Source organism: Scardinius erythrophthalmus, assembly GCF_964197995.2.
Source record: "Scardinius erythrophthalmus genome assembly, chromosome: 6".
NCBI classification, from domain to species: Eukaryota; Metazoa; Chordata; class Actinopteri; order Cypriniformes; family Leuciscidae; genus Scardinius; species Scardinius erythrophthalmus.
This window is the reverse complement of record NC_138226.1, coordinates 41,743,164-41,865,059: the sequence shown is the minus strand read 5'-3', so window position 1 is coordinate 41,865,059 and position 121,896 is coordinate 41,743,164. Positions and strand designations below refer to the sequence as shown.

The 121,896-nt window shown below is 38.3% G+C and overlaps 2 protein-coding genes across 10 annotated transcripts; both read left to right on the top strand.

The window, feature by feature from the left end:
- Window positions 1–1,936: 1,936 nt before the first annotated feature.
- Window positions 1,937–23,074, top strand: LOC308692640 (NACHT, LRR and PYD domains-containing protein 1 homolog). Of its 6 annotated transcripts, none has more exons than XM_081368831.1 (11): window positions 1,970–3,047; window positions 3,932–4,003; window positions 4,182–4,430; window positions 11,469–11,513; window positions 11,681–13,370; window positions 13,491–13,574; window positions 13,696–13,752; window positions 14,154–14,188; window positions 21,724–21,810; window positions 22,020–22,163; window positions 22,403–23,074. In XM_081368831.1, the coding sequence occupies exons 2-9, from the start codon at window positions 3,985–3,987 to the stop codon at window positions 21,726–21,728; spliced, it is 2,184 nt and encodes a 727-aa protein (XP_081224957.1). In that variant the 5' UTR covers window positions 1,970–3,047; window positions 3,932–3,984; the 3' UTR covers window positions 21,729–21,810; window positions 22,020–22,163; window positions 22,403–23,074. The 6 variants fall into 6 exon arrangements, with proteins under 6 accessions (XP_081224953.1, XP_081224957.1, XP_081224952.1 ...); XM_081368826.1 differs by having other exon boundaries at window positions 14,154–14,414; XM_081368829.1 differs by having other exon boundaries at window positions 14,154–14,428; window positions 22,403–23,073.
- Window positions 23,075–55,211: 32,137 nt separating this feature from the next.
- On the top strand, window positions 55,212–67,376 carry LOC308692220 (NACHT, LRR and PYD domains-containing protein 1 homolog). Of its 4 annotated transcripts, none has more exons than XM_081368037.1 (12): window positions 55,212–55,779; window positions 55,947–56,011; window positions 57,270–57,341; window positions 57,519–57,767; window positions 58,624–58,668; window positions 58,829–60,503; window positions 60,624–60,707; window positions 60,830–60,901; window positions 61,262–61,531; window positions 63,211–63,297; window positions 63,540–63,653; window positions 65,318–67,376. In XM_081368037.1, the coding sequence occupies exons 3-12, from the start codon at window positions 57,323–57,325 to the stop codon at window positions 65,328–65,330; spliced, it is 2,628 nt and encodes an 875-aa protein (XP_081224163.1). In that variant the 5' UTR covers window positions 55,212–55,779; window positions 55,947–56,011; window positions 57,270–57,322; the 3' UTR covers window positions 65,331–67,376. The 4 variants fall into 4 exon arrangements, 3 of the variants coding, with proteins under 3 accessions (XP_081224163.1, XP_081224165.1, XP_081224164.1); XM_081368039.1 differs by having other exon boundaries at window positions 55,640–55,779; window positions 57,534–57,767; XM_081368038.1 differs by lacking the exons at window positions 55,212–55,779; window positions 55,947–56,011 and adding an exon at window positions 56,220–56,352.
- The last annotated feature ends 54,520 nt before the right edge of the window (window positions 67,377–121,896 follow it).

Here is a 121,896-nt window from a genome sequence, read left to right as displayed (position 1 = left end):
ATATCGATACTGTATCTTTTTTTATTATATCGGTATGTATCTAAGAATCGATATTTTGAGCACACCCCTACTACACTAGTGTTGTCACAATACTACTTTGATACTATACCTTGAAATGTGCTGGGGTTTTTTTATTTTATTTTTGATGTGCACAAATAAATGACAGGTACCATAAGATTTTCTTCTTCCTGTTCCTTTTTTTTCTTCGTTCATGCATGTTACAAATGAGTGAATGAATGAATGAATGAAACATTTATGTATGACTTGAGCAATAAATAAATAAATAAATACATAAATATAGGCCTACTGTCATATAGATATTTTTATTTTATTTTTTTTGTCCATCCATTTAAAATCTAGGAAATCATTACTTTCTTCTGAAGAGATCACTTTACATAATGACATATTCAATTAAGGCTTTTTATTCGTATATAAACATTGCTCAATTACCATTGCAAAGCTCACTTAAATGTTGGCTCACTCAGTGTATGGGATAATAATTGGGATAATGTGATAATTATTGGGATAATTTTGTTATAATTGCACAAGATATCTTGTTTTTACTATATTTTATGTAGCCTAATAATTTCGCAGTAAATCTCCAAATTAATGTAGAAACATCATAAAGACAGTATATTTCAAATAATTGTTTAATGGCATCTTTTTATGAATGGAGTGTTATTTGATTCTGATGTCACTGCTGCACTGTCACATGTGGATCCCACACGCGTCCCATTTTCTCACAACTCTTAACGTTCATTTAAGACTTTATTTAACTAATTTAAGACTGCTCTGATGAGGATACTCAAAGCTAAATCACGAAACAGAAGTCGAGTCTGGCGTGCGTCGTGTCAGCATCACAGACAGCGCATTCTCTTTTGTATTTTCTCGCTTGCGTGGTTAGAAGCATTTGCATGAAGAAGAACGTGATTATATAATGGAACGCTATCCAAAGGATGACAGAAAAAAATGCTGCTTTAATTGCGTTAAATACTTTTAACATGTTAAACTGAAAAACATTAATCGCACGCGTTGCGTTGACAGCAGCACGGACATAACCGATGTGTTTATGTGAATACACGGCATAAAATAAAATCACACGCAAGCGCAACCTCCGCAATTCAACGGCGAAAACTTATGATTTGCATTTTTATTATAAATTTTTGCGCATTATTTGTTGTTATTAGAGACTTCCGACAATCCGAGATTGATGGTAAAAAATTGTTGTTGTTTTTTACACAGCACCCCTGCTCTCGCCAGAAGCACCCCAGGGTGCCGCGTCACCCCACTGGGAAACCCTGGTCTATAGCCTATAGGCTAATAAAAAAATAATAATAAAAAGCCTGTAATTAAGACCGTAACATTGACTTACCTGTCGAGAAGAAAGCAGGCAACTTCAGCGTCTCTTTTGAAAGCTTTCTTCAGCATTAGCTATCGCGACATAAACCCTTGTTTTTGAAATCTCCGGTCACGTTTCCTTTTACGGTCTTATTTTGGACTTTTCTCAGATCATTGGCAGAGGTATTTGGACACCATTGAGGACATATTTATGAATAAAATATTGATTTTAGATAATAAAATACCTAAAAAGATACATATTGTCCCTTTAAACAGAAATAATGTTAAAAATACTTTTGTTTGATATAAATAATAATAATAGCTTATAAAAAACTATAATACTGGTAGAATATTTAACTGCAATATTTAATTAGACATGATTAACTAGCCTAAATAGTCTTCAACAAAAATAAATAATAATAATAATAATAATAATAATAATAATAATAATAATAATAATAATAATAAAATGCTGTATTGGACTCGAATCGTTGAATCTCTTCATTAAGAACGATTCTCTAGAATAAATCAGACTTTCCAAAGCAAATGAGAGAGAACCGTTTAGATGAACCGATTCCATCGAATCGGACAAATCGGACGACTCGGAAGTATAGTTAAGTCATCACTTTCTGTGCTGAATTGCTGAGCACTGTGTGTGATCGTGGTTGATTTGGCGGTGCAGTTTGTAATTTATTTCAGGATGAGATCGCATAGCAAAAGTGCTGCAAGACGATGCCTGGCTGTCTGATATCTTAGGAATGAAGAGCGCGGTAAAAAAAACCCCGCACTTTATTGACCGTCTCTTTCTTGACTTTTCGACGAGAGGAGCCCAATATTATCTGGAGCACGTCTTTTAACTCACATTGCGACGGCTTTTGCACATTGTAGGCCTATGCTACCGTTAAATGCAGGGGGAAAAAACTTGTGAAATATTATCAGCCGTCCACGTTTTACACCAGTACTATTCTGGAGAGATGATCTTTTGCCGTCTGTCTTTGAGGAGGAATATCGAAAACAAAACTAGGAAGTTCAGAAGAGGCGTGTCCACAAACTACTTTCGATCTGTAGTGTAGAAACGAATGTTACAAATAAATATTCGTAGAAAGCATTTATATCTTCACCGGGAACACTATGTAGACTTCACTGAAGGTAAGAACAAGACTGGACCGTAACTTATTGATATATTTTTTGACAGGAAGTCTCGCAGTGACGAGATGAGTTTTGCTCACTTGCACGATCGATATTGTTATTGTTTTTCTAAACCGCGACTAGACGCGCAGCATAATATGTTTGTTTTTTTATTATTACCGGTATTATTACTATTTTTTTAGTAATAGTAGAGAGCCGGGACGATTGAAACGCGGGACGGATCAGTGCAGGACAGTGTTTTGGTGTGGTAAATTCTTTCGTTCGGTAGGTTTTTTTTTTTTTTTTTTTGACTAACAAGTTGTATTATTGTTTCATGATACGGAGTGTACTGCAACACATCCTTAAGTGTGCAATATCAGAGTTTTTCTACATGGAGAGGCTGCAGCAGACCACCATTGCATACATCCCCTGAAAGAGGCGTACGACACTTCCGACGCATAAGTTGTGATTTATAAAAACAAACTTGCAGTAGCCCGGGTAAAATCTTCGCACCTGCACGCAAACTCAGACCCATGCGTATACGAACGTTTTGGAGATGGAGCAGTTTGGCAACATATATGGTGAGTTGGAGTATGTATTTTTGGTCCCTTTTAGACAGATAATCTAAAGAAAATTATACATTATACGCATATTTTATCTAACGGCAGATGAAGTAAAACCGTAAAACTTCATATGAGTCATAAATACAATAACAATAAATTCACAATAACAGTTTAAAAAATAAAATAATGATTTAAACTACGTTTTACTTCTGATATAAAAATTTATTAAATTCTCATTAATGGTGTTAAACATTTAAACTACATGAAATCATTACTGAGAAGTTACAACATTTTTATATTAAATAAATAGAAATATTCGTTGTGGATGCAATGCTTTATAACACTTTTTCTGTGGCATGCTGTATTTTAATGTTTTAACCACAGAGATAATTGCTTATCATGATAATAACAGATTGTCTGAGAAAATAGTTTTGTGGAAATAATGTACAACAAGGTCTATCTGATTCCATTAAAAATATAAATCAATTAAATACTATTTGGCCAGTGGAAAAGATTGAGAAAAACTTTATCTGAAATGTATTTTACACTGTTTAATTTATTTATTCAAAAACAAGGCAAGGATAGGCTACTAAATGATTGTTATTAATGAAATGTGACATCCGTATCTCATACTTTCCTAATGTCTGGTACCGTTAAACATGTTAGCATGTGGATGAATAATCATATGCAAATGATATGCAGATGAGGATATGCATAGTACAACTAGGCGTTGTATGCTCCATATATGGTTATTTTGGGGTGTACTTTAAGATATACTTTCGTTATTAATTTTTCTACATGCCACTTAATTTACTGCATACCAATAGTGTAATCTTTTACCATGGGTCACAAAAGCTCTCTTCAACCATCTCACACCACGTGCATTATGTTTCATTTCCTAGAGGACAACTTAAGACAGCTCTCTACAACACGTCATAGACACTTATGAGACATCATGAACCAAGACTCAGAGCGTAAGTAGTTGCCACAGTAAAAGCAGAGATAGTCATATGAAAAAAAAGTCTGCATTACACTGATTAAAAATGAAGTTTCCCAAATAAGTAATTGCTACACTAGAATATCCCGTTCTTGAATCTTATGAAATCACGTTCTTCCTTGTGAGCAGTTATCATGTTATTATCTCTCTACCAGGTGCTCGGTTTGTGGATGCCCACTGGGCGAAACTTGTCCAGAGAGTACAGATGGTGATGCCGATAGCGGATGAGCTGCGGTCCGGTGGCATGCTGGAATATGAGCCGTACTGTAAGATCAAAGCAGCAAATACTAACCAGGAGAAAATGAGAGAGTTATATGAAGTGTTGCACTCTGGAGGAGACAAGGTTAAATCTGCCTTTTATTCTAGCCTGGAAAAGCATGAGCCATCTCTGCTCACAGACTTAGGTAAGAGCACACTAATTTAGGCTATTATACCACATGTGTCTAGACCTACAGTATATACTGAGATATGTACTGTTAAAATATGAAGAGTTCAGATGCAAAAGCCTCTAAGTGCCATCTGAAATTTTCTTCTAGAATGATAATTTTTATCAACCTTGTATATTTATGTTCAGTAATTTCACTTGAATGGCAATGAAGATTACCTATTAATTGTCATTTAAGTGAAATTACTGAACTTAAATATACGAGCTTGATAAAAATGATCATTCTAGAAGAAAATTTCAGATGGCCTTTAGAGGCTTTTGCATCTGAACTCTTCATATGTACTTTTACAGGCATTGCAAAAATTGCAGAAGCTCTTGTAGAAACCTTAAATATTTTGTCTTAATTTTCCATCTTGTTAACTTATTTCTGTCAGGACCACTATCATCAAATACGATTGACAATTAGCATATGTTGTAGACTGGAGGTATGGTTCTGTGCTGGGCAAGAACTCCCAGTGCAGTGATGCAGCCTAGCATGGCAGGGTTCCCGCAGAGTCTTAAAAAAAGTCTAAAATTCGGAACTTTAAATTTAAGGCCTTAAAGCGTCTTAAAAACGGCCAGATTTTCATCTGAGGTCTTAAATTTCGTTTAGTCAGGTCTAAAAAAGGTTTTACCCTCGTTCATTTCCAGAAACGCTGGCCGCAGAAAGTTATTACAAAGTAGAAAGTTATTACAAGTAGCAAAAAAGTATCGAATCGTAGCTTACAAAGCGGAGCTCTAGAGCAGGGGTCTCCAACATGTCGCTCGTGAGCTACCAGTAGCTCGTGGCCTGATTTGAGGTCGCTCAGCAAGGGGCCGTTCACATATCGCACCTGTTGCGTCCTCAAGTTCGTTATTTCAAATGTAGGCGTGCGGCAAGCGCGCTCATAATAGAAGCGATGCGGCTGTTTTTTCCAGGTGGAGCGAGATGAAAAAATCGCAACTTTTTCCCGCAAGCGCACCGCAGGTCATGTGACAAGAACCAACCAATCAGCTTCACCCTTTCCGTCTTCTCTGTAAATAAATCTTAAAGCAGAGCTACAGCAAGCGTTTATTGGTGGTGGAAATCCATTAGCTACTACAACAACCATAGATATACATAATAAAGGCTAGATGTCTCGTCCGCGCTGCTGGCCAATGGAGGTCGACGTCCGCACCTGGCGGCCATCTTGCCACAGTCAGCTCGCTCACTCGTAACATTGTGTTTTAATGGTGCATGTACTTTTTAAATAACCATAACTTGCTAAATTTTCTACCGATTTTCAAACGGTTTGGTTTGTTATAAACGTCAGAGATGTAGATATGACACTGCATACTTATGAATAATTACAATATGATTTCCTTATGAAAATAACATTGAACAGAACAGATAGGTGCAATGAATATACACACGCACAAGGTACCGTATTTATGTTATTTATGTTAAATCAATATATAGGCTACTAAAACTCAGTGTACAGAATGGCAACATGAGATACAGTATGTATATATATATATTAGTGCTGTCAATCGATTAAAAATTTTAACTAGATTAATCACACATTTTTTCTGTGATTAATCGCAATTAATCGCAATAAAAACAGAAATGTTTTTGTAAGTTTTTAATATATTTTATAATGTAATAATTTCACAGTTAATCAAATTAATGTAGAAACAACATAAAGACAGTATATTTTAAATAATTGTTTTATGGCATCTTTTTATGAATGAAGGCCAGTATTACTGATATTAATACAGCTACTGATTTTTTTTTTCACATTTATTAGGCTTCAAAAATAACAGTTTTTAATTTAAGTGAACTTAAAACAATGCTAACATAAACCCATAATAAATGTCATATTTATTTGTGCCCTTCCTGTCTTAACAGTTAGGAAATATACAGAAATTTAATAAAGTTATCAAAGTTATATGCAGTCTGCACTGCATAAACTATAAATTAAATAGTTAATCCTTATTTAAGCTACAAAAGTTATTTAGTCAACAGCAGTGAGTCATTTTCTCTGTTCCCTTTGTTCTTTAACTTTACTTACAGGAAGCTTTATTGGCTGCTGTCCCTTTAAGAGCAGACACACACACACACACACACACACGCGCGCGAATAATTTAAGACTGCTCTTATGAGGATAATCGACAAAACGGACATTTTGGGATTGTTATTGTTAGTTCAAGCGCGAAAGAGAACTGGATTCTGGCGCCCTGTCTATGTGTGTGTGTGTGTGTGTGTGTGTGTGTGTGTGTGTGTATGTGTCACATAAGGACATTCACAGACAGCGCATTCTCTTTTGTCTTGCCGCGCTTGAAATGTTTAAAAGCATTTAAATGAATAAGAGCGTGATCATATAACGTAAAGCTAGCCAACGGATGGCAGAAAAGACGGATGCTGCGTTAATTGCGTTAAATATTTTAACACGTTAAACCAGACAAAAATTAATCGCATGCGTTAACGCGTTAACGTTGACAGCACTAATATATATATATATATATATATATATATATATATATATATATATATATATATATATATATATATATATATATATATATATATATCTTTTATAATATGAATATTACTATTATAATAAAATTATTTTAATTATTACATGTTTATTTTAACTTCTTCAGGGTTGGGCCATTTCTAGGCTGAAAAGAAAGAGCAATTCTGCCTCTCCCACTGATGTAAAATTGCTGGGTAGCCGCTAAACTGTAACGTTAGCTGCTACTAGGTCTCACTCAAATCTTCTTGTTATTAGCCAGCTAGGCTAATAACTACAACCACATCCACAAAGATTGTAATTTAGACAAAAGATTAGTTGTCATAAAATCGTTATTGGTGTCAGTAAAACCTACACAATTGAACAGCTCGATTGTGGTCTCAGCCTTGATAACTTGCCCAAGTAGCCGTGATACACAACTATGGTGCACGATTAAGTCGTTTTTTCGAAAAGAAAAACTGCAATGTCAACATGTTCAAGCATCCAGAATTATAGCCACATTAATAATGTTTGTAAGAAACCAAACCGTTTGTAAATCCGTCAAGATTTCAGCGAGATAAAGAGTATTTGTGTTTGTGCAGATCACTCACCTTACATCAGGTACCACAGAGAAAGCTTGCCTGTGACAAGATGGCCGCCGGTGATGACGTTAGAGACATCCAGCCTTTATTATGACGGTTTGGTTTCGTGATGTTCAGACATCACGGTTCGGTACGAGTTTGGTACAATGGAGGGAAAAGCAGAACAAAAATGTAGAAGGCTTGTCCATGTCTCAGGCTGTAGGCTACCACCAAAGGAAAATAAATTACTTAAGCCCTGTATTTTTTAAATAAGTTTTATTAATATAGTAAAGGCATAGAACCAGTTTATTTCTAGTGCACTGACAATAGTTTTATATAATTAGTTTATTAATTAAATTAATAAAAAAGACAAAAAGACCTTGATATATGTTTGGTAATTTTACCTGAATGAATTGAAAATTAATTTGCTACATTTCAGATGAATATATTTGTTTTCCTTAAAATTTTAATTAACAGTAACTTAAACACTTTGCATTTTGAATGATGTCCTGTATAAACAAAATGACGGACGGAGTATGTTTTTATGTTTCCACTGTTCGATCGCGCCCGCGCCTCACACACGCACACAAATATAAGTAAACACTTTGCGACTTTTCGATCGTGCCCGTGCCTCTCTCTCTCTCTCTCTCTCTCTCTCGCTCTCTCTCTCTCTCTCTCTCTCTCTCTCTCACACACACACAACATATTCCAGCATTGCAATCTTAACATCGCACTTTCAGAGCTAAGGCGGGGCTACAGATTAGGTGTCCCTAAAGAACCCGCGTATCTAACAGTAGTTCCGCATTACATTAATTCATTTGCATGCGAGTTTTATTTATTTTTATACCGTGTATTCTCCGTGTAAATTTATGCACCGAACAGTGACGCCCGTACCGTTCAATACGAATACATGTACCGTTCCACCCCTATACATCATGCTTATTTAAATGATGTATACAGTTGTACAAAATAATACATAATGTTCCATTTGAACTAAGATTACAATTTTAACACATAATGAAAATGTGCATGAGTTTCAGATGAATTTACAGGTTTCAATATTCATACTACTGTATGTTTGCATATGACTCAGTAAAGCCCTGACATTCGGTTCTATTTATTTAATGAATCATAATGCGATCGTATTATTCAATGCACTATTATTATGTTTGAGACATAAACCACTGGTCGATGACCATAATGTTTGTATAAACTGTAGGTAACTGGTAAAATGTACATCTAGGTCATAAAAACTGTAATATTTTCTTCTCAGCCATGTCAAAAATTGTCCGTGAGCGAAATCTCCTCCCATCCATTGTCGGATTGGCCTTTCGCAAGGATTCCTGGGTAGTAAAAGTGTGTGGAGCCTGCATCTATGTGGGTTTCGTGGAAGAGGGTACAAAGGGGGCGCTGCTGAGCACACTTCAGATTGTTAAAATCCTGAATGGGACGAATGGAATTTTTATAAAGAATTATTTAAAGGCTGAAATATTTGAGGTTTATCTTTTTATAAAACCTTTTTTGTCAACTTTATTTGTACTTGTACATGTTAGTAGATTACATGTTGCAAGACACTTTTAAAATCTGGCCATTATTTTAATGTTTATGGAAACAAAAAGTGCACATTGATGGTAATTTTATTTGTTATTTGCTGGTTAATACGTTGTGTAGGTCTTAAATTTCAATCTTTATGATCTTAAAATGTCTTAAAAAGGTCTTAAATTTGACCTACTGAAACCTGCAAGAACCCTGCATGGATAAGAGCAGGGAGAGCAGCAATAACCCCCTTTAGGGTAAACAGAACAGAACCAACATGAATCTATTGCAGATGTCATTAATGTCAATATTTTAATGTACAACATAATTCAAGAATTTAGTCTGATTCAAAGGGGAATTAGAAGGCCAAATACAGACTGGCGAGAGGTGGAGCTGGGGATGGAGAAGGGCAATTTGCTCCTGATAAAAGCGATAGCTGTTGATAATACTGAAGGAGCTGATATATGAATACAGTGATAGGCGTCGTATTCCTATAGGTAGACGTGGATCGGCTGAGAGTCTTTGCTTTTTGAACAGGAAGTAGAAAATTGCTCTACAAAATGCAAAAATAACTAATTTCCACTTATGGATAGACTTTATGAGTACTTTTAGTGTTTTCAATGATGTGCAGTCTGTACATATTTTTTCTCTTCTCAAAAAATGTGAATCACCAATACTGTTAGCTTAGGGCAGCTGTGGCACAAACTAGGGGTGGGCGATATCTCGATATTTAAAATATATCGAGATATTTTTTAAACACGATATGGATTTTGACATATCGTATATATCGATATATTGTTTATATTTAATTCTGATTTCGCCACTTTGCTTGTTTGCCTTCTCTGTGCTGTGTGTGCTCGCCCCCGCCTCCTTGCTTTTGTTCCCCCTCCCCTCGAGGCTTTCGGTTCGGTTTTCGGTACGTATTTTCAAACTGAACGGTTCGTTGTCCATTTTTCCTGCAGACCAAAATTTCGTTATTTCAAATGTAGGCGTAAATGTGTGGCAAGCGTGCTCATAATGTAAGAGACGCCAGCGCGACCACAACATTGCCCAACATCAAATGGCAACCGTAATGCAAGCGGAACGAAACTGCTCGTTATTGTGTGGTTGAAGGACCGTTTATCAGTTTGGACTAGTGCAGCGCGAGCCGATCGTGATCATGGGACACTGTTACTACACAGTGCTAATAAGAGATCCAGTAAAGAAAGCATTTTAATTCGCCACAGAAGTAATAACATCACTGCGAGATCTAGTGAGAAACATTTACATTTCCCCGTTATTAGCGGGTCAAACAGCGCTGATGTGGAAACCAGGAAGAAACATTGTGCCATGAATGAACTATCCAGTGTCCACAGATCAGCAACATTCACCATGGATTTACTGTTGTAACACTAACTGCAACCATGGAAGTTTGGCAGGAATAGTAGGCATAATGCCTTCAAGTAACATTACGTTTTATTTTGACATTATGAATACAATTGCTGCCCTCAAATGTTAATCTGAAATAAAATAAACCTTTGTTTATAACTACTACAATATTACATTTCATTTTTTCCAAGTAGCTGTTTTGTTTTGTTTTATATGCTCCTAAGAAGAGTCAGTTATAGCTCTAGAATTGCTCAAAGTAAAAAAAAATCATACTTTATGATGTTAGTTTTAATAAAAAAAAAAAAAATCAATTTCTCTGCCATTTCTTTCTTTTTGCTGTACCGAACCGAACCGTGACACAAGTGTATCGTATCAAACCGAACCGTGAATTTTGTGAACCATTACACCCCTAATGGAGATACTTCAGTTTTAAGGCGTCGGATGAACAGCAGACAGATGTCTACTGCCTAAATGCCGAAAGTTGGTGCCAACCAAAGCTTCTAGCAAAAGAGTTACACAAACTTGTTTTTTGGCTATTTGTTGATGGCTACAACAGAGTTAATGCAAAGATGAGCTTGAGTTGAGTTGAGTTGTTTTATTTTTGAATGAAAAGAAGGCAATACTGTATGTATTATTTCTTCTTTTTATTTTACAGTTAAATTATTATTTTTGTTTACGGGGATTTTTTTTTTTTAAATGTTGCAGAAGCACTTTGTTCCCACATGAACTGCCTACCTCTTTGCACTTCAATAAAAAAAAAAAGACTGTGGTATTTGGCATATTTGTTTTTGGGGGGTTATTTTTCCTGTAAAGATATCGAGATATATATCGTATATCGAGATATAGCAAAATATATCGAGATATATTTTTTGCTCCATATCGCCCAGCCCTAGCACAAACCTTACATTGGCTGGTGATCTAATACATTTCTTCAGCAATAGACAGATAGACAGCGAGATAGATAGATAGATATGAAATGTTTGAAAATATATGTGAAATGCCTTAATCAATATATCAATTAATAAACGACTGAATGTATCAAGTGTGTCTAATGTTCTACAGGCTCCACAGGACATCACACACATTCCTCAAAAACACATTCCTCAGGTGACTGAATTATATAATAATATGTTTTAAATATTGCACTCCATCCACCTTGTAATTTAGTTGGTATTTGTCTGCTCTGGAATTTATTACAGTAATACATTTAAAAAAAAAAAAAAAAAAAAAAAAAAAAAAAAATCTAACTCTTTGAACATTGACCTTTTCTACAGAAATCAGCTCAGTGATTCACAAATATATGAAGCGGATCTGCAGCGAGTATCAGTATGTGACTGAGTATAACTCACTGCCTGGTGAACATGTGCTGCTGTCTGAGCGCTTCACACAACCTCTGATCCTTCAGAAACATAGAGATGAAAAAGAGCGAGAAGAAGAGATCCGCTCCAGTGGAGAGAGCTTCCAGCAGGTCCTCAGCTCCAGGAGCAGTGGAGACTCTGTCCATCTCAGCTCTCTGTTCGACCCAGATGACCACGGGATCAGTCCTAGATCTGTGATACTGCAGGGAAATTCTGGAAACGGGAAATCTTTCACTGTGCAGAAGATCATGATGGACTGGGCATCTGGTGACCTCTACAAAGGGCGGTTTGATATTGTGTTCCACTTAAAGTGTAAAGAAATAAATCGCATTCCTGGCGAGAAGAGTTTGGTGGAGATCTTGAGTTGCAGTTGTAATTTATCATCACATGAGATCTCACAGATTTTACAGCAGTCGGCAGAGAAGGTGCTTGTGGTCATTGATGGATTTGATGAGCTGAAACTCACACAGGACATTATTGACACGTCAGCACACACTGATCTGCTTCAGAAAGCCCCACCTGTGGACACTCTTTGTGCCCTGCTGAGGGGTCGAATCCTGCCAGAGTCTCTCCTGCTGGTCTCCTCCAGATCTACAGCTACGGACACACTCAGTAATCTGCTCAAAGGACCTCAGCGTTTCACTGAGATTGTGGGATTTTCAGAAAAGGGGGTGGAGGAGTACTTCCAGAAGTTTTTTCAAAATGAGGACCATTTCAGGGAGGCTTATACATATGTGAAGGCAAATGAAACCCTCATCACTGCCTGCTCAATCCCTGTCGTCTGCTGGATCATCTGCACAACTATCCAGGAGCGATTCAAATATGGTGCAAATAAGACAAGCGGACTGGAAACCACCACCTCCATCTACGTGGACTTTGTGTGCACTCTTCTGGAGCATCACTGCCAGGGTTTGAGTCAGTCCGTCCCGACCCTGCTGAGGAGTCTGGGTCAGCTGGCAGAGAGAGGGATGCAGGAACAGCAAGTCCTGCTGGATGAGAAAAGTGTGAATGAAACCATTTCAGACCCTGCTGGAAATCCATTCTTGTGCAAGTTCCTGTTTAAGAGAAGAATCCACCAGGAGACAATGTTCAGTTTCATGCATCTCAGCTTTCAGGAGTTCTTCACTGCTCTGTACTATGTCCTTCTGGATGAAGAAGAGTCCCAGAGGAAACTGACAAGGTCACTTTTAATGGATAGTTTCTCAAAACCACGTTTTGCAGCTGTGGTGCAATTTGCATTTGGTTTGTTGAATAAGGATGTGAGACTCACACTTGAAAAACATGGTCTGTTCATTCGTCCAAAAACACAGGCTCATCTGAAAGAATGGATTTTGGAAAAGGTTAAAGGTTGTTCCTTGTATTTTGAAGCAGTAGTTTATGTTCTTCACTGTCTCTATGAACTTCATGAAGAAGACTTTGTGAAAGAAGTAATGGAATCCTGGAAAAGGATTAATTCCGATGGTGAATTGCTCAGAAGAACAGACGTCTGTGCCCTGCTGTACTGCTGTCAGTGCTGTCAGAGCTTTGAGGAAATTTCTGAATTGTATTTGACATCGGAAGATTTGTCTATGATTTTGCCTGAACTTCACAAGTTTAAAAAAGCAAGGTAAATGCATTGGTCTAAAACAGATATTTGGTGGATGTAATTAATATCTAATCTCTAATTTGCTATTGCAAGGTAAACTTAATTAGTCTGTACAGTGATGTTCTGTATTTGATTTTGAAGCTTGGCTATTAGAGGTCCATCAGACTCTGATCTCGGTGAACTGGTCAGCGCTCTCGTGAGAGGACAGACCCTGAGCTCACAGAGGTAATGTTTTAAAATATATTTTATACATTTGATGTGTTTTATGCACACATGCTATCATCCTTTAATGTGCTTTTGTTTAACTTTTAGTTCATGTATATTTTTTCTGTGCTTTGGTTTGCAGTGTTTGTGTCGGCATCTACCGCTCACTTGTTCTGTCAATCAACAAAGAGCCGTCCAGGTGAAGAACAAGTGATTTTTTTTAATTTTTTTTTCATCAAATAGTTTTTTTTTCTCATGATAACCAGAATTAATTTTATGATTAATATGTTTTGTATAACCAATTATTTCATCATCTTGTTCTCCCGTTTATCTGGCATACTTGGTCTCCGCAATCTAATAGATTACAATTATAATTCTAATAGTAATAATGCAACTAAATTGGTCACCCAAAACAGTTAAAAAAATAAGGTACACACTTTCATCTTTTTTGACTATTGCGAATGATGCAAATATTGGCTGGTGCCCAGCAATTAATCATAATTTTTTTTTAAATCACAAAATGATATTCTAAGCAATAAATGATTGACTTATAGAGACAACAACTTGAATCTTTTTTTTAATTCTTTTTTTTTTTTATAGTATCTGCATAGAGATTCTCCTGCATCACCATCCAGGTTTGCGATCATTCAGTCTCACCTTTCCACACTCGGAGATAATCAACATCGACTGGACCAGACTTTTTCAGATAATTCACCAATGGGATTCAGAAGCATTACTGTCATTTCTCTATTCCTTCTCTAACCTGAAAAAGATGAAAATGAGCGTTTACCGTCTAACTGATATGTTGTCTGTCTGGACCCTCCAGATGACCCAGAACTGCCCCAGTCTAACCGAACTCACGTGAGAAACATCTGGTATCACCTCTGTCCTGTTTCTATGTGAATTTGTCTGTTGATAAAAACTGAGTATCTAATATTCGAAGGGAAATTCTGTCATCATTCTGTCAACCCCCTCTTTCAGCTCAAGTCTAGCTCACAATCTTTTTGAAAAAATGCAACTTAAATGGGCGTGGATGGCTGTGAGAAGAAGGGAGGGGAGTGGGTGTGGTATGGCACGGCAGAGGAGGGGGGGATAACTGTCATCGCCAGTGGCCCATCGACTGTCACTAAAAATCAGTGGTAAAACGTGAGGAAATGCTAGATTTTCCTTATAGCTGACAAAGTTAAAGTCTAATGAAATACACTGACACCTTATTTTTGTCCTTTCAAATGTAATTGCCCTGCTACATAAATTAGCCTACTACAGTAATCATAATTGTATTTAAAACATATAAATGTACATGCATATAATTATGTCATTATAAAATAGATATTTGTTTATACTAGTGGTGGGCCGTTATCTCTTACTCTTATCGCGCGATAAAAAAAAATATCGCCGTTAATCTATTCTCCAAGTTGGGTTGGGAGATGGCTCTACTACACAAGCTATGATGACGCAATCTACCCGCGGCCGCGAGGTACACCCGGCTGTACCGCATCATATTCGTCGTCATCTTAAGTAAACACGGCTGAAAGTTAAAGCTGGTGTAAAAGATCGGTGCAACATCCATTATTTTGGACTTGGTTCGGATTTAAGCCGACGTGGACTGTGTGGTGTAACAGTTCGGTAAGTTAACACACGACTAATCCGTTCTACCACCTCAAATTCAAAACGAAACATATCACTGAATACCAGCGCGCGCGTATTATTCCCAATATATCTGAGTGGTGTTGTAGAACATAATCTCTGTCTGCGCCCGATTTAAAGAATCGTTGTTGTGTTTCTTTTTAACTGAAAAGACATCAGTTAGAATATTCTAATTCTAAATTTGGGGTTTCATAAGCTCAAAGCTATAATAAACATTAGACCTACTTAAGTCTCTGCAGCTAGTGTACTTAAATTTAATTTATCTGCAAAATTATGTTGTATACTTACAGTTTTGCACAATATATGTTCTCAAAACTACATGCACCCTTTAAAAAAAAAAAAAAAAACATTTAGCAGTTGTTTAGCAGGGTCTGTGTAACCTGTTCTGAAATGGTTTTATTATAATATCGTTATCGCAAGAGGCTGCAATGTATATCACAATATGGATTTTAGGCCATATCGCCCATCCCTAATTGATAGCCTATAGTAGTTGACAACAACATAGGCCTACCTAATGTTGCCTACGGATGGTAACAGTACAGTAGTAACTTTTTACAGTCAATGAGTAGAACAGCTTTGTGATGCATTGTGGAAACAGGAGATGAGCCCCTGGTCTAATGCGCCACCTGGCTTGAGAAACCCGTTCTCAAAGACTTACTTTTATAGTCATTATTTGGGTAGCACACATATTCTGAATGCCTTCGGCAGAATTCAAATGAGCCATTTTAATCTAGATTAATCTAGATTAATTTCAAAATTAATCCAGATTAATTTAGATTAAAAAAATTTATCTATGCCCACCTCTATTATATACACACATATATAGATGCATATATTTGAAAATAATACATTTTCCGCTTAAAAAAAAAGGTTCCATACATAGCCTAGATCTACGCGCCCCCTGAACCCACATAATAAAGATGGACAGTGACATAGAAATTTGCACAAATTAAGCATACGTTCCATACAATTGAGGTATTATCGAAATATCTAAATTTTAATAACGAGTGATTATTTAACAAAAGGCAAGTAAAACGGTCAGGGTCATATTTTAGACACACACACACACATCTGAAGTGATAGAAAAGTCCTCGGGATCGCATCACTAGACGCAGCCTGCATTGGTGTACAAGGCCGAAGTCCACCATTCTCCAGTTGAATGCTAGCTACACACACATAGTTTAGATGTGTCCGTGGTTGATGGCCAACCAACCGCCCGCAGTCAGAGTCTAGCCCTGGCAGCATCGCGGGGAAAGATGCACTGGAACTTTTGCACCACGAAAACAAATGCACGTCCCATCATTGCCTCTCTCATCTACTACATGGTATCACAGTTTGACATGTCTGTCATTGGAAAGATCCACGTGGTGTCATGAATAATTAACCCTCTGGGGTCTGAGCTGTTTTCTGGGCCCTGGAGGTGTTCTGACATGCTCTGACATTTGTGCTTATTTCTGTTACTTGTGACATTTTCATGGCTAAAGTCTGATTACACTGTATTTAGCACAAACTCTGCTACAATAATATATCAGCAGCATGTATGTAAAAGTTTGTAGTTTTGAGATAATGACATTTATGCGTGGTTTGTGAAAATACAAAAAAAAAATTGTCACTGAAATAAGGCCATGAAACCCATACTGATTATTTCTTCACAAGACTTTTGAAAATTGTATCACGCAGCCTAGAATATTTGCTCCAAAACTATGTGAAAATCATCCTGACTGCTCATTCAGAGAAGACAATATATTGATTTAAAATTTGTAAGATGTGTTTTGTGTGAGAACGCTTTATGCGGGAGGTGTGATCACATCATTAATATGTATGGTTTTCACACCTGAGAAAGACAAAGACCCTCCCCTAATGGCTCTATTATGAGCTATCAGGCCCTGTCATTCTGAGCAACCTTGCACAAAGAATGAGGAGATTTAAAAAAGAATGGCTTTTTGATTGTTTGGATTTATTTACAACATAACATAATCCAAAGATACACAACAAATGACAAAAAGCACACTATTGAAAACAATGATCCAAAGACAGACCTTTGTGCCATTCCTAAAAACGTTGTACATACCTTTCATTTCCAAGGTGTTTGATTTTCACTTTACCATCTTCATATACAGAGACTCATGTGAATGTTGAAGTCAGCAGGACACAGTGGCATCTGGGCCCCAAAATATAAAACATCTGGGCCACAATATATAATATAATGAACACCAGAGGGTTGTTCCATAAAACAAGATTAGAATACAAGCCAGGCTTATTTTGGTTAGTCAGACTTATTGTCGGTGGATTCTGTTTCATAAAGCAAACTTAAAATAGTTCAAACTCAGTTACCCTGGCAACTTATGCTAGGAAACTAGCCTGGTCCAGGGCAGGCTAACTGTCAGGCTAAGCCTCAGCTTTTACACAGATCCTCTAACACTGACCGACAAGAACACAATGATATTACCACTGACACTCTCTCATACCATTATTGGACTTTATTAACCACTATTAGTCCAAAAATAAATACACAGTATACAGAAAATCAACTTAAATAAGGCTACAATGATAAATTAGACAATATATATATATATATGTGTGTGTATGTACTGTATTTATGGATATAGATATATAGATAGATAAATACTATATATATATATATATATATATATATATATATATATATATATATATATATATATATATACTACAGGTTTTCTTTTTTTACTGGCTGAATGTTTTGTGCCCAAGATTTAATTAGATTGTTTTAAAGATTTATGAATACATTTCTCTCTGGTTTTGTTTGGCAGCTGTAGTACATGTTTATGATTATTAGAAGAACATTAGAACACAATCTAAAAAAAAGCTTTTTAAAGCAGAAGTTAAAATCACAAAATTAAAAATAAATAATTACAAAAGCACAATATAAATTTTAACTGGTAAGATGACTCTGAGCTTAGTAATTGATAGTATATTAACCTACATTTGATTTACCCCATTACAAGTCCCTTTACAGTTATTGCTATCATAAAAATACACTTGTAGGTTTAAAATTCTAAATAAGGGACATCTAATGTCCAACTAACAAATATTTTAGCATATATATATATATATATATATATATATATATATATATATATATATATATATATATATGTGTGTGTGTGTGTGTGTGTGTGTGTGTGTGTGTGTGTATATAAAATGTACTTTATTATGTCTTTCAATTCAAACACAATTATACAAATGGACAGTTCCTTTAAAGACATAAAGACATGTTTTCCCCCAATAAATATTCCTTATTTTTCCTTCTACTTATTTTCTTTTGTGATAATACCCACCAACACATACATATGATTTAAGGGGGAAAAGACAAAAAACAATAAATAAATATTAATAAAAATGTAACATTCACATATTTATATCAGACTCTTATAATGACACATAATTCCTAATAGTTATTCAAGTAATATTATTTAAATATAAAATATTCAATATTAAATAAGTAAATAAATAAAATAACAAATAACTAGAAATAAAAGGGAGGGTTATATAAAAATGTAGTTAATGTAGGCTAATATATATTCCTTTATTTTATGGAATATTCTTTGATTTTAGAGTTGCACATACCCTTTCAAAATGTATACATTTGCTCAAGCCCATGGTGCAGGTTTTTTTTATTTTTTTTTATTAATATAACCTTATATGAAAATACCATATGAAAAGTAAATGCAGGATTAAAAATTGTTTTGCAAGACATAAGGGCGCAAATTCAATAGAAAACGTGACCGTTTCCTTGACCGTGCTGAAAAAGCGTTTTTTTTCACCATCGCGTCATATGACGTCACATGAGGTAGTCGTTTGGCTCTGCGTTCGCGCTCAGTGCAGAGATAGGTTGGTGTTCAGTTGGAGCGGTCATGATTCACTGTGTTTTCGGTGCTTATTGTATTTCAATTAATCATCGTCGTGGTAAATGATTGTGAATTATGGCCTGTCAGGACATCGAGTCCACAGGTTTCCGAATAAGAAAAAAGACGGTGCGATCTTCCGTGCCAGTGTGCGTTTTGTGCCGGGTAAGAGACGGGACTTCACTTCTGCTTCTGCTTTGAAAAACGCGGTAGTGTGTAGCGTTCACTATAGATCGAATGATTATAATCCCGGCGATATGTGCACACTGTCCCGGCTCATTCATCGGGTCGCCCGGTGACGGTCCGTCGTCAGCATGTGGTTCCGGCAGGAAACATGACGGTCACGGATCCGTCAGATCACTTATTGTACATCTGTTTTACAAAATGTGCCTTGTCTTAATTTAATTCATTAACATATCCTACATAAACTTGTAATGTAATGCATTTATGTGGTTGTTATTAGTCTGCAGCCGACACTTTTTATTATTATAAATATTATTTAATTTTTATAAATATTATGTTCTATAATTCATTTTCAATCTGTACAAACCGACTTTAATGTTTGTGTTGGCTGTTTCTAGATATAGGGTAAGTGTACCCATTAAGCCCATGTACCCTTTAAGCCCACTTTCAACTCTGAAGTCAAATTAAAAAAAGAGAAAATAATATTTTATGCTGCTTATTATTTTAATCAATCCAGTGATTTGTTACTTCCCTGGCATTTTTAATTGCATACCAATTACATTTGGCAATGTTGAGTTAGCCCCACCAATGTGCATGCTGTCTCAGGGGACCTCACACAAAGTCTCCCCAAAACTTTGGTGTTTCGGGACCCTTAAGAAATCAACACATTTCTGCAATTTTCAGCCATTTCTTTGGTAACTGCATTGATATTATGTCAAATAAGAGATAAATGTTTTGTTTTTTGTGTATGAACAAATAGTATTTTATCATTTTATATCATTTTCCTTTAAATGGAAAGATGAGTTTTATTAGCTTGTGTTCAAAGCTAATCTCTAGGTCAAACCATTAGCCTTACAGAAAGATAGACTGCCAAAGAATTAAGCATGTGAACTGCAAACAATAAATGTTTTGTGATTCATTTTACATTAATTTACAAATAAATACACCCTAAATTGTTTTATAGAGAAGATTATTTTTATAAATTAACTTTTTTTAAAGATGGGCTTAAATGGTACAGTGCCACCAAACGCATGCAAACTATAGCCATCACAAGCTAACCTTGAATGAAAAAAACTAAACATTTTGCAATGTGAAGTTTATGCAACAATAACATAAACTAATAAGTAAGAATTTCTTACCTTACATCTTTCTTGTCTTCAAATCGCGTTCTTCTTCTTCTGAGGTAAATCCAATGTAAGCTCACGGCGCGTCTTTCAAACTTGACGAAAAGCAGAGACTTGTGAAGTTTTTTGGTGCTTTGTTTTTGAGGTAATGAGCGCGTTCGCGTTCCATGTGGAGATTTGCATGTGAATCTCTTTTGCGCGCATGAGCGTGGTCGAATTAAAAATAATGAGCAAGCGTTTAAGAAACTGGACATGTTGTTGGTTTTATACAAATTACTTAAACAGAGAATATTTGTTTTCAGTTTGAATCTGATCATTTAAAAGTACACACTTAAATGTTTATAAAGGTATATGGCTCATAAATGTGTGACAAGTATTCGCTGAGTTTTGTTTCAGTTTATAGACGTGCTCAAGAAAAAAAAGTTCAGCAGAATGCACACCCTGGACGGAGTAATTTAAGTTTATTGTGCTACAATGTGAAGAAAATCCAGCAAAACGCGCGGGCGCGTTTGCCGACCCCAGAGGGTTAAGATAAGTGTCTTCTCATTGGATAAGAAAACTCAGTCTCATGAATAATTATGAGACACCGATGAGTCATCAACGTACTATAGTGCTCTGCCACATCACAGCCTGTGATGGGGACACGATGAAGATTTTAAACCCAGAAGACGAAAATAGCGGAAAAAAATAAAATTTAACCATTTCCCCCTTACTATTAAATCTAACAGATGCTAACATTGTCTTTAATGGTGTTCAACACACATACCTCTGTTAAAATCTCAGAAAATTTGGTTTAGGGTTTCATGACCCTTTAAAGAATGCTTGTGTAACACAGTTTCAGATCCCATGGACTTCCATTGTTTGGACAAGAAATGCAATGAACCAAAACTGTTTTATTACCAGCATTATTCAAAATATCTTCTTCTGTGTTCTGCAGAAGAAAGAAAGACACACAGGTTATAAATGACATGGCAGAGTTTAATCTCTCTTTGTTAACACCTTTTTAAAACATTAAAAGGCTTGAATTAATGACACTGATCACACAGTCACTCACCTTTGTGGAATTGAAAACCTTAGAAACACAAAATAGTTTAGTAAACAAAAGACCTTTTTTTTTTTTTTTTTTATCTTGGCAGTTTAGCAATTTTGCAATGCTCTTGCTATATCAGATAACCTTACAAAGCAAATGAAACGGCCCATCTGTAGTTCATGGCCTTCATCCATTTAAACTGTCATGGAATTGTTTAAATGAATCTGCAAGAAGCAAATGTGAAGAATGGCATTATCAATCTTAATAATTTTATCTGTATAATGTGTTTCCACATCTAGGGTAAATGCTGACTTCTTAGAGGAGGATGGAATCAAGATCTTGCAGAGGTCAAACACAAGACAAAGTTGTATGATGACATTTTTCGGGTTTGTAAACGTTTGAGAATTGTTATTCATAAAATAACTTTTCTTTACATCCACCCTAGATCTCGTAGTTCATTAACAATCAATTCAATAACAATTAAAATTTTGGTCTGTTTCTCACACAAATTATTGTTATAACAATGATTACACAAATATCAAGTTTGTTAAAGACTCTGTTCTGATGCTTTGCTTTGTGCTTTCTGATTATGAAGGTTCAGTTGCAAAAAACAGTCTCAAAAATGCACAAATTATGATGATGACGTTTGATCTCGCATGAGAATTCACCTGTCGAATTGCAACCAGAAGGTGAAGATTCTTCTGAATGACCAGGGCTTTTCTATGGAGACTTTGTGAAAGTAAGTTAAGACTTAGATTAACACTTAGAAAGCACCAATAAAAAAAATAGATCTGTAATATAACACGAGCCAGTTAACACAAACGTTTTCTTATGACTTATACAATTCCATTTGAACATTTCATACTAAATGTTTTTAGTACAAAAGCAAATGATCATAGTGTGAGTTGTGGATCCTATCCTACTGGTCAGCTTTTTCATATTTCTCTGTCATGTTTATCTCGTCTCTCCATTTCTAAGGCCCTCCTTTTCGGAATTAATGAGGAGAAAACTGCAAAAGCAACATCTTTACCTGGAGCTGTGGAAGTGAATAAAGACACCAAACAACTCTAAACTCATTTACATGCATTGTAATCATAAAAGCTGTGTGTCCATTTGTTTATATAGTGTTTTTCTAAGCAGCTTTACAGAATTTTATGATGTTGATGTTTTGTCCAAATTTAATACTTTAGGGCAGAATGATTTTTTAGATTGTATGGTTTATGTGTGAAGACAATATAAAATATCAAGCATTTGAGATTTGCTTCATTTAGATCATGCGACTGTGATTGTATTAAGTGAAATTGTATATAGTTGTAGGGGTTGTTAGTTTACACTGCAATTATAAATCTGTAAGGTTTTGTACCATTTATAACATTTTGGTGTACTAACAAGCCTAACGTGCCAAAGATGACTATGGCAAGGTATGAAAAACTTAATCCTTTAAGTTTTTGATTGCTGGAATGTTAAACATCTCATTGATGTGTTTGGTGTAAACTTATCTCTTGTATAAATGTAATGGTTTTATCGAGTTTGTTGGTGGATGTGATTAACATGTTTGAAAAGATCACGCTGTGTATTCACACACTGAAGATGCCTGAGAGCCGAAACATCTGTATTATTGTGAGTAAAATAAAATATGATATTTTTTTATTTTTTTTATTCTGAATGATAATCACAGTTGAATTTTGGAAAGATATAAAACCTCACATTTACTAACAGGTGTGAGCAGTGGTTAAAGTGGAATTTGGCAGGTGGGGGAACCCTCAAATTTTGTGTATGTGCAACAGGGAAAAATGACTCACCATTGGACAACATATTGAGTATAGTGGTATAGCAATACTTTTTGGGACAAGGGTGTCACCATGGTGTAGCCATGCACACCAGCCACATTACCACATAATGTCCAACAAGAAATATTTAGCATTTATTTTATGTACTTTATTATGTCTTTCAATTCAAACACATTTAACACAATCATACAAATGGACAGTTTCTTTAAAGACATAGTATTTTCCCCCAATAATTATTCTTTATTTTTCCATCTACTTTTTTCCTTTTGTGATAATACCCACCAACAGATTAAAAACATAATTAGAACTATAACGAATAAGTACATAGTTAGACACTTTTACATATGATAAAAAGGAAAAAAGACAAAAAATATATTAATAAAAAATAAACATTTACATATATCCCCTCCTTAAACTGCCACCTTAACATGGTGGAGGGGTTTGAGTACCCGAATGACCCTAGTAGCTATGTTGTCCGGGGCTATATGCCCCTGGTAGGGTCTCCCAAGCAAACTGGTCCTAGGTGACGGGTCAGACTAAGAGCGGTTCAAAAAGCCTTTATGATCGAGGACCGTGACGTCGCCCGGCATGGCACAGCCGGGGCCCCACCCTAGAGCCAGGCCCGGGGTTGGGGCTCGCATGCGAGCGCCTGGTGGCCGGGCCTCCCCCCATGGGGTCCGGCCGGGCTCAGCCCGAAGGAGCGACGTGGGGCCACCTTCCCGTGGGCTCACCACCTGCAGGAGGGGCCGTAAGGGGCCGGTGCTTAGTGGATCGGGCGGCAGTCGAAGGCGGGAGCCTCGACAACCCGATCCCTGGACACGGAAACTAGCTCTAGGAACGTGGAACGTCACCTCGCTGACGGGGAAAGGAGCCTGAGATTGTGCGTGAGGTTGAGAAGTACAGACTAGAGATAGTCAGGATCATCTCCACGCACGGCTTGGGCTCTGGAACCACACTCCTTGAGAGAGGATGGACTCTTTACCACTCTGGAGTTGCCCATGGTGAGAGGTGGCAGGCTGGTGTGGGTTTGCTCATAGCCCCCCAGCTCAGTTTATCCCGGTGAACGAGAGAGTCGCTTTCCTGCGCCTTCGGGTTGGGGATAGGTCTCTTACTGTTGTGTGCGCCTATGGGCCAAATGGCAGTGCAGAGTACCCGGCCTTATTGGCGTCTCTGGAAGGGGTGCTGGAAAGTGCGCAGACTGGGAACTCCATCGTTCTACTGGGGGACTTCAACGCCCACATGGGCAGCGACAGTAACACCTGGAGGGGCATGACTGGGAGGAACAACCCCTTGATCTGAACCCGAGCGGTGTTCTGTTATTGGACTTCTGTGCTAGTTACAGCTTGTCCATAACGAACACCATGTTCAAGCATAAGGGTGTCCATCAGTGCACATGGCATCAGGGCGCCCTAGGCCGGAGGTCGATGATCGACTTTGTGGTCATTTCATCTGACCTCCGACCGCATGTCTTGGACAATGGGTGAAGAGAGGGGCGGAGCTGTCAACTGATCACCACCTGGTGGTGAGTTGGATCCGATGGCGGGGGAGGAAGCTGGACAGACTCGGCAGACCCAAACGTACTGTAAGGGTCTGCTGGGAACATTAGGCCAAGTCTCCTGTCAGAGAGATCTTCAACTCCCACCTCCGGCGGAGCTTCGACCGGATACCGAGGGGGGCTGGAGATATTGAGTCCGAGTGGACCATATTCTCTACCTCCATTGTCGACGCGGCCGCTCAGTGCTGTGGCCGTAAGGTCTCCGGTGCCTCTCAAGGCAGCAATCCCCGAACCCGGTGGTGGACACCGGAAGTAAGGGATGCCGTCAAGCTGAAGAAGGAGTCCTATCAGGGCTGGCTGGCTTGTGGGACTCCTGAGGCAGCTGACGGGTACCGGCAGGCCAAGCGGACTGCAGACCGGGTGGTTGTGGAGGCAAAAAATCGGGCCTGGGAGGAGGTTGGTGAGGCCATGGAGAAGGACTACTGGCTGGCCAAGAAGAGATTCTGGCAAACCGTCTGGCACCTTTTGGAGAGGAAAGCAGTGCCCTACCAACGCTGATTACAATGGAGGTGGGCAGCTGTTGACCTCAACTGGGGATGTCATCGGATGGTGGAAGGAATACTTCGAGGATCTTCTCAATCCCGCCAACACGTCTTCCATTGAGGAAGCAGAGGCTGAGGGCTCGGAGGTGGACTTGTCCATCACCCAGGCTGAAGTCACAAGGTAAGTAAGTAAGCTTTATTTCTATAGCACCTTTCACAGACAGAAAGCCACAAGGTGCTTCACAACAGAAATTTAAATCAGAGTATACACATAATATAAAAAGGCCAAGACAATACAAGATCATATCAACCCAAAAGTAGCTCATTAAAAAGCCTGAACAAATAGATGAGTCTTTAGTTTGCACTTGAAGGTATCAACAGAGTCAATAGAGCGCAAAGAGGGCGGAAGATCATTCCAAAGCCTAGAAGCAACCGCCTGAAAGGATCGGTCACCTCTAGTACGAAAACGAGTCCGTGAACCCTTCAGCAGATTCTGATCCACAGACCTCAGAGCCCGCACCGGGGTGTAGGGCTGGATCAGATCACTGAAGTAAGATGGAGCCTGACCATGCAAGGCTCTGAAACTAGAACTAAAATTTTTAACTTGATCCTGTAGGACACTGGCAGCAAATGCAGTTCTTTTAGAATAGGGGATATGTGAGTCCTCCTATTAGTACGGGTCAGAATTCTGGCTGCAGAGTTTTGCACTAATTGCAGTCGAGAGAGCTCCTTCTTGTTTAGACATGAAAATAAACTATTACAATAGTCTAAACGTGAGGACACAAAAGCATGAATGATAAGCTCCAAATCATTTCGTGAGACCATATTTCTAAGTTTAGAAATTTTTCTTAATTGAAAGAAGCAGTTCCTCGTCAGCTGCTTACAGTGCTGCATTAATGACATGTCTTTGTCCAAGATAACTCCCAAGTTAACTCCCAAGGCCTAAGTCACCCAAGTACTCTTTAATCCCTGGAACAGAAACATCAGGGGCAATAACCAGTGTTTCTGTTTTGTCTGTATTGAGCTGCAGAGAGTTATCACTTTTTTAATTTCGACGAGACACAGGAGCAAGGAGTTTAGCTTCCAGATCTCAGACAGCTTGAAGGAGCAGTAAAGTTGGATATCATCAGCGAATAGGTGGAAAGAAACATCACTGAACCTTTGTATGATCATTGCCAAAGGGATCAAATACAACACAAATAAAACAGGACCCAAAACGGAACCTTGAGGCACTCCACACACCAAATCCAGACTTTATTTGGTTAGCTGTAACACTGAAGCTACGCCCAGATAAATATGAGGAGAACCACTGTAGAACTGACCCTGACAGTCCAACTTGATCCCTCAATCTTCTCAGCAAAACCTGATGGTCAACGGTGTCAAAAGCTGAGGAGAGATCCAAAAGAACTAGAAAAGTTTGTTTTCCAGAATCAGCAGACATCATAATGTCATTTGACACTTTCAATAAGGCCGTTTCAGTAGAGTGTTGTTTACGGAAACCGGACTGAAATGACTCATGGATGTTACTTTTGTCCAGGAAAAATGTCAACTGTTCACAGACCACCTTCTCAAGGATCTTGGACAGGAACGGGAGCTTAGAAATAGGCCTAAAACTATTGAAATCCGTCGGGTCTAAACCTGCTTTTTTTAGTAAGGGCTCCACTATGGCATGCTTGAAAGCATTGGGAAACACACCAGTAGACAAAGAGAGGTTCACCATTTTGGTAACAAAAGGGCCAATTACCTCAAACACTTTTTGGAAGAGCCTATAAGGAAGGACCTCAGATAAGCAAGAAGATGGCTTCATCTTGGTCACCAGTTCCTAAATATCAGCAAACATCACAGTCCTAAATGAGGACCACATACTGGAGACAGGCTCAAAAACAGCAGGGGTACCACACGGAAGGGGTGGGATTTTATACTTAATCATCTTAATTTTGTTGGTGAAAAATCCCAAGAGGGCGTTGCTGTCAGCTTCACAAAAAACAGGGGTAACTGGAGCAGCAGGACATACAAGTGCATTGATCATGTCAAACAACACTTTAGGATTTTTTTTATTCAATGTAACCAATTGACGGATATAGTCAGATCTGGCATTTTCAACCATCACATTATATGACGACACAAGATCCCTGAGATAGAGCCTGTGCACCTCAAGGCTAGTGGATTTCCACAGACGTTCAGTCTTTCGACACAGTCTCTTAAGACTTAGGATATCTTCATTTATCCAAGGGCACACTTTTTTCTGAGTAGACAAATTAGATTTAACAGGAGCCACCTGATCCAGAATTGTTACACAGTGATTATTAAAACAGTGAATAAAATCATCGACATCGTGAAAATCCATGACTAAAACAAGATCAAACATATCAGAAAAAGTATCTACAGTATTAGCAGTGATAACACGCCTCTGAGACCTAACTGCTGAAGGCTTTGGCTCAGGACTGAAGTGCAGATCAAACAGAACAATACTATGATCACTCATATGGACATCATTTACAGATACATTTAAAATGTCTAGGCCAAGCGTAAAAACTAAATCTAAAATATGGCCTTTTTGGTGAGTGGGATTAGAAACATGCTGCTCAAAATTAAAAGCTTCAGTCAATGTTAACAATTCCATTGCGGGGCAAGATGAGCTGTCATCAACATGAAGGTTAAAATCCCCAAGTATTAAAACAGATTCCAATTTTATTATAGAGGACAAGAAGTCACTAAAATCCTTTAGAAAGACCAGGGCCAGGAGGACGGTAGACCAACATGCAGTAAAAAGGGGTTGAGAAACCCACCTTGACCATCTGCAATTCAAAAGAAGAGAATTCTTGAGACTGAATCACATTGCATTTGAGGACATCCCTGTGTACAATAGCCAGACCACCACCACGGCGACAAGGTCGGGGCTTCCCAACAGCAGAGCAGCCAACTGGGCAGAGCTCATTTAAATGAATAAACTCGCAATTGAACGAGCATTCAACAGGCCAACGTGAATTTTGGATGATGTCACGAAGACAGTGTCCATATTGCGCAGCGGGATTGGTCGAAGGCACGTCCAGCGGTCACGTGGTCTCCAGCCGGTCCATGTGGGAAAAGCCGGCACAAACGAGGAAGTAGATGGTGGCGACGAAAACCCCGGAGCACAACTCCAACGCTGTGAAGGGTCAAGGACACCCGTTGTAGTCCGAGCAGGTGGTGGCGTGGACACGCTGTCGCACACATCAAGGAGAGGAATCCGGCGCAGGCACCGAGCGCGGTCCCGGCGGCCGAAGACAACGGAGCCCCCACCTGGACACCGGACCGTAAGCCTCTTCTCCTGGATCTCCTACGGACCCTGCCCCGTGCCCGACACAGCAGCAAGTAGGCAGGTGAGTCGGGATCGATTACAAAAGGAGGAGGAAACGCCTGTTTGTACCTGTCGTGTTTATCAAACAGGCCCTCCATCGATTCTTTGATGCACAACAAAGAGTCTCGATCAGAAGTCCATAAAGCCAAGACGCATCCATTTGTTATCTGGGCTGAAATGATCACATATATTGAAAGAATGACCATTAATAATCTACACAGCAGGAGACGAGCCGCGGCTCCGCCAGTTACAGGCGCCACAGTCGCCATTCCCCAATTCGAGTATTCCCCGTTAAGAAACTCCTTGGTGGCAAGGCACCGGGGGTGGATGAGATCCGCCCTGAGTACCTCAAGTCTCTGGATGTTGTGGGGATGTCTTGGCTGACACGCCTCTGCAGCATCGCGTGGCGGTCGGGGACAGTACCTTTGGGATGGCAGACCGGGGTGGTGGTCCCTCTTTTTAAGAAGGGGGACCGGAGGGTGTGTTCCAACTACAGGGGGATCACACTTTTCAGCCTCCCCTGGAAAGTTAAAGAGTATACGGCCGATAGTAGAACCTCGGATTCAGGAGGAACAGTGCGTTTTTTTCGTCCCGGCCGTGGAACACTGGACCAGCTCTATACCCTCTCCAGGGTGCTGGAGGGTTCATGGGAGTTTGCCCAACCAATCCACATGTGCCTTGTGGATTTGGAGAAGGCATTCGACTGTGTCCTTCGCGGAGTCCTGTGGAGGGTGCTCCGGGAGTATGGGGTCCGGGGCCCTTTGCTAAAGGCTGTCCGGACCCTGTACGACCAGAGCAGGAGCTTGGTTCACATTGCCGGCAGTAAGTCAGACTTGTTCCCAGTGCATGTTGGACTCCAGCAGGGCTGCCCTTTGTCGCCGATTCTGTTCATAATTTTTATGGACAGAATTTCTAGGTGCAGCCAGGGGCCGGAGGATGTCAGTATGGATCTTATTGGGAGCTGTAAGTGTAATAGCATGATATTCAAATGAGTTGTTATTTTCATAGAGAAGAGAGCGTTGAGTATTTCCAATTGTTATAAATGAGAAGACCTGTAGAAGAAAGCGTGATCAAGAAGGCGTGATCAAGAAGGCGTGATCAAGTCACATGACCAGTTTAAGACGTCGAAGCATAAAAACAAAGTCCCGTTGAGCGCTGCCATCCAGGCTTGAAACTCTATTCTACTTTTTGTTTTGTGTTGATAGACCAAGTAAAAACAGAGATATGATTATTTAAACTTTATATAAAAAAATATTGAAAATATTGATGCGTAAAATAACGTAAGATGGGATGCGACAGGCGTTGCATTTATTCTAATAACTTCGTCGGTTTTTGTCATAAAACAAAACGGAGAAAAATGTGTGAATCTGCTGATTCTGCTCTTCAGGCTGCCCATTTTAGGGAGTGGAGGAGCAAACTGATCAAAGAAGCGAAATTGAAAGGCGGGAGATTGACGGAGTAGAAATAGAGATAGAGATATTATTGCTAGTTTTTGGAAGAGTCTGAGTAGATTTTGAGAGTAGTTTAGGAGTAGTGTAGATAGTTTAGGTAGTTTAGGTAGTTTTTTGTGGAAGGAAAATGAAGCGAATGTTTTTGGTTGAACAAGCCCTCGACTTGTTCTATCAACTGGACGATGTTGTTAACAGTTCATCGTCGCATTCAGAAAGTGGCGATGATGAGATTGACGACTCTGCTTTTGTGGTTCACAATAATAGGTGAGACAAACTTTTTGTGAACATTTATTGCTTTCTTTTAGCTTATTGTATATTATATTGTGTGTGTGTGTGTCTGTGTCTGTGTGTGTGTGTGTGTGTGTGTGTCTGTGTCTGTCTGTCTGTGTGTGTGTGTGTGTGTGTGTGTGTGTGTGTGTGTGTGTGTGTGTGTGTGTGTCTGTCTGTGTGTGTGTGTGTGTGTGTGTGTGCGTGCGTGCGTGCGTGTGTGTATGTGTGTGTCTGTGTGTGTGTCTGTGTGTGTGTGTGTGTGTGTGTGTATGTATGTGTCCCCTTGTGAAAAAGAAGTGTGCTTAATTGTATTGAAAGCGTACTTTTTGTGTGCTTAAAATAATCAAAGTATACTTTTTGAAAAGTGCACTTGCAGATAATATAATAAAATTAAAATTAAAGACCACTTAAGTGTACTTAAAGGGAATACACTTTAATGACAATATTTATTAACACACTTAAGTGCACTTTTTACAAATGCACTTTGTAATAATATCTAATTAAGTTTAACTTAAAGTAAGTACACTTTCATCACAATATTTCTTAACACACTTAAATACACTTTTTAAAAATGCACTTTGTAATAATGTCTAATTAAGTTTTACTTAAAGAAAGTACACTTTTATCATAATATTTATAAACACACTTAAGTGCACTTTTTACGAATGCACTTTGTAATAATATCTAATTAAGTTTAACTTAAAGTAAGTACTCTTTCATCACAATATTTATAAACACACTTAAGTGCATTTTTAAAAATGCACTTTATAATAATGTCTAATTAAGCTTAACTTAAAGAAAGTACACTTTCATTACAATATTTATAAACACACTTAAGTGCACTTTTTACAAATGCACTTTGTAATAATATCTAATTAAGTATAATGTAAAGTAAGTACACTTTCATCACAATATTTATTAACACACTTAAGTACACTTTTTAAAAATGCACTTTGTAATAATGTCTAATTAAGCTTAACTTAAAGAAAGAACACTTTCATGACAATATTTATTAACACACTTAAGTGCATGTTTTAAAAAATGCACTTTGCAATGTCTACTAAGTTTTGCTTAAACATACATTTTAAATAATTATGATTTATAGTGTTTTAAATTTATTAAAGTTAAAGTTATAAGTTATTAAAGGGAATTTATTTTGATGTATTGACTAATATATAAAATAACAGTTTTAATGGAAAACATGGAAAATAATTGATTTTAATTCCAACTCAAGTGTGTTGTCCAAAATTAATTGGTTAATGTATTTTAAATGTGTTTTGTCTATAATACTGTGTGCATTATGCAGTTGAAATGTATTTTTCCAATACATCTGCTTATACAGTATAATCCAGTACAACTTATTGTTGACATTTTTATCACCAGCCCTTGCTCTATGATCTCAACTAGTGTCAGCTTTATACATAATATTTGAAAATAAAATGTAATATATGAGAGGAGTCTAATAGTAATGTGTTGTAGCTACTTTACATCTGTGAACATAATACAAGTTTTCAATATCATTATGTTGTTCTAAGTCAATTAAACACACATTTAAAATTGTATTAATTGCGAGCAAAAGTTAAACAAATGTAAACAAAATGAATTTGCATTTAAATTCAGTTAAAATACATTTAATTTTAATCACACTAGACTACATTGAAAAAAAAGATTGACTTTTAGTTAGGTTAATGAGTAAAGTTTTGTGAACTTACAGAGTTTAACAACACAATGAGTTAGAACAACTTTAACTTAAACAGAAAAGCTGAAATAACATTTAACCATGCATGATATATGAATATGTTGTTTAATGCGCATGCGCGAGAAATACTACGTCATTATGACGCTCTACTTCACTAGAGTTTGAAAAATGCGCTATGTTTTGCGATCCGTTTGCGATGCGTGATGATACTGAAGCTAGCCAAACAAGAGAACAAAAGGAGCACCACGTTTGGATGTTTGTTTGCAGATGAGACGTTATGCTGCAAATAATCAGTCAAGTAAGTATATATTGATGCTTTCTTTGGTTAATTTTTTTTTTTTCACCGTAACATGCCAGTTGCTGAGTGCATTTTAATCGCAGATATTATAAACTCAATAGACTCGGGAGGTGAATTAATCATGTTTTCAATAATTTATATATGATTGCATTCTAATAATGTCTTACATTGTAATGTGAGGAAGGCGTGTGTGGTCGTTTTCGAGGAATTTGGTTGCTGATTTTTTTTTTTAAACCAAACCGACTTTTTTAATTATTTTAAACAAGCTACTAAACATTTGCTGAATGCTGATCCAATATTGTAACACTCGAAGACGTTTATATACATTTAATACAAATAATCAATCTTATAACCACCATAAATATTTAATATATTAACGTTACCCACCTCTAGAAAAAATGCTTGTAATGTGTTCAATTTCATTTTGTATTTAAAGAGTTGTTCAATTACTATTTGTTTTGGAATATGTAATATTTATGTGTTTACCTGGATTTAAACATTCATTTTGAAGGATCAGTTCATATTTGTTATTGGAGATACAGTGCAAGCGGTGTGGAATCACAGACCTGTATTGATGAGGTGATGTTACAAGATTTATCATGACAGCACATCCTGATCAAGCTAAAACACTACTTTCAAGTCACTAACTAACGTTATCCCTATAGCTTTTAAATGCTTTGAATCTTTTGCATGTGCAAGTAATAAATTCCCACCTGTGCATTTACACCTGCCCTATAATCATCATATATTTTATAGGTAACAAACCAAAGGAAGAAGGCTTGCAGCATTGCTGTGTCAACTGTGGTAAATACAGGAACAGGAACATCCTTCATGAAGATAGCTATGTGGGGCAAGCTTAAAATGTAAGAATACCTTTCTTAATTTGCATTGGTCCTGGGTTTGCATGGGTGTCATATACTATATCTTTGTGTAATTGATAAAGTTATGCTTAATTCGCTGTAAAGTAGCAATAAAAAGGTTCTCTATTTTTAATCACTTTAAGCCCAGTGTCAGTAAAGATGGCGTAGTCAGTGGAATCCTGGTGTTTGTTTGAAATAGAAGGAACCTTGCCCAGCTTTCTACTACGATGTTGCCCTGATGACTGAGGTAATCAATCACATCACACAATTTATCAACAGTTAACAGTCAAAAGTTTACATACACCTTGCAGAATAAACTGCTTCATCAGGGTAGTACTAAATAAAAATAAAACGTACATTTTGTGATCCCTGTTATTGATAAAATTGTTAACATTTTGCAGATACTGCAAGGTGTATTTCAACTTTGAAGTGCAACTGTATCTATCTCTTCATTCAATTGAGCCAAATATAATAATGGACTGGATCTGTATTATAAACAAATTTTCTGTTTTTTTGCATTTTTTCTGACTTTCCTGCATCTTTGAAACATTTCCATTCACATATACTCTGGAGAGCATCTGGGACATTGACATAAACAGCACTTTCCAACAACTTAAAAAATTGGGTGACAAATCATTTTGATTTTTGTGCTTTTGGAGTTCTTCAGTGGTTTTTTTTTTTTTTGTGTGTGTGTTTTTTTTTAGACAAACTTAGATTCACTGTAATGCAAGCATTTGGTCCTGTTTAATGTTGGTGCTGGTAAAGGTTTAAAGGGATACTCCACTTTAAAATGAAAATTCTGTCATCATATACTCACCCTCATGTTGTTTCAAACCTGTATGAATTTCTTTCTTCTGCTGAACACCCCTTTAAGAGCTAAATAACAAGGTTCTGTAACTTTTAATTAGGTCTCATTTGTTAATATTAGTTTATTTTATAGCCAACATGATATAACCAAGACTAATATTATCTTACTTAGACTAATAAATGCTTAAAGTATTATTCATTCTTAGTTCATGTTAACTGAAGTAGGTAACTAGTATATTTTTGTAAAGCATTACCCAAAGGTCTCTTTCCAAAACTGTTTGTGTTTATGCATAGTGTTTCTTGGGGTTTTCTTGTGCATCAACAGAAAGGTTTTTATGTACTTCTTTTAGAGATTATTTTGTCAGTAAATTTAGAGGTTTTTACATTTAGTTTTGTTGATTGTAACATTGCATTTAATTCACACTTAAGTGTATTGTTAACTGACATTAAAGTATATTTTAAATCACATTAATTGCATGTCATTATATTGTGTAGTGCACTTTAAGTATATTTTGAAGATATTAGAAGCAATTATGAAAGTAGATATAAAGTTGTATTAAAGTACCAATTAAGTTGTTTCAAAAAATTACTCTTAATGGCAACTTATTGCATTTTATTTCAACTTAATATGTGATATATTTGAAATTAATTGCAATTAATGTGCATTCAGTGTGTCGAAAACATTGCATTTAATTCAAACTTAAGTGTATTGTTAACTGACATTAAAGTATATTTTAAATCACATTAATTGCGTGTCATTATATTGTGTAGTGCACTTTAAGTATATTTTAAAAACACTAGAAGCAATTATGAAAGTAGATATAAAGTTGTAATAAAGTACAAATTAAGTTGTTCCAAAAAATCACTCTTGATGGCAACTTATTACATTTTATTTCAACTTAATATGTGATATATTTTAAATTAATTGCAATTAATGTGCATTCAGTGTGTCGAAAACATTGCATTTAATTCACACTTAAGTGTATTGTTAACTGACATTAAAGTATATTTTAAATCACATTAATTGCGTGTCATTACATTTTGTAGTGCACTTTAAGTATATTTTAAAAACACTAGAAGCAATTATGAAAGTATATATAAAGTTGTAATAAAGTACCAATTAAGTTGTTCCAAAAAATCACTCTTAATGGCAACTTATTACATTTTATTTCAACTTAATATATGATATATTTGAAATTAATTACACTTAATGTGCATTAAGTGCGCCGAAAAGATGGCATTTAATTCACACTTAAGTGTATATATTTAAAGTATATTATTTATGTAATAAGTACACTTTATAAAAGTACACTTAAGTGCACTTTTTTTTCCACAAGGGTCTGTCTGTCTGTGTGTGTGTGTGTGTCTGTCTGTCTGTCTGTCTGTCTGTCTGTGTGTGTGTGTGTGTGTATGTGTGTCTGTCTGTGTGTGTGTGTGTGTGTGTGTGTGTGTGTGTGTGTGTGTGTGTGTGTGTGTCTGTCTGTCTGTGTGTGTGTGTGTGTGTGTTTATGTGTCTGTCTGTGTGTGTTTCTGTGTCTGTCTGTCTGTCTGTCTGTCTGTCTGTGTGTGTGTGTGTTTCTGTCTGTCTGTGTGTGTGTGTGTGTGTGTGTGTTTCTGTCTGTCTGTCTGTCTGTCTGTGTGAACAAGAATTTCATTGCCAATGACTGCTTCACTGTAATTGTTGTGCATATGTGCCAATGAGCATCTTGAACTTTGATGTACAATCTTTAATCTTTTTACATGTGTCTTGACATGTACAGAGATGATGAGCAGCCTGGGCCATCTACCACTCCAACAACAAGCAGACAGAGGCCTACACAGAGAGGGGGTGGAAGGAAGAGTCAAACCAGATCAAGATCTCCAGCAAAGTCAGGACAGCCACACCACAGCTCTGAGCCCTGGAAAACCGAGAGTGATCCTGATATTGCCCCACAAACCAGTAGGTTCATGCCCCGCCAGTACACTCACCAATGGACCTGTTCCAGCTGTACTTTGCCACGGATACCATGAGGACACTTTGCAAAAACACCAACAAGCAGGCAGCAGGAAAGAGGAATGGGGAATATGTACAAATGGACTGATTTTGAAGTTGAGGAACTATACAAATACCTAGGTCTCCTCATGTAACCATCATTGGTGTCACTGCCAAGTCTCCAGGACTACTGGAAAAAAACCCACTTCATGTCTGTGCTGTTTCCAGCCACTGTCATGACAAGAGACAGATTCAGGGCGTTATCGTGGAACATCCACCTCAGTGATCCAGAGGTGGATGTCAGAAATGACCAGAAGAAGGGAACACCACAGCATGACAAGCTGTTCAGAATCCAACCTCTGATGGATGACATTCGGAATGCCTGCCAGTCTCATTACCACCCAAGAAAGGAACTGGCAGTCGATGAGAGAATGATGGCAACCAAAGCAAAAACTGGCATGACCCAATATATGAAGGAAAAAACAACAAAATGGGGGATCAAGCTGTTCGTGTTGGCAGAGTCAAATAATGGCTACACACTCAACTTCAACCTGTATGTGGGCAAATCACACACACCAAGTGTACATGGACTGTCGTATGATGCTGTCATGGACCTTATTCAGCCATCACATCTTGGGACAGGATACCATATTTATACGGACAACTTCTACACAAGCCCCAAACTCCTTGGTTTGGCTAATATTAACATTGGAGCCTGCGGTACATACAGGGACAACAGGAAAAGGTGTCCTAATAGCAGAGCAAATGCCCTCAACAAAAAATCCAAGAGAGGCAGTGTAAGATGGATCAGAGAGGGCCCCCTGGTCTTTGTGAAGTGGATGGACACACGGGAGGTGTCGCTGAGCTCCACAATCCATCCAGCATTTTCTGGTGAGGTGAGGAGAGGAGAGTGAAGGGTGGAGTTGGACACTGGGCAGTAAAAGGCATTCCCTGCCCTACCCCCATCATTGCCTACAACAAGAACATGGGAGGGGTTGACCTGTCAGACCAGCTTCTCCAGTATTACTCGACCCATCACAGAAGTGCTCGCTGTTACCGTACCATGTTTCTGCACTTTGTGGACATAGCTGCATCCTACACTGTGAGATAAGCCACACACAACAGGTTCAGCACATGACACACAAGAACTTCCTGGTAGAACTGGTGTCCCAGCTGTGTGGAGTGGACAAGACAGGAGTTGCCATCCAGAGGAGCACCGACCATGTTCCTGTTGCCATTGATGTGGCTACAGATGTCAAAGAGAAAGCCACACAAGGCCGCAGGATCTGCCATCGTTGCCAGCAAGTGAAGAAAAGGAACCTCACACCATGGAAATGCAAAGCCTGTGATGTAGCCCTCTGTCTCATTGTTGACAGAAACTGTTTTGAGGAGTGGCACAGATAAAAAAACAAAAAACAAAACACCTGATATTTGTTGTAAATAGTTAAATAAGAGGCGATCTAGCGCTGAAATGTGTTGTTTTTGAAATCAAGTGATCAAAGTGCTCATTGCCGCTGCGATCAGTGGCGCTGATACTGTGTTCTCTTGGGGCTCGCGCACAGTCTTCACTCGGACGCGCGCTTCCGTTGTGGAGACTCTCTATTCGTTCCGGTGAAATTACAAAACAAAATGCACACAAACGTGTCCCTGCCTGATATACAACCACTGATAAACATAATCGGTTTTGATGAGAAAAAAAAAAAAACTTATACGAGTGCGGATTAGAACCCAGAACCTCTGACACGCTTGGCAAAAGTTCTGCCACTGGACCATTTTAAAAAACACTTAAAATTGTCAGAATGACGGAAAACACAAGCAGAGCACCAGCTTTAGTTTCTGACCTGACAGATGCAAGACCAGCCGAACTACTGTGAGTGTGTGTTAGAAATCAGGGGTCCGTTCTTCGTCTCTTAATACATCCACACAGTTTTTCTCTGCAGCAGAGCAAGAGCTACACTTATCTTACCTGTTTAAAATGTGCGTCCACCCGATCCAGCCCGATCTCATGAAAGTGTAGAGCACAAATTTTATTTCTCGTACCATTTATAATCTCGTAACCACGACGCTCCGACTTTTAAAAGATCCACTCCGCACTCCATACTCTGTTGGATAAGCTTTCAGACACGGGTTCACGTGGAGGGCTTTCCCCATAGCGTCATCGACACAATGTCTCGTTCCCTGTTCTCAGGAAACACGTTACAGTCGTAACCTGAGACGTTATAGTTATCATCCTTTGTGTGAACTTAGATTAATCAAAGTTAATTGAACTTAGTTACCTGAACCTAGATTAATCAAAGCTTAACAAAGTGACCTAAACATTTTACTAGTAATCACACGTTTTATATGTAATTTTACTTGTAACATCACAATAAATCATAGGTATAATTTAATTCTTTTCGATTTCAGTTAATACAGGTGGAACTGGGAAAGGTGTAGTGTTTCTGAAATCTGCAACTACAACAAATGCTGACAAAGTATTTGAAGGTTGAGCACGCAAAGCTTATTGGCTACTGATACAGCAGGAACCAATCAGCTGTGCCCTACAGAGAATGATGGACCGATCAGCCTGTTTCATGACACATGAACATATGAGCATCTGAAAGTGTGTTAAAAGGTAGAGAACAACTTATCGAAATCCGTATCATGTGACATGGAATCGCTCAATCAGTACTTCAACCGTGGAAAGACGTCAGTAAATCAGCTTGTAAACAATGTCATGTAATGTCACATTTACCTCAGAAAAACCATATCCAGTGACCATAATCTCATTAGTCAGCTAGAAAAATTAACTCTAGAGAGGAGCATTTTGCTAAATATATGCACCATATTACATATTCATTATAATTTTTAATGTTCTGCAATTTTGAATGCATGTTTGAATAAATCTGGCAGGTTTTTATGACAGCCATTATTTAAATGTTTATATTTCATATAACTTTATTATTATAAAAATAAATAAAAGTTTAATTTAAGTGTTTGTAAACAAATCAGTTAATTTTTAGCTTCAATATTATAGAAGGCTAATGAAGCCTAGTAGGCTACCACTGACTCCCATAGTTTACAGCATTAGTTAAGAGATTTGTTTTCCTTGAGAAAATTTGCCATGTATTGTACCTGATATCCAAAATAATCAATATTGAATCAAATCGAATTGAAATCGAATCGAATTGCAAGCTTGTGAATCGAAATCGAATCGAATTGTGAAATTTGTGTCAATACCCAGCCCTATTAAAAAGCATTAAAAGTCATTAAATGGATTTTGCAATAATTAAGGCCTTAAATGGCATTAAAAAGCATTCAACTGTAATCCTACAGGCATTAAAATCGTTTTGAAGAAATTTTTATATTATCAATTTATTTGAATATAGCCTTCATAATTAATAATTTTTATTTGCTGTCGCAAAATATGTTCGTTAGTGTGATAAAAACACGCGGAACCAGTTTGGTGATTGCCTCCGGCCGGAGCACAATTGCTGTGATGCAAAGATGACGCGGGCATTTTGAACAGCAGGAACAACAGGAATAAAACTAGACCAGAAAAATGGGAAAGTGCCAGAAAGACAAAAAATTTAGGACATGGTTGCAGCCCGTTGGTGGTCAAAATAAAAAAGGATTTTGCAGCGTTTGTAAAAAGGTATTTAAGTTGGGTAGCTACAATGGGAATCAACGCGTAAAATCTCATATGCAGTCTGACAGCCACAAATCGACGGTAAAAGGCAGACAGCAATTAATTATGTGTAGTTGCTTTCCCTCATCAGCTTGACATCCACTGTTGAAGCTCACTTTGCGTTTTTTTGTGCAGATGATTTGTTGTCATGCAATGTTTTGTCACAGCACTGTCTCTTTTGACTGACTTGAGTGGTACTGTAGCTTATAAATGTTGATTACTGTCTGTGTAGTGGCTTAAAAAAACAATTATATATATATATAGTAGGGCATATATATATATATATATATATATATATATATATATATATATATATATAGTAATGTATGCGATTAATTTTTGTCCAGTTTAACGCGTTAAAATATTTAACGCAAAACGCAGCATTCGTTAATTTTTGTCATCCTTTGGGTAGCGTTACATTATATGATCCCGCTCTTATTCATGTAAATGCTTTTAAACGCGCTGCCTGTGAATGTCCTGACACACACACAGAGAAAGATGCGCACCAGTATCCTGCGCACCAGAAAACGTTTCTCTTTCACGCTTTAACCGATTATGCCAAAATGTCTGTTTTGTCGAGAATCCTCATAACATAAGAGCATTCTTAAATTAGTACAAAAAAAATGGCCCTATTTTAACAATTTTAAACGCAAGTATCAAGCGCGAAACGCAAGTAACTTTGTGGGCGGGTCTTGGGCGCTGTTACTATTATACCGGCGGGATAAATGACTCTTGCGCCCGATGCAAATCTAAAATGGGTTGCTCTGAAGTAGCTTCATTGTGTGGTTTGGGCGCAACGTGAAATAAACCAATCAGGGGTGCGTTTCCTGAAAGCATCGTTAGCCAACTATGGTCGCAAGTTCCGTCGTAATCAGCAGTTCAACGAGTCTGTGTTTCCCGAAACCATCGTTCCAACAAACATTCGCAAACAGCATCGCTGAGTTGTGTAGTTGGAACGACAGCTCTCGACCTGTGTTTAGAAGCAGAGTTTCTAGGTTGCATGACATGTGGACTTAAAAAATCCTCATCTTGAGCAAAATAAGCAAACTGACATTCAGTACAACCTGTGTCTTTTATTTAGAATATATACAAATGTCATTTACGTCTTTGAGTTTGTCAAGAGAGTTAAAGCACCGTTTTTGAAGAGTGCGCATGTGCGAACGTGCTCTACTACGTAAGAACGAGCCTATGATTTAATCTGGAAATAAAGCAAAATAACTGAGAAAAATTAGAAATAGTCCTCAGATGTCATGTTTGTAATTTATAGCAAAACATCTAGCTTTAATTCGATCTCAAATAGATTCATTAAAAGAAGTTAATACTCCACCACATGCGTGACGTCATAAACCAACGTGGTTGAACGACCACCTTGCGACAGTACGGTTTCGGGAAACAGTCGTGACTAGCTTGTTGATTTCTTCAACGATGCATCGTACTACGAGTTACGTCGTTGTTCAGGAAACGCACCCCAGAGCGACATCCCACATTCCCTTTAAAAGCAGGCACGCTTGTTCCATGGCTGATTGCTATTATAACGGCGGATTTGCCAGGCACATGCCAGGAGCGGTTCACAGCTGAGGAGACCGATGTTCTCGTCACAGGGCCGTAAAACACAGAGAAGTGACATTGGGGATGGAGAAACCCACCCAAATTAGCTTCGGTTAAACAGGCGTATAATAATTTGGGTAAATGTGTAAGCTAGATTTATGCCTATTTTTTCATATCTTCATGGACACCACAATGATTTCCCTCGTTGGAATATATTTCCTTGTAATTATGTATGGTTAGCAAAAATGAAAACTGCTGCGTCTGTGTGAAGATGAGAGAAGCAAAGTGTATGCGCGTTGTGCACACGCTACATTATGGCCAAGTATGCGCCCTTAAAATAGCATATGAACACGGAATTGTTTTCTGAAACTGCAAAATAGCATCAGGGAACGTTTGTGCTGGAACACGCCTCCTCTTTTCGCTGCACCGCCCCCGGGAGCACAAGTTCATTCCCTAATTTACCGACCGGGAAGGGAAAAGTCTGCTCTGCGTCGGGTGCAAAATAGGAATGATACATGCGTCTGTGTACAAAGTCAATTGCGCTGGGTGCAAGATAGGGCCCTGTGACTTCCAGTGCAGGATCTTTGGAGAGGGCCGTGACAGAAGCTTTCACAGGAACTTCTGGGGCGGCTAAGAGAAGAATTCTGACATTCCTCTTCATGTCTTATTCTGTGACCTGAAACAAACAAACAATAAAGGTTACAGTCATAGATTACAATTAGAAGAAAACATTTTTTAAATCTTTAAAAACAAAAAGTGAATATAATCTTCAAAATCATTTGTAGCTGATCTTAGGCCCATTACCTTAAAGGGGAACAGAAATAAACACAATATAATTCGATAACATGTTGATTATTAAAATTGTAAACAAATGAATTCAAAAATAATATTAAAAACAAAACCTATATGAAGTTTTCCCAATACTGAAATTTACATTTGTTGTTATCAGAGCGCAGCCGTGTTCGATGACGTCACTGGCATGGTACCACTGTAGGCTACTAACGTTAGGTGTGTTGGACATCGGCTGCGGCTGGATGTAACCGATCGGCGAGAGTAGCCGCGTGCAGGCGGGGAGGAGCTGCAAACGGAGACGTGAAGTTGGACACTCTCTGGTTCCCGTAGTGACCGCTCACGTGGTGTTTGCATACTTTACCACAGCTGAAGTGAAATAAATGCAATATTTGCCAAATAATACACAGATGTTTCTGAGACATTTTCATTCAGTACTTTATATACTGCTTCATACAGCGTCTGTTTGAACAAGAATAAAGTTCAACATAAGCTACTATCAATGAAGCGGAGTCTACATTTTTTATTCAGTTTTAATTTGATAAACATGACAACAAAATATCATCGCAATTACATGAAAAGAGTGTTTACTGTTATAAAAAACTGATTTGTGAGCTTTAGAGAAACTAAAGGTGTTTGATATTGTATAAAATTAAAATGTAAAATTTATTAAAAAAAATAAAAAAATTTTTTTTTTTTAGATATTAGACTATGTAGTCTAATATCATAGTAGGCTATGACAGCCCCAATCAGTGAATTAATTTGATGTGGCTACATTATCAGTAATAAAATAATAATTAAAAAAAATTCATTGTTTAAAAAAAAAGTATCAGCCATTTATGTAAATTCGATTCAGAGATGAATACTAATGTTGTCCATCAGAGGGAGCCACAGGATAGCAAATCCTTTAAAGGGGTGGTTGATTGCTATTTCACTTTTTTCATTTTAAATACTGTGTAATGTTGCTGTTGGTGCATGAACAGTATCTGCAAAGTTGCTGCGCTGAAAGTTCAACGTAAGCGGAGATATTGTCTTTTAAAAATCAGGAAGTTTAATGCCTACAAAAACGACTCGAATGGGACTACAACGAGATACTTCCCGGGTTTTATACGTAACTAACCCATACATTTACATCCACCCTCCCTCCGGAACATGTTCTGCTGTCGAAGAGGAGGAGTTATAGTGGAGAGCTGTAGCTGTCAGGTCTTCTGTGTTCAGGCTTCATACAGACGCTGTAGTTCGTCAACAATGGTTAAAATTTAAGTTTGATAATGTTCCTGACAATTACAATCGTAGTTTAGCTCTCTGTGCTGCGCATTTTACGGAAGACAGCTTCCAGAATCTACACGAGTTCAATGCCGGATTCAACAAGAAACTATTACTCCAACATGAAGCAGTTACAGCTTTAAAACCAGAGGCAGTTGTTGGGCCACAACCTGCAAGTAAGATTTAATCATTTTAAATGTATTTGCCTGTATATTTTAAGACGTACTGTTTTAGTTTTATCAAGGATGTAAACAAATGCCAGCGCTGGCTTTAGTATATGACAGATGCGTATAAACATTTTGGACCCGAATTTGTAATATGTACAAATTTTGTAAACGTATTTTCCATGTATACTTTATGACGTAATTTTTTTATTTGATCAAGAACGCAAACCAATGCCAAAGCTGTTTGCTTATAAGAGCTAGTTAGTTCGATGTTATTTTGTGTGTATAAGAAACGTGTACAAACTTCAAAAAATTATCGCAACAGCGAACTTCAGCTGCTGTTATCACATGTACACCTAAAGAAAACGACAAACTGAGTAAACTACTAAGTTTTGTGAATAGTTAAACGGTTGTTCATTCTATCAATACAACAATATCTTTAAAAAACGGTATTACTCAGTCATGTATTCAGTTATATCAAATGTTTAACCAGGGGGAAAGCACATCTCAAAAGCTAACAAACAGCAGTAGCATTTTCAAGTAACAGCGTATGGAAATTCTTTGAGAAAATAATAATAATTAAAAAAAATTACCATTCAGAAACGTTTAGTAAGAGCCGTGTTTGCGGAGGTTCTGCTTGACTCTCTTCATCACCGCTCTCTGGGTCTGATTCTGGCTCAAACTGATGAGGCAATATTGACACCATTACATTTGCAGCACATGCAACTGTCGCCCGTAAAGGTAATGGGCGTGAAGATTCCGGACGCAGTTTAGCCAATTACAACACACCGGCCGAACTAACCAATCTGAGCTCATTGCCACTTTCTGAGGGAGTGGTTTCATAGACTCAGGAAGTCAACTGGTCGTTCAAATGACAGAGGAGGAAGCGGCTTACAATAAAGGTGAAATTTTGGAAAAATAAGGCGTTTTTTAACAAACGAAACACGAAGACATGTTATATTGCAGCCCATAAACACAATCAAGCAAAGAAAAAAGGCAGTAAACCACCCCTTTAAGAACACAGTTAATGATAATTAAGTTATAACGCTAACTTTGTTTTAAATGGTTGATATAAAAACTTTTAGATTGTTTGATTTATTCAGATACACAGAAAAATAAATGTACATATAATGAATATGCAAGTTATTTTCTAGAGTTATTTTTTCAAATAAGTTTACTGAATGACTTTTATGAGGTAAATGTAACATTGCTCTCAAGCTTTCTTAGTTTGAGTGATTACATGAGACATGATTAGTTTATTCATGATAGTTTATTACTATAGTAGTTAGGGGTCGACCGATTAATCGGCCGATTTTTTGCATTTTTTAACATAATCGGCATCGGCCAATATCCAGTATATCAAGCCGATTATTAGGCGGGCGCATCTGTGGGCAGCCTAGTGTTGTTGTTGTTGTGGAACACGTGTTCGACGCACGCTGCGCCGAGTAATTCTCCAGCAGAGTGAGCAGACATCATCCAGTGCTTAAGGAAAGAGCTAAGTTCCTTGGAGAAAACTCCTTTATATTTAATTAAAACCTTTTGATATGTTACTGCCAACGTCGAGAAAAAATATGAATAGGCGACATGACGTTCGGCTACTTTGGATATTGATAGCATAGTTGAGGTTGCATTAGCACAGCAGAAGAATTGCTATCATGTCACAATAAGTAAGCAAGAATTTTGCAATTACAGACAGAGAATCTGAGACTTTTATTTGTTTTGTGTGTCTTATATTTGAGAGGGTTGTCACTAAATAATAAGTAATAAAAAAGTGACCAATGCACTATAGGTTAGTGAAGGACTGGCTTTGCTTTGGTAGCTACAGACAGCTTAAGACGAATGGATTACGACCAGAGGATGTGAAGGTTTTGGCGATACGGGAATCAAATCAGCTGGATGAATATAAATGAATCATTTCAGTCTCAAGATCTCCTGTTTCCACTGCTGCCGATGGATTGTTCGGGTTTCTCGAGTGAAAGGATTAACCCTGATGTGTTGGTGGAACGTGAGTCGTTTTGGTGTGATGACGTTCTTTCAAGGTACTATCTCATCATTTCTTTATTATGACATCAATAGACTCTAGTTTCATAACAAGTGACTGGAAACACGCAGAACCTGAAATAGATTCACGGATTCTGAACCCATTTGAGCTGAACATGGACAACAACTCTGGAATTTATGAAACCTTTTTTAATCCTGACTCCAATAACAATTATTTGAACTCTGTTAATTTGTCGTGTGAATATTATACCGAACAGAAGTTTAATTTCTTGTCTTGCTTGTCTCCTATACATTCTGATCAAACCTCGTTCTCCACGATTCATGTGAATGCACGTAGCTTCAGAGAAAACTTCGATCACTTTAAAACCTTCTTACAGTATCTACCTTGTCACACTCCTTCTCAGCTCTGGCATTTACGGAAACATGGCTCCATAATGACACATCACACCTCTGTAATCTATAACACTATAATGCTATCCACTCCTGTAGAGAAATGAAAAGAGGAGGAGGAGTTTCTCTGTACGTGTCTGATTCATTTAATTATATTCTCAGAAAGGATTTAAGTAATCACTTCAATTTAACATTAGTAGAATCTCTATTTATTGAAATTCCCTCATGTTATTTATTTAAAGGGAGAAGCATTGTGATTGGATGCATTTACAGACCACCTGCTTCAGATATAAATACTTTCATTGATGCACTTGATTCAACCTTAGATATTCATTCAAAGGAACATAAGCTCTGTTTGCTACATGGTGACTTCAATTTGAATATCTTACACGCTGATCACACTGCTACACATGATTTTCTTAACACCCTGTACTCTGTAAACTTCTACCCTTTAATTACAAAACCTACCAGAGTTACCACACACTCAGCCTCTCTTATAGATAATATTTTGTTTAATTCATGTGACTATAAAGTGTCATCAGGGCTGTTATGGTGTGACGTGTCTGACCATTTTCCAGTCTTTCAAATGATACATTCTGTTTTTGGAGCTTGTATTACGAATAATGTGCATGTAAAATATCGAAACTTCACCCTTAAAAATATTGGAATATTCAAATTAGCCATCAGCTCTATCATATGGGATGAGGTCATGTTGTTGCAGGATGCTATCAAAGCCTATGATTTATTTTTGACTCTCTTTAATTCTTCTCTGGAATCCAGTTTTCCTCTGATAGCTTTGAAATCCAAAGTAGCTAGAGACAAACCCTGGTTTACCGGTGAATTGAGGAAACGATCCAGAAAGAAAAATCGGTTGTATCGCAAGTCTGTCACCAAGCCTACTCCTCATAACCTAGAAACATACAAAAAATATAGGAACCAATTCACAAGCTTAATTAAGGCGACTAAAAAAAAGTTTTATGCCGACCAGTTTAATCGAGTCTCTAATGACATTAAATCAACCTGGAACATAATAAATCAGGTTTTGAGTCGTAATAGGAAGGCTGCATCTGCACCCACAGAGATGAGGGACCATGATAGGTGTCTATTAGACCCTATTGATATAGCTGATGGCTTCAATAATTTCTTTACCAAAATTGGTTCTGATTTAGCACATAATATCCAGAAAACTGATAATGATCCATGTAGCCAAATAAATGGGCGGTACTCTCCCCTCCCTAATCTTGATCACCCAACTACGCAGGAGGTCCGTGATATTATTTTTTCTTTAAAGAACTCAGCCCCTGGCCACGATGGCATTAAGAGTATCCTCCTTAAGGAGATCATCGATCATATTATTCAACCTCTTACTTATGTAATCTCTTTATCATTTCAATCTGGAATTATTCCCCAAGCTCTTAAAATTGCAAAAGTTATTCCCATTTTCAAATCAGGTGATACAAAGGTGTTTAGCAATTATCGTCCTATATCCATTCTGCCCTGTATCTCTAAAATATTTGAGAAACTCGTCTATGAACGATTAAATAAACATTTAATTATTAATAACATTATATACAAACATCAATATGGGTTTCGGAAAAAATATTCAACAGAACATGCATTAATACAGCTTGTAAATTATATATCAAATGCCCTTGATAATAAAAAATTTGCTCTCGGTGTTTTTCTCGATTTAAGTAAGGCTTTTGACACTGTTTCACATGATATTTTGATTTCTAAGCTTAATAGATATGGAGTGGAGGGTACTGCCTTAGTTTGGTTTCGCAATTACCTTACTAACAGAGAACAGTTTGTTTATCTCAATGGTTTCTTTTCTAAAACTTCTAAAATTTCATTTGGGGTTCCTCAGGGTTCTATTCTGGGTCCTTTATTGTTTTTAATTTATATTAATGATTTATTCCTTTGTTGTGATCATTTCCTACCCATATTATTTGCAGATGACACCAATCTCATTGCAGTACACAAGGATTTTGACACCCTGATCCAACATGTTAATGACGAGTTAAAAATATTATCAAATTGGTTTCGCACTAACAAGCTAACGCTCAATGTCAAAAAATGTAATTTTATGATATTTCACAATATTAATAAATTCTACCCCAAAGAACATGCTGGTATAGAAATTGATGGAGCTCCAGTTACTCAAGTGGCTTCAACAAAATTTCTCGGTGTTCTGATTGACGAAGGTTTAACTTGGTCCAAACATGTTGATCTAGTCTGTACAAGATCCTCTAAAATGTTAAATATTCTAAGAATTGTTTTAGCTTCAATCCACTCATCTGCTCATCTAACGCTTTACTACAGCTTTTTATTTCCCTTTATGAATTATTGTAATATTGTCTGGGGTGCTACTTTTCCCACTTATCTCGCTAAAATTTCTAAAATTCAGAAGAAGTTCTTGCGTATGATCTCCTACTCTTCTAAATATGCTCCTTCTGCACCTCTATTTCTCAGATACAAGATTTTATCAATTGAGAAAGTCAATGTTTATTTATCATGCATATTTATTAAGAAGTTTATTTATAAGAGAGAAGATTTCCCACCAACATTACAACACTTCTTTACTTTTATTTCAGATACTCATATCCATCATACAAGGCATAGTGAAATAAATATGGTCTTACCGTTCTCTAGAACCTCAGGTCATAAAACTGACCTCAGCTTTAGGGGTCCTCAACTATGGAGTGAATTAAGTTTGTCCCTAAGATCCATGTCTTCTCTGCTTGTCTTTAAAAAACAGTTGAAAGATTTTTTGATTTTACAATGACAGTTTTTTGTTATAGTTCCCTGCAGTATACTATAGTCTTACTGACTCTCATATGCTGCTCTTTACTTTTGTTCTTCTTTTACTTTTACCTTTACCCTTCAACATCTGTAACTTTAAAGGTCCCATGACATGCTATTTTTTGTAGGCTTTAATATAGGCCTTAGTGGTCCCTAGTACTGTATCTGAAATCTCTTCTCAAAAATCCAGCCTCGGTGCAGAATTATAGCCACTACAAGCCAGTCCCAGAATGAGCTTCCTTCAGACAGGCCGTTTCGGTGTCTGTAGCTTTAAATGTTAATGAGGAGGAGAAAGGCGGCGCAAGGTGGAGGGTGGGTGTGGCCTTGACCATCTTGCGCAACGGTACCGGTCCGTGCATGTTAACGTTGGATATAGCAATGGCACGAAGACACGCAGTCGTTCAAGCATTTCAGTTTGACCCAGAATCTGATCCGGATGGAGAAGCAACAACTCAGCGGTTCCAGCAGGACATTTCCGAATGGTTAGTTTAAAATATTATGTCTGGATAGGGTACTTTATTCGGATGGTTTACAGTTATTATCATGTAGCTAACGCTAACCTACTGTTGCCTTTTCATGAGAGATCTGTAACATCTGTAATTTATCTTATTACAATTACATCATCAAGCTCTGCGATCTTGAAATGCGGATATCGCGCGCGCCATATAACCAACAGGAAAACGGTTATCCAAATAACAAAGAAGTGTACAACACTCGCGTTACAGTGTGTGTACTCACACACATAAACTGCATGGCTGCATAGCTAATGTGACAGCCACATTCTACGTGTAACAGTCTAGGCAAACATAAACAGTAAAGCAACACACTTATATATCATTAGTTGACTTACTGTTCCGAGGTGTGTAGCTGAGCCAAAGAGAGTGATCCAGACTTTAGTTTCAGACGTTCAGCAAGCCCAGCTCTGTATTAACCCTTCGGTGTTCATTTGTACATCCAATTATTGAGCAATTGTTATGCTTCGCTCGCTCAAAAGCCATGATATCTCTCGTGGACAAACTAAAATCGCGCACGCGCGTTCCTACGTTAATTCCTTCCTAGCTCATTTTCTCATGGGCGGAAATATTCTCTGGGCGGGCAAAGCAGAGACAGGGGAGGTAACATTCCTCCTTATAACGTCACAAGGAGGAGATTCAAGATCAGCGCGATTGAGCTTCCATTTTCTCAAAGGCAGAGAAAGATAGCAAAAGCTCGATTTACACCGATTGAAATTTCTAGAAACTTGGGGACCATATACAGGCTAGGGGAACTCATATTAATGTTAAAAAACCTCAGAAAGTGAAAATTTCATGTCATGGGACCTTTAAGTTACTTTCATTAGGATAATTATGCTTTTGAAAATGTTTTTCCCCTCTTTTTATTTATTCAACTTATTTGTCTGCGTACCTTTTTTGTTTATTTATGCAAGTGGAGTGGAACTCTGTATAAACCCAATTGGGTTTCGTTCCCCTCCTTGTACTGTATCCAGGTGATATCCGTGCAGAACAAAAAAAAAAAAAAAAAAAAAAACCAGACAGACCTGGTGCTAATACAGCACTGGTGCCTTAACGACCATTATCTACCGGACCGAATATCAATGCGGATTTCTGTGCTTCATTTCAGTGCTACTGTTATGCCTGTGATTCTCTTGGATGCTCTGAAAATGGACGTTAGAAACGTGATGCTAGTCAGCAGCTAACTTTAGCATACCTTTAGCTAGTAGCTGGATTAAACACGGTTAAAATGCTGGCCAAACAGTGTAATGTGTGACTGTATTTCACTGTAGACTAGGGGTGGAACGGTACATGTATTCGTACTGAACCGAAACGGTACGGGCGTCACAGTTCGGTGTATAAATTTACACGGAGAATAGGCTTAACGTTACATGGTATAAAAATAAATAAAACACGCGTGCAAAATGCGGAACTACTGTTAGATACGCGGGTTCTTTGGGGACACCTAACCTGTAGCCCCGCCTTAGCTCTGAAGCAGGCTGCGATGTAAAGATTGCAATGCTGGAATATGGTGTGTGTGTGTGTGTGTGAGTGAGAGAGAGAGAGGGGCACGGGCGCGATCGAAAAGTCGCGTGTGTTTAAAGTCGCAAAGTGTTTACTTATATTTCTCTTTCTCTCTCTCTCTCTCTGCGTGTGTGTGTGTGTGTGAGGCGCGGATGCGATCGAACAGTGGAAACATAAAAACATACTCAGTCAAAGTGTTTAAGTTACTGTTAATTAAAATGTTAAGGAAAACAAATATATTAATCCGAAATGTAGCAAATTCATTTTAAATTCATTCAGGTACAATTACCAAACATATCTCAAGGTCTTTTTGTCTTTTGTACAAGTGCAGATTGGTCAAGTGTTCAATAAATGTTTTTGTTGAGAAATCTTGTCTATCTTAAGTAATTATTTGTGTTACATTTTATCTTTCAAATAGAGGTTAAAAACAAGCACATAATCGGCCAAACATCGGCCACAATAAATTGGCAGCATTAATCGGCCATCGGCCGACCGGGATTTCAAAAGATCGGCATCGGCCTGAAAAAAAACATATTGGTCGACCTCTAATAGTAGTATATATAGTTTATTACTATACTATAGTAGTTATATAGTATAGTATTTATATAGTAGTTTATATAGTTTATTACTATAGATAGTTTATAGTTTTACTTTAGTAAAAAGGAAGAAATGATATTCAGATAAGAACCGCTTGAACTGAGGGGCTACAATGAGGTCGAAGGAGCTACAACACGCAACATTAAAAATGTCAAAATGGTATTTATTGTTTAAATTTGATAATAATATTGACATAATTTGAAATCTTTATAACAAACAAAGCACAAAAGCAAACTGCGATTTATTGGATAGAAGGAGCACTACAATGTTCTGTTCTTTCATCAACTAAAAATGACTGACTAAAAGACTGATTCTTTGAATTTAAGAAGTGATATTCCTTCATAAAAATAAGAAGCAAATAAAAATGAGAATTAGTTATTTTTACCCAGCCCTAATTTAAATCAATATTCATAAGGATCACGCAAAACAAAAACACTGAATGGATCAATTATAGTTACTATAATCAGCAGAGATTTATTGTGATGCTTTATCTGAAGTAGAATGACTTATGTTTGGAGATCAGTGTTGCACTTTTACCAAATAATACTGTGGTGGATTTGGTTTGACACTCTCTGTGTCCGGGCAAGCACACGCATATTGACGATACACTATCCCGTGCAACTGCAAGTAGGGAGGCTGATGATGGCGAATACCTCTATGATGAGAAAGTTGTGCATGGTTTGGAGTCCACAGATGCACTGAGTCCACAGACACTCCAACAACTGAAAGAGGTGAGAAGGTAGAGAATGGCTGGCCAAAGAAAAGACGTGGTGTGAACAGTAGCCTACACAGCTTCTGATGCGGAACAAAATCAGCGTACAAAACGGCATTGTGATGGTAGGAGACAAGATAATCATACCTCAGAGCTTCAAAAAAGTCATCTTAGAAAAGCTACACTTACTGTAGCTCACCAAGGTTAGCTCACCCCCATTAGAGGAGTTCATATCATTGTTCATATCATTGCTCCCAGATAGTCGGAGAACAACCAGGGCGACCAGTAGAGGTCACTGTGCCGTACAGCACAGACGTGCTGAGTTTGGCAGATCAGCCTTCTCTATCAGAACCTCTAAGTACTGGAACTCAGTCCCAAACGAGATTAGAGACATCAGTTCATTTACTTGTTTTAAATATAAAATAAAATTATCGTTAAAATCTATACAATCATGTACCCATTAATCATAAACTCAAAAAACTCATTTTTTTGTCGTATCCTAACATTGCATTGTTGTGTCTATTAATATGGCACTTTATTTTGTTCTGTTGTTTTGTTTTATTGTGTTTTTTAAGAATGTGAAACTTTGTTGTTGTCTGAAAGGCTACTTGTGTGATGATGTTTTATGGTATATTTATATGTGTTTGTTGGATAAATTGTATGTTACCTCTTCCTGCCCAGGGACTACAGATGAAATTTAGCTTGTAGCAAATTCTGGTATGGCTGAGTGCACTGTCCCTGTTAAATAAACAAATAAAAAAAAATAAAAAAACAAGGTATCCAGAGAACAAAGGCCAAAGCAAGAAAATCCCTATACTGGCCTGGAATGGCACTAGACATAGTGATGATGGTGGAGAAATGTGCGCCTGCCAACAACTCCAGCCAATTACATCAAAAAGAGCCACTCATCACTCATGACGCTCCAGAACTACTGTGGATGAAGGTTGGCGCAGACATCTTCGAGCTGAGAGTTCAGTCTTATCTATTGCTAGTGGACTATATGACAAAAAGAGGTACTGAATTTATCAGACAAATCAGCCCACTCAGTGATACAAAAGATGAAATCAGTCTTCGCCAGAAAGAATTAGTGAGTGAGAACGTATAATTTGCCATCTATGAGATGAAGTCCTTTGCGGCATCATGGGACTTTAAGCTCACATTCTCCAGTCCAGGATATCCTCAGTCCAAAGGACTTTCTGAAAGAGCAATAAAGACTGTTAAACATGCACTGTCACTAAGAAATACACCAGTGACAGGCCTGAATGAATCTCCTGCACAAATGCTGATGGGCAGAGTCCTGCGGAGCACACTCCCATGCTCTAGTGCTGTTCTTCAACAGTCAACCCCACAACATATACACAAAAGACTGGAGGATTTGCAATCTCGAATGCGCCATCAGCACAACCGTAATGCCAAGACAGTACCTGAGCTGGTTCCAGGACCCACAGTACATGTGCAGACGAGATGTGGATGGGAGCCTGCAGTGGTGGTTCACAAGAGAGATGAACCTCGGTCTTATACAGTGCAAACACCAGCAGGAAAGACATTCAGGAGAAATAGACGCTACTTGAGAAAGATACATCAGAGTCTGTGCAAAGATGTTGATCCTGATGAGCATTTGGAGGAGACTTCCACTCAGGCTCCCGACCAGCAGAACAATCACCTGTGAATTCTCCGGTGAGAGTGGAAGAGCAGCCGGCATGCCATACTAGATGTGGAGGAGAAGTAAAACGGCCAACTAGATATAATGATTATGTTGTGGACATGTGAAAAAAGAAAAGAAAAGAAAAAAACAGAAAAGGGAAACAGTATTTGGTAACCGAAGACACAAAGTATTCTCAAAGTAATTTTATTGGACTATTGTTGTTTACTGTGAACGCTTAGAAGTAAATATGAAGTTTGATTATTTAAATTAGTCAAATATTTAATTAAAGTTACTGTTTGATAGATTTGAATATTTACATGGGGAGATTTGAGTGAACCAGAATGAATGTAAATATTAAATCATAGCTTTGTTAAAAAGGGGGGATGTGGTGGATTTGGTTTGACACTCTCTGTGTCTGATTAAGTTGACTTATGTGTTAGACTGATCATCTGTTGATTGCTCATGTCTGTGTCTTGAATGAGATTTCAGTGAAGAAGGATGCACAGCACTCAGAGTTTTGGTCTCATGGTGTGTTATTAAATATAGTGATAAGACACAATTAAACATAATAGGACACTATCACAACAAATACTGTGCAGGGAGGAAAGTTTAACAAATATGATTGAGTCAGAAGTCGTAATTTCATATCTTCCCCATAAAATTATTCTAAAATGTAATTAACAACATATTTCTGCCTCATCATTTGACAAAAATACACATTGGATCACAGTCAGAAGTTATTAAAAACTCTCAATGGTGATAAAAGTGTTGTATTAATCTCATTAATTGTCATGTGTAGCTTGAAGCTAATTGTAGCTTTAATTTCTCTGTTATCCATATGTTTCATTAAATATTTTATCAAAAGAAATCACATAAGTTTGTATGTGATATATTTGTATTTATGTCAGGATCAGAATGATGTGGGCGGCCAAGCCATGTAATGCCAGAATGCCACAACTTACACAACGGTGTTCAGGTCATCTTCCACAGGCAATAACTCCATCCGCTGAATCTAAGCTTTTCCTTATTCCAAGCTTGCCCGCTGCATTGGTGACTTCATGTGTCTTTTGTTGTAGTCCTTAAAAAACTATTTCTTTAAAAGCAAATTTATCTCCATTTGCTTTGAACTCTAAGCGTTGTAACTTTGCAGATGTTGTTTATGCTCAAACAGCAACATTACTCACTAACTAAAGTTAGAAAAGTGAAATCATAATCAACCACCCCTTTAAAGCTATTTGAAGTGTCTAGAAGTTAAAATTATTTGACCTGAAATGATTTAGGCCTACTCTATTTTGACCGCAACCATAGACATCTGTGTTTATTTGAAGTATAAACTTTTGTCCAAGTATTATTCTATAGGCTATCCAATAATTTGAATGTTTGTTAAATAGAAATAATGTTGAAATTGTTGAAAATACTTTTGTTTAATATAATTAATAATAATAGCTTATAAAAAACTAGAATAGGCTACTGGTAGAATATTTAACTGCAATATTTAATTAGACATGATTAACTAAATAGTCCGCAACAAAAATAAAAAAAATAACCTGAAATGCTGTATTGGACTCGAATCGTTGAATCTCTAAATTAAGAACGATTCTCTAGAATGAATCAGACTTTCCAAAGCTACAAATGAGAGAGAGGACCGTTAGATGAACCGATTCCATAGAACAAATCGGACGACTAGGAAGTATTAGGTCATCACTTTCTGTGCTGATTCTGAATTGGTGAGCACTGTGTGTGATCGTGGTTGATTCGGCGGTGCAGTTTGTAATTTATTTCAGGATGAGATCGCATTTGCAAAAGTGCTGCAAGACGATGCCTGTCTGATAGTTTAGGAATGAAGAGCGCGGCAACAAACCGTACTTTCTCGACGGTCTCTTACTTGACTTTTCGACGAGAGGAGCCCCATATTATCTGGAGCACGTCTTTTAACTCACATTGCGACGGCTTTTGCACATTGTAGGCCTATGCTATAGGCTATAGCCTAACGTTAAATGCAGGGAAAAAAGCTTGTGAAATATTATCAGCCTTCCACGTTTTACACCAGTAGCCTACTATTTTGGAGAGATGATCTTTTGCCGTCTGTCTTTGAGGAGGAATATCTAAAACAAAAAAGGAAGTTCAGAAGAGGCGTGTCCACAAACTACTTTCGATCTATAGTGTAGAAATGAATATTACACATTAATATTCGTGACCTTGATATCTTCATCGTGAATATAGACTTCACTGAAGGTAAGAACAAGACTGGATCGTAACTTATTGATCACTTTTCTGCCATGAAGCCTCGCAGTCACGAGATGAGTTTTGCTCACTTACACGATCGATATTATTATTGTTTTTCTAAACCGCGACTAGACGCGCAGCATAATGTGTTTTATTATTGTTACTATTTTTTTTAGACTGAGTAGAGGAGAGCCGGGACGATTGAAACGCGGGACGGATGAGTGCAGGACAGTTGAGTGCGGTAAGTGAATTCTTTCGTGCGGTACTCGTTTTTTTTTTTGATTAACAAGTTGTATTGTTTCATGTGGCATTTTAATGATAATACGGCAGGTGTATTAGCACTGCAACACATCCTTAAGTGTGCAATATCAGAGTTTTTCTACATGGGGAGGCTGCAGACCAGGGGTCTCATTTATAAACGTTGCGTACGCACAAAACATCCCCTGGCGTACGGCACTTTCGACGCAAGTTGTGATTTATAAAAACAAACGTGCAGTAGGGGTAAAATCTTCGCACCTGCACGCAAACTCTGACCCATGCGTACGAACGTTTTGGAGATGGAGCAGTTTGGCGACATCGATGGTGAGTTGGAGTATGTATTTTTGGTCCCTTTTAGACAGATAATCTAAAGAAAATTATACATTATACGCATATATCTTATCTAACGGCAGATTAAGTAAAACCGTAAAACTTCATTATGAGTCCTAATCATAAAGACATGTTCACAATAACAGTTTAAAAAGTAAATAATGATTTAAACTACGTTTTACTTCTGATTTCTGATTTTTTTTGATTAAATATGCCATTCTCATTAATGGTATTAAACATTTAAACTACATGAAATCATTACTGAGAAGTTACAACATTTTTATATTCAATAAATAGAAATATTTGTTGAGGATGCAATGCTTTTGGACACTTTTGCTGTGGCATGCTGTGTTTTAATGTTTTAACTACAGAGATAATTGCAACTACAGAGATAATTGCTTAGCGCATGATAATAGCAGATTGTCTGAGAAAATAGTTTAGTGGAAATAATGCACAACAAGGTCTATCTGTTTCCATTAAAAATACAGATCAATTAAAAATACTATTTGGCCAGTGGAAAATATTGAGAAAAACTTTCTCTGAAATGTATTTTACACTATTTGATTTATTTATTCAAAAACAAGGCAAGGATAGGCTACTAAATGATTTTTATTAATAAAATGTGACATCCGTATATCATACTTTCCTAATGTCTGGTACCGTTAAACACAGTATCATGTGGATGAATAATCATATGCAAATGATATGCAGATGAGGATATGCATAGTAAAACTAGGCATTGTATGCTCCATATATGGTTATTTCGGGGTGTACTTTAAGATATACTTTCATTATTAATTTTTCTACATGCCACTTAATTTACTGCATACCAATAGTGTAATCTTTAACCATGGGTCACAAAAGCTCTCTTCAACCATCTCACACTATGTGCATTATGTTTCATTTCCTAGAGGACAACTTAAGACAGCTCTCTACAACACATCATAGACACTTATGAGACACCATGGACCAAGACTCAGAGCGTAAGTAGTTACCACAGTAAAAGCAGAGATAGTCATATGAAAAAAAAGTCTGCATTACACGGATTAAAAGTGAAGTTGCCGAAATAAGTACTTGCTACACTATAGAATATGCCGTTCTTGAATCTTATGAAATCACGTTCTTGCTTGTGAGCAGTTATTATATTATCTCTCTACCAGGTGCTCGGTTTGTAGATGCCCACTGGGCGAAACTTGTCCAGAGAGTAAAGTGTGTTAAGGCGATAGCGGATGAGCTGCTGTCCGGTGGCATGCTGGAATGGGAGCCGTACTGTGAGATCAAAGCAGCAGATACTAACCAGGAGAAAATGAGAGAGTTTTATAAAGTGTTGCACTCTGGAGGAGACAAGGTTAAATCTGCCTTTTATTCTAGACTGGAAAAGCATGAGCCATATCTGTTGAGAGACTTAGGTAAGAGCACACTAATTTTGGCTATTATACCACATGTGTCTAGACCTACAGTATGTACTGTTAAAATATGTACTTTTACAGGCATTGCACAAATTGCAGAAGCTCTTCTAGGAAGTAGGAACCTTAAATATTTTGTCTTAATTTTCCATCTTGGTCACTTATTTCTGTCAGGACCACTATCATCAAATACGATTGACAGTTAGCATTTTTTTTGGATTAGCGGTATAGTTATGTTCTGGGCAGCCTAGCATGGATAAGAGCAGGGAGAGCAGCAATAACCCCCTTTAGGGTAAACAGAACAGAACCAACATGAATGTATTGCAGATGTCATTAATGTCAATATTCTAATGTACAACATAATTCGAGAATTTAGTCTGATTCAAAGGGGAATCAGAATTCCAAATCCTGACTGACGAGAGGTGGAGCTGGGGATGGAGGATAATACTGTTGATAATACTGGAGGAGCTTATATATGAATACAGTGATAGACGTCGTATTCCTATATGTAGACATGGATCAGCTGAGAGTCTTTGCTTTTTAAACCGGAAGTAGAAAATTGCTCTAAAAAATGCAAAAATAACTAATTTCCACTTATGGATAGACTTCATGAGTACTTTTAATGATGTGCAGTCTGTACTTATTTTTTCCCTTCTCAAAAAATGTGTATCACCAATACTGTTAGCTTAGGGCAGTTGTGGCACAAACCTTACATTGGGTGATGGTCTAATAAATGTGTTCAGCAATAGATAGATAGATGACAGACAGACAGACAGCAAGATAGATAGATTGATGTAAAATATATGTGAAATGCCTTAATCAATATATCAATGTATCAAGTGTGTCTAATGTTCTACAGGCTCCACAGGACATCACACACACTCTGAAAAAACACATTCCTCAGGTGACTGATGAATTTTATAATATTGAATTTTACAATATTTTAAATATTGCACTCCATCGACCTCGTGATTTAGTTGGTATTTGTCTGCTCTGGAATTTCTTACTGTATTAGAATCAGGAAAAAAAAAAACTAACTCTTTGAACATTGACCTCTTCTACAGAAATCAGCCCAGTGATTCACAAATATATGAAGCGGATCTGCAGCGAGAATCAGTATGTGACTGAGTATAACTCACTGCCTGGTGAACATGTGCTGCTGTCTGAGCGCTTCACACAACCTCTGATCCTTCGGAAACATAGAGATCGAAAAGAGCGAGAAGAAGAGATCTGCTTCAGTGGAGAGAGCTTCCAGCAGGTCCTCAGCTCCAGGAGCAGTGGAGACTCTGTCCATCTCAACTCTCTGTTCGACCCAGATGACCACAGGATCAGTCCTAGATCTGTGATACTGCAGGGAAATTCTGGAAACGGGAAATCTTTCACTGTGCAGAAGATCATGATGGACTGGGCATCTGGTGACCTCTACAAAGGGCGGTTTGATATTGTGTTCCACTTAAAGTGTAAAGAAATAAATCGCATTCCTGGCGAGAAGAGTTTGGTGGAGATCTTGAGCTGCAGTTGTAGTTTATCATCACATGAGATCTCACAGATTTTACAGCAGTCGCCAGAGAAGGTGCTTGTGGTCATTGATGGATTTGATGAGCTGAAACTCACACAGGACATTATTGACACGTCAGCACACACTGATCTGCTTCAGAAAGCCTCACCTGTGGACACTCTTTGTGCCCTGCTGAGGGGTCGAATCCTGCCAGAGTCTTTCCTGCTGGTCTCCTCCAGATCTACAGCTACAAACACACTCAGTAATCTGCTCAAAGGACCTCAGCGTTTCTCTGAGATTGTGGGATTTTCAGAAAAGGGGGTGGAGGAGTACTTCCAGAAGTTTTTTCAAAATGAGGACCATTTCAGGGAGGCTTATACATATGTGAAGGCAAATGAAACCCTCATCACTGCCTGCTCAATCCCTGTCGTCTGCTGGATCATCTGCACAACTATCCAGGAGCGATTCAAATATGGTGCAAATAAGACAAGCGGACTGGAAACCACCACCTCCATCTACGTGGACTTTGTGTGCACTCTTCTGGAGCATCACTGCCAGGGTTTGAGTCAGTCCGTCCCGACCCTGCTGAGGAGTCTGGGTCAGCTGGCAGAGAGAGGGATGCTGGAACAGCAAGTCCTGCTGGATGAGAAAAGTGTGAATGAAACCATTTCAGACCCTGCTGGAAATCCATTCTTGTGCAAGTTCCTGTTTAAGAGAAGAATCCACCAGGAGACGATGTTCAGTTTCATGCATCTCAGCTTTCAGGAGTTCTTCACTGCTCTGTACTATGTCCTTCTGGATGAAGAAAAGTCCCAGAGGAAACTTACAAGGTTTTTCGATGATATTTTCACAAAACCAGCTGTGGTAGAATTTGCATTTGGTTTGTTGAATAAGGATGTGACACTCACACTTAAAGATCATGGTCTGCTCATTCATCCAAAAGCACAGGCTCTTATGAAAGAATGGATTTTCAAAGAGGTTAAAGGTTTTTTCTTCTCTTCGAAAACAGTATTGTTTGTTCTTCACTGTCTCTATGAACTTCATGAAGAAGACTTTGTGAAAGAAGCAGTGGAATCCAGGGGAAAGATTGATCTAGAGTATACATACCTCAGAAGAACAGACGTCTGTGTCCTGCTGTACTGCTCTCAGTGCTGTCAGAGCATTGAAGAAATCTCTTTACGTTTGACATCGGAAGATTTGTCTATGATTTTTCCTGAACTTCACAAGTTTAAAAAAGCAAAGTAAATGCATTGGTCTAAAACAGATATTTGGTGGATGTAATTAATATCTAATCTATAATTTGCTGTTGCAAGGTAAACTTAATTAGTCTGTACAGTGATGTTCTGGATTTGATTTTGAAGGTTGGATATAATGGATCCATCAGACTCTGATCTTGTTGAACTGATCTACGCTCTCGCGAGAGGACAGACCCTGAGCTCACAGAGGTAATGTTTTAAAATATATTTTATACATTTGATGTGTTTTATGCACACATGCTATCATCCTTTAATGTGCTTTTGTTTAACTTTAAGGTTCATGTATATTTTTTCTGTGCTTTGGTTTGCAGTGTTCGTGCCGGCTTCCACCAAATAATGTATATCAACTCACTTGATCTGTCAATCAACAAAGAGCCGTCCAGGTGAAGAACAAGTGATATTTTTATTTTCATCAAATAGGTATAATAGAAATAATTATGTGATTAACATGTTTTGTATAACCAATTATATCATCATCTTGTTCTTCCATTTATCTGGCATACTTGGTCTCTGCAATCTAATAGATTATAATTCTATTAGTAATAATGCAACTAAATTGGTCACCCAAAAAAATGTTTTTTTTTAAAAGGTACACACTTTTATCTTTTTTGACTATTGCTAATGATGTAAATATTGGCTGTAAATATTGTGAAACAAGTCACATAAAAGATATTCTAGGTAAGAAATGATTGACTTATAGACACAAAGACAACTTGAATCTGCTTAAATTCTTTTTTTTATAGTATCTGCATAGAGATTCGCCTAAATCCGCTTTCCCATCTGGATTTGGAATCATTCAGTCTCACCTTTCCACACTCAGAGATATTCAACATCGACTGGACCAGACTTTTTCAAATTATAATTCACCAAAGGGATTCAGAAGCAATACTGTCATTTCTCTGTTCCTTCTCTAACCTGAAAAAGATGGAAATGAGCGTGTACTGTCTAAATGAGATATGGTCTAATCGGATCCTCCAGATGACCCAGAACTGCCCCAGTCTAACCGAACTCACGTGAGAAACATCTGAAATCACCTCTGTTCTGTTTGAATTTGTCTGTTGTTAAGTAGTAGTGTTTTTGTCGGCCTGTTTTAATTTTAGTTTTAGTCTTTGTGTCAAGCTGCCATTTTAGTTTTTATTAGTTTCAGTCGACTAAAAGTCTGAGCATTTTAGTCTTATTTTAGTCAGAATTATCCATGACTACTTTCATCTAATTTTAGTCGACGAAAACTGATGACATTTAGTCTAGTTTTAGTCAATGAAAATTGTAATTTAGTCTCTTTTTAGTAATGCAATTCTATTTAACCCAGTCAGTATAGTATTTCAAACAAGGTTATCTTATTATATTTAGGGCTGTGACGGTGGCAGTTTTTTTTTACCATCGCGGTGGTTATGGACCAATGAAGTGATAATTTGAGCAATTCCGTCATAGAAACAACACACATTTTTATGCATGTAACTTAAATAATATAATAAAGTTAAATCTATTTAAAAACACACATTTTCCACACAAAGACGTTTGATATAGCCTTGGTATGTGTGACACGAGCAGGAAAGAGCCCATCGATCTCTTTTCTGATATCTTCATGTTTTCTACTTGATATATATACATATGGTCTGAAGACAGAGCGAATTTTATCCTCCACAAGGGCAAGACATTTAGGCTATGTTTGATATTGCGCTGCCAGAGAAAGTGAAACTAAATTCACCCGCACGTGTGAAACGTGCTTTACAACTAAACTTGATCACGTCATAACATTTCATCTCGTCTCGTTTTGGTCAATGAAAATGAAGAGACATTTTAGCATAGTTTTTATTTTGTAAACCACATTTAGTCTCGTTTTTATTAGTCAACAATATTGCATTATACATTTAATTATAGTCATTGTCACATGACCAGCATTTACATTGTCTCTCGTCTCATTTTCGTCAGGTGATAAAGGTTCGTTGACAACGATATTTAGTCATAATTTTCATTGACGAAAGCAACACTATTGATAAGAACGGTCTCTAAATTCAAAGGGATAGTCCATCCAAAAAGGAAAATTCTGTCATCATTTACTCATGTTGTTCAAAACCTGTTTTCTTCTGAGGAACACAACAGAAGTTATTTTAAAGAATGCTTGTGTAATACAGTTTCCGATCCCATGGACTTCCATTGTTTGGACAAGAAATGCAATGAATCAAAACCAGCATTTATTACCAGCATTATTCAAAATATCTTCTTCTGTGTTCTGCAGAAGAAAGAAAGACACAGGTTATGAATGACATGGCAGAGTCTAATTTTTCTTAGTTAACTTTTAAAACATTAAAAGGCTATGAATTAATGACACTGATCACACAGTCACACCTTTGAGGAAATGAAAACCTTAGAAACAAAAAAAGGTTTAGAAAACAAAAGATCTATTGTATTTGTTATTATTATTATATTAATGTTTTATTATTATTATTATTTATTATTATTATTTTATTATTTTTATTTGTTTATTTATTTTGGCAGTTTAGCAGTTTTGCAATGCTCTTGCTATATCAGATAACCTTACAAAGCAAATGAAACTGCCCATCTGTAGTTCATGGCCTTCATCCATTTAAACTGTTATGGAATTGTTTAAATGAATGTGTAATAAGCAAATGTGAAGAATGGCATTATCAATCTTGTTCATTGTATCTGTATAATGTGTTTCCACATCTAGGGTAAATGCTGGATTTTTACTGGAGAATGGAATCAGGATCTTGCAGAGCTCAAACACAAGACCAAGTTGTATGATGACATTTAACGGGTTTGTAAACCAAAAGCTTGAGAATTATTATTCATAAAATAAGTTTTCTTTACGTCCACCCTAGATCTTGTAGTTCATTAATTCAATAACAATTTAAATGTAGGTCTGTTTCTCACACAAATTATTGTTATAATGATTACACTCCATTAAAAGCAAATATCAGGTTTGTTAAACACTTTGTAGTGATGCTATGCTTTGTGCTTATGAAGGTTCATTTGTGCTCTTCCTTTTTTGTGCTCAAGGTCCAATTGCAATAAAAGCCATTTTTTTGACTTTCTCGATGAAAAGTTGAAATGTAACCAGAAGGTGAAGATTCTTCTGAATGACCAGGGCTTTTCTAAGGAAACTTTGCAAGAGTAAGTTAAGACTGAGATTAACACTATAAGAATTCCCCAATAAAAAAATGAGAACTGTAATATGACACGAGCCAGTAACACAAAAGTTTTCTTATGATTTATACAATTTCTTTTGAACATTGCATACTAAATGTTTTCAGCGCAATAGCAAATGATCATAGTTTGAGTTGTGGATCCTATCCTACTGGTCAGCTTTTTCATATTTCTCTGTCATGGTTTATCTCTTGTCTTTCCATTTCTAAGGCCCTCGTGTTGTGACTAACGCCCGTTTCACACATACTCCGTTTGCAGTGCGTATGCGGTGCGTATTTTTTTCCGTACCCATGTTAACAGGTTAAGAGCTTTCACACTGCACGCGGTTGCAGTCCGTCGATCCGTTCCAGTTGCGGTGCGTATACAGCAGTGCAGAGATCGTTTCCGCACCGAGTCTATTTTTGCTGTGCTGCAAACGCTGAATTAAAGTGACAGCGCATGTTTCGTGGTCAAAATGAACACAGATTGAAACCTGAAATGTAGAAATTTCACCATAAATGCGATTAATGAATTAAAATGTAGTAATCTCACCATAAATGTATTTAATTAAATACTACTTTTTTCACAATCCGGGGTAAAGCAAGGAAAGCTATAATTTACTTCAACAAGGCGACATAAACAACACTTCTCATTCGTGGAGGTAAAAAAAAAAAAAAGTTCTTTGTGACATGCAAGATTTATTGTATTGAAATTTAAAGAAAAGGCATGCGAGTGGGCTGTTTTTGTCAATTTTAAGTTTTAATTTAAAATGTTCCGATTTAATATGTAAGCTACATGGTTAAATATTATCACTTGCTTGAGCAACTTAATATAAGTAGAAGTCGGCTATGCATTGAATAATAGGCTGCCGTTGTTTAAATTGTTTTAACGTGCATACGTCTGTTAAAGAGTGTATATGTGTACAAAGAGAATCGCAATGCTGAGACGTTAAGACCGGGGTAAATCAAGGGAAAATACAATTTACTTCAACAAGGCATAATGAACATCACTTGTCTCATTCGTGGAGAAACAAGTTCTTTATTGTGACATGCAAGGTTTATTGTATAAAGATTTAAATTATGCAAAAGAAAGGGTATGAGTCTGCTGTTTTTGTCAATATTACGTTTTAATTTAAAATGTAGGCTATTCGATTTTAATGAACATGGTAAAATATTTTACCTTGCTTGAGCAACTTAATATATAATTATAGAAGTAATGCATTTAATAATATGTTGTTTAAATTGTGTTTAAACGTGAATACGTCTATTAAAGAGTGTATATGTGTACAAAGAGAATTGCAATGCTGACAAAAAAACTTTTTTTAAATAAAAGTTGCTGATAACTTCTGGATTTGAAATACAAATAGTGAGTATGTATTTGTGTTATAGCCTACAGCAGCGGATCAGTTACACACGGCAAACGCAGCATATGTGAAAGCACTATCGCATGTGCTGCTCCTGCACTGCATACGCACCGCACACGCACTGCACACGGAGTATGTGTGAAACGGCCGTAATGGTACAGCATTACAGCTCGGAGAAAACTGCAAAAGCAGCATTTTTACCTGGAGCTGTGGAAGTGAATAAAGACACCAAACAACTCTGAAGTCTTTTACATGCATTGTAATCACAAAATTTATGCTCTTGTGGTAGGTGTACGACCTGATTGGTTCCTGCAGTCTGATTGGTGCCACGCCCTGATTGATCAGCTGACACCTGGATGTGTATAAATGCCTCCTTTGTTTCTGCTTCATTACCCTTTTGTGCTCACATGCTGTTTTGCTTGCCTGGCTTTAACTACTGCTAGAGTGTTAAAGACTGTTGAGAGTATTTACCTTTGGAGTGTTCATATGAGTGTTTGATTGAAAGATAAGTTATTCATTTGTTTCCTGTGAAGGGCTATATTTGTGATATTGACTACCGCCTGTTTAATGACCTGGAATACAGATTACCCTTACATTTCTCTGTTAGCACTTTAGTGGTGGGCAGATCGAGGCTTCATGAAGCAATGAAACAGTTGAAGCAAATGTGCCATATTGTGTCGAGGCTTTGAAACAATCTGACACCCATCTCAACAGTGACACCTAGTAGTCACTTGCAGGTGTTGATCTGAAACAACCTTGACAATGAGCCAGTAAAAAAAATGTTGTTTTTTAGGGCCCGAGCACCGATGGTGAGAGGACCCTATTGTTTTTGCTCCGTTTATTATTATTCTTCTTCTCCAAAGTGAATCGCTTTTTAGAGGGCCTAAACATGCTCGAAAACTCATGAAACTTTGCACACGCTTCAGAAGTGGTGAAAATTTACGTGTGATATGGTTTTCAGAATTGGGGGGGGCAAATTCGGTAAATTATTGCCCCCACATTTTGCCCCGGCTCCTGGTTTCACGTACAGGTATGAAATTTGGTACATACATGTAATGACCCAATACCTACAGAAAAGTCTCTTGGAGCATAGCCCTAAACACAACAGGAAGTGAGCTATTTTGAACTTCCTCCTGGATTTTGGGCATTTTTCGTAATTTCCTGATGTTGTACTTTAACGAACTCCTCCTACAGATTTGATCTGATACTCTTCAAATTTGGTGAGTGTAATCTTAAGGCCTTTGTGACGTTAAATTGCGAAGATCTAGAGTTTTCGTCGAAGGGTGTGCCCTCGGCGGCCTGACAAACATCTATCTATAAATTACAGGAACGTCTGTCTGTCTGTCTGTCTGTGTGTGTGTGTGTCTGTTCCTCGCATATCTCTCGAACCGTTAGTCCGATTGATTTCAAACTCGACAGGTGTCTCGCCACGGGCACGAGTAAGTGCAGTGCCAAGTTTGACATTGTTTGGATGAGAAATGCAAAAGATATCGTTAAATATATCATTTTTAGAAGGTTGTGGTTTAAAAATAAACATTCTGACATTAGAGAGTTGTATCGGTCAAAGAAGCCCCAAGAAGGCTGTGGTTTAAAAATAAACATTCTGACATAAACACTCAGTCAGCTACACTGTTTACTTCTGAATATTATAGTTTGGTTCCCGAACGTGATAAATCCATCTATCTATAAATTACAGAAACGTCCGTCTGTCTGTCTGTGTGTTATTCGCATATCTCTCGAATGTGAGATAACCACTAAATGTGTGAAAACCACTATTTTCTGTTTCAAACTTTCACATAGAATCTTTAGGTTATAACAACATTGAAAATCAAAATCTGGATTTGAATTTTTTAAGATTTATTATAAAAACGGATTATTTTTTCCCAAAAATGCAATAAATTCATGACTTTTTTTTTTTTTTCAAAATGCTATTAATCCATTGAATCAATATAAAGTTATTTTTGATCATATTGCCATCGCAAGAAATATCTCCTGAACTTTTTTGACGGCGATCAGCTCACAAAAACTGATTTTGCACGGGCACTTTGCACTGCTCCCTGAATCGAGGTGCTTATTCATTTGTGGATGTAAACTGAATCTGTATGTCAGCTATGCTGTTAGTGTTTACTTCTGAATATTATATTTCATTCTGGTGCGCTTAACGTTGTCGCTACTGTGTAATAATAGCCTATGCTATTCACCAACTAAACATATCCTATTCAATGCGTTCACAGTCTCTTTCACGGGCATCATTTGTAGTTGCCTATTCACAAACTGTTTGCTCAAGCATAGCGTTTTCTCGGAGTTCACTGTGTGCTTTTTACCATGCACAAATAAAAATGTCACTGAACTTTTGCTGTGTAATTGTAACAATGAGCACACACCAAACCAACAATTACTAAAAACACACACAAAAACTGATTTTGCACGGGCATTTTTTGCACTAGTTCACCCAATTTCGGCCTTTTGGTGATATATGCATGATCAGATAAGTTCAATATTAATGTTGCTTGCAGTTCTGATGTTGCTAGGCAACCACAGACAGCCTGCAGTAACTCAGGCATACAATTTTCAATCTGCCCCAAACTTCACATGTTTGATAAGAGTCCTGTCCTGAACACATGCCAATGCTCATTATGATTATAGCAATAGCACCACCTGCTGGTAGCAGGAAGTGTGGCAAATACAAAACGTGCTCGAAAAATCATGAAACTTTGCACACGCTTCAGAAGTGGTGACAATTTACGTGTGATGTGGTTTTAAAAATTGGGTGGGGCAAAATGGCTTACTTATTGCCCCTACATTTTGCCCCGGCTCGACGTTTCACGTACAGGTATGAAATTTGGTACACACATGTAAAGACCCAATACCTACAAAAAAGTCTCTTGGAGCATAGCCCTAAACACAACAGGAAGTCAGTTATTTTGAACTTCCTGTCAGATTTTGGGCAGTTTTTGCCATTTCCTGATGTTGTACTTTAACAAACTCCTCCTACAGTTTTGATCTGATCCTCTTCAAATTTGGTGAGTGTAATCTTAAGGCCTTTCCTAAAGGTGCCGGGTGGCGGTGGCAGGGGTGCGAGGGCCCTTTTCATCGCTGCTTGCAGCTTTAATTCTTCTTCTTCTTCTCCAAAGTGAATCGCTTTTTAGAGGGCCTAAACATGCTCGAAAACTCATGAAACTTTGCACACGCTTCAGAAGTGGTGAAAATTTACGTGTGATATGGTTTTCAGAATTGGGGGGGGCAAATTCGGTAAATTATTGCCCCCACATTTTGCCCCGGCTCCTGGTTTCACGTACAGGTATGAAATTTGGTACATACATGTAATGACCCAATACCTACAGAAAAGTCTCTTGGAGCATAGCCCTAAACACAACAGGAAGTGAGCTATTTTGAACTTCCTCCTAGATTTTGGGCATTTTTCGTAATTTCCTGATGTTGTACTTTAACGAACTCCTCCTACAGATTTGATCTGATCCTCTTCAAATTTGGTGAGTGTAATCTTAAGGCCTTTGTGACGTTAAATTGCGAAGATCTAGAGTTTTCGTCGAAGGGTGTGCCCTCGGCGGCCTGACAAACATCTATCTATAAATTACAGGAACGTCTGTCTGTCTGTCTGTCTGTGTGTGTGTGTGTCTGTTCCTCGCATATCTCTCGAACCGTTAGTCCGATTGATTTCAAACTCGACAGGTGTCTCGCCACGGGCACGAGTAAGTGCAGTGCCAAGTTTGACATTGTTTGGATGAGAAATGCAAAAGATATCGTTAAATATATCATTTTTAGAAGGTTGTGGTTTAAAAATAAACATTCTGACATTAGAGAGTTGTATCGGTCAAAGAAGCCCCAAGAAGGCTGTGGTTTAAAAATAAACATTCTGACATAAACACTCAGTCAGCTACACTGTTTACTTCTGAATATTATAGTTTGGTTCCCGAACGTGATAAATCCATCTATCTATAAATTACAGAAACGTCCGTCTGTCTGTCTGTGTGTTATTCGCATATCTCTCGAATGTGAGATAACCACTAAATGTGTGAAAACCACTATTTTCTGTTTCAAACTTTCACATAGCATCTTTAGGTTATAACAACATTGAAAATCAAAATCTGGATTTGAATTTTTTAAGATTTATTATAAAAACGGATTATTTTTTCCCAAAAATGCAATAAATTCATGACTTTTTTTTTTTTTTTCAAAATGCTATTAATCCATTGAATCAATATAAAGTTATTTTTGATCATATTGCCATCGCAAGAAATATCTCCTGAACTTTTTTGACGGCGATCAGCTCACAAAAACTGATTTTGCACGGGCACTTTGCACTGCTCCCTGAATCGAGGTGCTTATTCATTTGTGGATGTAAACTGAATCTGTAAGTCAGCTATGCTGTTAGTGTTTACTTCTGAATATTATATTTCATTCTGGTGCGCTTAACGTTGTCGCTACTGTGTAATAATAGCCTATGCTATTCACCAACTAAACATATCCTATTCAATGCGTTCACAGTCTCTTTCACGGGCATCATTTGTAGTTGCCTATTCACAAACTGTTTGCTCAAGCATAGCGTTTTCTCGGAGTTCACTGTGTGCTTTTTACCATGCACAAATAAAAATGTCACTGAACTTTTGCTGTGTAATTGTAACAATGAGCACACACCAAACCAACAATTACTAAAAACACACACAAAAACTGATTTTGCACGGGCATTTTTTGCACTAGTTCACCCAATTTCGGCCTTTTGGTGATATATGCATGATCAGATAAGTTCAATATTAATGTTGCTTGGAGTTCTGATGTTGCTAGGCAACCACAGACAGCCTGCAGTAACTCAGGCATACAATTTTCAATCTGCCACAAACTTCACATGTTTGATAAGACTCCTGTCCTGAACACATGCCAATGCTCATTATGATTATAGCAATAGCACCACCTGCTGGTAGCAGGAAGTGTGGCAAATACAAAACGTGCTCGAAAAATCATGAAACTTTGCACACGCTTCAGAAGTGGTGACAATTTACGTGTGATGTGGTTTTAAAAATTGGGTGGGGCAAAATGGCTTACTTATTGCCCCTACATTTTGCCCCGGCTCGACGTTTCACGTACAGGTATGAAATTTGGTACACACATGTAAAGACCCAATACCTACAGAAAAGTCTCTTGGAGCATAGCCCTAAACACAACAGGAAGTGAGCTATTTTGAACTTCCTCCTAGATTTTGGGCATTTTTCGTAATTTCCTGATGTTGTACTTTAACAAACTCCTCCTACAGATTTGATCTGATCCTCTTCAAAGTTGGTGAGTGTAATCTTAAGGCCTTTGTGACGTTAAATTGCGAAGATCTTTAGTTTTCGTCGATGGGTGTGCCCTCGGCGGCCTGACAAATGTTAACCAAATTTCGGCCTTCTGGTGATATATGCATGATCAGATAAGTTCAATATTAATGTTGCTTGCAGTTCCGATGTTGCTAGGCAACCACAGACAGCCTGCAGTAACTCAGGCATACAATTTCCAATCTTCCCCAAACTTCACATGTTTGATAAGAGTCCTGTCCTGAACACATGACCATGCTCATATTTGGTTATAGCAATAGCGCCACCTGCTGGTAGCAGGAAGTGTGGCAAATACAAAACGTGCTCGAAAAATCATGAAACTTTGCACACGCTTCAGAAGTGGTGAAAATTTACGTGTGATATGGTTTTCAAAATTGGGTGGGGCAAAATGGCTTAATTATTGCCCCTACATTTTGCCCCGGCTCGACGTTTCACGTACAGGTATGAAATTTGGTACATACATGTAATGACCCAATACCTACAAAAAAGTCTCTTGGAGCGTAGCCCTAAACACAACAGGAAGTCAGCTATTTTGAACTTCCTCTCAGATTTTGGGCAGTTTTTGCCATTTCCTGATGTTGTACTTTAACAAACTCCTCCTACAGTTTTGATCTGATCCTCTTCAAATTTGGTGAGTGTAATCTTAAGGCCTTTCCTAAAGGTGCCGGGTGGCGGTGGCAGGGGTGCGAGGGCCCTTTCCATCGCTGCTTGCAGCTTTAATTTATTATTGTATTTTTCTAATATGTGAAGCTTGTACCCGTTAGCCTCCTCACTGTGCATAATGTTATTTAGGTCATGAAAAATTCATATTAATAAAATAAATCAAGCCACAATGTCTCACTTTTTTAAAGATTTTTATTCAAACATATTAATTTCTCTGTGGAAGGACTTAGCCTACGTTTTTTACAGATAATTTCTCCAGCCTTTGAAAAAATCCTCTCACAAGGGACACTTGTTGCTGGCATGCAAAGATATTTTTTAGCAAGGACATACAAATAATTATATTTCAAACAATGCATACCTTTCTTCGGATCAGTGTTTTCAAATCTGCGCTTCGGGATCTCGGCAAAGCTTCGGAACGTCAGTTTCGCATCAGCCATCCCTACCAGAAGCTCCCTCTCAAATTTTGGTGCCATATCCTTACATACCACAAAACCTTGAAATTTTACCATACACAGTGTATCCCTGATTTCGAGAGTGCGCCCCTGGAGCCAGCTCCTGGTATTACACCTGCGTCATCAAAAATGTGCACGTTTTACACAAGTGTAGGCCTATGCATTGGAGGCCTGGGGCTCGTTCTTCGTACGTTGCTTAAAACATCCGAGATCAAATGAGACATCCAAGATGATATCATCGTGCTAATCATGATCCGGCTAATTAGGTTCTTCGAACACACTTGCCGGATATGATTAGTATAGCTGGATTGAGTTATCTGATATAATTGCGCGTTCATGCGCTGGTTAAAAGGGGATATGTATCGATAGTAGAAACATTGATCAGCAACGCTGCTATTGGCTGTTCAGCGTGGCCAAAGAGCACGCTCAGTTTTTCTCCTCAGCGGAGCAAGAACTAATAGTCGAAGTTTATTCGGAATTTTAATGTTTAATCAAAGCGACAGGGAACACCTCAAAGTCTGCAAAAGCCAGGAGAGAGGGCTGGCAAAAAGTAATTTAAATCCGTTAGAAGTGGCCATGTTAGATGTTTTTATCACTTATTAGCCTATATTTTTGTATTTTAATAATTGCATAATTACTTTGTTCATTGTAATGTCAGAGTCACCACACTAGAACATGGGAACAAATAAAAGTGAAGTACAAAAATATTCTACATAATGGTCATTTTTAGTTATATTATAGTCTCTTTTATAAAAGGCACTGTTAAATAAATGGTTGTCTATTTATAAAAGCAACCAAGAAAAAGGCTGAAAAAAAAGATCTTATACTGTAAAATAATTTTTGCTGCATTAAATAAAGGCCGTATAGTCATTTCAACTGTTAAATCTTGAGTAATGATGAATTGCTTTGACTTGTGAAAGTGAAAACTGATAAACTTATGTTAATGTAAAAATATTTTGCCATGAGTTATAAATCACATTTTTCCTCAGTGTAGTTCATTGCAGTGGCGATTTCTTTAAAGGAGAACTCCGGTCAATTTTAACATTGAGCTCATTTTTTTGTACATTTGGAGTGCTGTCAGTACAGAGAACAACGACAAAAATCGGTGTTGCCTACACCGTGTTATCCTCTTTTTAAAATTTGCACCCTGTTGACTTCAATGGGGCAAGTACTAAACCTGCTTTTAGCCTCTTAACATCCTTGATGTGTCATTACAAGTGCACAGAAAATGTGAGTGATTCCTTCTGAGTGAACACGAGTGAGTCTGACTGCAGTAGATGTGAAAGAAATGTATAAAAATGATGTTATTTAAGCCAGCGCAAATACCTGTTTACATCCTGTTTTCGGTCGAAGTCCAAAGTAGTCGATTGCCGAGTTCACGCGCGTGATCATAAGTAATTAAACCTATGCGTGTGAACTCTGCAATCGACTACTTTGGACTTCAACCGAAAAACAGGATGTAAACAAAGGTATTTGCGCTGGCTTAAATAACATCATTTTTATACATTTCTTTCACATCTACTGCCGTCAGACTCACTCGTGTTCACTCTGAAGGAATCACTCACATTTTCTGTGCACTTGTAATGACACATCAAGGATGTTAAGAGGCTAAAAGCAGGTTTAGTACTTGCCCCATTGAAGTCAACAGGGTGCAAATTTTAAAAAGAGGATAACACGGTGTAGGCAACACCGATTTTTGTCGTTGTTCTCTGTACTGACAGCACTCCAAATGTACAAAAAAATGAGCTCAATGTTAAAATTGACCGGAGTTCTCCTTTAAGACTGCAAGGGAAGCTCGGCTTCCCCTATAATGTCAAAAAATTAATGGTCAAATATGTACTATTGTGTTAACATTTTATTGACTAAAATGCGTTAGAAAACGTTCGTCTCAAAGACAAGTTCGTTCAGAATCAGTTACATACATAGACGATACAACAGGTCGGCTGACTCGATTTCCTTCTCATACATTCCCGTAGCGTCAGTGCATTTCTCTGTAGTGGCCCAGCTTCCATTGACTTCTATGGGGCTGCTTCAAACAGTTTTTTTCAGTGCTTCGAAACTGACAGTCATTGGATAAATGCTGTGATTATGTCCCGCCCATGGAAGCTCAGCTTCTCTGGGGGTGAACGGAGAGTGGGCTGGCCTGGACTCCGGGCTTCTGCGTGATGATTGGAGGGTCTGTCGAAAGGCTGTGTCTCCTTTTGATTGACAGCGATTTCATACAATAAAAAGTCGCTGATGCTGAAGCTGTTCGAGCTTAGTCCCATCGCGGATTTTTCAAAGACAAACTGCTGCAACCTATTTCTTGGTATTTGCTTGTCGAAATTGCTAGCCAATTTTTATAATACATTTCACACAATTATACATTCATACCTTTATTATATTATTACTTATGTGGCAGTATAAGTGCTTGGCTTCAGGCTACTATTGGTTGCTTCAGGTCTATTTATTAAGCCTATCACAGCTAAAGGCGGAGCATATATATACCTGCCCTGTATTGAGTCACGTCAGAGAGCTTCTTCCTTGCATTTCCGGTTCCGCATGCTGTGAAGAGGCATGCAGGAAAATTGTTTGTGTGGTCCCATACATAGACAGTATATAAACTGGACACAGCGACCCCATTGGATTCAACGGAGACAAGTGAAGGCAAATAGAAGCTCGTACTTCCTGATGGTCGAGCGTACTGCGCAGACTCAAACAGAGCTTGACGACGTAGATGTGACGTGAGCAACCCGTCTGTCTTCTAGTAGCTGTGCCGAGAGAAATCTGAATCATTCCCTTCCAAATCTTGCAGAGACGGAGAGTCTGAGTAGGAGCTGTCCATGAGCTAGGAGCAGGAGCAACTTTTGCTAAGAATTCTGATTAATTATTTTGTCATTTTGCCTCCACATCCCCCCTTCTCCTCCCGTCTATACGGTAATCTCTCTACTGTGCGACAGAGAGTCGCGTGGGTATGACGCAATCGTTAACCTACTTTTACAAAAACTGCTTCTACGGGGCCATAACGTAAGATACAAGGTAATGAAGCCTTTTATACATTTTCGTGTTTCTTTAGAAAGAAACAGTGGACAAATGGAGTCTTTAAACGCTTCAGATGTAAAGTTATTCGCTGTCAAAGTGACGTCAAAATGAATGGGAGTCAATGGGATGCTAACAGCAGGTGATGGTCCGCTAGCCAATGGCGGCTCCCGGGGGTACCTTCAAACTAATATGAAACGCTGCCCCCCTGGTCCCATATGGCGAGTGAAACGTGACTTTTCTAGAACTACACTGAAGAAGGCGAAGGAGCAGTCTACCGTTCCGTCGCCGTCAGTCCGTGTCTATTTTTGAATGGGATTGATAGAGACGTCAGGCGACAGACCGGCGGCGACGTCACAGTAGTAACGTATCCTTACGGCGACGTGGCGACGACGGCGTACGTGAGAAATGTATAAAAATCATAACGTCTGAACCAGGCACGTCGCCTAATAAGACGCCTGATACACACGTCGACCCTCAGTACGTCGCCTAATAAAACGGCTGATACACACGTCGTCCCAATATTATAACGTTATTTTTCCCATGTTAATAATGAAAAGTGAATAGCATGAGTAAGATTGGATTTGCAATAGGCTATATTTGGAGACATGATTTTGACGACTTAAAGGTGCTGTATGTAGGATCTAGCGGCCTCTAGCGGTGATGTTTCAGATTGCAACAACAGCGCTCGTGCTCGAGCGCGTGCTCAAACTCGAGCGCACTCACTACCGGCCACACTGAGACTTTCAACACATCGGAGAAAGCATCACACAATGGAGAAAGCACACAACATGCTGGAAATTCATGTAAACTCCCACTGCAACATTAACATTACCATAATAGGCTACTTTTATCAGCTTGACGTAGAACTAATGCTCCATGCTCGTACCATGATAATGTTACATTGACTGTATTTTGCCGACATGTGTTATCTAGCATAAGTCTAGCATAAGGCATTTCACTAACTACTCATGTATCTTTCACAATCAGCAATGTCAACGAAAATGGTTAGTCAACTAGACTGAACAATTTCAGTGTAACAATAAGACAGTAGGAAGTAATATTACTGAACGTGTCTGGAAATGTGTATTATAAACAATATGATCGTAGTGGGATGAGTGACGTTAGACAGTAGATCTAGTAGGCTACATAAAATAAAAGTTACATCCTAAAGCACCTACTTTTTGTTATCATGGAACAGTCTTTTGTATTCATTTCATGTCTCATGTATGTTGTATTTTACCTTGCTATTTCATTACGTATAACGACAATAAATCTAACCTAACGTTACGAAACAGTTGTTTTGTACCAAGTCATATTTTCTTGCAGAACCAACACTTAACTGGTGATGTAGCCTAATGTGGAAAGCCATAAAGTTACAACTGTAGTATTTCACATCAGATAACGTTAGCAAATGGTCGGCGTTAGCTGGCGAACTAATGATGTCTAACTTGAACCAACTAAAGCACAAAATCACAATATATTTTACATGCTTTGAAGTATTGTTAGCTTACCTGTCCAAAAGGATGAAAGCCAACTCAGGGTCTGTTTTTATACCTAAAACAAAGCGGAGGTCTCTCCGTAATTCAAACGCTCTGCCAATGTTTACAATGTTGATCCGTGTTTTCGTCCTGAGTCGATTCGATTGACGTTTGGCCTGACGAGCTTCAGCAGATAATTTTTTTTGTTTGTTTTTTATATTTTTTTGGAGTTTGTGTTGGAGTCTGTGTTGTGCTGGAGGCAGGTCGTTTTATGGTGTTATCAGACTCCATGTCGTTAGGCTGCAGTGCCGTCAAATAGACTGTATATAAAAAGGAGAGAGGCTCGGGAGCGCGCATGCACGTCACATCCGGTGGATTTCGCAGAAAATCCGACCCGGAGACTTCACATAAAAATAGGAATACTGGCCTTCAGAGGTAATAGCAAAACACGACAAGTGGATCATTGTAATGTGTGATTACAACCCCTTCACAGACAGGCAATAAAAAAGGGATTAATTTTATAAAAAAAGTTACATACAGCACCTTTAAGTTTTGTTTTGCAGGAAGCCTTTCTTTAAAGTGAATTTTGTTTAATTGTATCTTAATTTTAAGCAATTTGTCATCAAGCAATTGCATGGATTTAATAAAAAAAGAAGTGAATATTCCATAAACAGGCTCTAACTTGTTGGTCTTTCTACAGCAGTGTTTCAATAAATGGTCTATCTTTTCTAGACAGAAAAGTTAACAACAAAGTAGCCTAATAAAAAATATTTTATGTGCAAAATCTATCCCTAGCTGCCTCCAGATGGTTCCCCTTGTATGAAAATATTAATTGGAATAGAGCATGGAGTAACCCACATACATTTTTAATTACAAACAAAGTAAAATAAATTTAATTAAAAATTATTCACCATTATTAGCCCTGTAACAAGATTATCTCTAAATTTATCCCGTAGACAAAAAATACAGCTTTTGCTTTATGGAAATGGAAACTTTAGACTATTTATTAGTTGTTCACAGCTCTTCTCTGTGGAATGATATACAATGTTTCATTACTGTAATGGACAACTTGGCTCAAACATTTATCTAATTTTGATATCATCTTTTACTTTTCTGACTCAGACTTCTCTGTACAATATATAGTCAACTTAATAATTTTTCTTGGAAAATTCTTTATTCATAAATCGAAGTTTATGAAAAACCTACGATGATGCATTGCTGCACATACATATAATTTTTTTCCACTCAATTATGTCGTAGCGAGATCTTATGTCGTTTTAACTACATCTTTTTCTCGTAATAACAAGATCTTATGTCGTTAAAACGACATTTTCTTGGCCTTATAAGGACAAGTGCAGTCATGTACAACATATGCCTTTATCATAAAATTGATAACCAATCATTTCTTTATCATACGTTCAAACGGCTGAAGAAATAGCAGCCCCAACGGACATTCATGTTTAAAGATCAAATTCTGTACACACATTATTAATAGCAGATGAGCCCAGAATACGAACATTGTGTTTAATTGCACATTAGGCTAAGCGTTTTCCTCCAGACCCCTTATAATAAAGAAAAAGCTTAATGCTACTTCAGTGATGAAGATCAAATGCTGTACACACCTTAATAATAAACCATATATCCTACAGAAAAGTAGATGTGCCTAGAATATGAACGCAATGCATTTAATTATACGTTAGCTTTTTTCGATATAAACCCTTTAAAGAAAATAAAGGTGGCTCTTAACGTGTATGACTTTAATAATGTCAGGAGACATTTTTATCTTTAAAATAATATATATGTATATATATTTAATGATTTAAAAAAAGTCGCGGCAGTGATGACATCATGTAACCCGCGCCCTAAATTTGAGAATGTATTCTCAATATCATTATTGCTATTTTCACAGTGAAAGAAATGTATTTGGTCTTGTATAATTGTTTGTTGGCCAAAAGTGATTAAGTATATGGCTCGCTTTTATGCGGATCAGGAAGCTTTCGCGTCCAATTGTAAAGACCTCACGGCACGCCCCGTTCCTCCTGGCACGCCCCATAGAGAGCCTAAGTCCCTCCCCTTCCGGTCGACCACCATGGGACCTTATTTTTGAAAAATATTGTATGGTAGTCAATGGCGAGAGACAACAAATATTTTGATCTCGTTTGAATTGTGCCCTGATTTACACATATGATGTTTGTCAATTTAAAAGATACATTTTAAAGTCAAGAAAGTCGCAGCTTGATATAAAACTGCTGAGGTATAAGACTGTGAAAATACGTAATTACAGAGACTACAAACCCAGAAGGCGCACATGCGACGTCATACCTTTTCTCTCAATGAATGAAGCTAACTTTACTGAAGCTAACGGCTGTCATTTTTTCTATAGTCTTACATTATAATCGTAACGTTACGCCGTCATGCCTGAGTGTTTTGAGCCAGAATACACACATACGAGCAACAGATCTTGTGATGTACATAGTGCGAGACGAAAGATGTAGTTCATTGAGCAATTTTCACATAAAACTAAACGTTACTCTTCTGTTTTATGACAAACTGCGACTTTCTTGACCTTCATAATTACCTTTTAAATTGACAAACATCATATGTGTAGTTCAGGGCACAGTTCAGACGGAATAAAAAGATAAGTTGTCTCTCGCCATTGACTTCCATACAAATTTTTTCCGAAATAAGGTCCCATGAGGCGGAAGCGGAGGGGCGGGACTTAGGCTCTCTATTCCTTTCCGACCTCGTGGCACGCCCATTGCTCCAGGCTGCAGTTACCTCTACTTGATATATATGGAGGTATTTTGTCATGTCAAATGTATTAATGCCATAACAGGGCCGTTTCTAGCCTTTTTGGCACCCTAGGCAAGATTCCTATTGACCCCCCCCTCCCTCCCTCCCTCCCTCCACTATCCTTCTAGGGGGGTTCGGGGGCATGCTCCCCCGCAAGAAAATTTTGTACATTTTAAGGTTAAATTAATGCATCAATCTGGTACTTTGAGAGCTAAAATTTAAGAGCTTCAACCCATGAACTGTGCACATTGAACAAAGAAAAACCATTGACTTGTACCTGGACACTAAAGAGGGCTCAAACATCTCATTAGTTATCATGATATAGAGTCTCAGTCTACATTACATTATCACTGGTGTTTATGATTTATATAAGTATTCCTATGACGTAAAATCCATATAGCCAATCATATGTAGGCTACTTTATAAATTAAAATGAATATTTCAAAAGTATAATTTACATTACACTATAGTATCGGAAAATTACAATACTTTTGTCCTCGTAATTTCTTCACTTGCAAGAAATAAACCCTTGAGCTTTTATTTTGGAGAAAAACACCAGATCACCATGCTGATCGCATGAGCAAAGTGCGCACTTTTCTTTAAATCATGCAGCACAAACAGAATGTCTAGGCTACTTAATTAAAGTCTTGTGCTGTTTTATAAAGGCACAAAGCCTTTTGATTTCGATTTTAATTCATTGACAAAATATAACGCTAGAGACCTTTATGTTAGGCTATAAATTTTACATCTCAAGTGTTGGGAAAAGGGAGAAGAGCGATTTCGGCAAAAGGCGGATTCGAACTCAGGTCGAACGCATCCAAAGCTACTTTCAAGCACCTCACACCTTACGACCTATGCCACTGTAGATATATAGTAGTGGGCGTATTTTTGCTAAAAAAGACAGGCACTTAGTGCAAATATACGCTCCATTATCGGAAATGTAAAGAAAGAAGGATTTTTCTTCCACTCACTTGGGCAAAAATCTTTTGGTGTGGTGGGGGCTCTCAATGGCGCCCCCCAGCTGTTTGCGCCCTAGGCGACCGCCTAGTTTGCCTATGCCTAGAAACGGCCCTGTGCCATAAGAATGCAACCAAAGCACAGGATAGCAATAAGTAGATGGCTATAAATAATTGTAAATCATGCAAAATTGTTTGTTTTTTTATTAAGACTTCGTAGCCCAGACACTTTTCTGGTATCGGGTGGTCTTCTGTAAGTTAGGTCTTGTGTTCATGAAATGAAAAGAACAACAAACACGGTCGTTTCAGTGGTTTCTTCAAATGTAAAGCTTTTAAGTAAATCATTATTTTGTACCAGTTATTATGACAGCCTCTAACTGCACAAACAATCCCGGTCTTCCTCGAAGTCATAACGATGAGTTAGTTACGAACACTTGTTTGATTAACCGCTACGATGAAATGTGAGAGTTAGATCGCCAGTGACCGGAAGTGCCTGACCGGAAGTCTCGCACAAAATACGGGTCAACTGGCCTCGTCCGTATTTCCGTTAAAAATAAGGTGAAGTGAAACGATAAATAAAGAAGGCTATTTCGATTGTTTAGCGTTACATTGACTTTCCATTTACAGTTTACCTTCTTAAAGCACTTTTTCTTGTTACAGCAGGTCCGTCCACTGAGCTCCGGTTTGTTTAGAAGAAGGTTGTGTTAATTGTCGGTTTCCTTTTCAATGTATTCCTCAATGCAGTTCCTCAGTAAGGAAAGACTCTCTGTTGTTTTCAACCAGTTTTTGTATTTTTCGTCCCCGAAGCGTGTGTGAGCATGTGTGCTGCTCATGGTTGCTGATTAAAACCCCACAGATAGCGAGAAATTACTCTTTGTTACAGGAGAGCAGCAAAGCGATGTCATCTTCAGCAGGTGAACAATCGACTGCTTCACCTGTTCCGGAGAATTCGGTTCCCCTGTTTCCCCTCAGCGCGCCGCGCGTGCGCAACATCAAGACGAAAATCATGACCTCATAATTTCGCGCAAGCTTCGTTCAGCGGATATATTGTGCATTTGTGTGTTTTTTTACTAGTTACTCTCCATCGCAGTTATATACATTTACCTTCTCTCCATCACAGTAATGTACAGTTTACGTTGTTTGTTAGATAATTTGCAGATACATGTAGGTTTTAAAGTATATTGTTTTCAGATGTTTTAATGTAGGCTACATCGTATTTGCTAATTCCAAGTTCTTCTTCTTCTTATTATTATTATTACTGTGTGTGTTTTAATGTACATCGTGTGTGTGTGTGTGTGTATCGTTTTGTCAGTTTTGCTGCACACATAAATAAACTATATTGCACTGCACAATAAGTACTGTGTTGTTATTTTCATTTAGGATATTTTATGATAGGCCTACGTTTCGTCTACCCGGAGGTCCAGAAAAAGTGGTCCCCCCACCCCCCCACCCCTATTTGGGTCATTCCTGGTATGCGGTGACATTTTGGCTTCATAAGTGTTGGGGGAAAAAAGTACATGATTTTCATGTTTTTAGCATTCTACCAAAATAGTAACATGTTTACCTATAAGGAATACATATTGGTCAAGCTCAGGGACTCAAAAAATAATAATTATGGGTAGATTGTTCAGACACTGTCCATGAAAATATTCCACCCTGTTAAGCAATCAGGGCATCTGAGGCAATGTGTACATCAGCATTTCTAAGATCAATCACACCTGGCATTTGCATTGGGCGTCCAGTAATAATCTCATGAGGACTCAGTCCTACTGTTCTGTTAGGTGACGCTCTCATACTACACAGTACAGCTGGCAATGCTTCAACCCATGACACTCCTTCCTGATGCATTTTGCTTAGCCTGGTTTTGATTGTTCTGTTTGCCCTTTCAACCTGTCCTGATGCTTGTGGCCTGTAGGGGCAGTGAAGATTCCACTTAATCTTAGGGATGGGCGATAAAACGATAACGATAATTCTCGATAAAACGATATCATGAGGTCGATAAATGTTCGATAATGTTTATGCGCCAAAAGCAGAACGAAACTCACTTGAACCGCGCGCCACACGGACCATTGAACCGCTGGGCTCAAAGTCCAAACGGCTTTGACGGAGCAGATGAGTTTACTCTGATCGCTCTCGGTCACTAGATCCGTTGAGAAGCTCTTGAATTCAGCGAGAAACACAAATGTCTCAGTGATTTAAACCAGTTTAAAGGCAGATGAAACAGCACTGACAAACAGGAGAAACACTGTGCGCAACGATGCAGTCAGAAGGCTTTTCCGTCTACAAATTCCCATCATTTACCATGGATTTACTGTAACGTTAGCCTAGTAATATTAACTGCACCATGAAATGTGGGATATACATATTGAATTGTATTACATTAAATGTAGACAATGTATTAAAGGACTAATGGAATATAATTACAGTATTTAATAATGTATTTAGGCTGCTGTTTTTCATACAAATACCATAGAAACCATAAAGTTGCATTTTGCCATGAGTGAGGTTATCATGATCTAAATGCATGATACTGGATGACCAATGGTTAAGTTTAATAAAACCCAAACAGTCAGAATATTACATTTTACAAAAAAATAAAATAAATTAGCACATGCAGAAACTAAGAAATTGTCCAATAAATGACAAATGTTGAATGTTCTGCCTCAGATTTGTGAAATGTTCTCCTGTTTGGCAAGTGTTTGTCATGATATGCTCTGACAATAAAGAGTAGTTTAAAACCACAGTTAACACTCTGTTTTCTACAACTTTCACTTAGGAGCAAAAATCTGCTTTTAAACTTAAAAGAAATAAAGATTTGACTTTTATCGTGATAATTATCGATATCGACTGATATAAAAAAAATTATCGTGATTTTTTTTTTGGGCCATATCGCCCAGCCCTACTTAATCTTCAACATTTTAGACACTTCTTTAACTACCTGTCCTGTGAAATGCGAACCTTGATCTGAGTCAATGCAATCTGGTAATCCCCATCTGGGAATGAAATCAGTGACAAGACATTTAGCAGTATGTGCAGCTGTAGCACAACCTGTTGGATAAGTTTCTATCCATCTTGAGAACTTGTCTAATACTACCAAAATGTCAGTTTTTCCCTTACAACGAGGCAACGATATGTAATCAACTTGCAAATGACAAAATGGTCCTGGTGGAGCTGGGGTATGTGCTGCTGGTGTAATGGCTGCTGGTACATTATTATTTTTCTGATATGTAACACACCTTTTGGCTGTTTCTGTGGCTACATTTCTGAATTTTGGATTCCACCATTGATTTGAGAACCTGTGATTTATCGTTGCTGGACCACTGTGACCCAAATTGTGTATTTGTTGAGCCAAATATGGCAGCAGTGATTCGGGAGCAACATACTTTCCCCCTTTGGTCCAGCAGCCAGATGAATCAACGGTGGCTCCTTTGTCTAACCATGTCCATGCTTCATATAGAGGAACATCTTTGTACAAATCAATGATAGATTTAGGAGGCAGAATTATCTTCTGTGCTGTACTACCTGAACACACTTGTACAGTTACATAGAAACAAGCCTGTTTAGCTGCTACATCTGCAAGAGCATTACCTTTAGCTTCTGTAGTGTTAGTTGTGAGATGTGCTTTCACTTTGATCACCGCTAATTTCTTTGGAAGTTTCATGGCAAACATAAGATCTTTCACTAATTCAGCATGCTTAATGGGGGATCCAGCAGAAGTTAGAAACTGTCTGCTTTGCCAAATGACGCCAAAATCATGAATAACCCCAAAAGCATACCTGGAATCTGTGTAGATATTTGCAACTGATCCTGAAGCTAGTGTGCATGCTCTAGTTAAAGCTACCAGTTCTGCAGCCTGAGCTGAAAAATTATCTGGAAGACGACCTGAAGCTACCACCTCAGTGGTGGACGTTACTGCATAACCTGCTCGTCTGTTCCTATTACTTGAGCTGAACCATCAACAAACAACTCAAATTCTGAATTTTCTATGGGAGTTTCTGCTATTTCACTTGTCGCTGCGTATGTAAGCGTAACACAATCATGAGTCATTTCGCCTTCATCCTCTAACACAACTTCAGTCATTGCAGACATCATACATGATGAGGGGTTCGTGACTGGTGCACGCTGTAAAACAATGTTCGGGGCTGTGAGAGTAGTTAACCAATTTCCCCAATGAGAGGAAGTGACAGAAGTGACTTTTGCTTGATTCATTAGTGCGGACACTGCGTGAGGGCATTTTACATTTACCGTCTGACCTAACACCATTACTGATGAAGCCTGAAGCGCTAGATGAACTGCCTGTACTGCTCTGAGGCATGGTCCCATACCTTGAGCTACTATGTCAAGTTTACCAGAATAGTAATGAATTGGACGTAAACTGCCCCCATGATCTTGCATTAGACATGCAGTCATAAAACCCAAATGTTCATGGACATAAAGCACAAAGGGTCTATTAGATTGGGCAATTCTTAATGCTGGTGCTTGACATAGTGCTCTCTTCAAATCATTGAATGCTTTGAGGTGAAGCTCTTCCATACAAACAATATCTGAATCTTTACCATGGCCTTTCAACAAGTCATAGAGAGGCTGAGCAATCGAGGCATATTCTTCAATCCACGGTCTACAGTAACCTGCTGTTCCTAAAAATGAGCGTAGTGTTTTAATGGTAGTAGGTGGAGGTATGGCTTTGACTGAAGCTGTTCAATCCTGTGTAATAGATCTATTTCCTGCACCAATTGTTTGACCCAGAAATGTGACTTGCTTTTTAGCAATTTGAGCTTTGTGAAAGCTGCATTTGTGTCCTTTTTTATGCAAATAGTCCAACAATGCTGCCAATTAAGTTTGATGTACCTCGTGATCTGTTGAGGCAATCAAAATATCATCGACATATTGGATCAAAGTGGACTGTTTTACTGGACATTCTGGGTCACACAAATCACATCTGACAAGCCTGATGGTATATGGTCGGGGAGTTTTGAAATCCCTGAGCCAATCGGGTCCACTGATATTGTTCATGGTTAACTGTGAAAGCTAACCATGGCTGGCTGTCAGAGTGCAATGGTACAGAAAATAATCCATTAGACATATCAATTACTGAAAAAATCGTACAATCTAATGGTAAGCCATTACAAATTGTAGATGGATCTGCCACTAGCGGGGTGATTTTATCAATGTTTTTATTGGCTACTCTGTAATCTATGGTGAGTCTCCATGTCCCATTGGATTTCTTGATGGGCCATATGGGTGAGTTACAGGGACTGTTGGTTTTAACTAGCACTCCTTGCGTCAGCAGCTTTTCTACAATAGGTTTGATTCCCTGTATGGCTTCCTTACTGATCGGATACTGTTTGGTAACCGGGGGTGGAGTTCCTGTCAATTTGACTGGTTCTACACCTGTCAATAAACCACAATCATCCTTGTCATTAGCCCACATTGGATGATTCAGTAAGAAAGAATACTCTGGAGGGATTGCATTATAGGAAGAAATGTGTGCAGAGGAAATTTTAATGCTAGCAGATTCTGAGGACATGTCTAAAGTTAGATGTACTTGTCTCAGAAGATCCATGCCTAAAATTGCACCTGTATTCAATGGAGCACATATATGGGCGGGGTTTCATACAAAACAGAATCTTCACCTATTACGCCAGTTAAAGAAAGTTTGGTTTTTTTGTACGGGATGTCTAAACCTTTAGCCAATTTTGTAGGAATTATTGTAATCTCTGCACCTGTATCAAGCAAAAAGTCGATCTCTTTTTCTTTTATGCTACCTTTCACAAAAATTCTTTTGTCATTATGATGGATTACAGGGGAAAGGTAGCTACTCACAGCCCCAACAATTAGTTTTTTTCCTGTTCTTTTTGTGCTCTTAGAAGAGCCTGCGCGAGCTGTCCTAAAGTTTCAGTGGACATTGGCTGAACTACATCGCAGGTTGAGAAGGAGCAGAATTTTTCTTTCAGTTCCCTCAATTCCCTGAGACCTTCTCCTAGCGCCACACACCTTCACTGAATCTACTGGCTTATCAGTTACTGATTGGATGGCTACATCTGTTTCAAAAAAAGCTTGTAAGTCAGGGTAAATCTTATCTGGCTGACTAACTTCTACATCAGTTTTTTCTATAGCTTTGTTGCGGCTCAATTTCTTAATCAACGAAGATATTCTAGCACGTAGCTCATTTACCTGTTTCTCTAGCTCTGAGTTGCGCTTAGACTGTTCTGTAGCTTTTGCTAAAACAAATTCTTGGTGACAACAAATAATGCCCTTCATATGTTTTTTGTGGATGCTTGCTCCAAGCACCTTTTTACACTCATCTACTGACCAAGTTTTGTCTGGGTTAATTTCATATTTCATAGTTAGTTCCTGTCTATCTTTTTCAGTGACTATTAGGTCCATTTGTTCTCTTAACATATTTTTGAATTCACTTTCTGACCACGGTGGAGTCGCAAAGCCACCTTTTTCCGTTGTGGGGATCAGTCTGGCATTTTTTCTAAACATTTCTGTGAGTTTTCTTTGTTACCACACAATAAAAAAAAACTAAAACTTCTCTAGGGTACACTTGTTAACACATCAGCTATTGTTAACTTTCCAAATGACCAACACTTCACACTTAACCTCCCTGCCTACAAAAAAACAGAGGATAAACCAAAATATTAGCAATTTACGCTAAAATCTTCCCTGCCTACAAAAACAGAGGATCAACCGAAATAACTAGCACATAAAGCTAATTCTTCTCTGCCTAAAGCAAAGGGTACACAATATTAACCTGTAATGTTAATCTTCCCTGACGGGCAGAGGGTATCTTTCATCTCTAAAAAAACTTTTTTTAGGGGATAACTTAGTTAACAAAACCCTGCAGCTGTCTGTTACCTCTTCTCTGAACGGCGCAGAGGAAAAAACACATATACTGGTCTGTAGCGGTTCTTTGAATGGAATGAAACTCACCTACCCTTGGTTGTAAAGGAAGATTCTGGAACTCAGTCAGGCTTTGAGATCTTTGAGCTTGAAGTTTCAATCTGGAGGAAGCTGGAAAAATTCAGTCTGGTAATCTTTGTTTAGCTGGAAGTTTCGCTTTATATTCCAAAAGATGCAGTCTGGAAAGCAGATCTTTTGTTGAGCTTGCTGTTTCAATCTGGATTCAGGTCTTTGAGCTTGAAGTTCTTTGAGTTTCCTTTTTCTCCATCCGGGTTCACGGCACCAAGCTGTTGTGAACTTAGAATCGAAAGACCAGGAGACTTGGTTGTTTCTTCAGCAGGATTCTTTATTGAGAACACGAGCTGTTGGTAGCTGCAGTCACCAAGTCTGACGTGAATGTTCTCTTACAGTTTATATACATTTAGGGGCAGGAACCGAAAAAGACAGGTTTAGGAACCGGTTCTAGACTGAGAGCATTGCCCACCCTAATCCACTCAGCATATCTATTCAAACACTGAGACCCGAGTACAGGACTGGCTGGACTTTCTTGCTAAAACACAAACTCCAAGAGTTTCAGTAAAACAGGACTGACCAGAGTCTTTTGCTAGAAAACTCTGATAATCATAATTTATCCCTAACCTTAACATGCTAAATTCAATGTAAACCTAAATTAAACATTTTAATAAATTTGCATTCCCACAGCTGCCACTTGGAAATATTATAAGGAAACATGGAATTAGTTTCCATTGTTATGCTGATGACACTCAAATCTATATTTCATCACGGCCAGATGAAAATGCTAAATTATCCAAATTGACAAAGTGTGTTAAAGATGTAAAAGATTGGATGACGCGCAATTTTCTTTTATTAAATCCAGACAAGACAGAGGTACTAATCATTGGTTCAAAAACCGCCCACAAAACCTCTCACACTACAACTTTAACATAGTAGAATGTCCTGTTACTTTATCCTCTACAGTAAAAGACCTGGGTGTTATACTAGACTGCAACCTGTCTTTTGAAAATCATATTTCATATGTTACAAGAACAGCCTTTTTCCACCTTAGAAACATTGCTAAGCTATGTAATATGCTATCTGTTTCTGATGCAGAAAAGTTAGTTCATGCATTCATGACCTCGAGACTAGATTACTGTAATGCTTTATTAGCCGGTTGTCCTGCATCCTTAATAAACAAGCTACAGTTAGTCCAAAATGCCGCTGCTAGAGTTCTTACTAGATCAAGAAAATATGATCATATAACACCAATTTTATCATCACTACATTGGTTACCTATAAAGTTCCGTATTAATTACAAGGTATTGCTACTGACTTATAAAGCCCTAAACGGCTTAGCTCCAGTCTATTTAACGGACCTTCTATCGCCATATAATCCATCGCGCTCTTTAAGATCACTAAATTCGAGGCTTTTGGTCATACCTAGGATATCTAGGTCCACCAAAGGAGGGAGAGCATTTTCACATTTAGCTCCAAAACTCTGGAATAGTCTTCCTGATACTGTTCGTTGCTCAGACTTGCTTTCCCAGTTTAAAACTAGATTAAAGACGCATCTCTTCAGCCAGGCATTCATATAATACTTTTAATCTTACAGTTAAATCCGACTTCTAGTTCATAAACGCCAGAGGAGAACTGGCCCCCGACTGAGCCTAGGTTCTCCCAAGGTTTTTTTTTTTCTCCATTAGGTCACCTGATGGAGTTTTTTCGGTTTCTTGCCACTGTTGCCTTTGGCTTGCTCAGTTGGGGATATTTAATTTAATTAATCAATCAACAATACTATTGATCAATATTACCAAACGTGGACGTTTTCCATGTATTATTGATGTATTATTTTAATTTAATACTGTGAAGCTGCTTTGATACAATCTGTATTGTGAAAAGCGCTATAAAAATAAACTTGACTTGACTTAAAGGGACAGTTCAGCAGGCATCCCGAGGCATGGCGACGAGACGCAGTGTCTCGTTCCCTGTTCTCAGGGAACATAGGTTACAGTCGTAACCTGAGATGTTCCCTTTCAAAGGGAACTCGAACTGCGTTAAGCGCTATGGGGAACGAGCTACCCACGCTGCCATGCTGAGGAGAGTGCATGCCAAATTATGGCTGTGACAAAAACGTCAAAAACCGGCAGTTTCACTGAAATGCCCAAAACACTCCCCTTTTGGGTCACATACAGGTGACAGTATTCCCTACGGCCACTGCCCAAGCTATAAGCCTCAAAAAGGCCTCCGATACAATGGAGGCCTACCAAGGCTGCTCAAAGGCTCTGGAACCAACAACTTATGCGGGAGGGGTTCCTTTAAGGGAATATGGACAGGGGCTCCAAGGAGTCCCATCCAGTCACTTTCTGAGGGGGACATAAAATCAACCCCACCTGCCACCAGGGAGGCTTACCTGGTCTAATTAATGATCTAGTCTTGCCAACAACCTGTCTGTTTCCTGAACAGAGTCTCTAACATATTTTGCCCCTCCTGTGGAGGCATCCAATAGGGAGGGGACTGCAGATAGTGGCATTGATCGCTCACAGACAGGATCAAAGAGACGGGCATCCTGGAGAGTAGAACTCAGCATAGAGATTTCTAACCCTTGCGAACGAGGGGAGTAACTCTACCCAAACCTGGATCTACACAGTGCTTCAGAGCCATGTGGAGGCTGTGCACTCTGAAAGGGACCCTAATAGGGGAGTGCCTCCAGCTCTAGGGCTTATCTACCAGGGAGGCCTCGTGAGAGTCCTTCGACCTTCCGACCAGACTCAGGGAGCTAAGTATTTATACAGAACGATCCTCAGATAGATTCTAGAACACTATACTCAAAACCTGATAAGTATTGACCAGGCTGTGGGCTAGGTTTTGCCTTAGCAGTCCTAAGCATCCAACTCGTTGGGGGTCCGCCTTCAAGGAGGCCTGTTGAGGCCTAACTACTTGATAGCGGGACTGTTTAGCAGAGCTAGCCACAGAAGTCTGGTGATCTCACAGACATCTCTGTGGGCCTGGTTATACTTATTTCACATTCCCAACAGGTAGTGTACTCAGCAAAAAGTGCTATCAACCCTTTAAAGCAAGGGGAGTACAATTTTACGTTACCAGCTTCATCGAGGAGGTCTACTGTAAGGCCTACAACTTCGAAAGTCACGGGTGTCGGCCTGGGCATTGCTTTGTTCTCTAAACAGTGTCTCTAACACTATTCGCCTCACTAGTGAAGGCATGCGATAGGGAGGACTGCAGATAGTGGCACTAAGCACTCACTGACCGGATCATAGAGAGACGGGCATCCTGGAGAGTAGAACTCGAAGGGGATACAAACGAAGGGGAGTGACTCTACTCGATCCTGGATCTACACAGTACTTCAGAGCCCTGTGGAGGCTGGGAACTCTGAAAGGGACCCTAATAAGGGGAGTGCCTCCCACTCTAATATTTACATTGCCAACAGGCAGTGTACTTAGCAGAAATGCAATCGACCCTTTAAAGCAAGGGGTTTAAAGCAATCGAGGAGGCCTACTGTAAGGCCTACAGCTTCGAATGTCACGGGCGTCAGCCCAGGCAGTGCTTCGGTTCTAGGGAGCATACTCAACCATCCCTAGTGGGAGGGAGTAACTAATCTGTCTCTACCTGAGCCTGGGTGGTGAAGGGTGATATCATATGAGCTATGGGCAGCAAAATACTCTAAATAAAGACCCTACAAGGGGAGTACTATCACCATGACCCTGAGGAATGTATCAGGGTCAAGGCCTATTATCTTGTATCTTTACAAGAAAGATTTTACATCTCTACTAAACCCAAGGAAATGGAGGCCACAATAAGTGGCCAACGACATTCAGCCTTATGACTTGAATATTTTATTCAAGGAGGTTTAGCGGAAAAAATCCTTTTTCAATTTAAAGGCCTAGCTGGATAAACTAGCTACAATGATCAGCTCTAAAGGGCGGAGGCCTGAGCATACTGCTTTTTACTTTCTAGAGAGAAAGAGCCTGACAACTCCCATGGGATATCTGCATGGGAGGCTTCTTTTATTTTATTTTTTTGAAGATAGCCTGCTACCTATGCTGCTATCTACCCTGTAACACCACTAGCATTTTTACACCTAGTGCAAAAGGTGGGCCTTGGCTAGACGACTCTTGTAGTAAGAGGAGACCAGTACTAGGAAAACTAAACCAATTCCCTAGTTAAGCCTAAGCCAGATATCAAGGCGGCCCCGTGAGGGCCGACACACGACTATAAAGTGACTGAAGTTCAGAGCTATAATCTCATATGACTCTAAAAGTGAGAGGAGAACTGCTGCTCTAGTATAAGGTGGCTATCAAGGTGGCCCGAAGAGGGCCAATGCTTGACTTCGTAGTTCTATATGGAGATTGACAGAGCGGTGGCCTCAGTAGAATAACTCCCGATAGGGAGGAAGCCATCTCACCCAAAATGTCTACTAGATGCTCAGATGAACGGTGGCTTCACTAGAGAATTTTCCATACAGCCAACCTTTTTGCTACTACAGATTGGCACTGGTACAGATGTCTGTCCCTCTTCCCTCAAGAAGAGAGCAGACGGGAGTGGAGTTTTCTCAAGGGAAAAAACTCATAGTGGGGCTGTTTACACCTGGCCACTTCATGCGTTTTCTCAGATCGGATAGCTATCCGATCGTGAAAAGACCAGGTGTAAATGCCCTCCGAAACGCATTCGAGACGGATTTGAATGCGATCGCTCAAACCACTTCAGGAGGAGGTCTGGGCCGCATTCCAGACAAAACTGGACAAGTGTAAATGCATCTGGTTGTTGAAACCACATATGTAAATTGTGCTCCTCCCAAAAATGCTAAAAAAATAAACGTGTGAGAGCGTGTTATATGCTATATGTAATGTCATGGCCAGATATGACGACGCTACTGGAATACGAATCACCGCAGATGAGAAGCTGAGCATCTATTCATTAAGCCAACGTGCAAACTATCGCAAATCAAAGTGAAAGTAATTTGCAGACGCTTAACACACAATCATCATCATTAAAAGTAAAGAAACGAAATGATCTTACCAGGGCTGTTGCCGCTCTCTCTTATTGCGGGCTTTGATTTTGAAATTTTAGCTGATGATCAATAAAATGCACCTCATATCTGTTGCTTTCGGTGACGTGCACTCCATTAAATCTGCATATAGCTCGGGAATTTAAGATCGGATTTAAATCCGTTTCGCAAAAACACATTTATGTGACCAGGTGTAAATGGAATCGTTTTGATAAATCAGATAGCTATCCAATCTGAGAAAACGCATGAAATGGCCAGGTGTAAACAGCCCCAATCAGATCCCTCAGGAACTGATCGTGCTTGCTCTGAGCCCAAACAATAAACACACAAGTTGTGTGTCATCAAGTATCAATATCTTAGATAGGGATGCACACACTTCCTGCAGCGTTTTTCACAAGCCATGATTACCTTTTTGAAGTTTCAGGTTGAAGCGTACAAACAAAACAGTCCCTGAAGATGAAAAAGCTGTTGACATGTTCTCCAGGCTCCCCTTATATACTTCTGGGTCGCACTTCTGATGATGTCATAGGCTGTCGCCGGCCAATAGGATTGTCGTGATTAGACAAGCGTTTCAGACACCGGTTCACGCGAAGGCGTTCCCCATAGCGCTTGAGCAGTTCGAGTTCCCTTCGAAAGGGTACTGTTTTATTACCAGCATTATTCAAAATATCTTCTTCTGTGTTCTGCAGAAGAAAGAAAGACACACAGGTTATGAATGACATGGCAGAGTTTATTTTCTTAAAACCTTAAACATTAAAAGGCTATGAATTAATGCACTGATCACACAGTCACCTTTGAGGAATTAAAAACCTTAGAAATACAAAATGGTTTAGTAAACAAAAGATCTATTATATTTTTTATTATTATTATTTTAATAATTTGTATTTATTGATTTATTTGGACAGTTTAGCAGTTTTGCAGTGCTCTTGCTATATCAGATAACCTTACAAAGCAAATGAAACCGCCCATCTGTAGTTCTTGGCCTTCATCCATTTAAACTGTTATGGAATTGTTTAAATGAGTGCAAGAAGCAAATGTGAAGAATGGCATTATAAATTTTATTAATTTTATCTGTATAATAATGTGTTTCCACATCTAGGGTAAATGCTGGCTTTTTACTGGAGGATGGAATCAAGATCTTGCAGAGCTCAAACACAAGACCAAGTTGTGCAATGACATTTAATGGGTTTGTATACCAAACGTTTGAGAATTGATAAAATACGTTTTCTTTGCATCCACACTAGATCTTCTAATTCATTAACAATTCAATAACAATTTAAATGTTGGTCTGTTTCTCACACAAATTATTGTTATAACAATAATTACACTCCATTAAAAGCAAATATCAGGTTTGTTAAAGACTCCGTAGTGATGCTGTGCTTTGTGCTTTCTGATTATGAAGATTCGTTTGCAATGAACAGTCGATTTGCACCCAGGAGGTGAATATTCTTCTGAATGATCAGGGCTTTTCCATGGAGACTTTGTGAAAGTAAGTTAAGACTGAGATTAACACTAAGAAAGCACCAATAAAAAAAGAGATCTGTAATATTACAAGAGCCAGTAACAAAAGTTTTCTTATGATTTATACAATCATCTGAACATTGCATATCAAATGTTGATCCTATCCTACTGGTCAGCTTGTTCATATTTCTCTGTCATGATTTATCTCTTGTCTCTCCATTTCTAAGGCCCTGGTTTTGTGACTAATAGTACAGCTTTACTGGAGAAAACTGCAAAAGCAGCATCTTTACCTGGAGCTGTGGATGAAAATAAAGACACCAAACAACTCTAAACTCATTTACAGTACATGCATTGTAATCATAATAGTTGTGTGTCAATTTGTTTATATAGTGTTTTTCAAAGCAGCTTTACAGAGTTTTACGATGTTGATGCTTTGTCTAAATGTAATACTTTAGAGCAGAATGATTTTTTAGAGTGTATGGTTTATTTGCATTTGAGATTTGCTTCATATAGATCATGTTACTGTGATTGTATTAAATTAAATTGTATATATTTGATGGGGTTTGTTCATTTATGCTGTGATTATAAATCTGTAAATCTGTAAGGTTTTGTACAATTTATAACATTTTGGTTTACTAACAAGCCTATTTATTAATTGATGATATTTATTACTGCTAACACACACATGTGTGTGTGTATATATAAACATGTGTGAGCAGTAATAAACATCAGTTTAAGAAAAGCCATAGTACATAATCCTAAACATCTTTAGTCCCCCAGTGTGCCAGCCAAAGGCGACTGTGGCAAAGAATGAAAAACTTAATCCTTTATTTTTTTGATTGCTGGAATGATACACTTCTCATTGATGTGTTTGGTCTAAACTTATGTCTTGTATAAATGTAATGGTTTTATATAGTTTGTCGGCTGAGAGCCGAAAAAGTCTGTATTATTCCTTCATGTGTAAAATAAAATATGAAAAAAATAATAATAATAATTCTGAGTGGTAATTAAATTTGTCAATGAATTAAAAACCCTCATTTACTTACAGGCGTGAGTCTCGAAATGTCCCATTCAGACAACAGCCTACAGTAGCATATTGAGTATAAACTCTTAGTTGTAACCATGGACTCATTACTCAAAAATGTAATACTACTAATTACTAGTTACTCCTTTCAAAAGTAATATTATTACTTATTACTTTCTTTTTTTTTTTTTTTTTTTTATTGGAATATGCAAGATGTACATAAATTGGGATCACAAACAGGGAAAACAAATAAACAAATAAACAAACAAACAAACAAGCAAAACAAAGCCAATACAGTCAGGAACTGACAGGTGCGTGCGTTTGTGTGTGTGCGTGCGTGCATGTAAAGGTAACTGGGTGGACGTGTCACAGTACATACTTTGAAAAACAAGAGATAGAGAGAGAAAAAACAAACAAAAAAAACCGATATATATATATTAAAATAAACATACATAAACATGTATAAGTCAGTATATGAAAACAAATAACAGATATTAATAAAACAAATATAAAGAAATCAATCAGTGGTAAATGAGTGACTACTAAAAATACTATAACGTCTACTACTACAACTACTACTTCAACTACCACAACTACTACAGTCTCTACTTCTACAATAACTGCTACAACTACAACTACAACTACTACTACAATCTCTACTACTACATTAACTGCAACTACTACTGCAACAACCACAACTACTACTAGTCTCTACTTCTACAGTAACTGCTACAACTACAACCACAATTATTACTACAATCTCTACTACTACATTAACTGCTACTACTACTGCATCAGCAACTTGAATAATGACAATGGTATAAATACTTGATAGTAATGATAATAAGATAACAGAAGGACAAATCAGAACAGTAATAACAGTAATGAAAACAAAAATATAAGTAATATTGATGATAGTAATGATATTAATGATATTAATGATAGTAATGAAGAGGTGAGGTGAGGTTAGGAAGTCAGGGAGGGGACTAATAATAATAATAATAATAATAATAATAATAATAGGAAAAGGAAAGAGCAAAAAAAAAAAAAGTAAATAAATAAATAAATAAATAAGGAGTATATATATATATATACATATATACACATACATACATATATATACATACATATACACATACACACATATATACACATACATACACATACATACACACACACACATATACATACATACACACACACACATATATATATACACACATATATACATATATATATACATACATATACATACATACATATACACATATATATATATATATACATATACACATACACACATATTACAATAATAATAATAATAATAATAATAATAATAGTAGTAGTAGTAATAATAAGATTGAAAGAGGAAAATAGTAATAATTAGAATATACTAAACAGAATATACTCATATTGATAATAATAATAAAATAACAACATTAATAATTATATGAGGAGGTGGAAGTTATATGATCAACCTTGAAGTGCATAGTGTGTGTCAGTTGCTTTGTGATGCATTAAAAAGGTGTGACGTTCAGCATGGATCAGTCCGGTACAATGCCCAGCTTGCCATGCCTCCGTCACCCTTACCCTCTGAATGAAGCTTTTTTTTTTTTCTTCCCCTTTCTCTTCCACCCTCCTCCTCATTCCCCTCCTTCCCCTCCTTCTTCTTTCCCTTCCCTTCTTTTCCTTCTTTCTTCTCCGTCTTCCTTCTCACCCCCCCCTCCTATTTTTTTCCTTCTTTTTTTCTTTTCCTCTTTCAATCTGTCAAGAAAAAAAAATAAAAAAAAAATAAACAAACACACAAACAAACAAACAAAAAAAAAAAGGGTTGGGAAATAAAGCAGTACGTAAGCTCTTTCTTTTTTTTTTCTTTTTTTTCTTCCCTCCCTCCCCTTTCCTTTTCCTCCCTCCCTCCTTCTCCCCTTCCCTCCCTCCTCCTTCCCCCTCCCCTTCCCTTCCCCTTTTCCCTTCCCTTAGATATTTCATTTAAGTATTAGACACAGTTTCTATCTCTTCCTAACCCCCTCTCCCCCACCCCACCTCACCTCTTGTTTAAGTACTGATGAAGGTGTTGTTGGGGAATGACTCCAGACAAAGAGGATCTTCAATAGAGATGTATTCTGTTAATAAGTTTTTCCACAATGAAATGTAAACGGTATTTCTTGATTTCCAGTTTATGAGGATAGTTTTCTTGGCGATAGTTAGGAACACCAATAGTAATTGACCATTTGAATTATTTATATCTATTGTGGATATGTCACCTAGTATGCATATGGAGGGAGACAGTGGGATGTGACATCCCATGAAGTTGGAGAGTGAGTCGGTAACCTTTTCCCAAAATGTTTTAATTGGAGTGCAATGCCATAATGCGTGAAGATAAGTGTCAGGAGTGTTTTGTGTGCAATGTGAACATGTCTCTGAGGTGAAGCCCATTTTAAATAATTTCTGCCCAGTTAGATGAGTTCTGTGAAGTACTTTATACTGTATGAGTTGTAAGTTAGCATTTTTAGTCATGGAGTATATGTTTTTGCAAATTTGAGTCCAAAAATCAGCATTGGGAGTAATGGATAAGTCTGATTCCCATTTGGTGGTTGGTAGAGCTAATGCGTTGTCTGATTTTGATATCATTTTGTATATTTTGGAGAGTAATTTTTTGGAGGAAGATATATTAATAAACTCTTGAGGGGAAAGGTCTAGATTGATTGGCTGGTTAAGTAATTTTGATTTAATTGATGATTTGATTTGTAAATATTCCAGGAAGCAATTACTCCCAATGCTGTATGTCTGGGCTATATGGGAAAATGGTGCCAGGTTGTTATTATTAATAATAATATGCTGTAGTTGTGTGATTCCCTTATCTGCCCATGTGCGAAAGTTTAGTGGCTTCTTGTTAGCTAAAAAATCTGGGTTATTCCAAATTGGGGTGTATTTACATGGTATGAGTGGGGAATTTGTGATCTGATGGAACTTCCACCAGGCTGTCAGAGTTGTTCCTATTGTTGGCATTTTAAAACAGTGATGTTTTTTGATTGTTTGACTGTGAAAAGGTAATTCTGATATGCTAATGTCTTTGCAGATTGATTGTTCAATATCTTGCCATGTGTATTCTGAAGAGTTAGGTTGAATCCATTTGTATATATTTTGAAGTTGATTAGCCAGAAAATAATTATAAAAATGTGGTGCCTCTAATCCACCTTGTGATTTTGGTTTCTGTAGGGTTGTTAATTTAATTCTTGGGGTCTTGTTTTTCCAGTAGAATTTTGTAATAAGTGAATCTAATGATTTGAACCAGATACGAGTGGGCTGTGTTGGAATCATTGAAAATAAGTAGTTTATTTTTGGGAGTATAGACATTTTTGTTACTGATATTCTGCCCATGATCGATAATGGTAGGTTCATCCAACGTTGAAGATCGTCATCTATTTTTTTAAGTAATGGGGTATAGTTGAGTGAAAACAACTCTGGCAGCTTGGCGGAAACATTGATTCCCAAATAAGTGATGTAATTGGTGCACAAAGGGATTTGGGATGTTTGGGATGTCACATCCACACTGGTGGAATTTAATGGAAGTATAGCCGATTTATTCCAGTTAATTGAGTATTCAGAAATGTTTGAAAAGGTATCAATGAGTTTTATTGTTTCTTGTAATGATTTTTAGGGGTTTTGTAAGTATAATAATATATCATCAGCGTAAAGACTTATTTTATGGTGTATGTTTAATGTTTGAATTCCTTTGATGTAGTTGTTCTGACGGACAGCTGCTGCAAGCGGTTCGATGAATATGGTGAATAGAGATGGAGAGAGTGGGCATCCTTGTCTAGTTCCCCGGTGTAGAGTGAAGCTGCGTGATGTTAGTCCGTTAGTAATGACAGTGGCTGAGGGTGATGTGTAGAGAATTTTAACCCAGTTGATGAATGACTCCCCAAAACCAAACCTCTCCAATGTGGAAAACAGGAATTTCCAGTTTACTTTATCAAATGCTTTTTCTGCATCAAGAGTGACTATGACAGATTTGTTTTTGTTTATTGATGAGTGGTGAATTAGGTTTATGAGTCTGCGGGTATTGTTTGATGCTTGTCTACCTTTAATGAAACCGGTTTGGTCGGGATGGATTATAGTTGGCATGATTTTTTCTATTCTATGGGAAAGAGCTTTAGCAATTATTTTAGTGTCTACGTTAATTAGTGAGATTGGGCGATAACTTGATGGTAATGTTGGATCTTTATTGGGTTTAAGGAGAAGTGCGATTGTGGCTGTGTTCATGGTGTCTGGAAGTTTTGATTTTTGTTTTGATTCGCATATCAACCGGATGAAAAGTGGTGATAAGATAGACCAAAATTGTTTGTAGAACTCAGCAGGGAAGCCATCAGGACCTGGTGATTTATTGTTGGGCATGTGTTTAAGAGCATTAGAAAGTTCTTGTTCTGATAAAGGTAATTCTAGAGTATCTATTTGCTGTTTGTTAATTTGAGGTACGTTGATATTGCTAAGAAACAGATTTATGTCATCCTAGGATGGATTCTTTTCAGGGGAATATAGTTTACTGTAAAATTTTTGAAAGATTTGATTTATTTCTTCTGTTGAGTTGGTGGGTGTCCCTGCTGAGTCCTTAATGACTGATATAAGTGTTTTTTCTTTATTGTGTTTGATTTGATTAGCCAGGTATTTACCAGATTTATTACTATGATGGAAGTGTTCTTGTCGTAGTCTGTGAATAAGGAATTGAGTATGCATATTGATTAGTTTATTTAATTGCGATTTATATTTTCTTAGCATATACTGTGTTTCTTCTGTTGGGTTATTTATGTTGATGTCTTCTAGTTCTTTAATTTTCTGTTCTAGTGCATTTTGTTGTTCTTTCTCTTTCTTTTTTTTGTAAGTGGAATATGAAATTATTTTGCCTCTTAATACTGCCTTTCCTGTTTCCCACAGAAGAGATGGGGATGTTTCCGGGGAGTCATTCATCTCTAGAAAGCAAGCCCACTCTCTTTCAAAGTAGCTGTTGAAATCGTGGTCTTGTAGAAGTGAGGTATTAAATCGCCATCTAGAAATGGGTTTATGTGCAGTGGTTATATTCAATTTTAATGTTAATGGAGCATGATCACTAATGATTATTGGGTGGATCTTTGATTCGGAAATATTGGATATAATAGAATTACTGGTGAGAAAAAAGTCAATGCGAGAATATGAATGATGAACTGGTGAAAAAAATGAGAATGCTTTAATGTCCGGATGCTGGAGGCGCCAACTATCGCCAAGACCAAGATCCCACATGAACTGTTTTATGGTTTCTGCAGATTTCCAAATGCGTTTATTGTCAATGTTGTTACATCTATCTGTAGTTGGATCTAAAACTGTGTTGAAATCACCTGCTATTATGATTGGACAATCAGAAATATTTGAAATGGAAGAAAAAAAATTCTGAAAAAAAGATGGGTCATCTATGTTTGGGCCATATAAATTTCCTATTGTGACTGAGTTGTTTTTAATTGAAATGTTAATTATGATAAAAAGTCCCTCTGGGTCTGTAATTGTGGTGTTATGAACAAATGGTATTTTTTTATTTATTAGAATTCATACCCCTCTCTGTTTCGTGTTGTAGTGGGCAGAGTATACATGATACTGTGATGAATTGATTTTGTTTTGATCAGATTCAGATAAATGTGTTTCTTGAAGAAGACATATGTCTGCTTGTAATTTGTTTATATGATTAAAATTTTTGATCCTCTTTGTCTGGGAGCCAAGTCCACGGACATTCCAGGATAAAAAAGTGATTGGCGACATTTCTCAAAAAAATACAAAATTACTAAATAAATGATATGTATGTATATTAATATATGGGCTTGTTAGTACTGCATATGTATATATGTGAGTGTATGCATTTGAAAAGGTATGGTAGTGTACCTGAGTGTGTGTGTATGACAACGCAATGTTATTGTTATACTGACAGATGTACAATTTAGACATGGAGTTAACAAAACATACATAATAGAACAATGAACAAACAAACAAAAAATTAAAGACCAGCATAATGTTTAAGGGGGGGGGGGGGGGATGAGACCTAGGTGCAATTGCAAAAACATAACTCAGTTATATGAAGGAGCTGTGTAAAGAGATAATGCGATGTGTTCAAAAAAGCCAGGGGGTAATGTCCTTGTCACAATATAATTGTCCATCTATGTATAATTTGTCCACTGTTATGATTGCACGTTTTAGACAGGGTCAATTTTCACAAAATCAGAACCCCGAAGGCATTTTGTGATTATTTATATTATACAACATTTCTAGGGGTATTAAGGGGTGCTGAATCCAAATCTGCTGTATATGAAGCTCAAAAATGCCCCAAAATGCTTTAAAATTGAGAAATTCAAAATGGCTGCAACCGCCAGGCTGAAATCTATTTTTCAGTATATCTTTTTGACTAAACAAGGTACAAACATGAAATAAATGTGCTTTTGTACATTTTCCTACATGGGCAATTCAATGCCATATTCAGATTTGAGATGTAATGTGAAGAAACTGCTTAGATATTGCAAAAATAGTTGTTTTTAACTATGAATAATTACTCAGTTAAAGGTTGTATCAGCGATTTCAGGCCCAAGAAAGGCCCAAACATAAATGATCACATTCATCTAATCTTTCCTACCGATCCGCTAGCTGCCAGCCCCATAAGCAGGCCGTCAAAAAAACGCGTCTCTATAGGCAGCCTAGGCTCTGAGATCTACAAACAATCAGTTTCACCAACCACTCAACCAAAATAAATAGTGTTCCAACCAATCACTGACAGGGGTGGGTGTTGTGAGGTTTTGCGCTCGTGCACGGCTGCCTATGACAACTGCACACGAAAACCTCACAACACCCACCCCTGTCGGTGGGTGGGCTTACAGAGACACATTTTTTTGGCGGCCTGCTTATGGGGCGGGCAGCTAGCGGATCAGTAGGAAAGATTAGATGAATGTGATCATTTATGTTTGGGCCTGAAATCGCTGATACAACCTTTAAAATTATTATTATTATTATTATTATTACTATTATTTTTGATATTATCAGGCTCAAAAATGTACCTTTGTACAAAATCCTTTGTACCTACATTTGATTACTTTGTACTTTACTTTACATTTACCTTACCTTGATTTAGATCAATAATAAGTGTCAATAATCAGCTTGAAAATCACACAAGTATAGAGAAAAAGGTGGTCATTAGTGATAAAGAAGTTGTCAATCAATTAAGATCCAAAAGCAGGAAGATCCATGGGTCATGGTGATATTCACTAAACTATATCCCAGTAGAAGTTACAGTGACAGCTTATTCACAGTCCTCTTCAATGTTCTGGCAAGTGTTGTCAAGTTTTCTGCAGTTGAATGCATCTATACATTCCATGCGACTCTTTCTGAATAATAGAAGAATAGAATAGAAAGATTACAACTAGTACAAGTACAGGTACATTGGAATACTCTACCAGTCTATCATATTTGCACATTCTTGTACACAATGATCAAAATCAACTAATTCCCTATACACATACAGTGGGGCAAAAAAGTATTTAGTCAGCCACCAATTGTGCAAGTTCTCCCACTTAAAAAGATGAGAGAGGCCTGTCATTTTCATCATAGGTACACTTCAACTATGGGAGACAGAATGAGAAAAAAAATCCAGAAAATCACATTGTAGGATTTTTAATGAATTAATTGGTAAATTCCTTGATAAAATAAGTATTTGGTCACCTACAAACAAGCAAGATTTCTGGCTCTCACAGACCTGTAACTTCTTCTTTAAGAGGCTCCTCTGTCCTCCACTCGTTACCTGTATTAATGGCACCTGTTTGAACTTGTTATCAGTATAAAAGACACCTGTCCACAACCTCAAACAGTCACACTCCAAACTCCACTATGGCCAAGACCAAAGAGCTGTCAAAGGACACCAGAAACAAAATTGTAGACCTGCACCAGGCTGGGAAGACTGGATCTGCAATAGGTAAGCAGCTTGGTGTGAAGAAATCAACTGTGGGAACAATTATTAGAAAATGGAAGACATACAAGACCACTGATAATCTCCCTCGATCTGGGGCTCCACGCAAGATCTCACCCCGTGGGGTCAAAATGATCACAAGAACGGTGAGCAAAAATCCCAGAACCACACGGGGGGACCTAGTGAATGACCTGCAGAGAGCTGGGACCAAAGTAACAAAGGCTACCATCAGTAACACACTACGCCGCCAGGGACTCAAATCCTGCAGTGCCAGACGTGTCCCCCTGCTTAAGCCAGTACATGTCCAGGCCCGTCTGAAGTTTGCTAGAGAGCATTTGGATGATCCAGAAGAGGATTGGGAGAATGTCATATGGTCCAGACTGATCTCATGAAATGGCGTATGTATGACACGCCAATTCGTATTTCCATTTTTGGCGTGTTATCAACACGCATAATCGCTTTTCAGCGTGTTTATCAACGCCGTTGATTTACGTTACATTACTGTATATAAATATATATGACCTACCCCAACCGCGTCCCTAAACCTACCCATCACTCGGGTTAATACTAGGGATGGGAACGACACGGGATTTGGGAAATCGACTGTCGAGGCCCATGTGTCGACTTTTTGTCGGATTGTCGGCCTTTTTTTTTCTTTTTTTTTTTTAAAGAGCAGCAGCAATGCGGAGGGTGGAAAATATTCTACATCAGGGTCCGAAATTAAGGCCAAATGCGGGTAGATTTTCTGTTTGGCGAGTAAACCTCAAAAGGCTATCCGCCACACTGGCGGGTGAATGTTCATAACAAAATATGAAATTTTAAGCGCGCACGCACGAGCAGAGAGAGAGAGCGAGTCCCGGCCAGGCGTCCTTTCGACAAGCGTCCTTGACAGGGCGGCCAGAGCTTCTTTGCAGCTCAAGTCGGCGGCGGTGAGTACGTACCTACAGTTAACGCTCTTTCTGTTGACGGCGCTGAGGAAAAAGCTCCCGCCACTGTAAGAAGCTGTCGCCGCCCATTTGTGTCCTCCTGCGGTGCAGAACGTCTTCAGCACTCGCGGATCGTGCATATTTCCGCTGCTGCTTCTGTTTACACACCATGGTCGTTCTTTTCTCGAGAAAAGGAGTTTTCTCATAGCGTTTGCAACGCAATACTCGTTCCCTTATCTCTCAGGGAACCGAGGTTAAAGTAAAGTTATAATAACTTAAGTAAATAAAAATAAAGTTTATTAAATGTAATAAATTAAAAGCCAAAAAAAAAAAATGCAATTTGGAAATCCCACAAGCCCCGCCCCCTCGACATGTCGACACTATTTTTTTTGTCGAGTGGAGCATGTGTCGAATGTCGGTCGTTTTATCGACAAAAAGTCCCATCCCTAGTTAATACCATTTATGAGTGTTCCCCTACCATCCTAGGAAAAAAAATATTGCTCCCCAGATGTAGATATACATTTTCCTCCGTTTCGCTCGGACATTTAACGGCGTACACATACACGCGGAATCACTCTGACGTTTAACGGCGTACACATACACGCGTGTGGACATACACGCGGAAAGCTCAAAATGCGTATAAATAACACGCCACTTGACTTGAAAGTGGCGTGTATGTTTACGCAAAGTCATGATGTCATGTTGTATGGTCAGATGAAACCAAAATAGAACTTTTTGGTAAAAACTCAACTCGTCGTGTTTGGAGGAGAAAGAACACCATACCTACTCTGAAGCATGGGGGTGGAAACATCATGCTTTGGGGCTATTTTTCTGCAAAGGGACCAGGACGACTGATCCGTGTAAAGGAAAGAATGAATGGGGCCATGTATCGTGAGATTTTGAGTGAAAACCTCCTTCCATCAGCAAGGGCATTGAAGATGAAACGTGGCTGGGACTTTCAGCATGACAATGATCCCAAACACACCGCCCGGGCAACGAAGGAGTGGCTTCCCAAGGCCAGTAAGATCGGTGTGATGTTGCTCGAACACCTGCCAGACTTTTTTCTTTCCGTGACCGCTGAACTGAGACGCACTATCACAGCCAGTGATGGCATGGAAGGCAATGAGTGTGTCCACTTGATCATCAGAGAGTAACTTGCGAATGTCATGTACTGGAAAATACTTTGGATCCTTTGATGTCCCGGCTTTCATGTAAAGATGGGTACATTCAATTCTGTCATGATGTGCTAGAAGTAGAAGAAGCATGTCTGTGTCACGCGCTGACACGACTTTTGTGTCCATAGGAGCCTGGATGCAGTGCAAAATCAGTCGTGTATCAGCCTCCTCATGGTCAGCACTCAGAGAGGAGATTTCAAGTTCTGGATCTGATGACTTGACAGTCGAGCGAGATCTGCTTTGTTCTCTTCTAGTGCCATGAAGCTCGACCAGTCTGCTGGAAGTGGAACAAAGTCATTCACGATCTCTCTGCATACTGGTCGACTGTTTACGCTTCTTTCTTGTGCCTGTTTTGATGAATTCGTCATGGTACCTGTCGAAGACTACATCAACCCTCTGGTGCTTCTCTGCCATCTTCAACACTGTGTCAGCAAACTTGTTGGCATAGGTGCCGAATGTTGTGATGTCAGGCTACCCTGGTAATCCAGAGTACTTGAAAGAGCAGAAGTTTGCTCAGCGAGTTACTCTGGTGTCGAGCAATGGAGCTCATTAAATATGCCCCTCGATCTGAGCTGCACCAATCACAGCGGGTTAACTGATATAGGCGAGCTAAACAGATGACGACAGTGATGTGACGTCGAAGTCCTTAGTAAACATTGCAAGATGGCTATGGATGAACACCAGTTGTTTGAAACGGCTTTGGCCGCTACAATGAACGAGACTTGGCTTTTTCTCTAAAAGAGGAACAGAAGACGGCGCTCGAATCGTTCCTTTGCAAGAAGCAGATTAGTTGGTGGAATGTAGACTACTGTTAGTTGCGGCCAGAGATGGCATGATGGGCATGAGTTCATGCTGGAGAATATTTTCCAAGTCTACCTTGCAACCTACTCTGTAAGCTGTGATGAGCCTTTGTATAATCTGCCTGTCCACTTTGATGATGTTTTGCTTGTTCTTGGAAAGTTCCACGACTTCATACAAAGAGGCAAATGTTTTGGCTTTGTTCTTTCGAATGGGTGACTTTAGATTCAAGTGCTGGTCACTATCTGGAGGTTCACACAGACGTTTGTCCACAAACACATTTCATTTGTGCCTGTCCAAGGTGTTCTGCACCAAGCAGAGATTGTTGAAACTGGGATGTGACCACGTCCTTCAGTCTCAGCATCGCTGTTGTCTGAGAAGCTATGACTGTTCTCAGATTATACGACAGTGTCCATCTACTGAGAGATGTTGTTATCCTGGCACTTGTAATGGCACTTGGGAAGCCACCTGACATCACAACATTCGGCAACTATGCCAACAAGTTTGCTGACACAGTGTTGAAGATGGCAGAGAAGTACCAGAGGGTTGATGTAGTCTTCGACAGGTACCATGACGAATCCATCAAAACAGGCATAAGAAAGAAGCGTAGATTGATACAAGCAACAAAGCAAGAGTGAAGTTGTTTTGCAAAGGTCGTCCACAAGAGACTCTGCCTCCAACCTCAGATGCAGTAAAGTTTCATATTATGCGTTCACACTATCAAGCGACAATCTGGAACCAAGCTCACCTCCCATATCCTAATCTTCCTCCAGTGGATGAAATGGGATGGATGCACAAGGAAGGTCAATTAGTGCCACGGCTAATGTCTCAGCCACCTATGCCTAAAGCCTGCAGGGAGTTCACTTCATGTGGGTGTGCCAAGGGATGCCTCAGCCAACGCTGCAGCTGCAGGTATGTGTATAGGGAATTAGTTGATTTTGATCATTGTGTACAAGAATGGACAAATATGATAGAATATATGACTATCATGATGACTGGTAGACTATCAAATATGACTGGTAGAGTATTCCAATGTACCTGTACTTGTACTAGTTGTAATCTTTCTATTCTATTCTTCTATTATTCAGAAAGAGTCGCATGGAATGTATAGACGCATTCAACTGCAGAAAACTTGACAACACTTGCCAGAACATTGAAGAGGACTGTGAATAAGCTGTCACTGTAACTTCTACTGGGATATAGTTCAGTGAATATCACCATGACCCATGGATCTTCCTGCTTTTGGAGCTTAATTGATTGACAACTTCTTTATCACTAATGTCCACCTTTTTCTCTATACTTGTGTGATTTTCAAGCTGATTATTGACACTTATTATTGATCTAAATCAAGGTAAGTTAAATGATAAGAAAAGTACAAAGTAAGTAAATGTAGGTACAAAGGACATTTTTGAGCCTGATAATATCAACAATAATAGTAATAATAATAATAATTATAATTTTAACTGAGTAATTATTCATAGTTAAACAACTATTTTTGCAATATCTAAGCAGTTTCTTCACATTACATCTCAAATCTGAATATGGCATTGAATTGCCCATGTAGGAAAATGTACACAAGCACATTTATTTCTAGGGCTGTACTCAACCAAAGAAAATCTTGGTCGACTGAAGTCCTGAAATTTTCGACTAAAAATCGACTAAAAATGACGTTAGAAAAAAAACGTTAAATTAATTAGATGCGCACTGTGCGCAGTACTTGGTAGCCTTGTTGTCCGCCTAAATGAATTATAAATAAACATAAACAACTAGTAGGCTATTTGCAGTATATTAAATCGTTTTTGACCTAATTATTTTGCACTGAAATGAGTCTGACACTCGAGTCTGTCAGCTCTGACAGCGCTGCATCACGTGCACCTGCGCAATATCATAGCATGATTTCCGAAAATAGTACTATGTTGTCAACTAGTGATATCATCACAAGAACTGTTGAGGAATATGCAACATAATTTAGACAATATTTTTTGTCATATGTTATAATAATAAGTTATAACTGTCAGACACTATCATTTCACCGTGCATGTCCTCGCACCGAGCGAGGCTGAACATGAGCTCAGCTTCGCAGCTGAGACACGAATAGACTATTAACTTAAAGCTTTTACTCTTAATAAACACAAAAGGCACGTCCACTTTAATAAAAAAAAAAAAATATTTATTAAACAAACCAGATCAAGAGCAGAAACGAAATAAAGTGCATAACTGAAAAATAAAGCATCCTAGGCTCAAAACTAACACAACCAACAGCACAGCGCAATTGCGCATTAGGCTCCAAATAAAAAATAAAAAAGTTAGGTTATCACACTAAAACATTGAAATATGCAAATTCTGATATGTTCATAGCCTACTCAAAACAGACAGGGCAAGCTAACGCAGACAAATGAGCTTATTTAGATGATATGTCATGTTTGTCGTCAAGCTGTGGAAAACTGTTGCTTGCAAACTTTGCATTCGACCTTTTTCCTGTTATCAATTTTAACAAAATGCAGCCACACTGTCGATTTCTTTGTTGTTGACATGTTAGAAGAGGACTGACTATTAAACGCTCTCACAATTAAATAAATAATATTCAGCATCAAACCTTCTGTGCTCGACGCTCTCTCTTGGGTTGAACTAATCCAAAAAAGGTGAAAACAAGGGGGGTGTTTTGAAGACAGACTGTTACAGTGAAACAAGGGTACTCTGAAAACACCCCCATTAGCAGTTAGTGCTTTCCACCTGATGAAATGAGCGCGCCTCAGCGCGGCAAAACTGATGAAATAAACGCGGCAGAAAATCGACCAATCAGAATTTTGGTCGAACCAGAATGTATCGACCAACTAATCGACTAATCGACTAGGACAGTACAGCCCTATTTATTTCATGTTTCTACCTTGTTTAGTCAAAAAGATATACTGAAAAATAGATTTCAGCCTGGCGGTGGCGGCCATTTTGAATTTCTCAATTTTGAGGCATTTTGGGGCATTTTTGAGCTTCATATACAGCAGATTTGGATTCAGCACCCCTTAATACCCCTAGAAATGTTGTATAATATAAATAATCACAAAATGCCTCCAGCACTTTAAATAAGCACATTTTCAGAAATTCTGCCTAGACTATTTTCCTTAATTCATTTTCTGTTTTCGGATTGGGAAGAGTTGTTTTCGACGTTCGAGTATGACCTTTGGATATTGTTCGTTGAGACCGTAAGCTGTACCTTTAAGTTGTCTGCCTTGTTTTTGAACCAGTTCTTTGAGTTTGTAGTGTTCAAATTTTGCGATGATAGGTCGCGGTCGGTTGTTGTTTTGTTGAGAATGGATGCGATGGACACGGTGAAAGGTGATGCTTTGTACAGTTTCAGCTGGTAGTTTGAGTTGTTTTGTCATGAAGTCCTTGATTAATTTTTCGGGGTCGTCTGGCGTTTGATCCGGGATGCCTGTGAACACTAGATTGTCTCTCATACTGCGTGCTTGTAAGTCCAGAATGTTTTCTTTCATCGATTTGTTTTCTGTGACAATGGAGGTGAGCTGAGCGGAAAGTGTGTGAACTGAGTCCTTTAAAAAGTTATTTTCTTTAGTGAGAGTGTCTATCTGTTCTTGACTGAACTCTAAACTTTGACGTAGTTCTTGGAATTCCTTGTGAATGACTTCTATTAATGCGATTCTTGTGTTGAGTCCGGAAAGTTTGTTTTCAATTGAGCGTAATATATCGCTTACCTCGGCACAGCAAGATGGTGAAGATGGTGTTGAATTTAAACTTGAAGGTGAATCAGTACGGGGTCTCTTGGAGATTGAAGTGGGATTACCTTTGTTATTTGGCGTGTTCATGTTGCAGCCGAGTGTGTTGTAGTGAGCGTCGATGTATTCTTCGAGTTGATCCAGGGTGAACAGTGGAGGGAAAATAGTCCAGTTGTGTTGATTTAGTCCGATTTTCAATGTGTGGAAGAAAAGAAAACGGTAGAAAAAGAAAACACTGAGGTTATTTGTTTCTAGCAGACGGACGCCGCCATTGTACGTCTTGCACTCGGTCTCGCGGGTTCTCGCGTTACTCGGCCCTCTCGCGTTACTCGGCAAGAGACTTCTAACACCGGAGAGGCGGACTGGTGGTCCCGCTGAATTCGCTGAATTCGCGTCTATACACATACATATATATATGTATGTATGTATGTATGTATGTATGTATGTATGTATGTATAAAGTGTGCATATTTTTCTTGTACCTGTCTCTTCTTCACCTGTCTCTTGTTCTGGTCTCATGTTACAAACAGAACTGTCTCCACCTTGGTGCAAAACAACCGCCTAATTGTAATTTGTTTGCCCAGAATCTACATTTATTTTAGTAAAAAATCAAAGTATTATATGTAGGACAAAATGTTGTTGTTTTTATCTTAAAATTACTTAAATATCCAACATTTAGCAACACTATATAATAATTATATTATAATAATTATAAATAAATAATTACTAAAAAATATATAATCTTATTTTGCTTCTATGTGTCATCTCACTCCCTGGCTGAATGTGTGATCATTGCATCACAGCTAGTGCTAGGTTGACTGTCTCCAAAAAAAAAAAAAGGAAAGGAAAGGAAAGGAAAGGAAAGGAAAGGAAAGGAAAGGAAAGGAAAGGAAAGGAAACAAAGTTTTAAACCGCACAAATGGGCAGACATAATTTTCTAAATTGTCTAATAAAATTTTATTGCATTATTTTTTGTTGATGTCTGCACTCCCTGCTCCCAGTACCACATACATGTTAATATTTGTCTGCTAAATTACTAATGTAACTTTACACTAAATAATATTAATCTCCTTTAGCATACAGTATTTTGAGTGACGATAGTCAGTGTTTCCCTATAAATTTTTCCAGCAGCGGTGCTGTTACGTGCCGGACGTTACCAAGCCGCTCGCGGGGGGTCCGGGGGCATGCACCCCCGGAAGATTTTTTTTTTGAATAACCCCTTAAACCATGACTTCTGGCAAGTTTTGTGGATAGAAATGGACATTTTGAGACATACATTTTGAGGCTCAAATGTAAGAAAGGGGCACTATGTAAAAAAAATAAAAATAAAAAAAATATATAGGCCTATATATATATATATATATATATATATATATATATATATATATATATATATATATATATATATATATATATATATATATATATAAAACGGCTGGGAATCGATTAAAAAATAACTAATTAATCGCACAATACTGTGATTAATCGCAAGTAATTGCATTTCCTCCAAACTTGTAATCATCAATATTTAAATGTAGAATCACTAATTAAATCAAACACACAAAAAAGGGGGGAAAAAGAAAAATGTCCACACAAATTGGACAGAAAATAGCCCTATATTAAAATATAAAACATCCATATATTATTCTTCATTCAGTTCTATGCAACATACTCAGATTTAACAGATTTATTTTTTGACTAATTATCAAAAAGTATAGTCATACAAAGCTATTATTACCAGAGTATGTGATCAGAGCAGGTAATTGTACCATGCATGGCTATACCAGAACAGCAAAGAGAAGTCTACTACTGAGAAATTTCACGTTATTTGAGTGGGACTTTGCTTTTCCAGTGCGTGATCGGTACATGATTGGGCCGTTAACCACAGAGCAGAACGCGCATCGCAAACACGGAGTGGAAAAGACTCGCACGTGAAGTTATTAAAACAAGCTGCGCGAGAATGAAACCTTATCGCCGAACACGGAGGGGTGGGACGGCAAATTTTCCATAGACAGTAAAAAAAATGGACACAGCGACAGTGGCGGCTCCAGACAATTTTGATTGGGGGGGCAATGGGGGGTCCTGGTCATTTCAAGAGGGGGTCTCATGCAAACCAACAAAAAATACAGTCGACACGGCTAATAACTGCATATTAGGCTACTGCTACTAAACAACGAAATCAACAGAGCATATAAACTACTTTGTTTTTAATTAATTAATCAATTTCAGTTTGCAAACAATATGCTGAACTTTAATTGCCATAGCCACCACACCCATGACAGAAAACATACAGTATTTACAAAATAGTAGGCTTATCTATTCTCTGTGGAAGCCGCCACTGAATAATAAATAAATAATAATAATTGCGACTTTTTCTCTCACAATTCTGACTTTTTTTCACACAATTGCGATATATCAAGTCAGAATTGTGACTTTTTTTCTAAGAATTGAGAAATATGAAGTCAGAATTGTGAGATATAAAGTCGTAATTCTGAGAAATAAAGTCGCAATTGGGAGATATAAAGTCAGAATTGCATGATATAAAGTCGCAATTGCGTGTTATAAAGTCAAAATATTATATTACAAATATAATAAATATAAAGTGAGATATTTACTATTCTGAGGTAAAAAAGAAAAGAAAAAAAGTCCGTCTTTTTTTCCCTAGAATTAGACTTTATGGGCCCTATTTTAACGATCTGAAACGCAAGTGTCAAAGCGCAAAGCGCAAGTAACTTTGTGGGCGGGTCTTGGCGCTGTTGCTATTTTCCCGGCGGGATAAATGACTCTTGCGCCAGGCGCAAATCTAAAATGGGTTGGTCTGAAGTAGCTTTATTGTTCATAGGTGTGGTTTGGGCGTAACGTGAAATAAACCAATCAGAGCGTCATCTCACATTCCCTTTAAGAGCAGGCACGCTTGTTCTATAGCGGAGTCTTATAACGGCGGATTTGCCAGACGCACGCCAGGAGCGGTTCACAGCCGAGGAGAGCAACGCTCGCGTCAGGGACGTTGGGGATGGAGAAACACGCCCAAATTAACTTCGGTTAAAAAGGCGTATGATAATTTGGGTAAATGTGTAAGCTAGATGTATGCTTTTATAATAAATTGTATATCTATCTATCTATCTATATATCTATCTATCGTAATAATGTATGATTTGCAAAAATGAAAACTGCTGCTTCTGTGTAGATGAGAGAATCAAAGTGTAAGCGCGTTGTGCACACGCTACATTGATTATGGCCAAGCATGCGCCCTTAAAATAGCATATGAATAACATGCGCAACGCGCCACTGACTTTAAACCATTTTTTCCTGGTTAGTGGCGCAACTGTTTTCTAAACCTGCAAAATAGCATGAAGGAACGTTTGCGCTGGAACACGCCTCCTTTTTTGCGCTGAACCGCCCAGGGAGCGCAAGTTCATTCCCTAGTTTAGCGACGTGCTTCTGTGGAGGAAAAAACGTGCTTTGCGCGGGTGCAAAATAGGAATGACACATGCGTCGGTGTACAAAGTCAATTGCGCTGGGTGCAAGATAGGGCCCTATATCTCACAATTGTGAGTTTATATCTCACAATTCTGACATCTTTTCTCAGAATTGTGAGATATAAACTCGCAATTATGTGTTATAAAGTCAGAATTGCGTGATATAAAGTCGCAATTGCGAGGGAAAAAAACAGAATTCTGACTTTAAGACGCAAAATGCGACTTTATTTCAAGCAATTCTGATTTTATATCTCGCAATTCTGATTTTTCAACACGCAACTGCGACTTTATTTCATGCAATTCTGACTTTATATCTCGCAATTCTGAGAAATAAAGACAGAATTGCGAGATGTAAACTCGCAATTGTGAGATAAAAAGTCATTATCTTTTAAAATGTTTTATTCTGTGGCGGAAACAAGCTTCCATAATTCTCATACTCTCACCACCTTTTGATTCTGTCCAGTTTCCCCCTGGCATCTTCTCTGCTCCTCTTTTGTCCAGCAAAGCGATCCAATAGCTCTTGCGGGCTCGCGGCAGCGCCTTGAACGCAACGACGCGAGGCGCGACGACGTTCATGGGGCGTCGCAGTGATTCTTATGTTTATATTTTTTTATATGTCGAATAAATTATTAATTATTATTGTTCTGCGTAAGAGAAACATTTTTAAATCTTTATCCCGGGTATATATATTTTTTAATCAGGAAGGGGGTGGGGGGTCAAATGGGGGGGCAAGGTGTTTTTTGGGAGGGTCTTGAGACCCCCCAAGACCCCCCCCTGGCGCCGCCGGTGCACAGCGACCCCATAGACTTCAACGGAGAAAAGTTCGTACTGCTTTCTCCTTTACACAAGCGCTTGCTCGCTCTCCCGAGGCGTCTGTCGTTGCTATGCCAACCATGAACTGAGGCGCGCCTAAAAACCTTTTGATCTGTCCATGCTGAAAACGTGCGGGCCGCGTCGCTTCTATTATGAGCGCGCTTGCCGCGCGCCCACATTTGAAATATTTGCATGTGAACGTGAATATGAACGGGCCTTTTATGGCAACGTGTGTAAGTGAATGTCGTGATATTATTGATCATGTGAAGATTTTGCAGCGGCGCTGAAAATCCAGCGGCGGCGCTGCGCCGCTGCCTAATACATTGTAGGGGAAACACTGATAGTAATAGGGGCGCTACCGCTTACATTTGCTAGCATTTCAATACTAAGTTAACGAAGAAAAAAGTACAGTATTTACAGATGAAACTGACCTGCACTTGAAGCCCTGAACAGGTCATTTATTTTGCAACATTTTGCTGCTTGTTCTCTGAGTGCTTTCTTTTTCGTTGTCCTTTCCCTCTCTGCTCCACTGGCTGTTTTCTCTCCATCATCGGGTGATGCTCGCATTTTCTGTTTAACCGTTTGGCTGAGGCTTAAAGTCGAATCGCCTTGCCAGTCAAGACTAACAGATTCATGATTTTATTTTATAATAATAATTTTATTGAATGCCGAATTTGAAAATGATCACTGGTAAAGGTAGTAGTATAAAAAAATATATATATATATACAAAAAAAAAAAAAAACGCTGGCTGGCAGCAGGCCAAATTAGTCGCCAGGCCACCGGGAATTCTCCCGGTGCTCCCGATGGCCAGTCCGGGCCTGGTAACAAGGCATGATGGATCCATGTTCTCATTCTGTTTACGTCAAATTCTGACTCTACCATCTGAATGTCTCAACAGAAATCGAGACTCATCAGACCAGGCAACATTTTTCCAGTCTTCAACGGTCCAATTTTGGTGAGCTCGTGCAAATTGTAGCCTCTTTTTCCTATTTGTAGTGGAGATGAGTGGTGCCCGGTGGGGTCTTCTGCTGTTGTAGCCCATCTGCCTCAATGTTGTGCGTGTTGTGGCTTCACAAATGCTTTGCTGCATACCTCGGTTGTAACGAGTGGTTATTTCAGTCAAAGTTGCTCTTCTATCAGCTTGAATCAGTCGGCCCATTCTCCTCTGACCTCTAGCATCAACAAGGCATTTTCGCCCACAGGACTGCCAAATACTGGATGTTTTTCCCTTTTTACACCATTCTTTGTAAACCCTAGAAATGGTTGTGTGTGAAAATCCCAGTAACTGAGCAGATTGTGAAATACTCAGACCGGCCCATCTGGCACCAACAACCATGCCACGCTCAAAATTGCTTAAATCACCTCTTTTTCCCATTCTGACATCAGGGCTTGAATTTCGGCGCGGGATTGTGGGTATTGCGCATATTTTTTATCATTCCCGCAGATCTCCCATTTATAATGCGGGAAATTCCTGCAAACACTGATTCACTTTAGCATGTAGGTTGTATTAGTAAATTAATCCACAGAGATTATAAAATCAAATCAGTCATTTTAAAACTGTATGCGAGACGCAATTTCACAAACAGCGTGAGTGATTCAGCGGCGCTGTGTCTTCTATCTCTCGTCTCTCAAAATGGGTTGCACAAGGCAATCGTTAAGCGCGCTGCAGGCGGCGATAATACACACTCGCGTTTCGGGAGTCGGGATACACGGAATTGTCACTTGCATAATCGGGCCAGCATTACATCATACATGGTAACTAAAGTTTACCATTTGCACATCTTTTTAAGTTTCACCAGTTTAAACATTCACGCGATTTTAAACTATTCGGTACTTGCGCGCTGTCTGAGAGATGTTTTTTTTCTCTGCACACATAGAGTAAAGCCGCCTCACAAACAGCTTGCGGGTAACAAAAGTTATTTTTTGTGGATTATATCACTTTAACAGTCAAAAACATGCGAAAATTATGTCAATGTTCGGTCTTGGTGAGTATCCTCTAAACACAGTCGGTTATGTCTTAAATAAGCATAAATCGCACGTGACCATACAATGAAAACAGGATCCGTGCACTAGCTCTTAATGTGACAGCAGCCATATGTGTCTGTCATTAATTTGTTTGTCAAAACAACAAAACATAGCTTTCATTTGAAGGAATCAGGATTAATAGCCTAGTCAGGACTAAAATACTACCCCGTGTTATTTTACATTTGATTACTTTATTCAGTCTCTGTAGTATTTCTGAATACTAGTTTTAGACCTAAGCAAAAACTTTTCTCTTTATTTCTCTTTATTGGTATCTTTATTCTATTGTATTTATTTGTGCTACTTTTTTCAATTTAATTCAAAGATTGAAATCAAGCTTCCTTGAGTTGTGTAAATTCTTAAAGGTGCATTGTGTAATGTCCGTCAAAAAAATCATTTCATACTCCACATTCCATACCAGATGGGGGCAGTATACCTCCAGAAAGTGAGTTGGTCTACTCTAGAGTAACAACCGAGTAACGGCATAGTCTCTATGCTCCGCCCCTACCTTCACAACCACCCTAGAGCCGAAGCCGAGCCCACTCCCAATAGAGGACGTTTTGACTGTAGAGTTGGTTGGTGTCAAGTGATTTTGAATTATGACATCTTCAAGCTACTCCCCTTCACCTTTACCAGTGAATATGTTCATATTCGTTTTGTTCATATTACATTTTTATTGTTAGTTTGAATTACATTAATTTGACAGACAGCATTCGCTGATGTTGACCAAGCTAGCGCCAACGTAACCAGAGCTGCCAACTCTCACGCATTCACCGTGAGACACACGCAATTGACACTTTTCACACACTCAGGCCACACATCAATTTTCGCACGCGAAGAAAAATTGCGAAGCAAAGAGGACACGGAGACCGACAGACAAGACAGAGCAGGTTAGTTATGATATAAAAAAATCTCAGCTCTCAGATTCTGTCAATTTTAATTACGCAATTTAAACAATAAATTCCGTTTTGACGCTTGTAAATGTTACGCGACAGATCCCTAGCGCACGTGAACCGATCATCTCTACTAGCTAATAGTAAATAAACACGAACACTGTTGAAAGATACAGTAGGCTGCAACTTACCAAAATGTATTCCTCATACAAAATATCAACCAATCAGTGTTTTTTTTTAGCGTGAAGAGGTCAATAACACAGCTGGAGAACAATTATGTCAGATTTACCTCAGGAAAGCCATTTAATAAACATAATAGGTCACGTAGTTGGCAAGAAAAAAAGAGCTATAGAGAGTATTTTGCTATATATATGTGTACTATATTACAATACTACATATTTATTATATTTTTACTTATATCATTAAATAAAGTTGTTATTATAATAATAAAAAAATGCATTATTTATTGTAGTTATTTTTAACCTTAAATAATACTGCCAGCTGATAGGGCTCTCTGTATGTTTACAGCATTAGGTGAGTTGTTTTTTTCTTGAGAAAAATTAACGCCTACCTTGAGAACCAAATATTTATCCAAATGAGTCAATATTAAATCAAATCACAATAATTTTATTTAATTGAAATATTAAAACTGTGTAGCTTACCAGAAATTGTACCATGTAAACATTGTAACATGTCACTAAACCTAATAAAATTCAGTTTAGTTACTAAAATGTTAGTGACAATCACAATACACTTATTCACAAAACACTCCTCTCACTCCAATAAATCTCACTCCAAGCTAAACTCAAAAGTTGGCAGCTATGGTAACGTTAGCCAATGTCAAGCGCTAATGTTCAGCCAACATTTGCGTGAATAAATCCAGCTAATCTTGGCTCAGAGTGGTTTTAAACTGTAAAAATATAGTGTGAAATGGTGCATGTCTTCCTCATGTTTACTTCGAGATTCCTAATGTGTAACCAGCAGGCTGTTTTTATCTGTTATGGCAGAGTGATGATGATGAAGATTACACCCCAGTGTCCAGCCAGACACAGCCTAGTCAGAGCAGTCAGACCAGAAAGAAAAGGGGAGATTCTGTACAAAGAGGCAGAGGTAGAGGTAGAGGCACAGGCACGGGCACACGCACACGAGCAAATAGGGCAGTAGCAGCCAGGGCTGAAGAGGACAGAAGAGTGGAGGAACGTCGCCGTGAGAGAATGTCCGTAACTCAGGTTAGGCTACTTGGACGTAGTGTCCCTGGAACTAAACATTATGTCCAGTTTGTAGTATTTCAAGTGGATTTCACTGGCCACATATGACATCCTGGTCAGTTAGCTTATTTGATGAGATAACCATTGAATATTATGAGTAGTAAATGTTACACATTATGCGGTGATGATTTGCACATAATTAACCTACACCTTATGGCCTCGCAGAATCTCCTGCAAGATTTGAGCTTTGAGGATCTGAGGTCCTTTACAAATGATATTCTACAGTGGCAACCAGGCTTGGTGTTTGACGTCCTGGCATTACGCCAGAATAATGTCCCCCCTCCATCAGCTGGTCTGCCAGGGGTGCCATGGTGCACCTGTCAGAACTGCAGGGACATGCCCACCGACAGGGAGAGAAAATGCTGCCGCCAGACACCAAACAACTGCATTAGCAACCTACCACTCTTTAGGGATTACTGCCTAGATGGAGGCTTCCTGCGTCTTCACCGCCAGTATAGGGAAGACGTTACAGCGCTCGGCCGTGCCAGAGAACCAGGGTCAGAGAGCCGAGAGTTTCGTTATGCCGCCTATAGACATTACATTTACTGGCAGCATGGGTCCCTGGGAGCTGGGAACAGACTGGTAATCCCGAGTTGTTGTGTCTGTAAAATCAGGGACACATTTCCGGATCCTCAGGGCCAATACACAGGTTTTCTTCCTGGCTTTTAGTTTACCTTTTTGTTCTTATTTTTTATTTTACATAACTATTTAACTTTTTAATTTAGTTTTATTTTACTGTAAATTGTGTTGTTACATTACATTGCTTTGAGTTAACCAATTTGTTCAAACTGGAAAGACGGACTAAATTCAGTGTGTAAAATGTTCTTTTTACCTCATGTTAGTATAACTGTAACAAGTACAACTGCAAAATTTGTTGACAGCATTTCATTTTTTTGTGGAGTTCATAATATGTACTTAATAAACTTTTCTGTCCGTCGTTGACAATCAAACCCTGAGGCCAGCTCTTACCATTTGTGTATAAGAAAGAAAGCAGTAGAATAATTCTTGCCAGTCTGGAACAAATTACTCTGTAATAATGATCAGGACAAACAATATGTTGCAGGGTTTCAGTCTGTGTTATAGACTGAAAGAACTGTGGTAAAGCATGAAATGCTAGTGATAATAGGTTGGTTCTGATGTTTTATTTACAAAACATGCAAACACTCACACATTTTAGTCACCCTGTAAAAAACATTACAGGAATTCAAATTAAAGCCTAGACAAAGTAAGATGGTGAACTACAAATTCAAATATACTCATATTTACATGGACAGTATGAATGTTGGTGGGTGTGCCATTGGTCCCAATCCTTCTCTCTGCCGGAGGCTTGTACTGCGACAAGTGGAAATGAACAGTTGTAAGAAGTTGCAAAAGGCGATGACAATATGATTGAAATACATTGTACATGTCAGACAAAAATGAAGCAAACTGACAGAGTGCATTTCACTCACCTATGCGTAAACTGGATGCTGCAATTCTGGCTTCACTGGGGAGAACTCGACTGTAAGTCAGGCCCTAAAACATACAAAACATTTCCTTGTAATTATGCTTGATTGATTGGTCAAACAGGAAAACCTACTTTTCTTCCTCAAACCAAAATCAGGTCATAGTCAGTGTCAGGATCCACAAGATCCTACTATTTTGCATCAATTTACTACACGTCACTGAGGTACATATGTTATGCCATTTTTAACATTGCTATCTGAAAGAGAAGGACATTCATTCAACTACAGCCATTAACCAGTGGTATGTTTGCTTGTACACACCCAAACAATAAACAGGAGCTAATTTTTGCATACCTAGTCCTCTCTTGACTTGTCTTTGTACAAGCTCTGCCGTTGGTGGGGGTGGTACAGGTGGAAGTAAACCAAGCCTTCGTGGGTCATCTGGCCTTAGGGTTCTTGTCCTGGGCATTCCAGAGCCACTCTCCAGCCTACATCTCACCACCAGCGTCTGTAGTTCCCCAATGTAGCTGTAGGTTTTGGGAGTCTTGCGCGCATAGACACTGTACTGTTTAGCATTCTTCTTGTACACTCGTCTGTACCTGAAAATAGGGGGGGTATATTGTTGTTAAAGAAAAACATGGAGACAAGTAACAAGAAAGATTTCAGTAGTTCTTGTGATACTTACATCTCAGTACCATCTGCCCTCTTCTGAGTTGGTCGGTTCCGATGGTAGTTATAGTCCAGGGCTGCCAGGAGGACTCGTGCTTCGTACACCGGTGGACTGAAGGCAAAGCGCTTGCTGACATACATTAATATATGGTTTTGAAAGGATTCGAGGTCTGACGTTGATCTGTAATGAAATTAAAACAGAAAAAAATTACGACAGCTAACCAGAACTGAGCAGTTGTTGGTCAAATGAACAATTTCACCCCAAATCCCACACATACCTAAAGCGCAGGTATTTGTGCACATCCTTCAACCATCGTTTCTTGAGGATTATCTGCACAAGAGCCTTGTGTGCTTTAGAGTCTCTTTGAATCCATTGTTTCTCCGAGTCTGCCAGCTGCCCATGTTTACAGCTGCCCATAGCCCACTCATGCTCGTTGCAGACATGATGTAAAAGGCCTGCCCACAGTGTCTACAATTGTAATACACAACATAAAAAGAAACAACAATTACAGTGGGTACCACTTGGAATTGTCCAGTTTCACGCGTGATTCTCACGGGACCTCATGCGTCTTTTATTCATATTTCCCCAGTGAAGCTGCAATGACCCAAACAACCACAAATAATATGATGTAAGTTGTACGTTATATGTTGTAATACGTTATAAGTTGTAATACGTTGTACGTTATTAGTTGTAATACATTTCACACAGCTGCGTAAATCACGGAAAGCGTGAATGAAGTGGCCACTTCTAAATGGGACCCACTGTATCAGTGGGCAGTTCACAAGTGCGATGGCTTATTTATAAGGTTAATTTACAATAAGATTTGGGAAATTAAAAGGGAGAAATGACACAAAACTTACCAGGAACTCTTCATAGGAGTCGGCTGTTTTGCAGCACCACCAGAAGTGATTTACGATATCTTTCAGCCAAAGGAGTAAGACAGACAGTTCTTTTACCTGGGCTGCCTGGGTATAAGGATTAAAATCGTTATTAATAGCAATGCACAACGACAACATTATAATGCGCAGGGGTGCAATTAAACTGCTACTATGGACACTCACAGCCGCAATCTTCTTTGCCAAATTCTTGGCACCATGCCACATATCTAAACTGTGATGAATCCTATGGTCCTTGTACCTCCGCTTTACAGGATCTACAAAACATGTACATGCAGAGATGGAAATAAGTCAAATGTTGACTACATGTCAAGTAACAGCTAGGACATGTGGATATAAACTCACCCATCAGGGCACCAATCTGTGAGTGGGCATCTGTGCAGATTTCGACCAGTTTAACTTCAGTGACCAGTTGATCCATAGTTAAGATGAAGGCCTCCTTCTCCATCATGGCAGACCGTCTGTCGGTTTGTCTTTTGTCTACTGTGACTACACTGATGATCTCCAATGTGTCGTGTTCCATTGTAGTGTAACTACAGTACTGCGCACAGTGACCCGGAGTGTCGTTTCTGCCATCAGCTAGATGTGTAGGACAAGAGAGTTTGTGTTAGATAAAAATACTGCAACAGAATTTCTAGAAAGATAAACTGTATGTGTATCACTAACCAAGGACAACAACATCTTTGTCCTGAAGTCTTGCAATCACATCTGCCCTTTTTTCCATCCAGTAATTTTTGATGGAGTCAACACAGTACGTGTCTTGGATGGCGAAAAAATAGTTTGGGCCAAAAATGCCCATGTTCATAAATCTAAATAGCAGTGCAGTTTTAGCATAGTTGTTTCCTGATAGCAGGATGTTGGTGCTCAGCATAAAGTCTCCAGCCTGGAGTCCGTACTTCATCAAGGGCTGTGAAACCCATCGCCACACAATGTGTCCATCAGCACAGCTCTAATGATAAGAACAGATAGACTTATATAACAGTCTATCTGTTCTATAGTTCTAGCTGGTATAGTAGTTTTTGTACCAGTTAACTTTTTCTTAAAAACATTTAGAGGTAAGGGTACATGTTTGTGTCCATTTGAAGTGTACATTCACATAATTATTGTCACAACAAAAGTGTCACATACCCATTCTAACATGCTTGCAGTGCCTTTCCCTTTGATGTTCACCAGGAATGGTGGATGGCGTTGGCATGTTGCACCGGTCACATTTTTTGCTGTGCACCGTTTCACCGGTGGAGTAACAAAGGCCGCAAGGTACTTCAAGCAGTCATCATACACAATCGATGCCTTGGCACCAACAATGTCCTCTGCCTTCTGTACAGTTGGCACATTTGAATCAGCTGGTGAGGCAGTGGAGCTGTCAGGATCTGTAGATGGTTCAGACTCAAAATCTGCAGTGAGGTCGTGTACAGTCTCTTCCAAACCAATGACTGGCAGCGCATCAAAGTTTGGAACATTTGGTAAAGCTCCACCCAACCTGTTTCAGTCAAACAGAACAAACATAGATATGTTACCAAAAACATGTGAACAAACATTTTCATTGCAAGGCAGTGTCTGAAGGAGCTACTCTGTCTCGCAATGTTGTGGAGAGAAGAACTGGCATGTGATTCCTTTTATCAACATCATAGCTGACGCATGAAACATTTCACCTATTCACCTTATTCCGCATGCAA

Bases quoted from the DNA above. Each gene is read 5' to 3' on its own strand.
- LOC308692640 (XM_081368826.1), top strand. The intron at 13,371-13,490 runs GTAAATGCATTG...TTGATTTTGAAG, and splicing joins CACAAGTTTAAAAAAGCAAG to CTTGGCTATTAGAGGTCCAT. The intron at 13,753-14,153 runs GTGAAGAACAAG...TTTTTTTTATAG, and splicing joins ATCAACAAAGAGCCGTCCAG to TATCTGCATAGAGATTCTCC.
- LOC308692220 (XM_081368037.1), top strand. The intron at 58,669-58,828 runs GTGACTGATGAA...CCTCTTCTACAG, and splicing joins TGAAAAAACACATTCCTCAG to AAATCAGCCCAGTGATTCAC. The intron at 60,708-60,829 runs GTAATGTTTTAA...TTTGGTTTGCAG, and splicing joins CAGACCCTGAGCTCACAGAG to TGTTCGTGCCGGCTTCCACC.